The sequence below is a fragment of the Rosa chinensis genome, chromosome 5 (genome assembly GCF_002994745.2).
Source record: "Rosa chinensis cultivar Old Blush chromosome 5, RchiOBHm-V2, whole genome shotgun sequence".
Taxonomy (NCBI): Eukaryota; Viridiplantae; Streptophyta; class Magnoliopsida; order Rosales; family Rosaceae; genus Rosa; species Rosa chinensis.
The window spans coordinates 68,801,674-68,912,650 of NC_037092.1; the positions used below are offsets into that span (position 1 = coordinate 68,801,674).

At 38.2% G+C, this 110,977-nt stretch overlaps 8 protein-coding genes and 2 non-coding genes across 20 annotated transcripts; 6 read left to right on the forward strand and 4 right to left on the reverse strand.

Moving 5' to 3' along the window:
• Positions 1 to 21,988: 21,988 nt before the first annotated feature.
• On the reverse strand, positions 21,989 to 24,310 carry LOC112163921. Its single transcript, XM_040505945.1, has 2 exons — positions 23,731 to 24,310; positions 21,989 to 22,227 (listed from the first exon to the last, which is right to left on the reverse strand). The coding sequence occupies exons 1-2, from the start codon at positions 24,308 to 24,310 to the stop codon at positions 21,989 to 21,991; spliced, it is 819 nt and encodes a 272-aa protein (XP_040361879.1).
• An 18,087-nt stretch (positions 24,311 to 42,397) lies between these two features.
• TRNAC-GCA lies at positions 42,398 to 42,469 on the forward strand. The gene has a single exon. It is a non-coding gene; the product is annotated as a tRNA-Cys (tRNA).
• Positions 42,470 to 42,609: 140 nt separating this feature from the next.
• Positions 42,610 to 45,384, forward strand: LOC112202689. Of its 3 annotated transcripts, none has more exons than XM_024343698.2 (6): positions 42,610 to 42,767; positions 42,976 to 43,079; positions 43,528 to 44,604; positions 44,707 to 44,772; positions 44,869 to 45,067; positions 45,176 to 45,384. In XM_024343698.2, exons 2-6 carry the CDS (start codon positions 43,077 to 43,079, stop codon positions 45,238 to 45,240), a joined length of 1,410 nt encoding a protein of 469 aa, XP_024199466.1. In that variant the 5' UTR covers positions 42,610 to 42,767; positions 42,976 to 43,076; the 3' UTR covers positions 45,241 to 45,384. The 3 variants fall into 3 exon arrangements, with proteins under 3 accessions (XP_024199466.1, XP_024199465.1, XP_040361986.1); XM_024343697.2 differs by having other exon boundaries at positions 42,618 to 42,777; XM_040506052.1 differs by having other exon boundaries at positions 42,627 to 42,767; positions 42,943 to 43,079.
• Positions 45,385 to 46,074: 690 nt separating this feature from the next.
• On the reverse strand, positions 46,075 to 50,357 carry LOC112202690 (ras-related protein RABE1c). Of its 2 annotated transcripts, none has more exons than XM_024343700.2 (9): positions 49,981 to 50,357; positions 49,751 to 49,887; positions 49,105 to 49,177; positions 48,918 to 49,018; positions 47,647 to 47,712; positions 47,374 to 47,471; positions 46,784 to 46,846; positions 46,614 to 46,706; positions 46,075 to 46,511 (listed from the first exon to the last, which is right to left on the reverse strand). In XM_024343700.2, exons 2-9 carry the CDS (start codon positions 49,821 to 49,823, stop codon positions 46,431 to 46,433), a joined length of 648 nt encoding a protein of 215 aa, XP_024199468.1. In that variant the 5' UTR covers positions 49,824 to 49,887; positions 49,981 to 50,357; the 3' UTR covers positions 46,075 to 46,430. The 2 variants fall into 2 exon arrangements, with proteins under 2 accessions (XP_024199468.1, XP_024199467.1); XM_024343699.2 differs by having other exon boundaries at positions 50,032 to 50,351.
• Positions 50,358 to 57,159: 6,802 nt separating this feature from the next.
• On the reverse strand, positions 57,160 to 58,880 carry LOC112168034 (40S ribosomal protein S15a-1). Its single transcript, XM_024305151.2, has 4 exons — positions 58,736 to 58,880; positions 58,479 to 58,630; positions 58,034 to 58,194; positions 57,160 to 57,876 (listed from the first exon to the last, which is right to left on the reverse strand). Exons 2-4 carry the CDS (start codon positions 58,609 to 58,611, stop codon positions 57,778 to 57,780), a joined length of 393 nt encoding a protein of 130 aa, XP_024160919.1. The 5' UTR covers positions 58,612 to 58,630; positions 58,736 to 58,880; the 3' UTR covers positions 57,160 to 57,777.
• A 9,827-nt stretch (positions 58,881 to 68,707) lies between these two features.
• LOC112167184 (probable histone H2B.1) lies at positions 68,708 to 69,377 on the forward strand. The gene has a single exon (XM_024304153.2). It carries the CDS (start codon positions 68,807 to 68,809, stop codon positions 69,251 to 69,253), a length of 447 nt encoding a protein of 148 aa, XP_024159921.1. The 5' UTR covers positions 68,708 to 68,806; the 3' UTR covers positions 69,254 to 69,377.
• A 237-nt stretch (positions 69,378 to 69,614) lies between these two features.
• Positions 69,615 to 74,482, forward strand: LOC112163922. 6 transcript variants are annotated; one of them, XM_040506870.1, is made up of 5 exons: positions 69,615 to 70,682; positions 71,094 to 71,168; positions 71,287 to 71,452; positions 71,760 to 71,885; positions 72,005 to 74,482. In XM_040506870.1, exon 5 carries the CDS (start codon positions 72,822 to 72,824, stop codon positions 74,424 to 74,426), a length of 1,605 nt encoding a protein of 534 aa, XP_040362804.1. In that variant the 5' UTR covers positions 69,615 to 70,682; positions 71,094 to 71,168; positions 71,287 to 71,452; positions 71,760 to 71,885; positions 72,005 to 72,821; the 3' UTR covers positions 74,427 to 74,482. The 6 variants fall into 6 exon arrangements, with proteins under 6 accessions (XP_040362804.1, XP_040362806.1, XP_040362803.1 ...); XM_040506872.1 differs by having other exon boundaries at positions 71,094 to 71,158; positions 71,738 to 71,885; XM_040506869.1 differs by having other exon boundaries at positions 71,094 to 71,158.
• Positions 74,483 to 84,753: 10,271 nt separating this feature from the next.
• LOC112164904 (probable histone H2B.1) lies at positions 84,754 to 94,315 on the forward strand. 2 transcript variants are annotated; one of them, XM_040506399.1, is made up of 2 exons: positions 84,754 to 84,942; positions 93,709 to 94,315. In XM_040506399.1, the coding sequence occupies exons 1-2, from the start codon at positions 84,844 to 84,846 to the stop codon at positions 94,054 to 94,056; spliced, it is 447 nt and encodes a 148-aa protein (XP_040362333.1). In that variant the 5' UTR covers positions 84,754 to 84,843; the 3' UTR covers positions 94,057 to 94,315. The 2 variants fall into 2 exon arrangements, with proteins under 2 accessions (XP_040362333.1, XP_024157026.1); XM_024301258.2 differs by lacking the exon at positions 84,754 to 84,942 and having other exon boundaries at positions 93,516 to 94,315.
• A 764-nt stretch (positions 94,316 to 95,079) lies between these two features.
• LOC112168573 lies at positions 95,080 to 95,294 on the reverse strand. Its single transcript, XR_002924334.1, has one exon. It is a non-coding gene; the product is annotated as a small nucleolar RNA U3 (small nucleolar RNA).
• Positions 95,295 to 98,858: 3,564 nt separating this feature from the next.
• Positions 98,859 to 101,395, forward strand: LOC112168481 (small RNA-binding protein 11, chloroplastic). Of its 2 annotated transcripts, XM_024305602.2 has the most exons (5): positions 98,859 to 99,295; positions 100,389 to 100,562; positions 100,728 to 100,796; positions 100,903 to 101,009; positions 101,177 to 101,395. In XM_024305602.2, the coding sequence occupies exons 2-5, from the start codon at positions 100,481 to 100,483 to the stop codon at positions 101,246 to 101,248; spliced, it is 330 nt and encodes a 109-aa protein (XP_024161370.1). In that variant the 5' UTR covers positions 98,859 to 99,295; positions 100,389 to 100,480; the 3' UTR covers positions 101,249 to 101,395. The 2 variants fall into 2 exon arrangements, with proteins under 2 accessions (XP_024161370.1, XP_024161371.1); XM_024305603.2 differs by lacking the exon at positions 98,859 to 99,295 and having other exon boundaries at positions 100,425 to 100,634.
• The last annotated feature ends 9,582 nt before the right edge of the window (positions 101,396 to 110,977 follow it).

Below are 110,977 nucleotides of genomic sequence, written 5' to 3' on the forward strand. Positions count from 1 at the left end.
TATATATATATATATATATATATATATATATGCATTCGTTGCAATGACTCATGTTGATGCGCTGTGGCGGCGCAATTGGCACATGAAACGCACACTCAAATATGCATAAATACGAGATATTTATACTCGAACCCAGTCACTAGCTGTAACGCAAATAAAAGTTGAGTGGCTGCTATGAGTCGTAGACGAATTAGCATAGCTGCATGCGATATTGCATAACCCAAGCGGAAATATTGGTGCGCATTACCAATGTCCGGGCTACCATTGTAGTCGTTTAATGGTGGCTTTTCCGCGAGACCAATTGGGTGTGTACATGGGAATATGATACTTGATATCAATACCCAATGATATGCAATAGTCATCGAAAAATGTCGATGTAAACTCTCTAGCATTATCAAGTCAAATTGACTGAATGGGATGATCTGGGTAGTGAGCCCGTAGCCATATGTTATGTGCTAGGAGTGTAGTATAAGCAGCATTAAGAGTGGATAATGGCACAACACGTGACCAGCTTGTTTGCGTATCAACCAACACCATAAAACATCTATATGGTCCGCAAGTTGGTTGATCAAATCCATAGAATTCCCTTAAATTCTTTGTGAGAATGGAATTATTTCCTCAATCTCCTTTGCATAGGATGGTCTCAATCCTAAATAACAGGCTTTACAGAACGAAACATGGGCTTTATAATCAACCAATAAAGGTTTTGGTGAAGCCATAATGTCACAATAGACTTGAGAAGTAGAGAGAGGAGTTTATGGCGTCAATGCCATGTATTTGCCGCAGGGGGTAAGTGGCACTGGCCATGTATGGCCTGTCTTTGCACAATCATGGCGCCATGAGGCGCATGTACAGCTCCTCGAACCAATTCTTGGTTCTTACTTTTCTTCGTTCTGAAAATGGATGTCCGTGTAAAGTCTTTAATACACGGATCATCATGTCAAAGCCTATATGTGTCAAAATCCCATAAGTCATCTCTCATGACATAGTTGGATTCAATAACTCAAATAGTGGTTGCATACAACCCACTAGAGCGACACATAAGTTTCTCTAATACTCGTTCACATCCGTAGTCATTAGAGTGATGCAAAGGAACTCTGTCCATTCTCATAATGTGTTTCCACATGAAAACCATTGGCTCTTATATAATAAAGTTCGAATTAAGGTATGTCCAAGACATTAAGTAAAAGAATTGACACTTTATTAATAGCCAATGATTACATCAAAGTTTCCAAAGTCTAATCCAAAATAAAATCAAAGTAAGACACATTGTAGTCACTCTATCCGTTTGGTAACTCCGATCAAATATGACCAGGAAAGTAGAGAGAGATGTTGGTGGAGCGAGGCTCTCTTAAGTACCAAGAATCTCAATGACTTTCCTAGACATCACATTTTATTGGGTTTGCCACATAAGAAAGAGTTAATACAATTGTCATTTATTGACTAATGCAAATTGCCATTACAAAAGTTCTTGGAAAAATAAAAAGGACTAATCTAATCAAAGTCTGTTGCATCCATGTGCATTTCATCTTCAACTTTGAAGTCCTCTATGGTGAGATTGACATCTCCACCATCTTCTTCTTCTTCTGCAAGGTACACTTCTTGCTCTCTCAGGTCCCTATATGCCTTGTAGCTTGCAGCTAGTTCCTCACTTGCCTTGCATTGCTTGAACCAATGCTCAATTGATCCACATCGACTTGAAGTCAGCAAAGCGCAGATTGTTCCATTGAACCTTCAAGTCAGGGAGGAGGGAATCTTGGACATTGCCAAAGCGCTCTTCTAGCGCTACCCATAGCTCTCTTGCATCCTTGATCGACATATACTCCAATCTGAGTGTCTTGTCCATATGGCATCGCATCAAGATAACTGCTTGAGCATGCTTGGTAGATGTTCGGTTGAACACAAGATCCTGGTTAGGTGCCTGGATTATGGGTAATATTTCCTTGGAAGTGAGATGGTTCTCAACATCGGTTACCCAACTGTGGTAATCCGAGCCTGTTGAGTCAAGCATGGGAAAGTCGAGTCTAGGTTCATTCGACATCCTGAAAATAAGAAGAGAAAATATATTAGTTTCGGAGTTAAACTTCCACGAAAACTAAAATAATGAGATTTCCGAGCTATGCTACCAAGAAATCAATTTCCAAGAATCTCTTTTGGATTAGACCAAACAATGATGTTTAATATAGTCACAATTTGATGCTTATGGACGCTCTTAGTCCAAGCATTGTGAACGCTCTTAGTTCAGTACACGAACACTCTTAGTTCGTTTAATTATGAACACTCTTAGTTCATACGAACACTCTTGGTTCGTTAAGCGTGAATCCCCACAATTCCGCTTTGTTAAGTACTCAAAATCATTTGGCAACATATATTCCAATATTATGCAGAAAATAAAAAGGGATTTAAAATACATGAAAGCAGCAACTTTAATTACAAAAACTTACATGATGATTTTGGGCTTGAGAACACGCGCGTGTTGATGCAGGCGTGTAGCTAAATTTGCCGGAATCTGATCGGAAATTGGCAATTGATGAGTTGCCCTTCTCCCTTCCTTTTTTTTCTTCTTTCTTCCTTCTCCTTTTTTTTCTTTTTTTTTCTTTTTTTTTCTTTCCGGGCCCAGCCCTTCTCCCCTTTTTTTTTTTTCTCTCCTTTGTTTTTTTTTTTTCTGGGCCGGCCGGGTCCTTTCCTTCTTCCTCTGGTTCTTCTCTCTTTTTCTTTATTTTTTTTTCTTCTTGTGGCAGTGGGCCACGTCTTCTTCTTCTTTCTCCGATTTGCAGGTGGTATCGATCAAATTTGCAGGTGGAAGCGACGAGAGCGCTGGGGTAGGCAGCAGCTGGGGTGCATCACGGGCTTGCAGGTACTGCTGGAGCGAGGGAGGCAATGCGGGGCAGGGGCGTGGGCTGCTGGTGCGGTGGCGGCAGCAAGCAGAAAGCTTGCGTCTAGGCTCGGGGGCGCCGTGCAGAAGGGCAGCGACGCAGGAGGGCGTGTGTGCAGCGTGGGCTGCTGGTGTGGTGGCGGTAGCAAGCAGAAAGCTTGCGGGTTTGTGTAGGCTGCAGGGGAGGAGGCCGGAAGAAGGATATGGAGGTCCAGCCTGTGAGGTGAGGTTAGGATGAGGCCGTATAAGTCATCTTCTCAATCTCGGAATCCAATTTTCATTGTTCGCGGTTCCTGCCTGATAAAGATTATATTGTCTATACATCCATCTCACATATTCAAGAATTGATGGCAACTGTGACATGTATACCAGACGCCCTTCAATCCATGACATCCTATCTAATCAACAGTTTCAGAGACATACGCGCAATCCCTTGGCTTTATTGGTTCCAAACATAAACTGGTTGGGAATTTTTTTTCTTTTGTTTGGGTTTTTGGGTTGGCGGCAGAGAAGAAAAATGTTTTTTTCTTCTAGGGTTTTTTTTTTCTTTTTTTTGAAGTTAGGGTTAGAACTCGTGCTGATAACGTGTTGTAGGAGAATAGAATTGTGTTTATTATTGATAATAGGAGCCCTTTATATAGGGAGTTTACAGAGTACACAAAAGGTAACAGAATCGGAATACAATTAGTATACCTAGGGTACTTTCCTATTACAACTCTAAACCCTAGTTTGAAGAGGCACACATTATGTCGATATCCTTCAACACTATGAAAGATACCCAACTGATAATTTTCTTATGTATATAACAGGGAAATTGTCAAACAATTTGGCAAAGTTTGTAGTGATCATATGGGTGTTTATAGTGCTTATATTGACATCCAGTTACACTGCTACTTTAGCATCAATGATGACAGTAAAACAGATTCACTTAAATTCAATAGGGAACAATATAGGTTACCAATCAGGTTCACTAGGAGCTATAGTGAACTTCAATATTGCAGGGAATCATTCATATATTTCAGCTGAAGACTATTTTGATGCTTTATCCAAAGGAAGCAAGCATGGTGGTGTCGCTGGGATTATTGACGAAGTTCCTTACATCAACATCTTCCTTGGAAAGTATACTGATGATGATTTCTCAATGATTAAAACCAGTTCTTACACCAATGGTTTTGCCTTTGTAAGTAATCTCTCCCTTATGATATAGAGTAGTAGAGTAATGCGAGATAAACCACCTTTTGGGAACCACTTAGAGCCCACCTTAGGTGGCAGCTTATGTGGGGTATCCATATCATTAAAGCAAGGTTTCAAATTTCGGTTTCAGTTTCGATTTCGATACTTCAAATTTAAGGAAATTTCGGAGAAAGTTTTGATTTCGGTTAAAAATAAAGAAATCAAATTAATTGCATTTATAAAATGATATTTTTGAATGAAACTTTTACATAGACTAAACTAACTTATAATAAACCTATTTACAATGTAACATCTCTAAAATTATACATTTATAATATAATTATGATATTTTATATGGACGAGTAATTAATTAGTGCTGTAGTAGGTTGCTAAACTAGTGTTTTTATCTATGTGTATTGATAATGTGTTGTATATTGATAATGTAAATATGATTTACTTTTTTTAATAATTAGAAAATTACAAGGGGGTGGGGCAGGGCACGTAAAACCAAAACTCCGTGAATGAAAATGAACAAGTACAACAAAAGGAATATAAAAGATACTATGATGTGGTTCGATGTAGCTGGTTGAACTGTTTTCATTTAGTGTCATACAATACTGCTCCCAAGTACATGAATTTTGGAAATGATTTTCGTACTTCATCACATGCTTATTGTATGTGTACGTGTTGTTCCATTCCCACATGCAATCCATATATTGGATATTGTGGAATTACCTAATATGATATTACAGTGTATGAAGCATACAATATTTGAGACGAAGCAAAAAGGAAATCATGTTGTGGTTGGAGCATTCAACTTTGTAGCAAATAAAAACAAAAAGGTTTTTTGTTGTATTCAACTTGATTGCAAAAAAAAAAAAAAAAATTCATATTTTCTCTATAAAAGTATGAAGTAAAAATTCATTGTAGGTGACATAAAAATTTAACAGAAATTTTAGAGAAATTTCGGACAAAATTTCGGTGTGAATTTTTAAATATATATTGTGTGTGTAGATATTTCGGAAATTAAGAATTTCGTGGAAATGTACGGAAAATTTCGGAAAATTTCGGGAAACTTTTTTTTGATCAAATAAGAACTTCATTAATAATGAACTGCTTACAACGAGTTTTTGGCGACATCTCTAACACAAAAATGGCCACTAGACTTCACACTGGAACTCTATAATGACTGACTCCAAACTGACACTACAACTGTATGACAAAGACAACAAGCGCAGGAGCAGTGAATCCTTGACATCTCACCATTCGTCCAGCCAATAAGCACTCTAAAGCTAGACAACTCACTTGTGTTAACATGGGAAACTTTTGACGGAAATGATATAGCATATGAATTTCGTTTCGGTACTTCAAAATTATGGAAATTTCGACTGAAATTTCGGCATTTTCGGAGAAATTTAAAACCTTGCATTAAAGTATAATTTCTTATTTTTATATTTCTATGTTTTCTTAATTACAAAAATTCCTTTTTTTTCCTTTCTTTTTTTCTTTTTTACTTTCTTGATTTTATCTTTTAAACCCTGTTTTTTTTCTTTATGATATTATTTGGGCAACGTCTTCTCTATCAGACGTTGTTTTCTTTTCTCCTCCTCTCACCCCTCCTCAACCCTCTCACCTCTTCTTCAATTGATCAACGCCTTTTTAATTTGATCTTGGTTTCCTTGCAAGTATCGTCAACAAACGCTCTGCCTAAACGTGGTTAGTTTTTTTTTTTTCTCCTTCTCAGGAAGAAGAAGAAGAAGGAAAAAAAAAAAAACTAACCACGTTTAGGCAGAGCGTTTGTTGACGATACTTGCGAGGAAACTGAGATCAAATTGAGAAAGCGTTGATCAATTGAAGAAGAGGTGAGAGGAGGAGAAAAGAAAACAAAGTCTGATAGAGAAGACATTGCCCAGATATATCACAAAGAAAAAAAAAAAGGGTTTAAAAGATAAAATCAAGAAAGTAAAAAAGAAAAAGAAAAAAGAATTTTTGTAATTAAGAAAACATAGAAATATAAAAATAAGAAATTATGTTTTAATGATATGGATACGCTACAGAAGCTGCCACCTAAGGTGGGCTCTAGGTGGTTCCCCAAAAGGTGGTTCACCTAGCATTTCTCTATGATATGATATATGTCACGCCGGTATTTATGCATTCACGCCATTAGAAAAAATGTAAATGTGTAGTTACTTGATCACAATTAGATTTGTAACAAATATAATTTAGGATATAAACTGAATAATTTGATGTCAATTTTTGGCATTTAGGCTTTCCCTCAAGGTTCAAAATTGGCTCGTAACGTGTCGAAGCAAATTGAATATCTGAGAGAGGAAGGAAAGCTTATGGAGATGGAAAAGACCTGGTTTCATGGAAGAACAGAAGACGAAGATAAATCTAAGAGCGATGCCGATACGATTGATCTCTACGACTTTCGTGGATTATTCCTTATTAGTGGAGGTTCTTTGCTTATTGCTCTAGTTTTATCTCAAATATTTAGAAATCTGATTCGAGGACTACTACAGCTGATTGGAAGAGAACTACAGCGTTTAAGGATGTTCGTCTCCAGCATTCTAATGCAATGAAACTGAGTAAATTAACTCATTGATTGTAAATGTTGTCAAGTGTCAACGAGGTTAATTTCTTTATGCTAAAGTTGGATTTTTGGGTAGCGATTTTATAAAGTCGGGACTTAATTAATAAACCCATGTTTTTTTCCTTTGGAATGAAAATGTGGCAACCAAGCAGCTACAAATGAATAAGATACAGTCCAATAAACCACAGTACATGGTTCATTGAATGCAATGATGCCCTCTCCCCCAACCCGATCAAGAACGTTCAAGATGTGAAACCCTCATGTTCTGTGTTAAAACACTGATTGGCTTAATATTATTATTGAATTATAAATGGGGCCAGAAAATAAGCTGTAATGCCCTATTGGCCGTTTGAGCCCCAGCAAATTAGTCTATACAAATGAAACAAGATAAACAACATGGATCTAAGTCCTTTTGGCTCACTTATTAGGCACCTGTTTTGATATATTATAAAAATGTTTGTTATAAGGGTGAAAATGGCATCCTCTTTTTCACAAAGTGCTCCCGCCCCCAAAAAAAAAAAACACCAACACACAGACTTTTATCACTAATGAAGATGGGTGTGGTTTGTAGAAAAATGGGATACCGATTTCAATATTCTTGTTCTAGTGTGTCAAAAAAAATTATGCTTAAACACCAAGTCTTGTGCCCTAGGCATGTTTTTGTTTTTGTTTTTTTTTTTAGAAAAAGGGCAGTGCGGCAGCCCTCAAGCCTTGATAGCCTTGGTCGAATACAAGGGTGACGTATCTCAATGGTCATTAGGTACTTATTTAATTGCTTATCAAGTCCGAATACAATTGAGCTGGCATTTAGCCCTTATCCATGATAAATCATTCTATATTTTCATTCCGTACTTAAGTGAGCCTTGCTCCACCGACATCTCTTTACTCACCTGGTCACATTTATTTTGGAATTACCGAAAGAAGTTAGACGACTACCATTGTTTTGCATTAGCTAGCATTTTGGATTAGATTTTCTTTGGTCAAAGAGACAATGATGTAACTCAGTTGGCTTATGAATAAAATTTCGAGTTCTTTTCATTATGACTCCATTTTGATTATGAGCATATTACTTTGTGACTACAATGGCTGGGCCATTGATATTAATTCAAGGACATGGAATAGCCTAAGTTCCACTTGCCAAATGGCACCTTGATTACTGTCACAGAAACTCTCTACACTCTTAGGGAAAATCGTACCCTATAAATAGCTAACATATTCCATGCAAAAATGCATGTAGAGAACTGAAATGAGTTCCTTTGCAATACCTCTAATGATTGCGAACAAAGACGCATCTTAGAGAAGTTTATGTGTCTCTCTAGTGGACTCTATGTCACTGCTAGAGCTATTAATCCAATAAAAGTTATGAGAGAAGATCTCTTGGATTTAGATACATATTGGCTTTGTCATGACAGGATAGATCATCCTAATCATGATATGATGATCCGTCTACAAAAGACTTCACATGGACATTCTATCTCTCGAGCGAAATGAAGCATGAATCAAAAGTTGATTTTTGGATTAAGTGTCACCGACGCTACTGCCTACGGCACCATCTCCATCCACCACTAGCCTAGGGATGGCATAGTCCTCATCCATGATTCCATGGATGGCGTCCATCATAGTGATGGCACCCCAAGTGATGCTGCAATCACCAACTTGCTTCAAATAGCGTTTCAGACGCTCAAGCCTAACCAAAATTCTCATTGGTTGCTTCTAAAGCCTCTCGTTCGTTTTACAAAGCCCGTTCCTTAGGGAAATTAGGACTGAAACCGTCCTATCCAAAGGATATAAAAATACCCATTCTGTTCTTACATAGAATCTGTGGGGATTCTGTGGACTAGTTCAACCAACTTGCGAACGTTTAAATATCTCATGATGTTGGTTAACACGCAAACACACTGGTCATGTGTTGTGCCATTGTCCACTTGTAAATGCTGCTTATGCTACACTCCTAGCAAATATCATATGACAACGGGCTCACTCCTCGGATCATCCTATTCCGTCAATTGGACTTGACGATGCTAGAGAGTTTACATCGAAGACTTTCGATGGTTATTGCATTGGGACTGATGTTGGACATCACATTCCCATGAACACACCCAAACGGTCTCACAGAAACGACTATGATGGTAGTCCGGACATTGGTAATGCGTACCAATCTCCTCATATCCGCTTGGGGTGATGCAATATCACATGCAGCTATGCTAATTTGTCTACGACCCACCGCCACTCAATGTACTTCTACGTTACAGCTAGTGACTGGGTACAAGTATCGTACTTACGCATATATGAGTGTGCTATTTATGTGCTAATTGTGCCACCACAGCGCTCTATGATGGGTCCTCACAGATTAATGGCCAACTACGTTGGATTTGAGACTCCAATAATCGTCCGCCACTTCATGCCCTTGCTAGGCGATCTCCTTACAACTAGATTTGCAGGGTTGTCACTTTGATGAGACAGTCTTCCCGTCATTAGGGGGAGATAAGAACACAGATGTTCAGCAGGAACGACAGGAATTATCGTGGTCTGTCCCCACTATGTTTCATCTGGATCCCTACTAAAGTGACGAGATCACACAAATATGCTGCAAACATGCCTGCAAGGAAGGACGTCCCTACGAGAGGACGTAGCTCTAACGCCAATGAGAATGGCACTCTGGCGTTACAGGTCATGACCCCAGCTAGGATGCATTGGAGTCCCGTAGGTTCGAAGGATACTTTGGCACAACCTAATCCTTGGATCATCGACACTCAAAATCTGTCTCATGGGAATCTTCCAGGTTATGGTTATCGTTGGGGGACGCCTCAACGTCAGAACTTATTCCTGAGAATATAGAGCTCTATGAAACTTACACTAGTGTACATGAGACGTGGGATAGAAACTCCATCATAATTGATGATGTAGTTGCGCATGAGTTTGTTGAGTCCAATGATATCAAACCACGCTCCGTTGATGAATGAATACCAACGTAGAGAGATTTGGCCTAAATGGAAAGATGCGATCCAGGTTAAGTTAGATTCTCTAACGAAGAGGAATGTTTTCGAGTCAGTGATGCCAACACCTCCTAACATAAATGCGTGTTCGTTAGAAAGCATGATGAGAAAAAGAGATGGCAATCTCGCCTTATGGCGCAAGGCTTCTCACAAAAAGCCCTGGAATCGACTACGATGAGACATATTCTCTCGTAATGGATGTCATTGCACTCCACTACCCTGTCAGTTTGGTAGTTTCCAAAGAACTGAACATGCAGCTTACAAATGTGGTCACTACGTATCTATATGGGGATCTAGATATGAAATATACATGAAGGTTCATGGTGAACTTCATTTACCCAAGTCAAGTGGCTCTAGACCACGGAGTGTGTTTACAAAAAGGTTGAAACGCTCACTAAAGTGACTACTTGATTGGGAAGGGATATGCCCACGCGTTTCCATAACAAGTTTCGGATTCTATCGCGGTTCATGTTGGACATGATCTTCTTAGAAGCCCTTAAAGAGTTAAGGAAAACCGCTGAACACTTGAAATCCGAATTTGAGATGAAGGATTTTGGGAGAACACGATTATGTCTCGGTTTGGAACTTGAGCATCGTGTTGATAAATGCTTAGGCATTTTGACAAGGTCAAACCTTCAAGCACCCCCATGATCGTTCGTAGTCTTGATCCTAAAAAGGATCCTCTTCGTTCGAAGGATGATAATGAAGATGTGCTAGAGGCAGGAGTGCCTTACTTGAGTACAATAGGCGCATTATTTTACTTAGCTCAATGCACAAGACTGGACATCTCATTTGCTATGAACTTGTTAGCTAGATATAACTCTGCGCCAATGCGACGCCATTGGATTGGTGTAAAAGATATCTTTCGATACTTGAGTTCTATCCCTACAAAGAGATGATGGATTTGGACCCATCACACACTAGGAACGCCGCCAACCCTGGCCTGCGTCCACTATCCCCATCCCAAAACGATATGTATTTTGGAAGGTTTTGCTAATGTTGGGTATCTCTCTTACCTACACAAAGGACATTCCCAAAATGGTTAAGTGTTCACTATGGGTAAAGACCGTGATATCTTGGAGGTCTACAGAAATAGACCCTAGTCGCTATATCTTCGAATAATGCAGAGATTATTACTCTTCACAGAGTGGTTCGTGAATGTATATGGATTGGATCCATAATTACTCATGTTCGAACAATTGTGGTTTGAAGTCTACCACAGATGAGCCTACGAGCATTTAAGATAATGCTGCTTGTTTTGAATAAAGAAGCAAAGGCTACATCAAAAGTGACAACACCAAGCATAATCAGCAACAACAAACTCTCCTCAAGATCAAAGTGAACTAGGTTTGATCTGAGGACAGTGTGGCAGACTTGCTCACTAAGTCATTGCCTAAATTCCACTTTTGAGAAACATGTTGGTAACATCTTTTGAGGAAGTTATCCGAACTCCCAAGACCGTTGTCATCAGGAGGAGATGTCTACATGTATGGTCTCGAAACGTGAAGGGTGTGTTGTGCTCTTTTTCCCCTTCGACCGAGGTTATTTTTGTCCCACGGGGTTTTTGTTACTCGACAAGGTTTTTAATGAGGCAACGAGAGGAGCACCACGTTTGGGTGATACAAGGGGGAGTGTTCAAGTAAATCCAGAATATGTGTCTGGCCCAAACTCGAGATTACTTGCTCTAGTTGAAATAGGGTTTATATTAGAGATATTCTCGGAGAAACTTAGGAGATATCCAATCAATGTACGATTATGTTTCCATGTACAACTCTATCTCTATGCTTATAATCCTCTATATAAAGAGGCCCCTATTATCAATGAAAGTCTGATTCAATTCTCTCCCAATTCAGTTTTCCTTAAACACTAATGATATTGTAGTGGCTCTTAAAATTTTAACAGCTTGCGACAAACGTGTTCAAGGAATGAGAGAATCTTGCGTGGGGCAACCCTAAAGCCACGTGGTGGGGTGGACCAATCACTGCCAAGCATAAGGGTGTTTTGGGTATTGCACTTTAGGGAGCAGGGGCAGTTTCGGAAAAGAGAAAAAAAAATTCTTTCTTCTGATTGGTTGGCCCTAAAGCCACGTGGTGGGGAAACCACCCCCCCCAAAGAATTTTTCTCAAGGAAGAACGGCCTTTGGGCTTGTAGGAATCGAGATGCCCGCAAAACAAGATGATCAATCAACTAATGAGTTGATATAATGTGTAATCCATGTGAGACTGTATGGAAGTCGGTCCCTCCAATGTCGTGGAAATTGGAGCCAGTAACTTTCCTAGAAAAAAAAAATCTCAAGATCATGATTTCTACCTAAAACTATGGACTATATATAACACACCATTTGCAGCCGAAATCGCATATTCTTATTTACTCATCAACATTATTCCACCCTTAAATAATAGATTTTAAACTGTTTTCCAACTGACGAAACTCAAAAAATCACAACGCAATTTTTCTTTATAATTTCTCAAAGTCAAAAAATAATAAAATAAATATAATAAAAAATTGTTCGAGATTTCAATATTCCGATAATTGTAACACATTGTAAAAATCATATTCGACTAACAATTAGTTTTTGGTATAGGAGAATTTGAAGAAAAATAGTGTTAACATGTTTCTTAATCTTGATTGGAAAAGTGAAAAGTTTGTTCTTTATAATGTGTTCTAATTAGGGCTGTCAATTCTGACACGACTTGAAACCCGCACGAAATAAAGTGAGTTGAACCCGCACGATTAAAAAGCTGGTCGGCCGTGGGTCAACCCACCATGACCCATTTAATAAATGGGTTAGCCACGGGTCAACCCGCCAACACAAAGTGAACCCATATAACCCGATTATGCTATACTTCTTCTTGAAATTTTAGACATTGGGAGTATTTGATCATAGGATTAGACAATTTGAAATATTTTGCTTTATAATTATTGGATTTAATTATTTATGAAGATATATAATTATTTATATTCTTCGTCTTGTAGAGTTTTTAGTGAATTTAATCAATTTATGCATTTTTTTTAGTTAAATGGGTCGCATTGTTAACCCTTAAATAAGTCATTTTGTCTAACATGACACAACATATTTGTTAAATGGGTTAAGCGGGTTGGAAACTGGTAACCCGTTTAATAAATATGTTGGGATTGGGTTTAAATTTTTGACACGATTATTAAATGGGTTGGGTTTGGGTTTGTATCTTGCGACACGACAAATACATTGACCCGACACGACCCATTGACAGCCCTAGTTCTAATTGCTCTAAATAAAATGTTTTTGGAAAATTTAATTATTCTGACACCAGCTCAAGACTTTAGATACATAACTAATTTGTTTACAGTGAAGTCTAAATAAATAATAAATAACAAAAACTAATAGTACTTTCTAAAATATATCTTTACGGTCTTGCTTTTAAATTCTAAATTATGGTTCCGTTATTTAATGCAAAAGTTAAATTAATATATAGGGCCGTTATTACTAGTTTTTAGGGTTTGGTTTCTTTTGTTTTGTTTTTCAGCAATAAGTCACTTTTAAGGTTTTGTTTTAAGTTTTAGCTGTTGGGTCGAGTGCATTGCAATTTTTGGTATAGACAATCTTCTCTTCGCCGGTCGAGAGGTCGTTCCTGTTTTGGAGTTGGGTCAGTAGCGGTGGCGAAAATATCTGGCGGTGGCATACTGGCATAGACAATCATCCTTGGCCTTCTAGTGGGTTGTTCCTGTCTGATTTCGGGTAGGAGGTGATGGCGATTTGGAGCATTTGTGGATTGACAGTGTTGACGTTAGGGTGGCAATGGTATTGGGTTTAATTTAGTCTCAGGTCTGACAGTCCAGCATTTCAATTTGGTTGGGTTTGAAGTCACAACGAGTGTAGACTTGGTCGATCAAAGGCAGGTCAGGAGGACTCTGGGTGGCGAGTTAGTGTTGACAAAGTTGTGTGTCGAGGATTCACTGCTCTTGCGCATATTGTTTTTGTCTTTTAATTGTTGTGCAAGTTTTAGTCTGTAGTTGAGTCGGGGCCTTTTTTGGCTCCGTCAGTCGGTCATTTTGGAGTTCCAGTGTGAAGTCCAGTAGCCATTTATGTGTATGAGATGTTGCCAAAACTCATTGTATCCAGTTCATTATTAATGAAGTTTCTTCTTGACTAAATATATATATATATATATATATATATGTATATCGGTTGAGACACATCCATGTCCTCAAATATGATCAATGTTTACGATCAGTCACACGTAGTTCTCAATACGGTCATCTTTTTTTTTTTTTTTTTTTTTTGGGTCTGTAATACGGTCATCTCATAACTGTAAATAATACAACTAGACGATTAGACTTTTGAGTATGTATGAAGCTTAATTTCACAATTTTACTTGAGCAAATTGAAAACTTAAAAAGCATTTGTACTGAGTAGCAACACATTGGTAATTGCATCGATCTCATCTTTTTACTGATGATGCCCTTTATCATATAAAGGTATACAATTTACGCAGAAGTTATCACAATCTCTACGAAAGAAAAAGAAAACCGACATATTAATTCCAATGTAGAAGCTAGCTATATTAATAGAGCAACTATCCTTTTTCGACTAATCACTTTGTAGAAGCTAGAGAAGCAGGTTTGTGTTCTTGTGGCTTTGTCTTGAGGGCTTTTGTATCTTCACATCTGCGAGCACTGGCTTCATATACCCATGGCCATTCCGCCCAACCATGGCTAAGCTGCCAGGATGATCTTTGCAAAGAGAGGGACTCGAACAGACGCTTTGTTTCTTCTTATCTGAGTCTCCATTCTCCTCTACTGTACAGGCTTTACCCATAAAATTGTCAATCTCATAACTAAAGAACGAACCAGGTTGAAACCTCATGAACTCTTCTTTCGGTCTCATACTTGGCCTAACATCACCGGCGGTACTGAAGCTGCTAGGGTTCCCAGACCACGGCGTCAAGAACGAGCGATCAACCTGCAAGAAGGAAGTTAAACGGGGATTTAATCGCTTGTAGCGATATTGATCCTCCTCGTCGAGTATTTGTTCAGCTACAGATTGGATGAACATCGCATATGATTCTTCTTCCATCGTCACCAATCCTTCGTCTCTTGAATTCTATTTGTAAATTGTAATGAAGGTTGAGTAAACCTGACTTTCACTCGTACTTATAGACAGCGTGATCCATGTACGGGGTGGTATTCCTACTTAGATCTGAATTCCAGCCTTTCCAGAGAACTTACCCTATTAGGATAGGATTAAGCTGCCTTGCCGCGACCGAGGTATGATTGAATATTTGAACCCCTTTTTCAAATATTTATTCTTCATTTAATAAATTAGAAATTATTTTGTTTCGTGTTTTAGGAAACTGATCGACGTATAGTTTGGAGGTGAATATGTGTACACAGTTTTCATATGAATATATATATATGTATATGTATATATGTGTGTGTGTGTAACTCATGTATAAATCAAAGTGTGACACAACCATACAATGTGTTTGCCAAATACGTTGACGAAATTAAAAAGAAGAGGGGTGTGGTTTGTAAAAAAATGGGGTGCCAATTTCAATTCTTATGCGCCATGCATGCTTTCATTTAGTGAAGATTTGACAAAACATGGATGCCGTATCTCACTAGGTACTTATTTAATTGCTTATAATGTCCTGATACAATTGAGTCGGCATTTAGCCCTTATCCATGATAAACCATTCTACATTTTCATTCGACCAAACAAACATCTCGTAAATTCTTGAGAGCCTCCTAATATTTTCACGATCAAATAAGTTAAATAAGTATGTATTTACTCATTATATATTTATTCTCAAACTAAAAGAAATTTTTTTAGGGGTTGTGACTAGTTACACATTTTTAGCCCAATATTTGCCCAACCACTCCACCTTCATCTATTTGTACCCACTTACCCAATTCGACATTGTCAAGACTCATATAGGCTCCGGAAAAAAACATTATTACTGTAGTGCCACTACACTAACACCGCACGACTCGTCAGTTACCCATCTCCATCAAACGTCAAACCGTTTCAAATCTCTTCCTCCCTCCCATACCCGATTCTCTCTCTCTCTCTCTCTCTCTCTCTCTCTCTCTCTCTCTCTCTCACCTGTATTCTCATCATTCTACGGCGACGACGCTTCAAGGTCCGGCAGTTGAGTTTCTAGTTTTTCCGGCTTGGAAGATATCGAAACAGGTAAAAACTCAATTCCGACTCCGTTTTCCAGTTTTTTCATGTTTTCTGAGGAACCTATTACAAATCTTTCGTTTAAAGTAGTTTGAAGCTACATTTTGGTGACATATCTGTGAAATTTCTCGAACGACTTTGCATATCTGTGAAATCGGTGAAATATAGGGTTTCTGGTTCATAATTGAGAAAATCGGATACGAATGTTGTTTGTCGATTCTAAACATTTATTTTAGATAAAATGAGGTTTGATCAAAAGCCTATTGTGGAGTTGACATAAAAGTTGTAACATTAGTGCCCCCCAGTAGACTTCGTACTGGGTGGCCAATGATCACTGATTCATTCATTGGCGGAATGAAATCTGCTATTCCAAAGTAAATTTAGTGTGAAATTGCAGTAGTCGATTATTGAATCAGGTTATGTTGTTTATGTAAGTCTAGTGGGGGGCAGTAGACAGTTTATTGACAATCATAATGCGTGATTTAGGACATTAAGTGTTGTTTTGAGTGTGAATAACTGCTATAAACTTTGAAACATAGGATGCGGTGTAATGTTTGATGCAAATTGTGAGGGTTGTAGCAGTCTAGTGGAGGGCAGTAGACATATTATTGACCCTCATTCTGTGTTTAATTTTAGTCATTAACTGTTATTTAGAGTGTGAATAACTTGTATAGTCCGTGAAACATAGGAAGCGGTGTATATATTGATGGTCTACTGGGGGGCAGTAGACAAATTAGTGCCACTTAATAATGATTTTCTTAGGAGACAGTCACCATCTCTTGTTGATTATGAAATGATCATTTTTGGTTTTCTTTGTGATATAGTGCAATACACTGTGAATCCAAAAAACTGGTCCTAGTTTTGATGGCTTAGTGGCGGGCAGTAGACACATTACTGCCCCTCAATAATGTCTTCATACGGAGTCAGAACCCGTCTAATAGCTATTTTGGATTGATCATTGTGGTTTTGTTTTCGGTGCAGAATGGGTAGACCAAAATTCACATTGATGAGTGACTCAGAAGAAGATGACCGAACTTCACAGAGTTCCGATAACTGTACTGAGACCACGTTTAACCAACCACTGCAAAAAAAGTTTGTCAAAATCATAAAGAGGAAGCGACAACAGGCAGCACAGATTTCTGACAAAGAATCTGCTGAAGAAGAAGTAAATGAAGATTCAGGACGATCGTCTGAAGATGAATCAGAATCACAAGGTGAACAGACAACGAAAAGATTTGTAATCAAAACAAGACAGCAACCAAAAAGAAAAAAACTTCAAGAAGAAGTAGATACAGAAGAAGAAAAACCAAAGAAGAAAGCCAAGAAGCAGACGAAAAGGGCACTGAAAAAAGAGGAGAAAAAAGAGACACAGAAAGCAAAGATTGAGTGGAAGCAACAGAAGTGCACGCTCAGTGCATTCTGGAGGATGGTCAACGCACACAAAGGTAGAATACCAGACCAAACGAAAGAGATTTTGATGGGTACCGACTTTGGTGAAATGATAGAACCTTTCTGGCAGGACAAGATAACCGAGATCCAGCTGCACAAACATGAAGCGGACCTGGAGATACTCCTAAGGCACTTCGACCGCACCAACAACAAGTGGAAGTTTGGGGATATTGTTATGGAAATAACGGAGGAGGATGTCACGGCTTTATTTCACCTCCCGGCTGAAGGAGAAGTGTTCAATGTGAACAGAAGGGTGGTGAGGGAAGAGATGGAAGACTCTCTAATATTTGGCAGCCCTTTAAAGACGCAGGCTGTCCTCAGAACAAGGGTGGAGTCGACACTGATAGATGAGTTGACAAAGCCGGCAGAAGAGAAAGATGCCAGGAAGATAGCCGTGCTAATGATGACATATCTATTCAGCACATTCTTCTTCACCCGAACCGGTGCTCAGATCACATGGGATATGGTCGCGATTTATGAACAGATTGAGACCATAAACATGTACAACTGGCCAAGATTAATTCTGAACTTCTTGATGGAAGGGTTACAAAAGTATAGGAGGAACAGTCCATCTGTTTTGAATGGATGCCTTCTTCTCATCTATTACTGGTTCCTTGAGAAGACCAAGGCAAAGACCTGGATTCCTGGAAAGCAGAATGAGACTCCACGATTCATCCGATGGTCAATAAAGGAAATTTTTAGCCTGGAGCAGATGTACATGAACGAGAACTTAGCCGTGGTAAGCAAATTACAAAAACATTATATATATACCTTACTTATAATGTTTACTACACATTACTTACTTGTTAAATGTAACAGGATCTGATAAAAGCTGGACCATGGCCTGCAAAAATTAGACTGGAAGACCTCGAGCTGGGTGATGAGGTGCAGGACACACCAAGCTTTGACAACTGGGTGAGTGGCACAACTGAGCTTGTCTGCGGCTACTAATTGTGGGGTAATAGATACATTACTGGGACCCAGTAATGTGTTAACCCAGTAATAGGCCAGTAATAGATACCTTAAACAAAGCCTATGAAGTGAATAACTGATGTTTGTTGGTTGAATTTTAAATCATTGACTTGTTTACATGTAGATATGTGCTTTTATGGTAGTCTACTGGGGGGCAATAATATTATTACTGGTCCCCAGTGAACACATTATTGGGGACCAATACCTTGATGGTTTTGGTTATATTTTGTTGGCAGGTACCCCTGGCAAGCCAAGCGGAAGAGCAACAAAATGAAAGGCTGTCGGGGAATATCAATGAACTAATTAGGGAGATGGAGGAAGCCATTGGTGAGACAAAGCCAACAAAAGAAATGGAGGTAAAGTTAGCAAGGCTTGCCAAAGGAAATGAGGACTTGACTGCACAGAACAAGGATTTATGGGGAAAGCTGAAGGTTGCCGACGAGAGAATTAGGGAGTTGGAAATTGAAAGCGGGCCAAAAATAACCTCATCAGGGCGTTGTACATATGGCTTGAAAGGGAGAAAGGAGAGGTCCCCCCACCTGTAACCCAACTTGAGATAGTTCCTTTCAAGACGAGAGTGGTCCCCCAAGATGAAGTTGAGGATGAAAATCCAAACTTTGGACCAAGTGTCGGAGAGGAAACCCATTATGCAGCCAGTGCGGGAAAGTCGACGGACACGGTGACGTCAGCGTTTCCTATTGCACAGGAAGTGCCTGAAGAGGAAAATGTAAGCCTTTTTCCTCTGGGGCAACAAGAACATGGGAATGAAGAGGAAGATGTACAACTTGACAACATTATAAGGAATATTGCTGAGAAAGAAGTGATGGAATTAATTGTGAAGGAAAAAAAGATGGAAGGGACCCATGCAGATCAGGAACAACAGAAGAAAACTCCGCAGATACATTCTATAGTGAAAAACGTGAAGACATACCGGAGGGCTACCAAGAAGGCTAGAGAGGAGGAGTGGGAGTACGACACTCCGGAAGAGGCAAAAATTTCAAAGCGAGCTGCACCTAAGAAAGCAGGAATCATGCCACAAGCCCATGGAAAATTTCACAACAAGATAAAGCTTAAGGGAGTCAAATGCGATAAGCAAACATGGAAAACACTGGACCCAGCAGTGGCAAGACACTATCGAGACTTCTTCAACGTTGCTCAGAAGGACACGTAAGTACACAGCGTGGTTTAAAATTGGTGTAACAATTTAATTTCTGTTTTTCATACTGATAAAATCTGTGTTGGAATCAAATGTTTCTGTTTCAATAGGACCGAGTTCTGGATCAGCAGTGATCTTCTACGCCGGATCACCAAGCACGACCTAAGAGTAATAATCCAAGAGGGGGACATTGAAACTGATGTAAGTCTTTCAATGAGTGGCTCCATTCAATGATCTATTGCACCCTAGTATAATGATTACTGCCCCCCAGTAATCTCATCAATTACTGCAATTTTCCTTTCTCTTATTACTTATACAGTTTTGATGGAAAGTCCACGTACCCAATGTTGCAGGTGATCACCGTTTATATTGACTTGCTGAAGTCTGATGCTGAAAAGCAAAATGCGCAAGTGGGATTCCTCGCAGTAAACGCATCGGTAAGTAGCCTAAACCAAATGTATTGAGTTATGTGTTTATTGGAAAGCAACATTGAGTAACATGCTGAAATATGGAGTACTCTTTGTGTTTACTGGGGTGCAACAATCAATCTACTGGGGTGCAGTAGATAGTTTATGGCCCAATTTCTGGCAATGAATATATATAATTTTGTGTTTTGAAGATGTTCTGTTTATTTATTTCATTTTGAATGAAAAATAAACTGTTCTATGTCGACCTATTAGGGGCCAGTATGCATATTATTGCCCCCCAGTAATGTGTCTACTACCCCCACTGAACAAGCAAAACTTGAACCAGATTCAATGATAAGTTTTATTGTTAACTTGAATTAACTTGGTTACGTTCTTTTCACAGTACTATGCTATAAAGTATGAACAGACGAAAGAACAAGACGAGGACACTAGACCTTTTGAGTGTGGGGTCGAGACAATGATTTATGAACCACTGTGGTCAGTCTTCCGATTCAAAAAGGTGCTATTACCAATTCACCACATCACAAGCATGCACTACACCTTACTGGTAATTGACAATGAAAAAAGGAGCTTCAGTCATATGAATTCATTGAGGCCGCCAGTAGATGAATTCAACAATGAGGAGAAGTACCACCTGAATGTAGCAAGAGTGGTATGTAGTAATTACACAAATTCAGTTTCATCTTTCAATACTGTTGGCATGCTTTTGTGGAACTAAAATTCTATATCTGCAAAAAACAGGTAAAGCACATAAAGAAATTCATACATTCTGTGAACTTGACTAAGATGAGAATGCCGGGAGAAAGCCAAGATCCAAATGTCACTCGAGAAAAATGCAAAGGCGAAGACGATAAGGAAAACCTGATTATCGTTGAAGAAGCAATGACTGAGGATGAAAAACAAACCAGGAACTGGATCTTACAGAATAACGTTGCGGAGACAGACTATGAACTCTATGAAGACTTTGACTGCCCGCAACAGAATCCATCATCGTAAGTACATTGAAACAAAATATTTGTGATAATACTTGTGTAACATTTGTCATTGCTGCCTACATTCCTAAACATAAATTATTTTTACTTCTTTACAGTGGTGATTGCGGGCCCTTTATGCTACATTACATGGAGAGCATTGTAAATGGCGTAGAACCAACCAAGGAAGGCGGGGACAACATGAGGAAAAGACTGCTTGAGAGGTTCATGCACCTAGTATTGGGGAGAAAGTGAGGCATGAGATTAGATATAACATATTTAGACATGTAGTTTTCATATCCGAAGAGTAGGGATTGTAAAGTTGTGGTAATAGCCTAATCTTCAAACTATGGTGAAATGAACTGCGTTATTGGATGATATAGTATACTGAAGCTGACTTCAATTAGAAGCAGGCACTTTACACAAATGCTCTAAAATAGACATGTTACTACCTCATATGTCCCAATAAACCAATTACTGCCCCCAAGTATTGCCACCCAATAAGCATTAAACCTGTTGGAAAATTGAACTTGTGCTATGTAATTGAAATTTTAATCATCCCAACAGTCAGAATCTGCCATGTGCAAAGAAAAATGTTTATTTGAGCCTGAATATAATCAATTACTGGCCCCCAATAAACCAATTACTGCCCCCCAGTATTGCCACCCAATAAGCATTAAACCTGTTGGAAAATTGAACTTGTGCTATGTAATTGAAATTTTAATCATCCCAACAGTCAGAATCTGCCATGTGCAAAAGAAAAATGTTTATTTGAGCCTGAATATAATCAATTACTGGCCCCCAATAAATCAATTACTGCCCCCCAGTATTGCCACCCAATAAGCATTAAACTTGTTGGAAAATTGAACTTGTGCTATGTAATTGAAATTTTAATCATCCCAACAGTCAGGATCTGCCATGTGCAAAGAAAAATGTTTATTTGAGCCTGAATATAATCAATTACTGGCCCCCAATAAACCAATTACTGCCCCCCCCCCCAGTATTGCCACCCAATAAGCATTAAACCTGTTGGAAAATTGAACTTGTGCTATGTAATTGAAATTTTAATCATCCCAACAGTCAGAATCTGCCATGTGCAAAGAAAAATGTTTATTTGAGCCTGAATATAAACAATTACTGGCCCCAAATAAACCAATTACTGCCCCCCAGTAGACAAAGTCAAAACCTAAAAACTCTCTACAGAAACATAAACTACTGCTGAACGAGAGGTTCAGTGCATCTCAACTTGTTATGAGTACCCATTTTGCCACAACGGCCACAACGAATCAGCTTCTTTTCAACCTCTCCAACCGACTTGAACCGCTTCACCCTAGGCCTCCCGGGGGGCCTCTTCGCAAGGGGAGGTAATATACATTCAGAAGCAGAATCCTGGATAGGAAAACTGTAGCTCTTTTTGAACATATCAACATGAAAGTACTTATCAATATAATCATATACATTTTCAGAAGCAGCTTGTAATGCAGCAAGACCGTGAGGACAAGGAAAACAATTGATCTGCCATTTAACACAAGAACATGCATGATCGGAAATGTTGACTACATATGAAAAGTCAGATCGAACCTCATAAACTCTAGGACTTGAATAATGGACACTGAAACGACGAGATTTCTCCATCTGCACCTTCAACCTTTCCTCCATTTTGGGAGTTAGTTCTGTGGTCCAACGTTCTGCCTCTTCCCTCCTTTTACCCGCCATCTCCATTTGTTTAATTCTTGTCTGGTCCAGCATACAATAGACTGGCATCAAACGCTCAATTGCAATCCAAGAGTTAAATGATTCAGCAATCCCATTAGCCATAATTCCATATCGGCAACTAGTATAAAATGCACGGCACCAATTTTCCACAGGCAATTCAGAAAGAAAAGGGTCAATAATATCGGCACCTCCAACTGCTCTAAGCAACCGCAAATTGAAACGGTATTCCTTCTGTGTAGATGAATATGCAACCTTAAAAAACTTCTGCTTTACATATTCTATCAATTTTGAATTACCTTTACCCCTATATTTACTGGCAAGGTTCGCCACCAAGTGCTTGTAACAAAACAGATGAGGATTACCAGTAAATACCTTATCGAAAGCGCTCAACAATCCAACACCCCAATCACTAATAAATGTGATAACTCTTCCTTGAGGTTCAAGCAGACTCTTCAAATGCTTGAAAAAGAATGTCCAGTTTGCATTTGTCTCAGAATCACAAAAACATATGGCTAGAGGATAGAAACCTGCATAAACCAGATCACAGTAAAATCAGTCTACTGGGGGCCAATAATGTTGTTATTGCACGGCAGGAAACTATCACAACGTCGCACAGCAATGTAAAAATGATATCTATCACAATTAAAGAAACTAAAACAAGCAACATTAAGCACACAGATGAAACTAACAAAAGCCAATATTACTAGGGGCCAAGAATAAATTTATGGGGGGGCAATAAACAATACAGTTACCTTGATTCCCATTCCTTCCAGTTGCAGACAGAATCTGCCCCTTGTAAATGCTTTTACCAAACGTTCCATCAACATACAACACTGGCAAACAGAATTAGAAGCCTTCTACACAACCTCTGTAAGCTACGAAAAGCCTCTGAAAATGATTTGATGATGGTTCAACCTCCAACACAAAAGAAGAGCCGGGGCTACTCTGCAAAACAGCTTCCTTATACCAAGATAACTTGCTGAACGTGTCTGCATCGGAACCATAAATCGCTTCCTTGGCCCGATGCTTTGCTTTCAAGGCAACCTTGTATGAAATATCAAACCCATATGTTGATTTGAACTTGCTCATAATCTCCCTTGGCTTCAATGAAAGATTAAAGCTAACATCTGCAGCCATGCAAGTCTTGACAACCTTGGATCCCAAAAGCTTGTGTTTTTGAGTCCTAACTACACCCTTGCAAGTGTGAGTATTATTCAACTCTATGATATAAAGGCAACCATTGGCAGATGATGAAAAAGCACGAAGATGCCAATCACAACCTTCAGTTCCAACATTTGCACAGACTGCATGAATACGGTCCAAATCATTTCTCAGGAATACAAACTCGAAACCAAGTGCAATTGCATACTTCCTGAGCTTTTCACGGAGCTCAGCAGCGCCATGAAACTTATCCCCGACATTATGAATATAAGAACTCCACTCATCAGACAAATACGTCTTGTGAACTTCAGTCCTGAATGCATCACCCAAATAATCATCTTCATCAATAACTTCCGAACCACTATCCACCGAACAGTATCTCCTACAACCTCCCCCAGTCTTTAAAACTGAAATATCGACACACTCTAACCTATGTATTCTGGCAGAGCAAAACAGCATCTGGAAATCACGATCATTACGCAGAAAACAGACTTCACAACTTGGAACTGAATACTGAAGCTCAACAATATCAGTTGGGGAAAACTGGAATGTGCGGAAAATGTCTTCATACAACTCAGAGTAGCTCATGCATTGATTCAAAGGAATCATATAACCTTTGCCAGAGTAAAGGCACCTAGCAACCAGAGGATCAGCCATAGACCTACGAGGAAAACACAGGCAAACGAATCTATTGTTAAACCTAAAACACATATTACTGCTCCCCAATAAACTGAATACTGCCCCCCAATAATGTAATCAAACCTACCAAAACAAAGTAGAAGCAGTACCAAACAACTTTTAAAATGATGAAAAGGATAAGAAAAAACAACAATTACAACTACTTAATAACACATAAAACATTACTGCCCCCCAGTATAATGATTACTGGTCCCCAGTAATATAGTCAAAACAGCCATAAAAAATTTGTAAGACGTAATAAATTTCAATGCATTCAAATAAAGCATCAGTAAGAAACAATTATAGATACTAAAATATCGTTGAACAACATTATTGGCCCCCACTAGAAATATTACTGCCTCCCAAGAATATAATCAGAACTACCGCAACACTTCGGAAACAACTCAACCGCAAAATCCAAACATGAATTCACCAAAATAAACACGAAATTAATACAGAAACTCAAAACAAACACAATGCACTCAAAAACAGCTGGAAGTTCAAAATCAAAATTACAAAAACAACTCATAACCAAAACAAACACCTGGAAGCTCTGATTCAGAAAAATCAGTTTGAAAATAAGACAACAATTCGTACAAAAAAATTCCTAAAATCAAACATATTAAACAGAGCTAAAAGCCAAACGGAATAGATAGAGGTAAAGAAACAAAAGCAAACCGCAGTGGAGGAACACAAAGAGCATCTGGATCATGATCCATGTGAAAATCACAGCAGAATTTCTCTCTCTATGAATCTCAAAACTTCTACCACAAGCTCTAAATATAAATTGTAAGAGCTTCACACACCGAACTCGCCGTAAAGCTTCACAAACCGGAACCAGGGAGCTTCTCTCTCCTGTCTATGTAAATCGCACAGCTCCTCTCTCTCTCTCTCTAAAATGATAGAGCTCCACACTCAAAACCCAGGGGGCTTCTCTCTCTACAGATACAGCCGAACCTCTCTCACTAAAATCGGAGAGATTCGCTCCCTAAATCACTTTTCTGTTACGATTTCAAAACGTTTCAGTTATAGAGGGGCAAAAGCGTCCAGAAAATTGAATAAAACAGCCACGTGTTGAAAAAGTTGGGTAATTGGGGTTTCAAAATGAAAACTGATGATTAAGTGGGCAATCTCTTAGAGTGTTTGGGTAAATGGGGTTAAATGTCCCAGAAATTGGGTAAATGATCATTTTCCCATTTTTTTAAGCTATAAACTAACTAGAGTTTATGCCCCAATTAATGTCGTGGAAATTGAACCCCAGAACTTTTTTGAAAAAAAAAAATCTTAAGATCATAATTTCTAGCTAAAACTATAAACTATATATAACACACCATTTTTAGCCAAAATCACATATTCTTTTTTAGTTGAAAATGTCAATCTCATTAAGCATTTCAGCAAGTAGTATAATAGTGACTTGTCCAAAGGGCCGTCAGTAGAAGCCCTCTGGACACAACCCTACCACACCCCTCGCACGAGTATACTACTTAGCATGCCCCTAGCACACTCACCTTTTTTGATTAAGCACAAAACAAGAAACTAAGTAAACTCTGAAATCAATAAATTTTCTACTAAGCTACTTGTTTCTTGTCTATCTTTCCCACTCAAAAAAAATAAAAATAAAATAAAAATAGGCCTATCATCCTTTTGTAATAAAGGATGGAGACCCAAAACTAAAATACTAAATAAAGATCTAAAAAAACCTAAATTCCATACAAAGCCCAATGAACCCAATAGGCCCAGCTTTGAGAAACCTTAGCAGATTACCAAAATCTAGGCCCAATTTGCGATTGATTTTGGAGCTGCTTTTGAAACCAAAAGTGCTTTTACAATTTAATTGGGCTGTTTGGTAAAACCTCTACAATTAGCTTCCGGATGGAAGCGCTTCCTTCAACCACAGAAATCAAGAAACTCAATTCTGTAGCTTTGGAAATCTGCTTCTGCGGGAATCAAGTTGAAGACGCGGAAAAGTTAATGAAATTTTCAATATTGGCAAAATTGTCCTCCTGGTTTTCTTGTTTATCCTTCGCTCTCTCACTGCTTCTTCTTCTCTGACTGGCAATGAGTCAATGCCACTCATCCTCCATATCCAGGTGCGAAATTAAAAGCAAGATGAATCATTCTTCTTCAAGAGAGCAACATCCCACAATTATGAAGAGTTAAAACATCTGACCCATAATCTCAAACGCTCAAAGTCAATCCCATCTCCATATCTCAAGAGCTCATCGATCAACATCGAATTGAAACCTAGAAAAAGCATCTCAAAATTCCCAGAAAAGAAACTCAGAATGGCACTTGCAAGATTGAAAGCCGACTCAAAATCCCCTTCCCATATGGGAACAAACTCGACATAATCATCACAGCATCTCAACATGGTTAAATTTCAAAACTCAAAACAAAGTATAGACCCAGAATTCATGAGAGTGAAGAGAGCGAAAGTGAAAAAAAGAGGGGAAACGAATATGGCAAATGAAATTGACCAAAGAAAAGGAGTGGAAAGGTGAAGAAAAAGGTAGATCACGAGGAAAAATCTACAAGATGAAGACGAGATGACAGGACCCGACCCAGGAATCACCCCAATTACCTGGATACGAGCCTGCGGGGCCCACATTAAGCGAAATCCTACCGAAAATTCGGCAAAACCTCCCCTAAATATGGGCTACCCAAAAATTTCACAAACCTGGATATGATTACAACATTAACTTCTACTCAACCTACAATATCATATTTACAATCCAAGCACATATATTACATCCGGAAAGTTCAAATCCCAATATAACCTCCGTAAGCAACCACAATCCGAACAACAATATCCATCAAAATCAAAAGAAAAGGCTTATCAGAGCAACACTAAAACTAAGCCGATATCATACAAGGTAGGTTAAATAATAACCTACGGACAAAAACGGAAGCGCTGATTCCCAAAGTCCTTGAGCCTGGACGCAATCTCTGCTAATCTGAAATCTGGGCATTTGAAAACGAAGGGCCCAGGGGAAAACATATAAAATCCATTAGAGTGAGTGGACAAAACCGAAACTAGAATCAAAACAATTTATGGTATGCTTCCCCATTTCTCTTTTTAACAAAACCATCATGCAGCTGAACCCTATGAAGTTCCAACTCAATCCTTTTTCCATGAAACTCATTTGATGGCTAGGAAGGACTGCTTCCTAGGCATCTCATGCCATCGGGGAGGGACTGCCACCCGATGACGCATCGGGAGGGACTGCCAACCGGAGTAGGAGGCGGTGATTAGTTGGGACTGCCAACTAGCCACATGTAGTAGACGGAACTGCCGACTAACTACCTCAAGTCATCTGGAAGGGACTGCCAACCAGGTGACGCATCGGATGGGACTGCCAACCAAGCTGTAGTCTGGAAGGGACTGCCAACCAGACTATTACCTAGAAGGGTCTGCCAACCAGGTAAGATACGCATGCGCCAAACTGGCCTCCTTGTCAACTGTTTCCTTTTTAATCCTTTTCTTTCCATAAAATCACATTTCAAAACTTAATACCATGCTGCATGCATTATTTAAATAAAAATAAAGGTCCACTCACAAGTGAATCCCGCAGCTAACCCTGCTGCCTGCCTGTGTCCTCCTCGCTCGAGGGCTCAGTACGTCCTGTCACAGTTGCATGGATATAATTAACCATAATAAGGAAATACTCTAAAAAAACAACTCATTTCCCTCGGAATAAGCATCCGTTATTCACAAATTGTTATAAAACTCCCACACTTTAATTTGGGATTAATTCTATAATTCCTTAAAATCTCAATGCCCTCTAACTCAAACTACTCAACCGATTTTTAATTCGATTCTCAATCGATCAAGGACTTCACTTAATTTAAATCTTCACAAGAACCTTTCGATAACTAAATCAATTTAATCTCACCTCCTTCATCACAAATTACCACCAATCGATAATATAAATCCTTCCAAAAATTTCCACAATCATTCTTAATTTTTCCCCTTTTTCTAATTCACGATTCCAACTCCACCTTCTCAAATTCACTCTACTACCTAACAAATAATTCACAATAGTCCTTTAACAAGAGAATTCACCCAACACTACCAACATGACAAATCCAACAACCATGTTCAACAATCCAAAACCAACAAAACCTCAATATCCAACAATTTCAAATTTAACACAAACTTAAAGATTAAATTCAATTCCAATCAACCCATTTATTCCAAAATCAACTTCATAACCCACACAACTATCTCTAAACCTGCAACAACAACCAAATTCAAGTAGGAATATCCAGAAAAATCAAACAAGAACCCAAGAATTCGAGAGTTACTGTTCACGGTACTGTTCACAGTCTCAAACACCTTCAAATCTTCCTCCACCGATCAAAACGAGCTGCAACAAGGTTAGGAATACATTTAGTACTTCCCCAACAACCAAAACCCAAAGAAATTCGACCGGAAATCGCCGGAAAACTGAGATCAAAGCAAAAATCCATTTTTTTCCATTTCTGCAATTCTCCTCATATCTCCAAAACCAAAGCTACCCAAGGTGAAATACTTACATAGCTAGAAGGAGAAGGAAGAGAGGATCACGCTGTACCCAACGATGCGTCTTGGGGTGGCCGGACGGCGACGAATTCGCCGGAGGAGTGCGACGGCGAAAAGAAAAGAAAAAAGGGGGAGGGGGGTGACTCGGGTTCTACCCGTGCTCTCTCTCTCTTTTTTTTTTTTTTTTTGATTCTTTCCCTTTTCTCTCTCTTCCATCTGTTTTAATAAGCCCTCCTTCCACAAATAGAAGCTCACAAACAAAAAGCCATGCCAAAAATAGAAATTTCTATTTTTGGTCATAACTTTTCCGATATAAATCCAATTTAAACAAACTACGTGTCCACGAACTCGATTTTTCGTATTCTACGACAATCTCAAATAAATTTTCTAATTTACCGGACTAAAGAAAAAGTCACTCCTCAGTCAACCACGGTAAAAAGTAACTAATAAAGACTTTAAGGTACGGGGCATTACACGAGATTGGCTATTTGGCTTTTCTTCATTCTATCATGATCGTTGTGGACTAGGAGGGATAATGGTCTTCTTCTTTTTTGTTTTCTTTTTTTTACTATTCGTGTCTTGTTTTTAAGCTTATTTTTTCTTTTGGTAATCATTCGTTGTTTCTTTGGGCTGGTCCCTTAATGAGATAGAAAAATCAATAGAAAAATGCACTCCAAAAAAAAAAAAAGGAAAAATCAATAGAAAATATAAAAAGAATTAGATGAACATTATTTTTTTTAAAAAAAAATCAACATTTATGTCCTTTTTAGTAATTATAAACCGTCACAACACTTTTTATTCACAATTTACCAAACACTCCGAAATTGCTTTTCGTTCTCACAACATTTTCAATAACAGTTTACTAAACACTCAGCTGCTTCCTGTCACAGCAAAATCAAAAGTGCTTCATCTCACAGCAAATTTAAAAGTGCTTCCACTCACAGCACAGCAATCCCAAACTAAGCCCTAGCCTAGTTGCAGCAGCTCTGTTGGCTTGCAAGCCGCCATCGCCAAAGCCAGGAAAGCAGTCGTGCTTGCCTACACCTCCGCCAAATCCAAAGCCAACGTCCAGATTTCTACCTTCCATGTTCGCCATCACCGACGATGATCGGGCCAAGTAGATACTATCCTCAATCGTTCCCAAAAACGAGGAGAAAGAAGTCTGATATTCAGGTTGACGAAGTGGTGTTAGCTCAGTGGTTAGAGCACCTACTACCTAATGACGAAGTCATGGGTTCGAGTCACCATGGGGGTAGGAGTGAAATCATTTTATCCTCTTTTTTGAAAATTAAAGATTAAAAATATATAAAAATAAATAAAAAAGTCTGATATCCAGGCTCCGTCAACCAATCCCCTACCAGAACCATAGCTTTGGCCTTCGCCGGTATCACATGTGGAGAATATACAAATCAGACCCAACTCATCTACCGATCAGCTACAACTCCACCATCCGTGTAAACATAGGCCAGGAGAGCAACAAGGAACAAGAGGCCGCAGCCTATAGACCAAACATGGCCCCGAGCAAACTCACCGTCACCAAGGAGCAGCCAAGAGAGGAGAGAAAGAGCCTACTTCTTGGTTGAAGGTACAAAACCGCCACTCACCAAAGCAAGCCACCGTCGATGAAACCCCTCTTACAAGGGTCAGAGAGAAAAGCATTAGGTCATGTAATTAGTTAATTGAAATCTCATATTCTTTTTTCTTTTCTTTTTTTTTGACGAGAAATCTCATATTCTTATTTACTCACCAACATTATTCCACCCTTAAATAATAAATTTTTAACGCTTCTTCAACTGGTGGAATTCAAAAATTTATGACGCAATTTGTTTTATTTTTTTATAATTTCTCAAAGTCAAAGAATAATAAAATAAATACAATAAAATATTGTACGAGATTTCAATAATCTGACAATTATAACACATTCCTAAAATCATACTCAACTAACAATTAGTTTATGGTATAGGAGAATTTGAAGAAAAATAGTGTTAACATGTTTCTTAATCTTAGGATTGGAAATGTTTTTTTTTTTTGTTAGAACAGAAAGTTTTATCGCACCGAGGTTAAACCTCAATATTGATAGTACATCACATAGTGCATAAGACATTTGCTCATGAAAATCGGAAATCATAAGCATCAACTTAAAAAATTTGAAGTTGAGTTGCCCGATTTCAATCATGAGAACCAAATAATACAACAACATATAAAACATGGGCCAAAGCAACTTGAGCCCAGAAAATATACATCTCAAACCACCTTAATCATCAGATAAGATGTGATAACCAACTTATCCAATATCATTAGATAAGGTAACAACCACCTTATCCAATGTCAAAACTACCCACATATATTCTAAAAGAAACTGCTTGCAACCGATCCTGCCATCCCAATACCATTTCCACAGCAACATTCTCTAATCGATGAACTCGGCCATCAGGCGATCTCATTTCCTCATATTTCACCCATGCACCATGCAAAGAAAAGTAAAAAAGTCATTAGAAACAATAGACCAATATGTCTTGGTAATAACAAAACAAAGGCAATTCCAAACCAAAGAAACTGTAGAGGCAAGAAGCTAGAATGCCTAAATATCCAAAAAAAAAAACTAGAATAGAAGACAAAGTATATACAAAACCTGAAGCACAGACAAATTGGTAGTCAAATATAAAATTTGACAAACAAATATATAAAAATACCCACAATCGAACACCACTCCAACGAAAAAGGTGTAGAACATGAAATGTTCATCTAAAATAACTCATAAAATCTTGATAGTAATAAAATAATTTGAGGAAAAAATGTTAAGGGGCAGAAACTACAATGCAAGAGTATCAAATATGCCAAGATACTGCAAAAGAGAAAGCCAAAGATGGATCATTGCCCACAACAAAACAACTCTTGTCCATTTGTTGGAGAACCCGCAATTCTGAACTTGCAAATCATTTGAATCCTCATGAAGACTAGTCACCGAACTTTTGCCAAGCAAATGTGTAGAGCCACAGAAAAGAAACAAGGATAGGACAACTTGCGAAGATGATCTCAATCAGAAATCCAAATATATATGGTTAACGCAGGACGTCTATTTTGGGAATAGGATCTGAAAATTAGATCTGAACAAAACTACTAAACATGTTCTAATTTAAAAAAGAAGAGAAGAGTGCCCAAAGCACCAAGAGCGGATAACCGCGATGAGTGCATAAGCACTGTTAATGAATATATATGCTTAATTGAAGAAAGAAGAGAAAGAATTACTTTTCTTTCCCTTTACTGGAGGGAAGACAGGGAGAGGCTACACTCATCAATAGCAAAAGTTGGATAGCTCAATATCAGATATAGTCCAAAAGAGACCTAGATAGATATAATCAGTAGAGAAAGACTAATTTGATAGTCAATGAAAGTGCAATAAAGATGAAGAATCGCGCAGGGATCTAGTGAGAGAGAGAGAGAGAGAGAGAGATTGGAAAAGTATGATATTTATAATGTGTTCTATTGTTCAAGTAAATCTCTATTTTGTGTCTGGCCCAAACTTTAGGTTACTTGACCTAGTGGTAATACGGATTTAACTAGAGATAATATCTTAGAGATATCCATTCAATGTATGATTACATTTTCTTATATGATTCAGATTTTATGCATTGTAATCCTCTATATAAAGATACCCCTATTATCAATGAGAATACACAACAATTCTCTCTCAAATATCGTTTCCCTAAAATACGTTATCAGCACGAAGCCCTAACCCTGAAACCTTAAATTCGTAGCCTTCAAATCCCAGAAACCTTCGCCGCCCACCTTGAAGCTATCAACTCCAGGAGTCCGAAACCGGCCAGAAAAATACCAAACCGGTCCCAAGAAGAATCTGAAGATCTCCTGCCCGATTCGCCCTTTTTCCATCAACCAATCACCGTCATCTTTTGTCAGGAACTGAACCCTATCCCAGAATCCCGGAACGGGAAAAACGATCACCAGAATCGACCAAAAACATTCATCAGCAGCCAGCATAACCTCTGATATCCCTAGCCGGTCTGCCATCTGCCAGTCCCTGCACTTGCAGCACCACTGAGCCCAACGTCAGGAGCCGAGAAGAAGATAGCTCTCAGTCCCAGGCCCACTGCAGAAGAAGTCAATGGCCTAGAAGTAGAAGTGAAGCCCGAACCCAGAAGCAGAAGACAAGCCGAGGCCCACTAACGCAGGCCCAACAAGACGACACGTCAGCATCTTCGTCAGTAGCCACGTCAGCAACTCAGGCGACAAGTCACCGCCGACCACTTTTCGACCATTTTCTGACCACTTTTTCTGGCCAAATTTTCCGATGACCTATTTCAAGGTATTTTTTTCTAAAAGTTCCCTTTTTTTTAAAATTCAATTTCTCTTTTTTTTCGGGGACTTGCAACCTCCATTTTTCTACCCCCCCCCTCTTTTTTTTCGGGGACTTGCAACCTCCATTTTTCTACCCCCCCCCCCCCCCCCCCCCTTTTCTACATCATAGGGGAGCCAAATTAAGCCGAATTGTAGGGGTTCGTGCTCACTCCAAGCTTGGAGCTTGTAGAGTCCTCCAAACTTAGAGTTTGTTGAGATAAAACAATCGACCACAAACATCATTGTTTCGATCTAATCCAACCCCTCTTGGAATTGAATTTCTTGGAAGTGACTACTCTTGGAAATTCCTAATTTCTTGGAAGCGACTACGCTCAGAAATTTTTATTGTTTTCGTGGTAGCCTTTTTTGCTTCGAAACTAACTCTAATCTTTTGTTGTTTTTCAGGATGAGTAACCTGAACAAGTTGAGCTTTGCTCCACTAGAGACAACAGGCGTAAGATACCACAAGTGGGTCCGTGATGTGCGCCATCATCTTAAGGCTGATGGGATCCTAAGTACAATCCAAGAGCCAAGTCAGAACATGCTTACTCCTCAACAAGCTACCGCTTTTGAAGCGAATAGAGCTACGAGAGAGGCTAATGAAGTTAAAACCATAATTCTCATGACAAGGCACATGAATGACGCACTCCAAAATGAGTACCTCAATGAGGAAGACCCCAGAAAACTATGGGTAGAACTCAAGCAGCGTTTTGGCAACATTCGTGACTCCCTGCTTCCTGATTTAGAAGTGAGATGACATAGCCTCCACTTTTGTGATTTCAAGTCTGTACTTGACTATAATTCGGAAGCACTTAGTATCAAGTCTTTAATGAAATTCTGTGGGCAGAAAATCACTGATGCGATGTTGATCGAGAAGACTCTTTCTACCTTCCCCGTCTCTGCATTGATGATAACCAAGAACTATCGGATTCATGTCAATGCTGGACGCATCACAAAATTTCATGAGCTTATTGGTGCCATGAACGTAGCTGAAAAGCATGACAACATACTTGTGAAGAACTATAACTCCAGACCCGTGGGAGAAAAGCCAATTCCGGAGTCTAATTATAGTAGCGCCCCTAAGGGAGGGCCCCAGGAATGAAACCCTAAGGAAAGGGATTATTCTGGACGTTCTGGTCCATATTCTCGCCCCAAAGAGGAAGGAAACTGCCAAGATACGCGTGCACAGAGCCGTGGAGGTCAACATGTAAAGAGAGAGAGAGGTAAAGCCTCCGGCTATAGTGGTGGCACCACCAAGGATCATAGCCTTCCCCAACGCGCTCTAGGCACGCCTCGATCAAGGGAGCCTGACCATGATGATGCTTGTCTTCGGTGTGGAGCATCCGGACATTGGGCTAAAGCATGTAATGCACCCCAGAATGTTGCTAACGCGTACAAGACGTATCGTGAAGCAAGGGAAGCAAATTATATGGAGCAAGAAGATCAAGATGACGATTTCGCTCTAAGGGTTGAAGACTTCAAAGGCCAAGATCTAGAGACTGGGGATTTTGATTAAGTCTTTTTATTTTCCAAGAGATGTAATAAGCAATTGCCATATATTTTTGTAGTAGATGTCAATGGTTTAGTATTTCTTCAAAGTAGGCTCACCCAAAGTAAGTGTGATGTCTAGGAAGGTTCTGAGATTAGTGGTACTTAAATGAGCCTTGCTCCACCGACATCTCTCTACTCACTTGGTCACGTTTATTTTGGAGTTACCGAAAGAAGTTAGACAACTACTATTGTTTCGCATTAGCTAGCATTTTGGATTAGATTTTCTTTCATCAGAGAGACAATGATGTAACTCCTTTGGCTTATGAATGAAATTTCGAGTTCTTTTCATTATAACTCCATTTTGATTCTGAACATATTACTTTGTGACTACAATGGCTGGGCCATCAGTATTAATTCAAGGATATGGAATAGCCCAAGTTCCACTTGCTAAATGGCACCTTAATCACTGTCACATAAACTCTCTACGCTCCTAAGGCCAATCGCACCTATGAATAGCCAACGGATTTCATGCGAAAATGCATGTAGAGAACATAAATGAGTTCCTTTGCAATATCTCTAACGATTGCGAACAAAGGCGCATCTGAGAGAAGTTTATGTGTCTCTCTAGTGGACTCTATGTCACTATTCGAGCTATTAAATGCAATAAAGTTGTGAGAGAAGATCTCTTGGATTTAGACACATATTGACTTTGTCACGACTCACGAAAAGATAGGTTATCCTGGTCATGATATGATGATCCGTCTACCAAAGACTTCACATAGACATCCTTTTCTTCGAGCGAAACGAAGCATGAATCAAAAGTTGATTCTTGGACTAAGTGTGACCGTCGCCACCGTCCACTGCCAACCTAGGGCTGGCATAGTCCTTATCCATGACGCTATAGATAGCGTACATCATGGTGATGTTGCAATCACCAACTTTACTTCAAATAGCATTTCAAACGCTTAGGCCCAACCAAAATCCTCATTGGTTGATTCTAAGACCTCTCGCTCATTTTACAAAGTCCGTTCCTTAGGGAAATTAGGACTGAGACCGTCCTATGCAAAGGATATGAAAATACTCATTCTGTTCTTACATAGAATCCATGGGGATTCTATGGACTGCTTCAACCAACTTGCGGATGTTTAAATATTTCATGATGTTGGTTGACATGTAAACACGCTGGTCACATGTTGTGCCATTGTCCACTTGTAATGCTGCTTATGCTACACTTCTAGCACATCTCATATGACAACAGGCTCACTCCCCGAATCATCTTATTCAGTCAATTGGATTTGACTATGCTAGAGAGTTTACATCAAAAACTTTTGATGGTTATTGCAATGGGACTGATGTTGGACATCATATTCCCATGTACACACCCAAATGGTCTCGCGGAAATGACTACAACGATAGTCAGGACATTGGTAATGCACACCAATCCCCTTATATCCGCTTGGGGTGATGCAATATCGCATGCAGCTATGCTAATTCGTCTAAGACCCACCGTCACTCAATCTACCTATGCGTTATAGCTAGTGACTGGGTACAAGTATCGTAGCTACACATATTTGAGTGTGCCATTTATGTGCCAATTGCGCCTCCACAGCTCCCTATGATGGGTCCTTACAAACGAATGGGTAACTACGTTAGATTTGAGACTCCAACAATCGTCCGCCACTTAATGTCATTGCTAGGTGATCTCCTTACCACTAGATTTGTGGATGTCACTTTGATGAGATGGTCTTCCCGTCGTTAGGGGGAGATAAGAACACAGATGTTCAGCAGGAACTACATGAATTGTCGTTATCTGTCCCTAGGGGTCATCATTTGGCCCTTCAGCCCTAAGCTCGCCCGGCCCGTAAGGCCGAAGCCCGACCCGGCCCTTGTATTAGGGCAGGCCGGCCCGACCCTTTCTAAAATAAGGTAGGGTATGGGCCTTGAAAATGAAGCCCGGCCCATTTGAGCCCGTTAGGGCCAAGCCCGGCCTGGCCCTTTAAGCCCGCCCTGAATAAACCCTAATAATTTTTTATTTTTTCTATTTTTTAATTATGTTTCTCTTTTTTCTATAATATGCAATTTATCTCTTTCTTTGTAATTGATTTCATAAGTTTTGTTTTCTTTAATTTCTATTTTCTTTGTTACACAACAATTAATATTGGGAGATTTATATAGATAGTTAATTGAATATAACCCCCTTAACTAATATTAATAAATGTTACAAGTTAATTCCTATATATTTGTATGTGTGTGTGTATTAAATATGATCAATAGAAAATAATGAGTTTTTTATTACCTATATATATCATTGAGCCATATTTTGAGAAGAAAAAAATAATGTTTTTTTTTTTTGTTAAACAAAAGAAGGCCCATTTTGGCCCTAGCGGATCGGGCAGGTAAGGGTTAGCATATTTGTTGACTTTGACTAGGATCGGCCCGACCCTAAGCCCTAAAATTTTGGGTAGGGTCGGCCCTAGCCCGGCCCATGATAACCCCTATCTGTCCTCATTATGTCCAATCTCGATCTCTGCTAAAGTGAGGAGATCACACATATCTACTGCGAATATGCATGCAAGGATGGACGTCCCTAAGAGATGACGTAACGCCACCCTACATGGTAGTAGGCATGGCACCAACGTCAAAGAAAAGTGGCACTCTGCCGTTACAGGCCATGGCCCCAGCTAGGATGTGTGGGAGGCCCGTGGGTGCGAAAGATGTTTTGGCACAACTCAATCCTTGGATCATCGACACTCATCCATCTCATGAGTATCTTCCAAATTATGGTTATCATTGGGAGATGCCTCAACATTAAAACCTATTCCTGAGAGTATAGAGTTCAACAAAAATTACACTAGTGTACATAAGACGTGGGATAGAAACTCCATCATAATTGATGATGTAGTTGCGCATTTCATTGTGCATGAGTTTGTTTAGTCCGATGATATCAAACCATGCTCCGTTGATGAATGAATGCCAACGTAGAGAAATTTGGCCTAAATGGAAAGATGCGATTCATGTTAAGTTGGATTCTCTAACGAAGAGGAAGGTTTTCGAGACAGTAATGTCAACACCTCCTAGCATAAAACCTATTGACTAATGGGTCTTCGTTATAAATTGTGATGAGAAAAATAGATGGCAATCTCGCCTTATGGTGCAAGGCTTCTCACAAAACGCCTTGGAATTGACTACGATGAGACATATTCTCTCATAATGGATGTCATTGCACTCTACTACCCTGTCAGTTCTGTAGTTTTTGAATAACTGAACAAGCAGCTTACAAATGTGGTCACTACGTATCTCTATGGGGATCTAGATACAGAATATACATGATGGTTCATGGTGAACTTCATTTACCCAAGTCAAGTGGCTCTAGACCACAGTGCGCATTTACAATAAGATTGAAACGCTCACTAAAGTGACTACTTGATTAGGAAGGAATATGCCCGCGCATTTCCATAACAAGTTTCAGATTCTATCGCGGTTCATGTTGGACATGATCTTCATTGGAACCCCTTAAAGAGTTAAGGGAAACTGCTAAATACTTGAAATCCGATTTTGAGATGAAGGATTTTGGGAGAACACGATTATGTCTCGGTTTGGAACTTGAACATAGTGACGATAGATGCTTAGACATTTTGACAAGGTCAAGCCTTCAAGCACCCCATGATCATCCGTAGTCTTGATCCTGAAAAGGATCTTCTTCGTTCAAATGATGATGACGAAGATGTGCTAGAGGCAGAAGTGTCTTACTTAAGTACAATAGGCGCATTATTGTACTTAGCTCAATGCACAAGACTAGACATCTCATATGTTGTGAACTTGCTAGCTAAGGTATAACTCTGCGCCAACGCAACGCCATTGGATTGGTGTAAAAGATATCTTTCGATACTTGAGATGTACGATTGATCTATATGGGCTTGTTCTATCCCTACAAAGAGATGATGGATTTAGACCCATCACACACCAGGAACGCCGCCAACACTGGCCTGCGTCATATAATCCCCATCCCAGAACGACATGTGTTTTGAAAGGTTTTGCTGATGTTGGGTATCTCTCTGACTCACACAAAGGTCATTCCCAAACTGGTTAAGTGTTCACCATAGGTAAGACCGCAATATCTTGGAGATCTACAGAATAGATCCTAGTTGCTATATCTTCGAACAATGCAAAGATTATTGCTCTTCATGAAGTGGTTCATGAATGTATATGGATCACTGTTCTAAAACTCGACAGCCCAGGCCTCCTAGGCGTTGGGCGGTGCCTCTCCGCCTCGACTAATGAAGAATCGATGATTCTAGGCGTTTGGATTTTAGGCGGGCGCCCAGGAGGTTAGGCGGGCTCCCAAGCGGTCTAGGCTGATTAGGCGGACGCTTAGGCGGATTAGGCGGCTAGGCGGTAGGCACTTCGCTTAGGCCTTTTTATTATTATTATTTTTTTTTTTTTGTATATTTGTATGCTTATTACTTAACATTCTCTCCCTATTTTGATTCTTGAGGACTCTTTTGAAATTTGAATATTCTAGATGCAATTTTATTACTCTGTAAGCCTTATATATTTTTAATTATCAATGAGAATACACAGCAATTCTCTCTCAAATACCATTTCCCTAAAACACTAATATTATTTTTGATAAAATTTAATTATTCTGACACAGCTCAAGACTTTGGATACATAACTAATTTGTTTACAAAGAAGTCTAAATAAATAACAAAAACTAAAGATACTTTTTAAAATATATCTTTACAGTTTGGCTTTTAAATTCTAAATTCTGGTTCCGCCTTAAATCTGTTGCAAAAATTATATTAATGTATAGGTTGCATGAGGCACATCCATGTCCCCATATAGGCATATATGAATATATGATCTTTGATCATTTCAGTCACAAATAGTTCTCAATATGGTCATCTCATAACTGAAAATAATGCACCTAGACGATTACTCTAGAGCAAATCCTTAAAAAAAAAAATATATATATTATATATATATATATATATATATATATATATATACAGATCCTATCCAGAGCGGAGCTCCGCTTTGAAATTAACGTGTGAAGTTCGAGTTTTGGGTCACTTTTCGGTTGCATATCCACATCTCGACCGTTCAGTTTTTAGGTACTAGTGTATAGATCATCTCTGCAAATTTTCAGCCAAATTGATGATCGTTAAGGTATCTGACTCGCTTAAACCAATGGAGGGACTAAATCTGTCAACCTGAACCGTACTAGCTTTAAGGCAGTTATCAATGCCTTAACGATCATCATTTTGGCTGAAAATTTGCAGAGATGATCTATACACTAGTACCTAAAAAGTGAACGGTCGAGATGTGGATATGCAACCGAAAAGTGACCCAAAACTCGAACTTCACACGTTAATTTTCAAAGCGGAGCTCCGCTTTGAAAATTAACGTGTGAAGTTCGAGTTTTGGGTCACTTTTCGGTCGCATATCCACATCTTGACCGTTCAATTTTTAGGTACTAGTGTATAGATCATCTCTGCAAATTTTCAGCCAAAATGATGATCGTTAAGGTATCTGACTCGCTTAAACCAATGGAGGGACTAAATCTGTCAACCTGAACCGTACTAGCTTTAAGGCAGTTATCAATGCCTTAACGATCATCATTTTGGCTGAAAATTTGCAGAGACGATCTATACACTAGTACCTAAAAACTGAACGGTCGAGATGTGGATATGCGACCGAAAAGTGACCCAAAACTTGAACTTCACACGTTAATTTTCAAAGCGGAGCTCCGCTTTGAAAATTAACGTGTGAAGTTCAAGTTTTGGGTCACTTTTCGGTTGCATATCCACATCTCGACCGTTCAGTTTTTAGGTACTAGTGTATAGATCATCTCTGCAAATTTTCAGCCAAATTGATGATCGTTAAGGTATCTGACTCGCTTAAACCAATGGAGGGACTAAATCTGTCAACCTGAACCGTACTAGCTTTAAGGCAGTTATCAATGCCTTAACGATCATCATTTTGGCTGAAAATTTGCAGAGACGATCTATACACTAGTACCTAAAAACTGAACGATCGAGATGTGAATATGCGACCGAAAAGTGACCCAAAACTTGAACTTCACACGTTAATTTTCAAAGCGGAGCTCCGCTCTGGATAGAATCTGTAGTTCATAGGCAACTCTTGTTTTCATCCTGCACCTCATGTGCACCACTTGTGCAACTCACTCGGCTCGCAGGCACCACCTGTATATATATATTCTAAGATGCACTTATATGTAATTAACCCAATTAAAAACTTGAAAACATTTGCACTGAGTAGCAACACATTGGTAATTGCATCGATCTCTTCTTTTTACTGATGATGCCCTTTATCATATAACAGTATATAATTTACGCACAATTTAGCACAATCCCTACGAAAGAAAAAGAAAACCGACATATTAATTCCAATGTAGCAGCTAGCTATATTAATAGAGCAACTATCCTTTTTCGACTAATTACTTTGTGGAAGCTAGAGAAGCAGGTTTGTGTTCTTCCTTGTGGCTTTGTCTTGAGGGCTTTTGTATCTTCTCATCATCTGCGAGCACTGGCTTCATATACCCATGGCCGTTCCCCCAACCATGGCTAAGCTGCTAGGATGATCTTTGCAAAGAGAGGGACTAGAACAGACGCTTTGTTTCTTCTTCTCTGAGGCTCCATTATCCTCTTCTGTACAGGCTTTACCCATAAAATTGCCAATCTCATAACTAAAGAACGAACCAGGTTGAAACCTCATGAACTCTTCTTTCGGTCTCATACTTGGCCTAACATCACCAGTGGTACCGAAGCTGCTAGGGTTCCCAGACCACGGCGTCAAGAACGAGCGATCAACCTGCAAGAAAGAAGTTAATCGCTTGTAGCGATATTGATCCTCCTCGTCGAGTACTTGTTCAGTCGCATATGATTCTTCTTCCATCGTCACCAATCCTTTGTCTCTTGAATTCTATTTGTAAATTGTAATGGAGGTTGAGTAAACCTGACTTTCATTCGTACTTATAGACAGCGTGATCCATGTATATGTGGGGGTATTCCTACTTGGATCTGAATTCCAGCCCTTCCAGAGCTCTTATATATATTATATAGATCAAAGTGTGACACAACCATGCAATGTGTTTGCCAAATACGTGACGAATTAGAACTATAATTCAGTGGTAAACCATTTTGTATTTTGCTTTTATGAAACTGTACTTGAGTAAATCCATGAAGAAGTCTTCTCATTATGAGAAATTAATTAATGTGCCCAACTAGTGACCTCTTTAAAATTGATTAGGTATTACAGTAAAACAAACTTAAACGAAATCATACTGAATTGGGATACAAGCAAGTTAAGTGTAATAGAACAAATATATATTCTCCTAATAACGAGGCCTCCGTCAAGTTTCACTACCATGAAGGATAAAACATAATCTTAGCAAATTACTACGACTCTCCGATGGCTCGACCTATATCATGAGTTATACTTTGATAGTCAATTAATTTGAACTCAATTATTGTGTACAACTGCTGTTGAATTTGAATCCGCCAATGATAAAGAATAACTAGCATTCTAACTACCTAATTATTTTTTACATCTGAATTTAAATTCACTGATTACAATTAAATACAATTAAAGTACGGAATCAATTGATCAGCTAGATATGCGATGAAACTTTTCCTCATATCAAAAACCAATAACTCAACAACTCAGCCATGCTTGGGTCCATAGCTCAGTGGTAGAGCATTTGACTGCAGATCAAGAGGTCACCGGTTCGAACCCGGTTGGGCCCTAAATATTATAACATTTTTATTTTTCCTTTATTAAAATTTCTACTGAATTAACGGCTTAGATGGACACTAAATCCGACACGTGGACGGACGGTGATGAAAGCACCCACGAGCTTTCACTCTCGCGGGTTCACCCAATTTTTATTCTCTGAGAAAAGATCGAGTGCTCCTCACACATCGTCTACCCAAACTTCCCCTCTTCCTCCTCCTCACAAAAGACTTGAGTTTTCTTCTTTTCAAATTTCGTAGCCGGAGTTTCTCGCCGGAAATTGAAAGACAGAGATCGTCGATCAACCTTCTGGTAGGTTCCGGTAATTTTTACTGTCATGACCTTCTTCATTTCTAGGTTACCGCATTTTCACCATCTCATGTCATGCATTATTTAGGAATTGGGATAATCCAGGCCATTTGTAGTAAAGAGAAAATCTTTAATCTTTGTATGAATTAGGGTTTTGATTTTGCTGAGAAAAGTTTAGATTTTGGTTGTTTTTTTTTTTTTTTAATTTCAGATGGAATTCATCACTGTCTGTGCTTATTGACACTTGAAGACTGAGTAAAGGTGGAATCAAGTCTTGTTCTTCCTTTTCCACTGTGGAGTATAAGAAGCAAAATGGTAAGTATTGTTTTTTAGTTTTGGGGAATTGATGATTAATTGTGGTTTTGGTTTGTTTGGTTTTGCTAATTAGTTGTTGTTTATGGCATATAGAATTCTAGTTGTATGCATTCTGGGGTGATTGTAACTGCTTCAACATGAGCTTTGATTCTACTAATATAGATAGGGAAGTGAGAACGGGGTTTAAGAATTCTGCTTGAATGTTTTTGAAGTCTTTGTTCCTTTTCTTCTTCTTTTTTCTGGGGAATGTTTTGTGGTTATTTAGATTTTGCTGGTGTTGGGTGTTCTTTAGGATTGCTGCAATTATTGAATTGCCTAAACTCCAAGTACTTGAGCCTAAGTTTTTTGTTAATGTTTTACCTGGTTTAATTTAATGAGAACACTTGTGCATGTTTGAGAATATAGTAGTTTAGGTTTGAAGCAGTTGCTGACTGATAGTTATTGGCAGTCGTTTCAGAACAAGGGTTTTTGGATGGCAAAGGGTGCGGGACATGAAAATGATCGAGATGCAACTTTTGGTAGCCCTTCAAGAATTGAACCAAAGCGGTCTCACCAATGGTTTGTAGATTCTGCTGAACCCCAGATTTTCCCCAACAAAAAGCAAGCAGTACATATTCCAAACAGCAAACTGAGCACGGATATGCCCAATGAAAATGTCTCTTGGGAGAATCCTTCCAGCTTTCAGTCGGTTCCCCATCAATTTATTGACCGGTTATTTGGATCGGATACAGCAAGCTCTGCCAACTTTTCAGACAGGAACGTGTCTCCTGTTGGATCAGATGATTGGAGCACAAGAACAAAGGGTATTGATGACCAGTTCGGAGAAGATGCTGCGGTAAATTTGTCCATATCTCATGCAATTGAAGATCCTGAAGTATGTCTTGGCTTTGCTGGGATTAGGAAAATCAAAGTCAACCAGGTTAAGGACAGCGACAATGGCATGCATGCATCAAGGGAACATGGTTCTGGCAGGGAATATAACAGTAACCTGCCCACAAGTCAGGCATTTGATAGGACACACGAAACCAGTTTCATATCAGCAGGGCAGGCATATGATAAGGACCATGGTAATGTCACACTAATGGGTCATGCCTACAACCAGGGAGCTGCCCATGTTAGACCTTTAGGTCCCAACTATGGCAAGAGGGAAGAAAATGTGATATCAATGGGTGATGGTTACAGTAAAGGTAATGCCAATATGATATCTTTTGGCGGGTTTCCTGACGAACAAGATATGAACACCATGGGCAGGGCTGTTGCAAACTATGATCAATTATACCATCAGTCGTCTGTACAAACATCAGAAACTGCGAATGAGAAAGAATTGGATGCAACAAATGTCAATGCAGCTGATAATACTGCTTCTGTAGCTAAATCAAGACCAGAATCAGCTTCCAAGAGTAAACCAGAGATCAAACCAATAAAGAAACAAGCTCCAAACAGCTTCCCCTCTAATGTTAGAAGCTTGATTTCAACTGGCATCTTAGATGGCGTTCCTGTAAAGTATGTCTCCATGGCACGGGAGGTATACTCCATCTTTCCTGTCCTTTTTCAATATCCTTTTTTTGTCAACTGAATTTCTTGCTAGGGACTTATGACTGAGGGTTATATCTCTGCGTGTACCCAGGAACTTCGCGGAATTATAAAGGGTTCCAGCTATCTTTGCGGCTGTCAATCATGTAACTTTACCAAGGTACGTAATAACAAATATACCAAGTCATCCATTCTCATCTTCTTTCCCTTGTATGTTATCTGGACACCTAATGATTAAAAATTTGTTTTGTGGAAGGGGCTAAATGCTTATGAATTTGAGCGGCATGCTGGTTGCAAAACAAAACATCCAAACAATCACATATACTTTGATAATGGGAAGACCATCTATCAGATAGTACAGGAATTAAGGAGCACCCCTGAAAGCTTGTTATTCGATACAATGCAAACAGTCTTTGGCGCTCCGATCAATCAGAAAGCTTTTCTCAGTTGGAGAGGTAATAAATCTGTTTTCCCATCTTTTTTCCCTGGCTTTATACATGAATTGGCTCCAGCAGCATCCAAGTTATCTTCATTGCTTATTGAACTGATTTTCTATTCCTCAGAATCCTTTCAAGCAGCAACTCGTGAACTTCAGCGCATTTACGGAAAGGAGGAACTGAACTTGTAGGATATGCATAGGCTTTCCTCAACTGTAACATTGGTAATGTCTTGTATGTGTAGGAATGATCAGCACCAGTATGTATGTATTTGTATGACCAATCGATGGAAGAATGAACGCTTTTCTTTTCTATGAGATTCAATAGTCCTGAGATGTCCTTTGATAATTATCTCCTCCCTTCGGCTTCGGCTCGTTAGATTAAAATCCTTCACATCTGATGTGATAAGAAAAAAGAACTCTGTTTGATTCGTAATTCCTTCGAAATGATAATTGAGTTGTCCCGCATCTAAGACGTGAGGTCAATTGGTCGTAGGTGCCTTCTTATCCCTGACTTCTGTCGCACTGGTTACCAATGGTCGAATAGTACACCTCTGTTCAGGTGCTCAGTAGGCAGGCATAGCTTTATGGTTTAGAAAGCCAACTTGATGGTGATGGGGTGGCCGACTTGTTTGGTAGTTTGCTTGTGGTAGCTGACCTTAATTATTATGGATGGTGGTTGATCGACATTGTTGCTTTATGCCATGGAAGGGTACTGGTTTTAATGTCTTCACTTGATACATTGAGACATTATCACTAGGAAAATGTAATGGCAGTTAGAAGTCACGACACGCGGACAAGAGGTGTAAAGTTTTGGGTCCAAATCCTCTTCCGGTAATGGAGCATATCGAGGCAAAATCTCCGTACTGCAAACTGAAGCTTATAATGCAGGTGCAAACTTTTCCGGGGAAGGGCACATTTTATAGAAGCCGCACTAAACTTTCTGCACTGGCAAAACTTTTACAACAATATAATCTCCTCTCTTTTTTTCACAATTATAAACATCAAAATATACAAGCTCACTCATGAACTAACAAATTTTGCGGCAACGTCTTTTTAACATTTATAAAATATCAGATAAGCATCCGTCTATCTCTCACACACTACCACAAGTCACAAGCATAAGGGGGAAAGGGGCAGTATACGAAAATGTGTCTGCCACAGGTTACACGTCAATTCTTTACCACAAAAGAGAAGAGAAATGATAAGCAACTACCTTTCACACACTAGGTTTGAAAAGAATGAGATGAAAAAAAAGGAAGATAAGAAAAAGAAGATTACAAGCACCATCATACTGTATTGTCATACAATTAGTTTGTTTTCTTTCCAAGCATAAGTGTAAGCCTCCCATGCATGTCCTCCTTGATTCTAATGAAATCAACTTACGCACAGCAACCCGACTTTTGTGCGGCTTGACCAGCTCCACCTGCCTGGTCAGGTTGATTGATCTTGATTGTGGTTGGCTGTGATAACATAACCAAAAAAGATTATTTCCATAAAGTGATCTAAATACCAATGTGCAACTTCTTTCTATTTTTAGTGGTAAATGAGAGCAACTATTATACCTCAGCCCTAGTATCAGTGTCTGCAAGCCGTTGCTTAATGTCTCGTGCTATTGAGAAAAAAACTTGCTCCACGTTGAGATTCGTCTTTGCACTCTGCATACAGAATTTAATTCAATAAAATAACTAACAACACTTTCCAACTAATTTCCACAATCTAAAGCATTACTTACAGTTTCAAAGAACTTGATCCCATACTCGTCAGCAAGTGCTTGGCCCTTAGAGGTAGGCACAGCCTAAAAGGATAGCGGATATATAATCAGGAATAGTACACATGTATTTTCATTTTTTCCCTTTTTACTACTAAATAAAATTACAAGAAAACATGCTGAGCAACTGTGTGTTTGATGAAAGAGCTGGAGAACATTTACAAATAGACACAAAATTGCAGACTAGCTGGAGTTATAATCACTTGGGTTGCTATCTTTCCCAATAAGCAACCAGTGTGGAATGGTTATGTTTTGACAGATGACACGATAGGACCCAGGCTGTTTTTACATTTGTAAAAACACTATAGTACCTTAGTTTGTTTGGTGGGAGGTGAAGTTCACCAACAAATGCTAAGATCAGAATTAAACTGCCCTTCGTAAAAATAAGAAACCAAAATATAAAAAATGCATTATTTGTTAAGACCGGCACTAGAAATCTCTATCCCCAGGATTGACAAGCATCCAAAAAGTATAAGCAAGACAAAACAAGCTTCCCCATTGAAAAGTCTATGCAATCTGGTGAAGAAAATTGTTGAAAATTTGCACAAGCTCACCCTTTTACTTTCGTCCATGTCAGCCTTGTTACCTACAAGTATTTTGTTGACATTATCTGATGCATGCTGTTCAATGTTGCGAATCCAGTTTCTAATGTCTGAAAAGAGTAACAACGCAGGTCAATGACAACAGAGAAATCAAGAAACTTTAAAAGAAAGGAAATTCTGGAGAAAAATCCAAACTTTCGAAGATCCCATAAACCAAGAGAAACAGATAAAAGAAATTGAATGATTCATTAAGAAAACGTCATTACAATAAGGAAGAAAATTTACTGTTGAAAGATGATTCATCTGTAACATCATAGACCAGCAAAATCCCCATGGCTCCACGATAGTAAGCTGCAGACAGAAGGATAATAGTTGATAGATTAAAAAAAAACTGGATAAACAGCAAATTATCTTTCTCGGTAACTGCAGAAACAGACAAGGAAAACACAAGTACACAAGAATATACAAAGAGAGTCCTATATGATTATTTATTTGTCGCAGAAATCAGAGTACTGATGTCTACACTCTTTGAAGTTGCAATACAAGCCTGATGAATAATCTGAATATAACTGCCAAGCGAAGTTAAGAAAATCCCCAAAAAAGACACGGGGATTGGATGCTGTGGCAGTGAGGAATAATCCAGGCCTCCTACCTCAAAACGTCCAGAGGCCATAGTTCATTGCATTCTCATGATTCCTATTTTAAAGGTTTGCATAATCCACTGTGTATTAGACTTCCAGCCTCTGAGTTAAAACAGGATGGGGCACTACCAGGACAAAACAATGTCCCTTTTTATAGTAAGAACCTTGACACGAATAACAAACTGAGCCAGAAGGTAGTTAACAAGCTGTTGCTACAGGAATTTAAATACTAGTTGAACAATCTAATAGGCGTGCACCCACCTATGATCTATGAATTCATTTTCATGACATCTGTCACCCAGTTGCAGCTTGTCTTAAAGTATGACTGTCATCCGATAATTGTGTAAGCAAAAAATTGCCCACTGACTTTGTACCATAATGATAGGTCGGCTACTCAATAGCAACTACGGATTAAATCTCTACTTGAATAGGCCTGGCTGTTTCATGCTTTATTTTGGGACCACTTTCTCCAGTGCACATGTTTAGTGTTGCAAGTCAAATGACTTATGAACCTTTGCCATGGCCACTCTAAGATTGTTGCACATCCTCGTTCGTTTCAGAACACACTTCTGCTAACAGAATGCTCATAGAGACCACCCTTTTTAAGCACCCACAAAACTCTCTTCCTAAAATTCATCCCTGTTTCTACCACATTATTTGATAAAACACCAATTTTTTTAATATATGAACAAAAAACCCAGTTCAGTCATTTTTTGCAGCAATAAATGTAGAGTTTAATACCCTTCTCCCTGCTACCAGAGAAAAGTTTAACCTTATCCCTGAAGAGTTCAAAATGTGGGCAATGAAAGGTGTCAAAGAACTAATCCGATTTTTATAACACAATGTAAGCTACAAATACAGTACTACCAGTCCCATGGCAATTTAAACGCAAGTAGTAATAAAGATAAATTGTACCAGTTGTGATTGTACGGAACCGTTCCTGACCAGCTGTATCCCAAATTTGGAGCTTAATCCGTTTTCCATCTAGTTCAATGGTCCTTATCTTAAAATCAATCCTGCACAAGGATGAATGAACACATTATAAGACTCACAATTAAAAAAAAGGGATGCAATCAACTCAAAATATCAGAAATACACACACCCAATGGTTGTTATGAAACTAGTGGTGAAGGAACCATCCGAGAAACGCAAAAGAAGGCAACTCTTACCAACACCTGCAAAAATAGCAATTATCAAGAAAGAAAATTATAATTTTGCATTGTTTATCTACAGACTGTACTAAGTTCTGGTAACCACTAACACAAGAAAACTGCAGGAGAACTTGAGTATTCAATTTATCGGCACATAACACTCAGTTTGAGTACTTGACAATCTAAAAATGCATTATCAGAAAACAGCTTTTATCAAGACAGCATTATGTTTAGCAACCTTGGACAAATAAACCAACCATCCAAATTGCTCATTTTTGAAAATGCCTATGGACCCAATAGACAGGACATGAAAGCAGCCCTATACACAACTAAACCGAGCAAAATGCCCAATTTTCTTCAACCAACAATATCTGATTCAAAATCCCAAACAGCCATTTCAACAAATCAGGCTCAAAAGCAATCAATCAAGCCAGATCCAACCTAAACAACACCCAAAATCTCATTTTCCCCACAAATTTACGAACCCAAAATCACCAAACTCGTATTCTCCATCCCAAAATGATCCAACTTCCCAAGCATTCCACTGATCTGAAACAAAAATTGAGAAAGAAAACAAAAGCGAGCAGAATCACGCACCGCTGTCGCCGATCAAAAGAAGCTTTATGAGGTAATCGTAATCGGCTCTAGCCCTTGCTGGTGGAGCAGCCATTTCTGGGTTTCACCTAATCAATGGAGACTAACACGTCTGTAAACTCAAAATCGAACCTTTCTGTCTGCACATAACCAAATCAAAGGCGGAAAAAGCCATATCAAAACCGGAATATAGAAGAATGAGATTGCAGGAAAAATCAAACAGCGGGAAATACCAGATCAAGGAAAGAGAGAATTTGGGTGGCCAAAATTTGCTTTCTATTTACCTTGAATGAGCGGTTGTCACACACAGACCTAGCAAAGCTCCCTTCTCCGACTATGGTGGGTTGGGCGACTTGGGCTTGCCTAATAATGCGCAATGTCTCTCTTACCTTTTTCACCCTATGCGCTCATAGCAGCTCTCTCTCTCTCTCTCTCTCTCTCTCTCGTTTTATAAATTTGGCAAGTGGTGGCCTATGAGGTTTTGACAGCTTGAAACAGAATTTGGGATGCTATGTGGCGTCGGCTTAGTGGATGACGATGATGTGCCCTAGGAATTCCAAACTGCATGGAATTTTCTTGAGTTGGGAGAATTTCTAAAGACAAATCACGAAGCGAGCACGACACGATTTAGAAAGTTTGAAAGTGAATAGTGTTGGAATTTGGGAGATTTTGATCGGATAGCTTGATAGGGTAGGGCTAGGTTTAGCACTTCTGTCCGGGTTAGATGGTGTGTATTAGAAGGAATATGTTTATCATTCAACTTTTGTATATTCTTGTTCGTTTTTTGTTTGATTTTTTATTTGTATTATACGTGTTCACGTTGTAATGTTAGAATGTGGATATGGAAAACTCAATCATTACTATCCGTAATGAAAAGTTAGTCGTTTTCGGTTGATCACTACTTGACACGAAAATAAATATGATAGGAACCGCTAAAACACGAATAATAAACAAGTTTGACTAATGTCAAGCGCATGTAATTGGATTGAAATGATTTATTGAATATTTTCTTAAAGAAATATTCATTGAACCGACTTAAGAAAAATTCATTGAAATGATTTAAGAAATATTTTCTTAAAGATTATATATATATATTTTTTTTTTAAACTGAAATAGAGGATTAGGCAATCTCTACCTCTCGTTAGCGAGTTCGAGCCCGTGCGAGGCTCTTACTTTTCCTTGAAAAGGAGAGGACCATCAACCAAAATTTACTAAAAGAAACGGAAAAATTTTACAAACAAAAGAAGAGGGGGACATCAACTAAAATCTCTCCCAAATTTTTTTTTTTAAATTTGTTACCATACAAGTATATGAGCTACTTGAACACCTAGAAGATTGTAAACCAGCATATACCATTCATTTTACAACTTTCATGAGTTAATTGGTTAACTCGAACAAGACGCGGTTACTTAAACTAGATCAATTTATATGGTTCATCTTATACAACACAAATATTATTTGTAAAACTTGACTTTTCACTGCTTTTCTTTAATTTTATTTTTCTCTTTCTATTGGTAAAAATTGTTTGTTTATTCTGTCTGAATTTTTAATTTTATCACTTCAAATAGGAGATGCCACCTGCTGCTGCTATGAAGAAAAATAACACATTTACCTGTCAATAATATAAAATTAAATGCATACGGCATTCATATTACAACTTCCATTTGTGTGCCTATGGAAGAACGGAAAAAATGAAGCCGGTTCCATCATACAGAACCGCGTAAACACAAATCTTCAGTGTATTATTCCCATGACCAATCATGTCTCTGAGTTAATCAAATAATCAATGATAGGGTATGTGAGTGGTTCCACAATGTGACTTTGTCCGATCCCTTACTAAGTTATTAGATTTGAGGACAAAACCAGCATGGTTCTTCTAGATTCCTAGTCATGAGCTTTGAGACCAAGCCCCAATGGTGACTTTGTCGTGGGAAATAATTCCAATCAGGTCAAAGACCAGACGAGTTCATTGAATCATTTCTGCTTGCTGTTTTAAAAAGGTCATGCTCTCTTTGCTTAATTGGTAAGCCTCAGGACAGATACAGATGGGTTCTTGGGGCACATAAAAACAAATGTCAAATTGACAAAAATGATAGAAAACACAATTATTGGATGCTAATTACAACAAACACTAAAACAAAAGGAAAGAAGATTAGTCAGATGATCTAGTAACCTACATTCCGAATGTGTCTAAATTATTTTGGGTCGGATATATAAACTTACGTGTCATATCAAATGACTACATCATACTTCATTTCACCAATATACATTTTCCAGATGTTTATATCTGGTTACACTACAATACTACTTCTCCAAGAAAGATTCTATAGAAAGGTAGGAATAGGATGATGACTATGCTTCGGGAGTTCGGGTGGCTTAGTTGCTCATCTTGTTGCAACACAACCAGCGAAAAAAAGGAAGGGCATGTCATTAGGGAGGTGCTTAAACAGATATGAAGGGCGTGATTAAAATATCAGAAAGTAAAGTTTTGTTTAACGGTTGATCGGATTTTGAGCTTCTTCGCCTACTGTCAATTTGATTTACTTTGAGATCGCTCTGGCAAAAGTTTACACCTTGCTTTTTTTTACAAAATAATTACTTTCCATAATTTTTTTAGTGGACGAGTCTGTGGAGTGTAGTCCACAAACTGTCTAATGTCTATATAGAATTATATACATTTCAGGAGACAGATACATAGACGAGAATCAAAAACCCTATATTGCACTATTTTGTGGGGAATCAATGAGCATCTAACTTCATAAATTTTTTATTACAATGTGAATCTAAGCTAGTCTCAGCCCGCCCATAAATCTCTCCTAGGTATTCCATGCTGTGGGCCTTGACTATTGAGAATCTTCAAGATTGATTTCTCTATCTCTAATTGTCTACCAGCACCAGTTCATACAGTTTAATATTTCCTAAAGAGAAGCAGTTGCTTCTGTGATATATTCATATATCATTTTCAAAAATTTGCAGTCCTAGATACACTTGATAGCAGGAAGTGGTACATTCTTTTTTCTTTTTTCTTTTTTCTTTTTTTCGATGTACCATCTGAAGGGCAAGGTGAAGAAGTACACGGCAAGCTTTGCTTTGCTTATTGTCTTCGTCTTAATTTTCTTCAAGGTAATTCATTGAACGCGTGATTATAACCTGTCGATCAGTTCATTCATTCCTTCAGTTCTTCTGCCCTTAACTAAATTCAATGTTTCCGTTAGTATCTGCTATACTTTTCTTCCCCACATGCATGTTAAGCAAATTCTAACACGATAAATCCAAACAAATGATACAGATCGTTAGCTACCCAAAATTTTTTTCAAGATAACAATGTAGAAATTGTAGAATAAAACTTGGCTAGCAAATGAAGCTGCCAATACTGTATAACGTACACTTCTTTAATCAGCAGAACTCTTTTCAATCTGCAAAGGTCTTCGTATTGAAGATTTAATTTGGGCAAATAAGATCAGGGGACTAGGGGAGTGAGATAGTGGTAATTTATATGGAAATCTAATGAAGATGCCTCTTAATTGAAATATGATTGGGAGACACGGAGCGGAAATGGTGCCACTTTACTTGGACAAGCCATGATAGGTGCATTTTGTATTAAGAAAATACGTACACCTCTAATTGATTTCATCATTGGTCCTGATCTTTTTCTACCAATTAATACAACACATATATGTGCTTCACATGCTTGTCAAGCATTACAATGATAAGCCATACCTACTATCTGCCTGCCTGTAATATAAATAAGACAATCCTAATGATCAAAATTGATCAAATCCGTGATTGGTTCAAATTAGTGTCCTTAGCATTTTGAAGATGAACCGTTCTTACTTATTATCAAAACTTGTATAAAGATGTGAAGGAGACAAACAATGAGAAAGTCTATAGAAAGCAACCGGAAAAGTTAGATAATAGATTGGTAACACTATTTCATCATGTTTCAAAAGAAAAAAGTACTGCTTGTTTGTAAGTGTGCGAATGTGGCTGGGGTCCCAATTATATGGCCCTAAGCCCCTAGGGGACTAGAATGACTTTAAATTGCGAACAGTTTATGTCAATGTGATAGCGTGAAATATTCACTACAATGAAAGGCTAAGCACGCTCATACACTTGTTTGATAGGTTCGTGGCCAATAGCAAAATAAAAGTTTTTCTAACAAGGGGATCTTGGGAAAGTAGTGTTTGAGTGTGATGATCGAAGTCGTCTTTCAAAAGTGTTGGCTCAAATTGATATTTGATTTTCAAATTCTTGCTTAATGCCATAGAATTAGACCTCTTCACCCCCTACAACTAATTACAATATTACATGCAGTCCTTTTCTGCATTCTCGATAATGAGCAGAATCCATTTGCACACTAAGATTGAAAGTTTAGAATCTAAATTTATCAACACTCACTCCACCTCAACTACCTTTAAAGTAATATAATCCCCCTTCTTTTCTCTTTTCTTTGTTAATAAATTGTATTTGATTCTGAGAGAAGATTTGGATTGCTCGATCGATCGGTTTGCTCCAAAGCTTCTTGTATATGCAGTTGCAGTTGTCCACGTACCTCAGGAAGGAGGACAATACAGTCCAAAGCAGAATGACAAGGCAAATACAAAAGACAATTAACAAGAAGCTAGTAGCAACCCCAACTTTAGTTACATCCATGTTCCCATAAAAATACCTAAAGTTTAAAAAAGCATGGGCCAGCATGTTAATGCTTCAAGTATATGCTTGGAAGATACTCTTTCCACCGAACCCAAACCCTATTCCTATAACCCCTTTAAAGCTCACAAGCCTCCTCTTTCACTGCCACTCATCCATGGCCTCCATCAAAGCTTCCATGGCAACTACAAGGGCATGCAGCGGCCAGATCAGTGAGGGTGATGAAGACGAGGACAACAAAGATGAGGAGGATCGAGGAGGGTATAAACAACCGCCATTAAAAGTTTGATGTCATTACCTTTTTTGGGCAACTAAGGACTCTTTGGCAGAGCAATATCTAGGATGATGATGATGTTCAGTTTGATCATTAAGGTACTCTATAAAGGAGTTAACTAGATAGATATATATATATATATATATATATGTGTGTGTGTGTGTGTGTGTGTGTGTGTGTGTGTGTGTGTAGTTTGGTTTCTTTCCCATGTTTGCTGTGGCTTGGATGAGAAGAAAGAAACATTGTTAAACATAGCTACTACTAGAGCTTTTTAATTATAGTTGTTGCTTTTCTGCAATTGATAATCTGTTCAAAGTACTAATGAGCTTGATGAACAGCCTAAAGCATTGTGATTGATCACTTGGGGCTTTAAATATAATTTGTATAATGCTTCTGTTTATAATAGGAAATGATTCCCTGCAGTATATATGTATTTGTGGACACGCAAAGACAAATTAATGGTTTGAGTTCATGCAGAAGCGTTCTAACTGGTGGTTACAGATCGAATGTGATGTAATGATGGAATGGGCCAACTTCACAGAAAGAATGGGGACTTTAAAGTATGAAAACGAAGTAGCTAGCAGATTCATCCACAGATCCATGGTGGAGTTGGTTTTGTGTTTAGGATCGGAGTTGGAATAAGTTGCCCATAATTAATTATTCTGAAAATTTGAAACCATTAGAGCTGCTAGAGTTACACGTCCTTGGATCCAAATCAATTTGGCTCAGTAATCCAAATCGAATTTGGTATTTTGTTTCTTTCATCCTGCACAAACAAACAAGTATGAGATCAATTGGTATCGATCCAACTGTATATGTATTTACATTTGTTTGATACAATTGGATCACTAAACAATCTTATACTATTTAAAAGGTGTTATGGGATGGGTAAATAAGATTGATCAAGTTGAAGTTGACATGTAATTTTGGGGGAGACCAATAAGCCTATTAGCATACTTGTAGAAAAGATTAATTGCAGATGAATTTTCGAACAATTACCTCACGTACGCTCTAATATGTAGCACGACCACGGGGGATTCTTAGCAATGATTAACAATGGTTATTATCACCGACTATTGCAACGGTGCTGTGCTATACCCTAACATATATATAAAAACACACACATATATAAACATGTCTAAAAGTCCTGGATCTTCAATAATGATGATGTGCCACACTGGAAATTTCCAAATATATGTGATGGGCCTTCTAGACATAAACTTGTAAAAGATGGCAGATTCTCTTCCAAGCTGAACTGTCTTCACTTAAATTGTCATAACTCTTTCTAGAAAAGTTTGAATTGCAAACCATAAAATTCTTCAAAAACTAGACATAGGGGCCTTTCCGTGCATATAGGGTACAACTTCTAATTGCATCCGAGCAGTTCCCAGTAATTCAGCGAAGTTCGGTTCTAGACATGAACTTGTAAAAAGATGTTGCAGATTCTCGTTCAAGCTGAACTGCCTTCACTTAAATTGTCATAACTCCTTCTAGAAAAATCGGAATCGCAAACAGTGAAATTTCTCAGAAACTAGACAGATGGGGCTTTCCGTGCATATAGGGTACAACTCCTAATTCCATCCGAGCAGTTCCGAGTAATTCAACGAAATTCGGTTCTAGACATGAACTTGTAAAAAAATGTTGCAGATTCCCGTCCAAGCAGAACTGTCTTTACTTAAATTGTCATAACTCCTTCTAGAAAAGTTGGAATCGCAAACCGTAAAATTCCTCAGAAACTAGACAGATGAGGCTTTCCGTGCATATAGGGTACAACTCCTAATTCCATCCGAGCAATTCCCAGTAATTCAGCGAAGTTCGGTTCTAGACATGAACTTGTAAAAAGATGTTGCAGATTTTCATTCAAGCTGAACTACCTTCACTTAAATTGTCATAACTCCTTCTAGAAAAGTCAGAACCTCAAACCGTAAAATTCCTCAAAAACTAGACACATGGGGCTTTCCGTGCATATAGGGTACAACTCCTAATTCCGTTATTTATATATTTACGGGCTTTTAGGGGCCGGGCTTTTTGACAGGTCGGGCCGGCGGACCTCACTTGATCCGCCCCAACCTAAGTGCATGTAAGTCAGGATTTAGGACCTCCAACCGTTACACATCCAACCATTGGAAAGCGCTCCCATCTTTGTAAATTTATCTAAATCTACATCATATCGACATTATTGTCCATAAGCAATTCATAATTTTCACCGTCCCAATCAAAACACATGGCCATGTTAATCACCCGGGGAAACAGTGCTCAAAACCAGGATACTTCTAATATCATATATTTGGATATATTTGCACATAAAGTTACTGTCATTAACTCATTATGCATCGCATGACAGGCACGGAATGTTAACCCAAGGAAGCAGAACATTGATCCATAAGCAACAGAACCCAATAGTTGTATCTTCTTCACATATGAGTATATAAAGATGTAGTGTAAAAGAACTGAGAGTTTCAGGAGATTCTCAATTACCAAGCAAACATTTTCAGAACAATAAGTTCACCACTATGCAAGTCTCTGCTCTCGATACAAAATCAAATGAAAGAAAAGTTCCTCAAGGAACACAATGTATTCCAATACACCAACAGAAAAAGGGTTCTACAGAATCTTGCAAACCAACCTAAAACATGAATGTCATCCAAGGACACAAAATCAGGATATGCTTAGATGATGTTTGGGATAAAATGATACTGCTCAACAACAGGGACAACTGCAGCTGGGCAGTTTCATTTTATCCCAACATCATCTAAGCATATCTCAATTCCCTGTCGGAAAATGAGGTTCATGGTATAGGTAAAAAAAATTAGCCACAACTTGAATCAAGATTCAATACAACTCTTGTTGCATTAGTGTATTGTAAACAGAATTCCTTTTTTCACTTAATTTATATCGACCCAAAACAGAGACTACTGATGGTGAATACAAAATAACATTAATATCGAAGGTGCAATAACATGAAGGTCAATCCAAGCAAAACAAAGAAGTCATATCCAGGTACAATAAACTCTCAATACCAGCCTTGGGAATCAAGTCTATGAAATCATCCCAGCAAACTAAACCAAAATTTGAAAAAGACGAAGATCTCTGTTTAATAGACTGCTCAATAAAAGAAACCGAGAACCTTGCCACCAACATTCTTTCTCCTAGCTTCCTCGTGATCCATGATTCCAGCAGATGTTGTCAACACAATGTATCCAAACTGCAAATGTATACTCCATTTATAAGCAAAAACTCAAAGGGGTATATTGCAACATCCAAGGCAAATGAAAATGTATCAACTGGGCAAGCCATATTTAACATATACAACACTATGGTAACCTAACATCTAATACAGTGATGAGTTAACAAAGGCAAACCTGTCTTGAAGGAAGAAGCCTAGCAGTCCAGCCTTCAATCTCCTTGACACCAACATCAAAGCGAGGACTGATAACCCCACACTTGTTCAGCCTCCCATTGAGTTCAACCACAATCTTTCCAGATCTATGGTCATCAACATACTCAAACTCTCCGATATAACCTGCAAAATTTCAAACCCAATTATCATACAACCAAACAATTCCAGACCCATTAATCACATAATAGCCAGCCACAGAACCCATAATCAGATAACTAGCTAATCTCAGACCCAATAAATCATCTAACCAAACAATTTCAGACCCAGTAATCAGATAACTAAGCAATTCCAGACCCCAATAATCACATAGTTCGATCAGCACAACACACAACTCCAAAAAGTACACATGATATAAAGATTCAAGCTTTCTTTTTCAAAATACAAAAAGGAGTGAAGAAATTACGAACCGTGCTTCTGCATAACGATAAGGAACTTGATGATGACCTTAGACGAAGGCCTGATCATGACCTGTCTCTTGCCCCTCTTCTCGGCGTTGTACATGCTCTTCAGAGCATCGTTCAAAACGCTGACTCTCACCATTTTTCCGCTTCTTTTAGATCTGAAAGCACAAGACAATCAAATTCAGAGTCAGAAATCGTGATGGGTCGGCTGTTATTAATCGATTCGTGCATTTTGTGGAGTTGGGTGGAGAGTAGACTTTTACCTGAGACTACTGAGAGCAAAAGACGGGGGGGCGGCGGGGTTGGGAGAGTTTGGAGAGCAGAGGCGCACTAGGGTTTTTGCTTTTGAAGTGGTGAAGGCGTTGGCGAGCTTCGGCTTTAACGAATTAACACGAATGGACTTACGAAAATGCCCTCGTAGTCTGCAGACTTGGTTCGATTCAAGCCCACTACAATTGTAATTTTGGTCAATGCCCACTATGATTCAGTCGTAAGCAAGAAGCCCACGATACAATTTTTTATTTTTTATTTTTTAAGCTTTCTCCCATAAAATTTGACGTTTGATTCACTCTCTCTCTCCCTGAGATTTAAAAAGGGCAAGGGCTAGTTCAGATTTATTAGCTAAACTCGAAACAAGGTTCTAAGATGTTTGAAAGGACACTCTAGGGTTTTAACGAGAAGCAATTTCTTCAATGTCTAGCATTAAGGAAACGGCGAGTCTTATCTCCAAACTCTCATTTGACCTTTCTACAATTATAAATCTTATAATTGTAGTGCATACTTGCTTTGTCGTTTTTTCTGTCGTCAAACTGTTAAGCGTGAAGTTTTTCAAGGAACATTGAAGAAATTATGGGGTTCTATAGCGGTGTCCAAATCTATGCAGTTGGCCCTTGTTGCTTTCTGGCGTGCTTTGATTCTGTAGTTTCTCGTGATGGTACTTTGCGGAGAAGTACGACAGCACCACTGGTGACAATGGCGACATATGACATGGCCTTCATTTAAATCAATACTATTAGGGTTGATAAATAAAAGTTTATTCAAACACATTTGGAGATGGGAGAATTTTGTAGCTAATTTGGGCCATTCATTAAGCATAGGCAGTTGATTGCAAAGCTAATTGTGAAACTCACCGACAAAGATTTTTGTTGATAAATAAAAGTACACTTAACCTTCTAGATGTTTTTTTGGAAGAGGGGATCAATTAAGCTGCCCCAAAACTAGCACAATGGACTGATAATGGAAATACTTAACCAATCTGTTGGACAAGCCTAAACAGACAAGAACTAGAAAGGAAAATCATAAGCTCTAAGAGAGCCAGTGCCAAGGAATTAACCCATTTCTGAAACCTTAGCTATTGCTATCCAACTCTCGCCGCCAGCCGCGCACCATCGCCGAGATATGGCCGGAAATAGAACACTAGAAGTTTCGTGCTGAAAAATCGCTGCCATTCAAATCCCAATGTACAAATCAAAAGAGAACCACCAACAACCAAAGGGATGTGATCCCTCACAATAAACTCCATTTCTCCACCATCCAGACCAAGAAGAAAACATGGCTACCGAACAGAGTTCGAGATCCAGAGCATAGAACCAGAAGAAGAACAGTAACAACAGAGAATAAGGGGTGAAAAACACATGCGTGAGCACCCATACTCGCCTAGGTAAGTGACTTGCACTTTGTAATTGCAGCCATAATAAGCCCCTTGGAGGTTGAGGGTAGAGAGCAGAGCTTTGTTGTGGGATTGATTGATTTTTGACTTGGAAACTTGTAGGATTGATTGACAGTTAGAAGAAAAGAAAAGAGAAATCGTGGAACAAAGTCCTCCTATGCTGGACATTGCCAGGATAAACACCACAGAGGGTACAAAATCACCACAAGGGTGAGAAGAAGCTGGTAAAGCTAGAGAAAAGATATGAAAGTAGACAGAGTCAAAGCCTGAGCAGGAGACCTCCCCCAACTCTTCAACCCACGATCTATATCTGGATGCATCAAGAACTAGGTGAGAAATGGGGGAGGAGGGGACTTGAATTTCATATCGGATTTCTCTCTCTAGGTTTTAGAGAGAGAGGATAATGGTAATGGTGTTGTAGCTGATAATGGTAATGATACCTAGCCTTCCAAATAAGTCCAAAATAAGAAGCTGATAATGGTAAGAACTCTCTTTTTATCACTTTTATTGGATGATGTTGTAGCCATATTTTGTAGCAATTAATCAAAGGTAGTAATGTGTTGCTTGTCGACTTTAAGGCCTAGAGCTAAAGGAGAGCCAAACCATACCATTTCAACCCAAGGACAAAGAAGATCCAAGTTCTCAGCAACATCCCTACAAATAGGACATATAGGATTTATATTATGCATAGTAAGTGCTTCTTCATTCAGTACTCTCCATAAGAAAAGCTTTGGAAGGGTATGTAACTTCCACAAAACCTTCTAGGCTTTCTTATTCATCAAATGTGAAGAGCCACTAGATTGGTTGTGAGAAATTGCTGGAGGGATAGCTACTTGTTTTTCCATATGTTTATGGAATAGCCATTGATGACTTGCCAACTACTGTCATTAAGCAAATGATCTGTAGCATCTAAGAGATTAGACCAGCTCCAAGATGCTTGATAACCTTTTACAACTTCAAAGAAGTTGCAATTCAAAAAATATCTTGCCTTGAGAACTTGGGCTCATAAAGAATTAGGCTCCTATAGTAGATGTCAGCACTGCTTGGCAAGTATGACCAAATTGAAGTAATGTAAGTCTCTAAAATCCAATCCTCTATTAGATTTGGGAATACCCAAAAAATCTCAATTTTTCCAGTGTATCTTCTGACCATTCTGACTTGATCGATTCCCACCAAAACTTCCCAATGATAGAATTTAACTCATTACAAATACTTTTAGGAAACTCAAAACGTGCCATAGGGTAAGCAGGATTAGCCATAACAACTGACTTTATAAAAATTTATCTTCCTGCCATAGAAAGGGAGCTCTACTTTGATCCCTAAATTTTTCTATTGACATGTTCCTTTATATAGATTAGTGCCTCTTATTTTCTTATTTGCCACAAATGATTACTCGGATTCTCAACTTCCACAAAGTCTAGAAGTTCACACATTAATCTAGACATTTGTAGGGGAGTGATTGGAGAAAAATAAACTCTTGATTTCTCGTTATTTATCTGTTAACCAAAAGTAATACAAAACTCATTGAAAATCTTGACAAGCAATGAAGTCATCCAGCACAAGAAAGAATTATTCCAATCAGAATGATCACAATTAATATCTGAACCGCGCCAAATCTCTTTGGTGTAAGAGCAATGAAAATAAGGATGATAAAGAGATTTAATATCAAAATTGCAAAAAAGACAAAAGTGGTTAATAGCCAGATTAGTGAAGATCATATCTCTTGTCTTTAGCCTTCCTCTAATTAGATGCCAAGCAAAAACTTCAATTTTAGGGGAAATGTAAATCTTTCATTTTAGAAAAACTTTTGATATTGTATTGTACTATTTGGTTGAAACCAGAAGTTCAAGGGAGGCTTGGTTGAGATTGAGGATAAATATTCGGTTATTTCAAGCTCATATGTCATGCAACTTAAGACCAATCTACATACTTTATAGAAAAATGTTGATTTTATAGACAAGTATATTCGACATGTCTAATGAATTAGTACCAATTGGCTTTTGTAGTACTGATGAAGATATTATTGTCCTAGATTTTGAAGGTTTAGCTCGTGAGTATAACAACATTAATGTGGTTATTAGAGCCATGGACAAATCTATCTCTATACAAAAGTTTCAGTCTTTGTTGGTGGTTGTACGTTGAGAGAGATTTTCAAAAGCAATTGTGCTTCAAACTCAATCTCCTATATCTGTTATGGTTGCTCATACAAAGCGATATACTCAAAGTTTAAATGACAGTTTTTCCAATATTGGCAATATTACAGTAACAATTCCTCTCAAGGCATCTACAACATTAAAAATGAGAATTTGAGCAACAATGGGAATTACCACACTGGTAATAATAACTACGACAATAGGACTTTTAATGGTACGTTCCGTATAGGAACTTCAATAACAATGGCAACATGAGCTTTGGTAATAATATAAGAAGAGAGATAACTAAGGAAGGATCTATGACAACAATGTTTCCAGTGGTTACAGTGGTGGAAACAATGATATACCAGAGTGTCAGATTTGTCGCAAGTAAGGTCATGCATCGGTCATCTTTTACTGCAGGAATGACAATAATGCCTCATCTTCTACTGTCGACTGCCGAATTTGTGGGAAAAGATGGCACATTGCTTTTGATTGTCATTATAGATCCAACAATGCTTTTCACGGTGCTACTCCTCCACATACATTCACTACCATGAATGTTCAGGCAACTATTGGATTTCTTACACTTCCTTCTTTGCATGCTCTTCCAATGCCTATTAGTGATCTAACAATGGCTGCTCAAGCTCTTGAGCGTCCTCAACATGAAGAGTGGCATGCAGACACTACTGCTAGTGCAACCCCATATGCCTCCAAATCTCATACTATATCCAGAAAAGGTGATTTGCAGCTTGAATATGTTTTTATTCATGCTTAGCACTGCAGCAATCTCAGGTTGGTAAACCCCCGGTGAGATTGAGGGGGATCTTGAGTTTATTACAGTTGGCAATGTCAGTCTATCAAGTTAGTTAGGGTTGCTGTTATCTTATTTAGGTATCTTCATCTCCATATAAAATTATAAATAGCCCTAGAATTTAAATAGAAAATATAGTCATATTATGAAATTTTATTGTTGATTCTTTAAGCTTTTGTAGCTTTTATTGAGATTCATGATCTTCCTAATCATGTTATCCATCCGCAATTGTTTTCATTTAGAGAAATTTAATAATTTTGACTTTACCAACTATAACCAATAAGTATGCTTTAGAGCGAGGCTTCATGAAAATTGAAGTCGAATGTGATTCTAAGCTCGTCATTAATGTTGTTTGTGGAATCCTCAGGCAACCTGAGACTTTTCAAGATAATCGAAGACATGCGAAGGTTGGTTACACAGTTTGATTCCATCTCGTTCAAGCATGTTTTAAGGGAAGTGAACTTTGTGACTGATGCAATAACCACTCTAGGTCATGATACTTCTACTGTTGTAACTTGGACCAATACTCTGAGGCTACTTTTGCTTTGTTGTTTGACATTGTAAGAGCATATTTAGTAGACTCTTTATTAGGGCTGGGATTTTAGCCCGAAAACCCGGAACCGGCCCGGGACCGGCCCGAACGGTCCGGTCTTTAGTTTTTCCTATACCTGTTTTTTAAGGCCCGGCCCGAAATAAATATAAAACGGTCCGGGCCCGGGCCTCAAAAAACAAAAAAAAAAAAAGCCCGAAGGCCCGAAGTTATTGTTCTTTGACACATGTTTGTATATTATTGGTATGATAATAGGCTTACAATATGTATGCTGCAGGGGATTACGATCCCAACTAGTGACCTAACTTAGGGTTACTCGATCCCTAACCCTCAGTCCCTCAACGCCTCAGCCTCTCTTCGACTCACCCTCAGGCCTCGGCCTCTCTCAGTCTCACTGTCTCAGCCTACCACCATGTCGCCGCCTAATCTCTAACTGTCTAACCTCTCAGTCTCACTCTCTCAGCCCAGTCTTCGACTCACTCTCTCATCTTCTCTTCGACTTTGCTTCGACTGTTCGATCTTGAATCAAAGCAAACTGAAAGCAAATATCGAAGTTCGATCTTGAATCTGGAAGTTCGATACCATCTGAGGCGACATTCGTAAGTAATTCTCAATTTCTCATTGTACTTGATTGTTGGAATCTGAAAGTTCGATCTTGAATCTAAAAGTTCGATGCCATCTCTTATGCGATTTCCTTTCAATCATACATGGCAGTGAGAAGATTGTCTGCAAGGAAGGTCTGCGAGAGTGCGAGGAAAAGAAGAAAGCAATTTTGGTGATTTGGTCTGCATCAATTTTGGGGGTTTCTAAGCTCACAAGCTAAAACGTCTCTAACGATCTATTATCATAATTTTGGTACTTTCTGTTAATAGTTTTGCTAGTTGATTAAGAGATTGATTTTGGTACTTAATAGTTATCATACTATTAACAGTTCAGAGATTGATTTTGTTATCATACTATGAATCAACTGTTAAGTGTTAACTGTTAATAGTTTGGTACTTAATAGTTTTATGAATCAATAGTTTGGTACTTAATAGTTCTGCTAGTTGATTAAGAGATTGATTTTGGTACTTAATAGTTAATAGTTCTGCTAGTTGTTTGAACATTGTTTTGAATCTTTATTTTTTTTTCTCAGCTTCAGTTGTTTTACGGGCTGGGTTTCATACTCTGAATATGGCCACTGATGATTCTAAGATGGGGAAAGAAATTGTGCCATCATCTGAAGGAGAAGGAAAAGAAGAAAAGCAGCCTTCAACATCACGGAAGATGAAGAGAAAGCGGGTAGAGAAGAAAAAAGTGAAGCCATTGAAGCCAAGTTCAAGAAGTTGGGTCTGGGAACACTTCGAAAAATTTGACAAGCCGATTTACAATACCGTTGATGGAAAGCAGGTAAAAGTTGGCCATGAAGTACGAGCTAAGTGTGTTTATTGCTTTACTGAACTTGCTGGTGATTCTAGTTTTAATGGCACTAGTACACTTAGTCGTCACATTGAGAAAGTATGCAAGAAGTATCCTCCTAGGATGGAATTAGACCAGCATGTTTTAACTAGTGATCAAACAAAAAATGCATCTTTAGCTATGAGGAAATGGTGTCCTGATGCTTGTATAACAGCTTGTTGTAAGATGATTGTTATGGATGAGCTTCCATTTTCTCAAGTTGAGAAAGCTGGATTTAAGCATTTTTGTTCAGTGGCTGTGCCTCAGTGGACAATTCCTTGTAGAAAAGTAATTGTCGAGAGGTTTTTTGAAATGTATGAAGCACAAAAAGAAAAACTGAGGTTAGAATTAGCTAATCACAGAGTCTCACTCACAACCGATACATGGACATCGGTTCAAAATGTGAATTACATGGTTGTGACGGCACACTTTATTGATAGTGGCTGGAGAATGCACAAAAGAATTCTAAACTTTTGTGTCATTCCCAACCACCAAGGCACAAGCATAGGAAAACTTTTAGAAGCATGTTTGGTTCAGTGGAAGATTGATAAGGTTTTGACTGTGAGTGTGGATAATGCATCGGCGAATAAGGTGGCGATAGATTATTTGAGGAAGAAGATGGGCAATTGGGCTACTCCCCCTTTTTTGGGAGGTAAGCATTTGCATGTTAGATGCCTTGCTCATGTTTTAAACCTGATTGTGAGATCAGGTTTGACCATTTTAGATAGGTCGGTGGCTGCAATAAGAAATTCTGTGAAGTATGTGCGGAGTTCTCCGTCGAGGTTGGATGATTTTAAGCAGTGTGTAGTAAAAGAAGTACCGGAAAGCAAGAAAATATCTGTGCTTGATGTTCCAACTAGATGGAACAGCACCTTTTTGATGTTAAGTACAGCCCTAGAGTTAAGGAAGGGTTTTGAGAGGATGGCAGAAGAAGAGGAGCAAAAATTCTATAGTTATTTCGATGAGGATGATGATATTGTTGAGGACAATGAAGAAGTTAGGGAAGAGGACAAGAACAAGAAGCGTAGGAAGAGGATTGGGCCACCAAATGACAGTGATTGGGAGAGGGCAGCAGTATTTGTGCAGTTTTTGAAGATATTCTACGATGTAACCCTCAAGATCAGTGCAACAACAAAGCCCACTGCTCATATGGCATTTCATCAAATTGTGACTATAGAGGGAGAGATAGATTCTCTGTTTGTAAGGCCTGAAATGGCTGAGGGCAGCGAAGCAGAGAAAGTTTTGGTTAGTATGGCAGTGAAAATGAAGTCCAAATTCAAGAAGTACTTTGGTGCACTTGAAGATTTAAATCAGCTCCTTCTAGTGGCGTTAGTTTTGGACCCTCGATACAAACTTAGAAACTTTGAACATGTGTTAGTGAAGTATCTAGATTATGATACATTCTCTATGAAGGAGAAGAGCAGGCAGCTCAAGGAACTTTTGGTGAGCTTGACAGATTTGTATGCAAGCTCCTCTACTTCCCAGAAAAAAAGCAACAAAGAACCTTTTCAAAGTAGTGGCTGCAGCTCCTCGACATCAAGAACAATGACAGGCAAGATGGCTGAAATGCTTGCTGATTGGGAGAAGGAGCTTCAAGACAGTTGTGAAGTGGTTGTTGAGAGTGAGGTGGATAGGTACCTCTTAGATCCTATTGAGTTGCCTCCAAAGAATGCTGAATTCAATTTATTATTGTGGTGGAAGCTCAATGGTGGGAAATATCCAAACCTACAAGCTCTTGCAAGGGATGTTCTCGCAATTCAAGTATCGACAGTGGCATCGGAGAGCTGTTTTAGCACAGGGAAAAGGGTTATTGATCCCTACCGGAGTTCATTGACTCCAAAGTCTGTTGAAGCATTGATATGCTTGCAGAATTGGATCAAGGAGGAAGATGCATCTTCGATTGAATATTATCCGTCAATTGAAGAAATGGAATTTTATGAGCAAGCTGAGATAGGTACTGATGTAATGGTTTGCATATCTTTTTTAATTCTTTTCTTTGTTTTCAGTTTTTTCAATGTTTGTAATGTCATTAACTCTGTACATTTTTCCACAGAATTTGCAGACAAACAAAGTGGAGACAAGGCTGCAAAGGCTTCAAAAAAAAAATGCAAGAAAACTGCTGTGGCAGACCAAGGTTAGTGTTGAAAGTTTTTAAATTGCTGGTCATGTTTGTGAATTGCTGCAAGTCACGTTTTTGAGTTGCTGCTGGTCATGTTCTTGAAATGCAGGGAACAATCCTTCTGTCCAAGCTCATTAAGGCTATATTCAATCACTGCTAGGATGGAACTGAAATGAAGCTGCTGGAGCTGGAGTACTGGATCCATGTGAAGGAGTTGCCTCCTTGCTTACTGAACTTGTTTACTTTGTTTTTTTTTTTTTCAGAAATATGAACTTGTTTGGTTGTTTATTTGGAACTTGGAAGATTTGAAACTTGCTGGGATTTGTTGAGTTGTTATGTACTTGTGTTGGAATTTGAAACTTGTTCAGCAGGTCGATTTATTCATTTGGTTTGCCTTGAATTGTGATGAATCACTTGCTTGAATTTGCTGGGATTTGTTGAGTTGTTATGTACTTATGTTAAGTTCAGCAGGTGGAATTTGACATGTTCATCAGTGGTACTGATCTTGTGAAAATATGAAATTTGGACAGAGCAGGGTGTTTTTTTTCCCTCCCTTAATCAGCATGTTGGGCCCGAAAACCCGGCCCGTAAAAAACGGTCCGGGCCCAACTCGGTCCCTAAACTAAAAAAAATGTAATTTAGGCCCGGCCCGAAAATTTCGGTCCGGGTCCGGGCCTTATAAATATTACACGGGCCGGGCCCAATCCCAGCCCTACTCTTTATTGTGGCTCCTTAGTTATTTTGGAAAACATGTTTAGTTTTTTATTTATTTTAGCAGCTACACCAGACTCCTAAGTGGCTCTTGATTATAACTTTTAGCTATCTCGCTCTTAAATATAGAGAGCGAGATGATCTCTATAATTTAAAACATCAATTTAAGTTATTTTATCTAATTTATAAATACATTTAAACATTTAATATTCATTTAAAAAATAATATAAATTCAAAATTAGCTAAAATAGAGAGCATTGATGCAGACGTAATTATAAAGTTGCTAGCTAAAATGACTTTTTAGCTACTTTAGCTAAAATTTGACTAAAAAATGACTAGTATTGCTAAAGATGTTCTAAATTCTGGTTGCCCCAGAAGTTTTAATCTTTAATAGTTATTTAAAAAAAAGACTCGTTTTATATGGCTCAAACGGTGTTGATTATTTAAAAAAATAGAATTTAAGTTCGACCGTGTCTTCTGTATAATTCACTTCAGAACTTCAAATATGATGTCCAGAGGTAAAAACAAGGTCAATGCTTGATGTATTTGTTTTTTTTTTTATAAGAAGTCGATGCTTTATGTTCTGTCCAAAAGAAAAGAAAAAATGTCGAGAAAAACCACCATCCAGGTCCACACGCCAAGTCACCGATCCGTGACAAAACTCTCTTTAAACCGTCGATGCAAGCCGTTTCCCAAAACTAATTCTACGGCCGATGCCTACGCCAAATCATCGATCCCCGCGAGTCCTCTCTTAGCCAATAAGAATGGATCTCTCTCCCCCATATATTAAAAACCACCCCACACGTCTCCAAATCCCACACCAACCCCTCTCGCTCCCAATCGGTCTCTACTCTCTTAATTTCCCAAATTCCCGAACCCCAACTTTCTGTCTCCAACCCCAAATGGCACCCAAGGCCGAGAAGAAGCCCGCCGAGAAGAAGCCAGCAGAGGAGAAGAAGTCCACCGTCGCCGAGAAGGCCCCCGCCGAGAAGAAGCCCAAGGCCGGCAAGAAGCTCCCCAAGGAGGCCGGAGCTGCCGCCGGAGACAAGAAGAAGAAGAGGAACAAGAAGAGCGTAGAGACCTACAAGATCTACATCTTCAAGGTCCTCAAGCAGGTCCACCCTGACATCGGGATCTCCAGCAAGGCCATGGGCATCATGAACAGCTTCATCAACGATATCTTTGAGAAGCTCGCTCAGGAGTCGTCGAGGCTTGCGAGGTACAACAAGAAGCCGACGATTACTTCTCGGGAGATCCAGACTGCTGTCAGGCTTGTGCTTCCCGGTGAATTGGCTAAGCACGCTGTTTCTGAGGGTACAAAGGCTGTGACCAAGTTCACGAGTTCTTGAAGTGTGGAGGGTTCTGGACTAACTAGCTGCTTTGCTATTAGTTGTTCTATTTAGGTTTTTAATTAGTGACTGTAATTCTCTTTATCTTTGTTAAATGAAATAGATGGTTGATAACTTGATATCATATTGTTTTGGTGTCTTTACAATTTTACATGTTTTGGAATTTGAGTTGTGGATGAATTTGATGTTTCTTTCTGGGTTTGGGGTGGCCCATTTTCCGACATTGGTGTTTGAAACAATCTGTGTGAAATCGGTTATAATTCAACTTGAAAGCTTTGTCTATCCATCCAGATTTGGAGTATTGGTGTTTGAAACAATGTTTTTATTGGAATCTTTTGGGTGGTTGTTTTAAGTTGGTTTGGAACTGTTATTAGATTTGTGGTTGTTTGTTATGCGCTTTGTAGCTTGTCAATAATTTTCATGATTGAATTGATAGAGGGTTGTTGTGACATAAATTTTGTGCCTTTTCATATAATAAAATCTGGGATGGTGGATCCTATGTCGCCTATATGGTGGTTGATACTCTCTGAAACTAAATATAATTTAAAGTTTGGAACTGAAAAACAATGTTTTTGGGGACTTTGCATATGGTCATATGTGTTTGATGCATTGTAACTTTGAAATTAACAAAATCTGGACTTGGAGCTTTTGTTTTTGTGGATACATGTTTCCTAAATAGGATCTCTCTCAGCAATTGTTGATTCAATTTCGTTGAATCATTGAATTTGGTTATATAGTGTAGTCAGACTTGCCTTTTCTGGTGGTTTTGTTTCTAGTTTGTAGTTTCTTTTCATGGTTGTATAGACTGAAAGTATCTCATTGCCTATATGAAATGATATGATTTGGGATGGCCTATATATTCTGGTTGCTTGCAAATTCAATTTGCCTGGTCTTCGAGTTAATGTTGGGTTAGACTGTATTAGATTGTTTGCCAATAGCTGCTTGGGGCAAGACTTGTAACAGTCTAGGGTAAACAGATTTCCAAGAAATGATCTCTGTGACTTGACTTACTTCATGCTCATAGGTTCTGTAAAACTAAATCAATTTTGTGGGATGGTTGCCATGGTATTAGTATCACAAACTTGTATAGATACAGAAGGAGATTTCTGAATACATCTATTTGGTGGATTATCATGCTAAATTGGTAGCTCTCACAAACTTGGCCGAATATTCATTTTCTGGAATCTGTACAGTTATTTGGTAGATATTAAAAAAACTGGGGCATTTTAGGTTATGGTTTTTCTTACATCTGTTCTCTGGCTTTGGAGTCTGAGGCTTCGGTTATCTGTTAATCTCGAGGCTAGTGCTGAGAGCCCGACTTCCACAGTTCCACTCCTTAGGTTTATACATTCTGTGGTTCATTTTGGAGGTTGCTCTACAATGTTGTATACAATCCTGAAAGTATTCTTCTAAGTTTCCTCAATGCAAGGTAATTGATCTTCCCTTACTTCCATATCTGACTGCAAGAGTTCTGATAATCTTACTTATTCTTTGGTCAAATAAAAATAGTGAGAAACTGAGAACCTGTGTTTTGGGTGTCACATATATAATTGTTAACTTTGCAAGGATTCTCATAGTTTCATTATTAGACTGTATATTGTCCTGACTGATAAGTTGTTTGCTACGGCTATTCCTACTAACATCATAATTTTGATGATAAAATGTTATTAAATTTCTGATGATCAAGTGTTATCCAAGCAAGCATTACAAATTAAAAAATGAATCACAATTTCTAAGTTCCACAACTTAAATATGTCGATTACTTCTTTCATTTGCCACATTTTCTTCGTGCTGTTGGGCTCAGTTCATTAACATACCATGTTTTTTGGGTTTGGAACAGAGATAAGGAGCTCCTATTGTTGGCTTAGGAGGCTGAGGAGAAATGAAGGACTATTGAAGCCTTAGGTTGTTTTAGGTTCAGACTTCAGTTCTTTTAAGTAGTCAAGGGCTGGATGGCATCAATTTGCCTTGTACTTACCAGTTTCTTAACATATCAACTTTTCTTTTACTTAATTATTGATTTTTGTCGACAGATCGAATTATGAGCAAGAACAATTTTGCAAAGATCAAAAAATCATTCACGAATCAGGAGATGCTGCTGAGGAAGAAACTTTTGAGAGGCTGCAGCAGGAGCAGAATGTGAAGGTGAAGAGTCACATGTCCATCCTTCAAAGTTGCTGTCTACCATGGCCAACAAAGGTAATCATTATTTGAAGATACAATATTCTCAATACTTCTAAATAATTGATCGATCTTCCTTCACTGCAATGTTTGATTGCAAGAGTTCCAATAATCTAGAAACAGTGAGATCCTCTGTTTTGGGTATCACATATATAATTAATTGTTAACGTTGCAAGGATTCTCACTGTTTCATTATTAGACTGTATATTGCCCTTACTAAATGATAAAATGATAATTGTTATCCAAGCAAGACAATAACTTACAATTTTTGAGTTGCAAGAGTTCTTATGGTGATAATATTAGTGGTTATTTGTTTCAAATACAGAAATTGCGATCTTGTGTTATCACATACATAAATGATGGTCAAGCTTGCAAGAGTGCTCATGGTTTGATGAAGAGGTCTATAAGCAATGATGAAATTTCGATTTGGACTCTGCATTGATTGTCATAGGTAGTAATTTGTTTGCTACAGCTATTCCTACTTTGAGACTCCTAAATATGTTGTCTTGTTTTATTTCCCTACTTTGCTTGCTATGTACTAATATAAAATGTTGTTTGGGCTTGGGACAGAGATAAGCAGCGCTGTTGGTTCAAAGACTAAGGAGAAACAATGGGCTATTCAGAAGGCCGTGTAGGTTCCGAATTCACTTTCTTTGAATTAGTTCATCAACCAAACATGGGTTACTGCGGGGCTAGACCGTAGTTGAATTTTCTCTCTCGTTAATAGATTGGGATTGTAATCAAGCAAAACTTTTGCTATTCTATTGCCTTATCAGCAGTACGTTCTCAAATTATGAGAACATGTATGTTCTCATATTTCTGCCTAGTTTTGAAAGATATCCGTGATCATAGTAGATCAACAAAGTCTTAACTTTTCTGAAATGTTATAGATATATCATATATGCAGTAGCCAAACTGAATCATGTTCTGCCTTAATATAAGAATATGTAGAATGTTTAGTTATGAATACTGTGCGTTTGTTTTTCTCTGAATGAAGTTCGATCATGCATGTTTGCCCATAAAACAGAATGAATGTTTAATAGCATGCCTATTACTTTTGTTACATTTTTTTTGGATGGGTGGATGAAATGATGGATAAAGCAGGTTTGTCTTAAAGTTGTTGGTCAGATTTGGCTAAGATCATCAATTTATAATGCAGTACTTACCCCTTGATTCAATTCCTGGTTCCACCTCTAACAGTAAGATACGGAATTCTCTGCCAAACAGGGAGTAGGAGCTAAACGGTATGGGCTTAGCCTAATGTAACGAGGAAAGAGCAAAAGAGTCTTATTCCTGGTTGCAAAGGGTTGTGTTTTCCTAATCTCAAGTGGATCAGGAAAGAGCAAAAGTGTCTGATTCCTGGTTGCAAGCGGTTAATGCTTTCCTAATGCTAAGAGGATGGAGGAGTGTTATTCTTATGAATAAAGTCCGCGAAGCTGAGGTTCCTTTAAACAGAACTAACTGGAAGAAAGTTTCCTCATTGATAAATTACTATAGCAAGATGGAGTTCATGATTAAAACTGTATTAGTTTGCGGTTGCTTAGTGTTTGGTGGTGTGGTGATTAAGAGACTATTCCGTCACAAGCCCTGCTGGGAGACACTACCTGACGATATCATGGAGGTTATTGTGCCACACCTGAGTGTACGTGATCGTATACGCTTAAGCCTAGTTTGCAAGCCATGGAGCTCAGTTCCTATGTGCAAAGACATCCCTAGTTCTCCTCACAAACTCCCCTGGTTAGTACTCCCTCAACCTGAATCTCAAGCTCTAACTTGCAATGATACCTCCTTAAGCTTTTACGACCTCCATGACGGCAAATTTGTTAAGTTGGAGCTGCCTGAACCTGTTCGTGGAGCGTGGTTTCGAGGGTCTTCGAAAGGTTGGTTGATTATGATTAAGGAAAGTGAACAAAACACTACAACATTTCTGGTAAATCCAATTTCAGGAGTCCAACACCAACTTCCATCCTTGAGAACTATTCCGTCTTTCCAGAAGTTTGTAGAAACGAAGAAATGGAAACGATATGGTGCCTTTGCTTTCTTCAACTGCCTTGTGCTATCTACCTCAGATATTCATTCCGATGAATGTGTGGTAGCAGCTGCTCTTGGGTGTGCCAATGATATATTGGGTTTGTGCAGACCTGGAGACAAAGAATGGAATATCTTTCGGTTATTAGATGCAGATGAAGCTTTGACTGATGTACTGTTTTGTTCTGGCAAGCTATACGCCTTGGTTGTGAGTAATAATAAGTCCGGCGTTGTTTCAACTGCTCGTACGTTGAATTTTGGAGATCATTCGGTGGAATTGAAATTAATCTATAACGCAAATATAAACTTCCATACTAACTCTGAATATCATGGTAACTATGAGATCTACGTACAAGGCTATGTTGACTCATATTTGATAGAGTCTGCAACCAATAAGGAAGTATTGTTGATCCACCAAAGGTTAGATGTATTTTCGAGCATAGGTGACAACAACAACGGAGAGAATGGTGGTGGCGGCAACCATGAGGAAGAGGAAGAGGAAGTGGAAGTGGAAGTCGAAGGCAATGACGGTGGTGATGACGCCAATGAGGAATGGAACAACTTGGGAGGAAATGGTGGTGATATAGGTGACTGGGCCATCAATATTGTTGAGGAAGATGATCATTATCTACGTACATATTTGAGGACAAGTGGTTTTGATGTATACAGGATTGATCCACAGAATGACAATTTCGAAATGGTACAAAGTTTGGGGGACAAGCTATTATTTTTGTCAAACGCTGGTTCATTTTCCCTCCGGGCAAGTGATATCAAAATCAAAGACTTCAGAGGGAATTGCATTTGTTTTGCAACAAATAATTTCATGAGTTTACATTCTTTAGAAACATATACCTGTCGGGAGATTGGTGTATTTGACTTGAATGCAAGAAGAATGCGGCGACCTTTCCCGAGTGTAGAGGTGTCAAATCGGTCTCAACTCTGTTGGTTCACTCCAATGTTATAATGCTAGAGAGCCGCCCTTCGTATTCTTGTTGCCCTTTATTTTAATTTAATTTTTTTATTGGAGTATCTTTGTTTTATAAATTAGGGAAAATCGTCCAAACAGTGTCTGAATTTTTCCAGACTATTAATTTTCATACCTATACTTTAAAAAACCTCAAAATGGTACCTGAAGTTTTGGCCCCGACCCAATTTCAGTACCTAGCAACAGTAAAATCGTTAACAGAGTTAACTTTTGAAGGGTATTTTTGTCCTTTCACTATTCATCTTCTTCCTGGTTCGTGTTCTTCCTCTCCGACCTCAAATCCTCCTCATCTTTCTTCCTATACTACGTTATTAACATCCGCAATTTTCATTTTTCATATAGAAAAAAGGGTTTTACCCTCTTAAACCCCATTTGACATTTATCTCCCACTCCCAGTGTCCTACTCGCCGACCCCAAATCCAAATGTTCCTCCTCCAGTGGCATTGCGCCTCCGCCCTCTCCGCACCCCTCCAGCTCCGCCACTACACGCAATATGCCGCAGCCGCTCTCGTCGACGACGTTTCCAACCCGGAGTCCTTCCCCAGACTCGACCCGAAATACGACCAGACCATCCTTGCCGTCCCGCGCTTAGTCTCCGGCAAAAGCATCGCCGCGAAAGAGCAAAAGGCCGGCCGCGTCCCCGGCATCATCTTTGAGTAAGAGGACGGCCATCATGGCGGCAATAAGCGGTTGATCTCCGTCCGCACCAACCAAATCCGCAAGCTCCTCAATCATCTCGGCCGCTTTTTCTTCCTCTCCCGCCTCGAGGTCCGGTCCGACTTCGATGCAGATGACGTCGCTGAGAAAGTCCACCTCTTCATCCAAAGATACACACCATTCCAATTTCTTCCTGAGCTTCTTAGGCTCACTGTTGGTGCTCGGAGAAGAAACCCATTCGATATTAGGCCTTTCTTTCTTAATCTCACTCCCAGTCCAGTCCATTACAGTCCTTTACCAATCTGATCTTATCTCTTTTTGTGCAGTAGTAGTGGTAAAGAAATTGGGTAGCTTTAGCTTTTACTATAATCTTCTTGCATAAACCCAAAATGCAGGAAATTGTGCAGATTTTCTGGGAATAGAGCAAAAGAGAAGGAAATTGGGTTTAAAATTGTTTGATTTTTGTTTCCAATTTATCGTTGTCTTGTGTCATATCATAAAGATATAGAGCCAAATTGATTTTCGTTGTTTCCAATTGTTGTTTCCAATTGGGAGGAGTTGTTGATGAACGTTGAATGAAGACGAGAGAGATGGCAGAGAGAACATAGAACAAAGAAAAGATGAGAGAGAGAGAGAGAGTCATTGTATTTTCACGGAAGGAGGAGTTCAATAAGGAGCTTAGTAAGAAGAAGAAGAGCGGTTTCGATTCGGGTTGTGGTGGTAGAAAGATAAGGAGGATTTGAGGTCGGAGAGGAAGAACACGAACCAGGAAGAAGATGAATAGTGAAAGGACAAAAATACCCTTCAAAAGTTAACTCTGTTAACGATTTTACTGTTGCTAGGTACTGAAATTGGGTCGGGGCCAAAACTTCAGATACCATTTTGAGGTTTTTTAAAGTATAGGTATGAAAATTAATAGTCTAGAAAAGTTCAGACACTGTTTGGACGATTTTCCCTATAAATTAACATTTTACTCAACCGGCGCGGCCAGAATAATTTGTAATGAATATTTGGGCATAATTTGTCTCTTCTTTGCTTCATCAAATATCGTGCTTTGGTGTGTTTCTTTTATATCTCAAACTTGATGGCTTCTCTTCTCAATCTAGGGGTCGTCAACGGGCCGGGCCGGGCCGGGCCGGGCTTTATTAAAAATCAAAGGATCCAAGCCCGTCCATATAAAGCGGGCCTTGCGGGCTTTTTCGGGCCGGGCCGGGCTTGGCCTTGCGGGCTTTTTTGGGCCGGGCCTTGCGGGCTTTATTTATAAATAAATATTTAAAGACACAAGTTTTTTTTTTTAATCAAGCTTTGGAAATTCAATGGATAATGATCAAATACAATCAAAGATAATACATCTATATAACTATATTGTACCAAAAAAATCTATATTTATATATAGATACTAATTTATTGATAAATGAATTTTTAAAGACACTAATTTTTTATAAACCTATATTTATATATCATACACTCCAAAGAGCAACCCCTATCAATTCAAAGAAAATGGAAAAACCGACCGTTGGATGAGTTTATTACAATAAATTATGAGTATGGTAAAAAATTTAGCCAATTTCACCATATTTTAGAATCCGATCGGATTGGTCAACCATAGTCACTTATATGTTTTATTGTTTGACCGATGGCGTGGCAACCGCGAAACGTGCTTATTTTTTCACATCACGTTTGTATATATTCCATCGATGGATGTGCGTGGACATAAGATAAAAAAAATTAATTTTAATTACAAACACATTGGTGTATACCAATTTTATTCCTTTAGTTGTATGACTTATACATTGCATTTAAATTGTTTAGGTTCATTCTAAAGCAACCATGAAGTAGAAAATGAATTCGGAGAAATCAACCGCTCGATGGAGAGATTGTAATGTTTTATGGTGATTGTAGAAAATCTAGCCAATTTCGTTATTGTTTCGAATTCGATCAACTAGGTCAAACGTAGTTACTCTTATAAACCTATATTTATATATCATACACTCCAAAGAGCAACCCCTATCAATTCAAAGAAAATGAAAAAACCGACCGTTGGATGAGTTTATTACAATAAATTATGAGTGTGGTAAAAAATTTAGCCAATTTCACCATATTTTCGAATCCGATCGGATTGGTCAACCATAGTCACTTATATGTTTTATTGGTTGACCGATGGCGTGGCAACCGCGAAACCTGCTTATTTTTTCACATCACGTTTGTATATATTCCATCGATGGATGTGCGTGGACATAAGATAAAAAAAATTAATTTTAATTACAAACACATTGGTGTATACCAATTTTATTCCTTTAGTTGTATAACTTATACATTGCATTTAAATTGTTTAGATTCATTCTAAAGCAACCATGAAGTAGAAAATGAATTCGGAGAAACCAACCGCTCGATGGAGAGATTGTAATGTTTTATGGTGATTGTAGAAAATCTAGCCAATTTCGTTATTGTTTCGAATTCGATCAACTAGGTCAAACGTAGTTACTCTTACAAACCTATATTTATATATCATACACTCCAAAGAGCAACCCCTATCAATTCAAAGAAAATGAAAAAACCGACCGTTGGATGAGTTTATTACAATAAATTATGAGTGTGGTAAAAAATTTAGCCAATTTCACCATATTTTCGAATCCGATCGAATTGGTCAACCGTAGTCACTTATATGTTTTATTGGTTGACCGATGGCATGGCAACCGCGAAACGTGCTTATTTTTTCACATCACGTTTGTATATATTCCATCGATGGATGTGCGTGGACATAAGATAAAAAAAAAAAAATTTAATTACAAACACATTGGTGTATACCAATTTTATTCCTTTAGTTGTATGACTTATACATTGCATTTAAATTGTTTAGGTTCATTCTAAAGCAACCATGAAGTAAAAAATGAATTCGGAGAAACCAACCGCTCGATGGAGAGATTGTAATGTTTTATGGTGATTGTAGAAAATCTAGCCAATTTCGTTATTGTTTCGAATTCGATCAACTAGGTCAAACTTAGTTACTCTTATAAACCTATATTTATATATCATACACTCCAAAGAGCAACCCCTATCAATTCAAAGAAAATGGAAAAACCGACCGTTGGATGAGTTTATTACAATAAATTATGCGTGTGGTTAAAAATTTAGTCAATTTCACCATAGTTTTGAACCCGATCTAATTGGTCAACCGATTACCGATATGTAGAATATATATATATGCACATATTCTATATAGAATAATAGAAGTATAAGAACTTCCACACACACACACACACACACACACATATATATATATATATATATCTCTATATATATTATTATATTATATATATAAACACACACATATATAAATATATATACATATATATAAACACACACACACACACATATATATATCTCTATATATATATTATATATATAAACAAACACACACACACATATATATATATATATATATATCTCTATATATATATCCTCTATATAAACACACACACACACACATATATATATATCTCTATATATATATATTATATATATAAACACTCACACATATATAAATATATATATACATATATATAAACACACACACATATATAAATATATATATACATATATATAAACACACACACACACACACACACATATATATATATATATCTATATATATATTATATATATAAACACACACACATATATAAATATATATATACATATATATAAACACACACACATATATAAATATATATACATATATATATAAACACACACACACACACACACACACACATATATATATATATATATATATCTATATATATATTATATATATAAACACACACACATATATAAATATATATATACATATATATAAACACACACACATATATAAATATATATACATATATATATAAACACACACACACACACACACACACACACACACACACATATATATATATATATAAACACACACACACATAACTACAAATATATATATATATATATATATAATATTTTACGGGCTTTTACGGGCCGGGCCTACGGGCCGGGCCGGGTTTTTGCGGGCTTTAGGCGGGCCGGCCCTCGGCCCACCAAGGCGGGCTTTTGCGGGTTTTTTGACGGGCCGGGCCGGGCTAAAAGCCCTCCGGGCCGGCGGGCCTCCATCGGCCCACTTGATCCGCGGGCTTTTTGATGAGGCCTATCTCAATCGAATGGATTTGGGGAGACATGTTGGCCCACTATTTTTTCGTTCTGTTTTCTTTTTGTTTTTATTCGTACCTTTAAAATATATATTTTTACCTCCTTATATATTAGATCTCTAACTTATCTTTTTAAAAACCTAATATGTTAAGTACAGCTCCCTAATTTTTCCTAAATGCCATTAGCCCTTAAAATCACCAAACTTAGGGTGCTTGCAAGCGACCAATGGGTACTCCTTCCAACCATCAAATGATAGAGAACTTTTCTTGAGGGTCTGGCACAATTATGGATAGGTATTGCTAGATACTGATGATGACAATTGATTTAAACCTAGGTTTCTGGAACGACCCTTCTTTGAAGAATGGGAGAATAATTGCATCTCATATCAGAAGTTTAAAACTAATGTTAAACCTCAGGAAGGAGTAGTCAAAGTTCATTAAAAAGATGATGATCCGATCAAAAAAAAAAAAAAAAAGGATGATGAAAACTTATGAACATGAGCATGCGCAATTACATGCTAATGAAAAAACTGAACATCTCGATAAAGACTAAAGGTCACAGCCAAGCAATCATACACATGAAATAGATCGATTTTGCACATCACTTTTACTATATTGTCTACTTAATTATGATTTAAACTGATTCCTGAATCCTTCGTGAGTAGGAGGAATATAGTTACGATATAATTTAAAGTTGACATTTGTGAAATCCAGACCGTTTGAACAAGAACAACTTTTTTTTTTTTTTACTCGGTGTAAAATGAAATAAGAATACATAGCTTGTTTTGTGGAAGACGGTGGGGAGTAGAGGTGGCAAACGGGCTGACCCGGCCCATTTTAAGCGGGCCTAGTCGTGGTTCGTGTCGTGCTTGGGCCGACCCATTTATTACCGTGTCGGACTTGTTCCGGCTCATTTACTTAAACATTAAGCCCGATCCGGCCCATGACCCGAGCCAATATCGTGCTGGGTTAATAAACGGGTTGTATTCGTGCCTACTCACTAAAAGCACGATTTTAAAATATTAATTTGAACAAATAAAAATTAATTTTATTTAACTATTAAAAAAATTAAAATAAATTAAGTTCTACAATGTTTTTCTTAATCTTAGCTTTTTAAGATTAGTTTTCTAATAATTTTTTATATTCCACTATAAGAAATAAAGAAAGAAAAAAATAACTCAAAATATATTGTTTTTAGTATATTATTGTGAGATTAATCTTTATTAATATAATGAATATTTAGTATCATATTATTCTTTAATTCCTTCATTCTATAGTTGTATTATGATGAGATTAGTCTTTATTAATAAACATAAATTTAATATTTAGAAAAAATACTTATGTTAAAATAAGGATATGATGTTTTATATCACTATTTTGAAAACATAAAAGAAATAGTACATATTGGTGAAATTGTCATGAGATTTTAAATAAAGAGGTATAATATTCAAATCTCATCATTGTAGTTTTTTAATATTTTTAAAAACAAAATGAAATTTTGTGTTTGTAACGGGCCGGCCCACAATATGTTATGCTCAGGACGTGCTGGGTCCATTACAGGCTCTGGCCAATGGGCCAATATTTCTAGGCCCAACCCGGCCCGTTATTCTAACGTGCTCGTGCTTAGCGGCCCGTTTGCCACCTCTAGTGAGGAGGTAAGAAGAGAATTTATATCTATGATTTTATTTTTTTTCTTTTCTCTTTCTATAAAGAGGATCAAAGAATTTCACTCATACCCCTATGGTGACTCAAACCTAGGACCTGGATCTTAGGTAGTGGGCACTTTAACCACTGAGCTAACATCACTTCGTCAATTTATATCTATGATTATTAGTTTTTCGTGTTGTGTCTTTATTTGTCATTTTATTATTATTACAAAGTCAACCGCTACTTCAAAAACGTAATTAAAAAGTCCAAATGTCAAATTTAGAGGTATAATTCCTTAAAAGAAAGGAAGAACCTCTCCTACCGTACCCATCGAAGTTGAACTTGAGGAAACCCTAGGGGGCACATTTGTCTCATGACCTAGATTAACTAGAGCATTAGTCTCATGATACAGGTGTTTAAATGAGGGAAGTCTGTGGAAGATGTGGGAAAATAGGTTGTCGGGGTCTAGGTTATTTCAAAATTGAGACTTCCATGATAGGCACGCATGAATGCGACATTGGGCATCTTCGCATGGATGCAAACCCCGGCAACCTAGCACCAAAATGATATATATGTGATTACGTGAAGCATATTGTCTAGAATATACAGCCCACATGATATACTGGCAGACGTTCCAAAGACTTTCGGGATAAAATGCGGCTTCAGCAAAGCATGGAGAGGTAAAAGAAGCAGCCGTCAAATTTAAAAGGTTTAGTGTCCCTAAAGGTCACATTGTTTGCTTCCAGTCTATTGTCACACACTTGGAACACTTAAACCCGGGTGGTTTCGTGGTGGAATTAAGCTAAGAGCTCTTCATAAAACTTGTCAAACTCACTGTCCTCTTTGGATTGATAGGTGTATTGAGTAGTGGAGAACTTCAAAAACTAGGGACAACCCATTTGGAGGAATTCATAGGGGTTGTTATTGGTGTTTTCCACTCATTCTTATCCTTTGCCTTTAAATTTCATATATATTTGGAGACGTATTTGTTAATTATGATTGTGTAGAACTCTTGTTTGGGCTAGGGTTGATAATTAAGACCTAGCCCTGAACCGTATATTTAGATGAATTGCCAAGTAATAAAGTTGTAATTTGTTATGGCCATGGGTGCATATAATTTACTAGTTCTATGATTTGAATGCTGGAATTGAGAATTTGTCACTGTCCTTGCAAAGTATGATAGTATGTGCAGGAATGTGTAATTAATAACTTTTCTATGCATACCATTAACCGAGTGAGCCAGTGAGGTCGTTTGTTATTATTAATGGAACCCGATTTCATTTCCCTAAAAAAAAAAAAAAATCACTTGTGATCGAATTACTTAGTTTGTTAAAATAGTTGTCCTACTCGGAATCGTTGCATGCTTGAAGTTCCTAATTTCTAAATGGTTATGCCTTTGTGGGTTAGTACCCCTAACAGGGTATCGACCAATGAATTTAGGAGTTCTTATGAATACACGTAAAGGAAATTTAGCTTGGTAGCCCTAATTGGGGCGCGCTAAGTATGGATTTTGGTGTACATTTATATTAATTGTGGGAATTGGTTAATGGCCTAATCCTAATTTCCATATTATTTCCTTAAATTTCCAAAAAGAAAAATTTAACACTTCATTTTCATTTAAGCAATTTTGAATTTTCGGTTTTAAATATTTGCATTTACGTTTGCTAAACACAAATCAAAATTTTGAACACTTTGTGACTCACTTGTGCATTCTAGCCACCATTCCTCATTATTTGTTCGTTTTATTTTATTTTTCTTTGTTTACTTAGTGACTTTAGTTCGATCGCCTAAAGATTGTGTGTTAGCCACTAAGGAACCAGCTAAGTCCTGAGCCCAGTCTAATTTTTGGACTAAATTCAGTTTAGTCCCTCAAATTTTGGGGCAAACATTAGTTTGGTCCATGATTTTTTTTAATCATGATCATTCATGCGCTTCCAAATTGCATCAGCTGCATCCAAATTTCAAATCCTCCTTCGTTTGTGACATCACTTTCTGAGTTGAAGCTGACATAGGGCCCTACTTTTCAGCCTTTGACCCTCCAAGAAGGGTAAAATGGACAATTCCTTGTCACCCCCAATTTTCCAAACGCACTACAAACCCTAAATCCACCCCCGAAGTGAACACCATCATTAATTAATGAAGCCGAGGACATGAGCTTGATAGGGAAAGACATGGCCAAAAAAAGCCCAATCAAAAGGAGGCCAGGGAGGGCGAGATTGAGAGAGAAGAACAATGCGGATGAGAAAGCGAAAATTGAGAGGAAATCGAGAATGAAAGAATGGCTGTGGTGAGAAACGAGGAAGTTGAAGAAGGGCGGAGAGAGAGTAATAAGTAGAAGAAGTTTGTGAAATTCACACCCCAAATTTTAAAATCCACACTCCATGTTTCATTTTTTAGTAACTTAAATTTATGTTTTTAGTAATCTAGTATTGTCTTTTTATAAAAATTTCAATTAAAAAGGTCAGAAAAAGAAAGAGTGTGTATTGTAAAATAGAGATTGTGGATTTCACGTACTCCCCAAAAACTACCTAGCTATAAACCTTTTGAGTTTTGATAATGCCGTTGATTGAGAACATTATTAACATGATGATTCGTTAATTTGTTGAACACCAAAATGAGGCCTTGAAATGTAGAACAATCCTCTATTATGTGTCAAAAACGGAAATGAGAAAGAAGCTAATGAGTACAGCCCACATGCAGGTTATTGAAATCGGAAATTCGATTTATTCGGTAAGGGACTACGACCTCGGTTGCAGAATTGATTTGGTTAACAAGACATGCACTTGCAGAAAATTTGAAATGGAGCAATTACCTTTTACCATGCCATGAAAACATGGCTATTATCCTCTGATACCATGAAAACATGGCTATTATAGGTGATGTGAGTTATAGATTTGCAGGTGAAGCTTAACGAAGAAGATCAGAAAAATTCCAAGAAAATTTTGACATAGTAATATCAGAGTTTTCTAATAATCTTCAGCTTAAACAATTCTTACACTGAAGAAAAACTACTGCCTTGGTAACTAAGAAAGTAACAGTTTAATCCTAACAAATTCAACAGCTGGCATACACTGATACACACAAGCAATGCCATGTGTCAGCAGAGCTATGAGCTATATGGATTCTCCTTGCCACATCATTTTGAAATTTCAATATATTTAAAAAAAAGATATCGAAATTGTAGTTCTAACTCATAAAATCTGGTCATTTCATAATGTTAAATCAAAACATGAAAACCAACAACATCAGGAGTCTAAACTGTTAACATGATCATTAAATATTGCTCCAACTCTTCATAGCCAAATTATAGAAGACCCTAAGAGCAAGTCCACCCTAAGAGTGTAGTATATCATTGGCATACAAAACGATGAGACATGGGTTAGCTGTTAGCACACTCATTTCTCTTTGTCGGATATTTATGTGAATATGTTTTACTTGGACAAATTTTTTTATCATTGTAGTGACATGGTCTTTACCACCTAATAAAAATTCATTACAAAATCAAAAGAAATATGTGAAAGAAAAAAAAATAACGAATAGCACCAGCAAAAGGCTAAATCCTTTTAATTTTTCCTCCAAATTTTCGTTTGTGACAACCAATCAATATTAAACTATTAATGTAATGGGTGGGAAACAATGGATCCGGAAACTGGGGCTCATTTTCATATTGGCGCTCCTCAATTCAAACTTAGCTAATCGTAGCCGTCAATAAGGAAGCACAATCTCACGGCCAGGCTCAGTGATCCGCGTGATATCCCATTGGCCAATAGCACGCGACCTCCCCGCATGTATAAAAGTCCCTCATCCTCAGTACAAGTCCTTCACAAAAAGAATCCCAATTACCAAATCGGATTTACAACCCTCAAGTTTCCCAATCCTAAATTTCACCCTCCTTCTCAAATCCAATGGCGCCCAAAGCTGAGAAGAAGCCCGCCGAGAAGAAGCCGGCAGAGGAGAAGAAGTCCACCGTCGCCGAGAAGGCCCCCGCCGAGAAGAAGCCCAAGGCCGGCAAGAAGCTCCCCAAGGAGGCCGGAGCCGCCGCCGGAGACAAGAAGAAGAAGAGGAACAAGAAGAGCGTGGAGACCTACAAGATCTACATCTTCAAGGTCCTCAAGCAGGTCCACCCTGACATCGGGATTTCCAGCAAGGCCATGGGCATCATGAACAGTTTCATCAACGACATCTTCGAGAAGCTGGCTCAGGAGTCGTCGAAGCTCGCAAGGTACAACAAGAAGCCGACGATTACTTCTCGGGAGATCCAGACTGCTGTCAGGCTTGTTCTTCCCGGTGAATTGGCCAAGCACGCCGTTTCTGAGGGGACCAAGGCTGTGACAAAGTTTACAAGCTCTTGAAGTGTTGTGGGTTCTAGATTGGCTTCGCTATCTACTTAGTTATCTGTTTAGATTTAGGGTTTGGGTCAACTAGTAGATATGTAATTGCTCTATTTTCCATGAAATGAAAGACGACGGTTTATGTAACATGGATTTTGTGCACTTTTGAATATTGGTATTGTGGTTTATACAGGCTTTTTTGACTGGATTGGATGGACCAATTGCCTGCCCATAAGTTGTCAGATAATCTGAATATGTTCGTAATAACCCAAATGATTGATTCAGTTGATTTTGAATTGATAATCTCTCTGAAATTAGATGGGATCTAAACTCGTTGATTTGGGATCTGTCATGGCTCCTTTAGTAGTGCCATCTTGAATTGATCATCATTCTAATTCAATTGCTTTGGATGTTTGTGTTGCTTGTTAACTTGCTTTCAAAAGGTCTATCGCTCTGTGATGGGTTTTTGTACTTCAAGGTTGATTAGGTTTTTTCTTTTTTTGGAAGTGGCTCAGTCCTCGTAGAAATGTGAAAGATTTGGGTAAATTGGTAAAACATGGAAGGGACTCGGGCGCGTATAGTCTAGATTCGGTTGGAGTTTGCAGTTTCAATTGGCGCCATATCCCCTTGTGTTTTTGGAGACATTTGGGTTTTGGGTTTAAGATTTGGAAAGTTTAATTAGGAAATTGGGGCCCCTTTTGTTAGTGTACGCGCAAATAACTGGGTTTAAAGACTTTTAAGTTTTGGAATATTTTCTATTGGCGCCGTAACTGAGTTTTAGGAGGGAACAGTTTGGGTTTAAGTTCTGGAAAATTTCATTTGGCGCCTTACCTTAGAAGTTAGTGGCAAATGGCAACATTTTGGGGTTCAGTTTTGGAACGATTGGGTGCAATTTCTTGTTAGAGTACGGGTCGGGTCACGTGTAGTCTAACTGTCTAACACAACATGTCTGAAGAGTAACTCCTATATATTGTCACTATTGTGCCCTGTGCCTTTTAACTAGAACCTACTCCAAAAGACTCACACCATTATTGTTGGAACTCATAATACTAATCTGATAATAAGCATGCATATCAAAGTGGACTTTTCATGTCAATAAGAACAAAATCTGAAATTAATCAAAATTGTGTATTTTTGTTTTGTGGGATCATTTATAAAGGAGGATGAGCATGTACAATAACAAAATAGACAATTAGTTTTCATCATGCATGCTCTGCATATGTAAAAATATTTTTTTTTTTGGAGAAAAAAATGTGATGAAATAAAACGATTATTTTTTAGAGAATATAATAGGAATTATAGGATTTTTTTTGTTTATTTCTCTTAATAAAAATATATTTTGTAATTATCATAATTATCTTTGAAATTTAATTAATTCTAACAAATTTTGAATCTTTTTATGATCATAAATTTTGGTTTTAAACTTTTAACTAACAACACCTCTTTTCTTTAGTCAATTTTTGTTTGAAAATTTTATTTTTTCGCTTTTCCAAAAAAATGACGTATGATCAGTAGCGAACCTACTAGTAAAGCCTGTAAGAGCAACTCCAACAATTTCTCTATAATTTATGTATTATAGGAAAGCAAAAGTCAAAGTTTTAGCCTCTTTTTCTTCTCCAACTCCACCATATTCCTTATTTTACAACAATCCCTAAAATCTCTATAATTCTTCCTTAAAATTTTAGAGATTGTTGTAAATTTAGGTAGGCCTCATCAAAAAGCCCGCGGATCAAGTGGGCCGATGGAGGCCCGCCGGCCCGCAGGGCTTTTGGCCCGGCCCGGCCCGTCAAAAAACCCGCAAAAGCCCGCCTTGGTGGGCCGATGGAGGCCCGCAAAAACCCGGCCCGGCCCATAGGCCCGGCCCGCCAAAAGCCCACTAGGCCCGGGCCGTAAAAGCCAGTAAAATATTATATATATATATATATATATAAATGTATATGTGTGTGTGTGTTTATATATATATATTAATATATATATATGTGTGTGTGTGTGTTATATATATATGTATATGTGTGTGTGTGTGTTTATATATATATATGTATGTGTGTGTGTGTGTGTTTGTAAATATATATATATATATATATATATATAGACACATATAGATATATATTTGTGTGTGTGTTTATATAGATATATATATATATATATAGTCATATAGATATATATATATATATATATCAATATATCATATATGTGTGTGTGTTTATATATATATGTGTGTGTGTGTGTGTGTTTATATATATATATAGAGAGAGAGATATAGATATATATATATATATATATATATATATATATATATATATCAACATATCATATATGTGTGTGTGTGTGTGTGTATATATATATATAGAGATATATATATATATATATATGTGTGTGTGTGTGTGTGTGTGTGTGTGTGTTTATATATATATATATATATATATATTAATATATATGTGTGTGTATATAGAGAGAGAGAGAGATATATATATATATATATAGATATATATATGTGTGTGTGTGTGTGTGGAAGTTCTTATACTATTATACTTCTATATAAAATATGTGCATATATATATTCTACATATCGGTTGACCAATCCGATCGGATTCAAAAATATGGTGAAATTGGCTAAATTTTTTACCACACTCATAATTTATTGTAATAAACTCATCCAACGGTCGGTTTTTCCATTTTCTTTGAATTGATAGGGGTTGCTCTTTGGAGTGTATGATATATAAATATAGTTTTATAAGAGTAACTACGTTTGACCTAGTTGATCGAATTCGAAACGAGAACCAAATTGGCTGGATTTTCTACAACCACCATAAAACATTACAATATCTCCATCGAGCGGTTGGTTTCTCCGAATTCATTTTCTACTTCATGGTTGCTTTAGAATGAACCTAAAAAATTTAAATGCAATGTATAAGTCATACAACTATAGGAATAAAATTGGTATAGACCAATGTATTTGTAATTAAAATTAATTTTTTTTTATCTTATGTCCACGCACATCCATTGATGGAATATATACAAACGTGATGTGAAAAAATAAGCACGTTTCGCAATTGTCACGGCATCGGTCAACCAATAAAATATATAAGTGACTACGGTTGACCAATCCGATCGGATTCGAAAATATGGTGAAATTGGCTAAATTTTTTACCATACTCATAATTTATTGTAATAAACTCATCCAACGGTCGGTTTTTCCATTTTCTTTGAATTGATAGGGGTTGCTCTTTGGAGTGTATGATATATAAATATAGGTTTATAAGAGTAACTACATTTGACCTAGTTGATCGAATTCGAAACGAGAACCAAATTGGCTGGATTTTCTACAACCACCATAAAACATTACAATCTCTCCATCGAGCGGTTGGTTTCTCCGAATTCATTTTCTACTTCATGGTTGCTTTAGAATGAATCTAAACAATTTAAATGCAATGTATAAGTCATACAACTATAGGAATAAAATTGGTAATTTAGTATAGACCAATGTGTTTGTAATTAAAATTAATTTTTTTTTTATCTTATGTCCACGCACATCCATTGATGGAATATATACAAACGTGATGTGAAAAAATAAGCACGTTTCGCAATTGTCACGGCATCGGTCAACCAATAAAATATATAAGTGACTACGGTTGACCAATCCGATCGGATTCGAAAATATGGTGAAATTGGCTAAATTTTTTACCACACTCATAATTTATTGTAATAAACTCATCCAACGGTCGGTTTTTCCATTTTCTTTAAATTGATAGGGGTTGCTCTTTGGAGTGTATGATATATAAATATAGATTTATATGAGTAACTACGTTTGATCTAGTTGATCGAATTCGAAACGATAACCAAATTGGCTGGATTTTCTACAATCACCATAAAACATTACAATCTCTCCATCGAGCGGTTGGTTTCTCCGAATTCATTTTCTACTTCATGGTTGCTTTAGAATGAACCTAAACAATTTAGATGCAATGCATAAGTCATACAACTTTAGGAATAAAATTGGTACAGACCAATGTATTTGTAATTAAAATTAATTTTTTTTTATCTAATGTCCACGCACATCCATTTAGGGGTGTGCAAAACAAGGTACAAACCGGCCAAACCGGTCAAAACCGACCGGTAAATATGGTTTGGTTAAGGTTTTTTAACTTTAAAAATTGAAAGCCGGTTCAATACCGAACCAAACCATTTATGAATTGAGTTGGTTTGGTTTCTCTTTTGCTTAAACCGCGGAACCCAAACCGACCGATATGTTTGAAATATAAAAAGAAAAAGTGTTAAATATAAATATATATATATATATATATATATATTCATTTGTCGAGTCGTTGTAAGTAATATCTAAATATCCAATTATAACTTTATTCTCAAATGATATACTACCATATCGAATCCAATGCCCAAAGGCCTAGAAATCTAATATATAATCGCTACGATTAATTTGATCCTCTCATATCACATATCTCAATCTCTCATTCTCTAACATTTAATACTACCATATTAAACTAGTATTTATAGCTAAGCCATCAAATAATTCAATCACTCTGAATCTATTCTAGATTTTGGTTTTTGAATATTATTTTTGGATTTAATTATTGTATTTTAAATTTAGATTATGCTTATTTAATATAATTTTTATTATTTAGATTGAATTTAACTAGATTTTTTTTTCATAAATAGTATGTTAATATAATATAGGTTAAAACCGCCTAACCGACCGACCCAAACCATCTTTAATTGGATTGGATTGGATCGGGTTAAGGTTTTTTTTTTTAATGATCGGTTGTCCAAAATGCTTAAACCGCTCACTTTAGTATAGAGACGGTTTAGAGTCAAAACCGAACCAACCCAATCCGTGTGCAGCCTTACATCCATTGATGGAATATATACAAACGTGATGTGAAAAAATAAGCACGTTTCGCGGTTGTCACGGCATCGATCAACCAATAAAACATATAAGTGACTACGGTTGACCAATCCGATCGGATTCGAAAATATGGTGAAATTGGCTAAATTTTTTACCACACTCATAATTTATTGTAATAAACTCATCCAACGGTCGGTTTTTCCATTTTCTTTGAATTGATAGGGGTTGCTCTTTGGAGTGTATGATATATAAATATAGGTTTATAAGAGTAACTACGTTTGACCTAGTTGATCGAATTCGAAACGTGAACCAAATTGGCTGGATTTTCTACAACCACCATAAAACATTACAATCTCTCCATCAAGCGGTTGGTTTCTCCGAATTCATTTTCCACTTCATGGTTGCTTTAGAATGAACCTAAACAATTTAAATGCAATGTATAAGTCATATAACTTTAGGAATAAAATTGGTATAGTCCAATGTGTTTGTAATTAAAATTAATTTTTTTTATCTTATGTCCACGCACATCCATCGATGGAATATATACAAACGTGATGTGAAAAAATAAGCACGTTTCGCGGTTGCCACGGCATCGGTCAACCAATAAAACATATAAGTGACTACGGTTGACCAATCCGATCGGATTAAAAAATATGGTGAAATTGGCTAAATTTTTTACCACACTCATAATTTATTGTAATAAACTCATCCAACGGTCGGTTTCTCATTTTCTTTGAATTGCTATATGTAGCTCTTTGGAGTGTATGATGTATAAATATAGATTTATAAAAAATTAGTGTCTTTAAAAATTTATTTATCAACAAATTAGTATCTATATATAAATATATATTTTTTTGGGTACAATATAGTTATATAGATTATTATCTTTGGTTGTATTTGATCATTATCCATTGAATTTCCAAAGCTTGATTAAAAAAAAAAAAACTTGTGTCTTTAAATATTTATTTATAAATAAAGCCCGCAAGGCCCGGCCCAAAAAAGCCCGCAAGGCCAAGCCCGGCCCGGCCCGAAAAAGCCCGCAAGGCCCGCTTTATATGGACGGGCTTGGATCTTTTGATTTTTAATAAAGCCCGGCCCGGCCCGCAATTATTTAAAAATATAGCAAGACCCGGCCCGGCCCGTTGACGACCCCTAAATTTAGGGAATTTGGTTTTCTTTCTCCTCACTTTCCCTAAAATGAGGATAGTTATAGGGAATCTGTTGGAGCAAAAGAAGCTTATTTTTTCCTAAAATAGAGAAAAATCAAAATATAGGGAAGCTGTTGGAGTTGCTTTAAATGTTTCTCTCATCCTTTTATAATTGCTTATATAATCTACAATAAAGAGAAATAGTTCTATAATTTAATGAGTTGACCCACCAAAACAATTAATATTCAGTATCAACAACAAAAATAATAGAAGAAATCCGTCAAAGTTTTCTAGTTTTCATTTGTAAAAGTCAGAGTTTTCAAAAACTAAACATAAATCCTTAAATATTTATTACTTAGTTTTTTTTCTTTAATCAAATCAATTCTCATTCAACTCAAGCGAGAATGACACGGATACATACATTCTCTTGCCAACTTTGTTGACAAGTCTAGGATGTGGCATACTAGCACAACTCATTAGACAACCAATGCTCACTTATTTAAAAGAGGGCCTATACACTATGAGAAAAAAAAACATAGTAAATAGGCTAGGTCTAATAAAACTTAAATTTTAGCAAAAACACAGGTGCACAGGAGTGCTTAGAAGCCCAAGACCCGGACTGGCAAGCCCTAACGAAAGCCCAGCTTCATCCGATCTCCACAACTTGCACATCGCTCATATGCCGACAGCTACCCACCTTGCCGTAGACCACCACCGCGAGCTGTCATCCTGCCTCAAGAAAGACCATTGTCATGCTTCGCCAGCAAGAGGTCCCTTGCACCATAGGTAGATCCAGGGAAGAATCCCCTTACATCCAAGCCGAAAGAAGCCTCATCAACGGTGCCCCAACAGCCGCCACCGCCATCTGGGACCGAACCCATTTCGCCGTCACCCTCATCTTTCCTGAATCAGTGAGCACAAAGCTAGTCCAACGCCGCTTCAACCCGAAAAATCCAAAAACCCTTGCTGCCAAACCGCAAGCAAAGCAAAATCAGAGGTCAATGGACCATATTCCTTCCATCACCCGTTTGGCAGCATCACCATGTCGACGACGCCATCAAACAAGAAGGAAATTGCTGAAAGTTGGCCTCGGATTGGCTGCCTCTATTCATTCATTTCATTATCCACAGAGAGAGCAGAGTGTGTTGGGAAAAAGTCCCTAAAAATTTAATACTTAGGAGTGCTAATAGTTGAATATGTATTAAATTTAGAGACAATTGAAAAGGAAAATTAAATTAAAATTTCGACTCCCCTAAACTTTAAACCTTGATTTCACCCATGTATATGAGGTTAATTGGCGATTACAATATATAATCTCCTTACACTCACGAGACGTAAATAGAGGAAAATTAGTGTATTATTGTAACCTGATGTTGCTTTTGGATGAAGATAGTCACTTTTCAAGAGAAAACTTTAAATTACAAAATTTATATCGTAACTGGAGTGGTGATGAATGACTGAATGAGATGATCATGCATTTGGGGTGGTGGCAACCGGCAACGAGTGTCGTAGCAGTAGTGAATACTGATGATCAACAATGAATACTACAACTTCCATATAAAAAAAAAAAAAAAAAAAACTACAACGACGAAGGTGGGAGTGGTGGTTGTTGCAACCGGAGCGGTGGTAGTTGAGATGATAATGCACTTGTGAAGCGGTAGCTTTGATGATCAACAATGAAAACAATAACAATGATTGTGGAGTAGTGGTTGTGTGGAGGGTGAAAATGGGACAGTGGTAGGAGCGGCGAAGATAGTGTTGTAAATACAACACAATGAAAGTTATGTTCAATGACAAACTCAAGATTTTGTTCTCTAATACTTGCATGAACCAATATAGGTGAAAAATATAAAAAATATGGTATCCATTTCCGAGATTAGAAAAAAAGAAAAACGAAGCTACAACCATCACAGCTAGGACTAGTGGTTGATGAAGACGTGCAAATATTATTATTTCATAGAACATAATTTCTTCAGCTCTAAGGCTCCAAGCATTTGTTTTTGATCTAAAGATTACGAAGCACATTTGACTGTTACAAAAAATACATGCTGTTCGTTTCAAAAAGGAAAAAGAAAAAAAGAAAATACATGATGTCATCTAATCTCAGCCGTCGCTTCCGAAACTTTTCCTAGACAAATGAACGGGCGTGCTCTACCCACTTCAGCGATCCGCGCGAAATTCCATTAGCCAATAGAACGCGACCACCCCACATATATAAATCTCATCTTTCTCAATGCTCAGTCCTCAAGAAAAAAGTATATCCCAATTCCCAAATCGATTACGCCAACTCTCCCGAATTCCCCAAACCCTCAATCCCACTCTTTCTCAAATCCAATGGCGCCCAAAGCCGAGAAGAAGCCCGCTGAGAAGAAGCCGGCCGAGAAGGCCCCCGCCGCCGAGAAGGCTCCTGCTGAGAAGAAGCCCAAGGCCGGCAAGAAGCTCCCCAAGGAGGCCGGAGCCGCCGCCGGAGACAAGAAGAAGAAGAGGAACAAGAAGAGCGTGGAGACCTACAAGATCTACATCTTCAAGGTCCTCAAGCAGGTCCACCCTGACATCGGAATCTCCAGCAAGGCCATGGGCATCATGAACAGCTTCATCAACGACATCTTCGAGAAGCTCGCTCAGGAGTCGTCGAGGCTTGCGAGGTACAACAAGAAGCCGACGATTACTTCTCGGGAGATCCAGACCGCTGTGAGGCTTGTGCTTCCTGGTGAATTGGCCAAGCACGCCGTCTCTGAGGGGACTAAGGCGGTCACCAAGTTTACCAGCTCTTGAAGAATTTGGGTTTGCGGATTGGTTTCGATCGGGCCCTGTGTGCTTAGGCTTAGGGTTTTAAATTAGTGGTAAATTTTTATTTTCGTTTATGGATGGATCTGCTCGATCCGTAGTGAATGAAATACGGCGGTTCATAAATGTTGCTCGTGTCTAACTTGGGTTCGATTAAGATTTTCTGCCTGTATGGTTAATTTGTGATTGAAACAAATAACTCTTTCAAACTAATCTGATTGCTGTTGCAACTATGAGTTTTTGTTCATTCTGGGTTTTATCCTCCGATATGTTAAAACTCTGCTCTTAATTTTACGATGGCATTGGATGACTTGGTTCTCAGTTTGTTCAATTCAGCAATACAGTCCTAGCAATTGGGTCATCACAGAAGTTTCTGCTTTCGAGTTTCAGTTATGATTTGAATACATTAACCTCGGATAATGAATTTGGGCATTAAGTAATGTTATAATTGTGATTTTACATCTACAAATTCTGTGACCTCAAATCCCAATTGTCAGAAGTGATGACCGTAAATCCCAAGTGTCAATTCTGCAATCCATATTGATCAAGGTGGATTCCATCTTGTAGTCACAACAATTTAGAACTCTCCTCCTTACTTTCTATCCTGTTCTGAACAATGTAAATTAGTATGATTTACTGAAACTCGGGAAGTTCTTTGAGCTGTATGTTCATTTTTATCTTTTATAATACAAATCTGATTTCACAGCAGGATTTCCTGAGTGTACGATCTTTGAAGCATGATCGAACTTATTTACTACCGAATTCAGTACAGCGTTTGCTACCTATCTCATTGGAACAAGACTGCCTTCTACTTCAGAGTTGGAGTAACACCTCTACTTCTATAACTTCTAGACTGTTGTTTCTCCATTGGTTACACTTTACTCCTTGATGTGTAGACATGCCGAATATGATAACACTTGGCACTGTTGTTTATCTATCGTCTAAAAATTAGGAAATTTTGCATATAAGAGTAGTGCAGAATTAAGAAGGGAAAGATGATAAAAAAGAGGGAACCTGTCAGACAGCCAAGCGACCACCCCAGACTTGGGGGGACCCAAGCTGAGAACGATCATCTACAGCCATGGTGACCCGAAGATCACCAGCCGTTAATCACGCTCTGATCGCATGGCTATGATTCATCCACCAGGTTTAAATTCCTGTCTCCTTAGAAGTCAAGGACACAGAGGTACGATCCTATAGAACAGATCCTGTTCAAGTAAGGTCGTGAGCTATGCACACGTGCCTCTATATTTAAACGGCACAACGCTTCACTTGTTTTCGATGTGGGAGTTTTTCCTTCACCAATGCTCCTGACTTGGGACTTGCTCTCTTTGCAATGAGCCGTATTGCATTACTCATATGATATGGCATTAAATCCCACTCTCCACTTAACTTGGGCTGATACATTCCAATGAATTCATAATTGCCGGGGTTATATATTCTTTGCGCTGAAACTGAAGGGTATCATTGGAGGCAGACTCGTCCAAATGGGGTTTCCTGACACCATCTTGTATGATGTTTCATTGCTTTGTTAAGACCAAATATGGTTCATCGGTGGATATGTAACCTTTCTTTTAGTGATGATATCAGTTTTAAAAACTCCTCTAATCAATTTTGATTCTTCTCCTCAGCTCCAGACTCGAGCCCCAAGATAAGAAAAATAAAAGAACTATAGCATGAACGTAAATCAATTCATCCTTGTCGTTCTGGTATTGTTTTCGTCTAATTAGTGGAAAAAGAGGAGTAATAGTGCTTAGAACTTCTGTTTCTGCATCTAATTTGTGATGAAAACTTTCTCATTCCTAAATCTACTCTCTATGGTTATGACTTTTGATACTCTCTCTCTCTCTCTCTCAAAAATGTAATTCATATATGTAGGGAGATTCTCATCGTGGTCAAAGTCCTTTGCTGTGCCTGTTCTCATGTTCATCGTTTCCTCTCTCAATCTTTCAGATCTTTCTACAATGTGGCTACAGCCAGTGCAGGACTAGTGGGGGCCACTGCCCCCAGTAAAATCATGAATTTTGTTGACTGAGCTTCTTGTCCTCAACTAGAGCACCGAAGATATATATAGGGGAAAAAACGCAATACTTGGACCAAAATCAGTTCATCATTGTCTTTCGTATTGTCTTGCGTCTAATTAGTAAAGAGAAGCGAGTATTAGTGCTTCGATTAGGAGCTCAAAACTTTTGTTGCTTCAATATTTTTCCGGTCAAATGCTAGAGATCCTAAATTTTCATTTGCTATTGTACGAGAAAAGTAAACAATATCATTTGAAGCGTAAGTTCATTTTAGCATCATATGAACTTCGAAGTGGGAGTTGGTAAAACAACAACATTTCAAACAATATCATTTGAAGTGCAAGTGAGTACTGATAAAAACATGGATATATTTTAAGTGAAGAAACGAAATGTTCATATCTCCTATTGGTCTGGTTAAAGGTGGAAACAGCTTGGGGACGGGTTGGGAAAAAAATAGATAATTAAAAAAGAATGGCTGCAGAAAAATGCGAAGAATTTGATGCATCTTAGTTCTGTTCTGGATTCCTTATACCTTTGGTTTGATACATTATAATGTTATCGCCGGAGCCCTACTCATGGCGACCTGCTCGAGTTGGGGAAAGCTGTAAGCATTATTGCGGGTCAGTCTATTGGAGAACCGGGCACTCAATTAAGAACTTTTATACAGGTGGAGTATTCACAGGGGGTACTGCAGAACATGTACGATCCCCTTCTCATGGAAAAATAAAATTCAAGTATAATTAGGTTCTAGATGCATTTGTTGTCTATATTTTGAGAATATCAGTGATTTGATACATCTTAGTTTTTTATTGGATTCTTGATACCTTAATTTGGTTTGATACATTACTATAGTATAACTGAATTTGTCAGACAAATTAAATTGATCTGTTACTTTGCAAATGTAACGCTAAGGCAGACTGAAGTCAGATTTGAAGTATCTTTACATTGATATTGTGTATTTGATGAAGTGTACAATGGCTGTTGCCTGTTCCAAAATGGGTTATGTTATACCAGAACCAAGACATGTACAAATGAGATTTAGAAATGATGCAAGTTAGTAGGAAGTCTGTACATAGCACTTATGTAATTGGTTTACACGTCGATAATATGTTGTAGGAATGTGGTGACTGAAGATATCATGATCGATAGATAATGAAGAGTGCAATATATGCTGTGTCTCCTTTGTAATTCACGATTAGGTGGGAAACATGTAAGATGGATTAATCTCTTATATCTTTTCACATAAAGAATTCAATCCATTATTGTATGGACTCTGACAAATGATACATATTAGCTCCTACTTGGCCCTAGGATTGAAGCTGTTTAGGGGAGTCAGAGAACAACAGTACTATGTGGTTTTTTTTTTTTTTTTTTTAATACAAAAAAGAAGAGAAAAAGGAATCTGTGCGTCCAAACAGAGCGGACACTGGAGGTGACTCTCAAGGCCGGTGACGGGACTCTCTCCTCCATTGCCGCCACAACACCATCAATCTCAACAGCTACGACGCAGCCTCAGGTAGAGTGAAAACAACAGCCAATGTCAGAGGATGAAGGGTCTCTTCAAGTTAAAGCCCCGCACGCCGACTGATGTTGTCTGTCAGATCCGCGATCTCCTCATCTACGACCATTACGTTCCTTCCCGCTAGAGCAAGCTCGAGGACAAGATGATAGAGTTTTATAAAAACATTAGGGAGTTGAAGTGCACTATCTATGACAATAATGAATCAGAGCTTGTTTCGGAAGCTTGTGCGCAATTGACACAGGAGTTTTTGAGAGAAAATATGATTTGGCTTCTAATTATCTTATATAGCATTCAATTCTCTCTAAACTTTTCTAAATTTTTAATTCTCTCCAATATTTCACTTTCATTTTATGTACTAACTTTCTTTGTTGCACCCATGGATTATCAATTTTTGGGTAGAATTAGAGCTTCAGAGTCTAATAGCAAGATCCATTATTGTTTATGTGATATACTCACACACAAAACTTACCTAGGAGGCTAGGATGGATTAGTGTGCAAGAGCAGAGAAAGCATGAAACTTGTAGTTGTTAGACTGCATATTAGACTATTGGTAAAATTTAGTAAAACATCACTGCTAAGAAAATTACTAAAGACGTGTAATATACACACACACATTGTCAAATAGTCTTTTTGAGGGCCCTTTCCAAAGTCATTTGTCCTCCATGTGAATTGGAGGTTAAATTTCACATGAACGTGAGATCCAAAGTTGCATTCTATGATCAATGCTAATCAAATGACAACATGATCGATGCTGTTTGGAACTAAGAATTATGCCATATTCAGAACTTGCACGATTGAACAAAACAAGATTTTGATTCACAAACTGGAATGGAAATATTGGAGACATATTTTCTTGCATACTAATTATGCATTCGAAGAACAAGAGTTGACTCTAACTGAAAGAGGCCTACAGCTCCTCCGTAATAGTTGTCCAGGTATGTTCTTAGAGATACGCTTCTCGTACATGCATATATTGTTGAGAGTGAGTGTTCATTGTAAAAAAGAGAAAAAGTAAAGCAATTCTTCTTTTACAGTCTTCTTGTGAGAGTGAATTCAAGAGTGTCTCTTGTGAGATTTTTTTTTCCTCTTGTGATCTAAAGAGATTGGTGGTTGTAATCCCATTTTCATAGTGCAAGTTGTTTGCAGGGACGGAGCCACTTGAAGGGCTGTCTGGGCTGTCCCAAGGGAAAAATTGGGCCAAAAACTGCCAAGTATGGGTATAGCCCAAAAAAAAAAAAAAAAAAACTAATACTTTGCAAATTGCAATTAGGTTGCAGCTGTCGGTTCCGAGTTTCCGACTCCATACTCTCCAGTCTCCACTTCTCCAATCTCCAGTCTCACACTCTCACTCTCCCGGTCTCCCCGAGTTCAGACTTCAGAACTTCAGATCGGTCATCGGTGGTGGAGGAATCTCCCGGTCCCCAGTCTCCAGTCTCCAGTCTCACTCTCCTGGTCTCCAGCCACCGAGCTACCTCCTCGGGCCTCGGCTCCTCCGCCAGTCCGCCACCGTCCACTGAGCAACATCCACGGCTGACGGCTCCACTGCGGACCTGTGGACTGCGGTCTGCATCTCTGGATTCCCTGCATCTACAGCCCAGACAGCCCTGCTCCTTGAACTCTTGATTCTCGAAGGCATCAAATCTTCAAACTTCAATCCCTGAAGGGCTGAATCTTAGATTCTCAGGTAAACATCATATGCCCAAATACCCAATACCCATGCTGATTGCTGAATATTCGAATTGCTGTCTTGCTGAATGCTGATGATGTTTGACTGTTTGAAACTTTGAATCGTGAATTCATGATGTACTGATGTTGGGTGTTTAGGGTGAGGTCGTAATTCAGTAATTGGGAATTGGGAATTGGCGAATGGGTTGATGAAAGAATGATGAATGATGACTTGAATCACTTGATGTTGATAATTGGCAACTTGTTTGTAGATTGCCGCGTGATTTTTTCCTTCACATTGGAGGGTTTTCACGTTAAATATGGTGTCTCTATTGCTCTGTTGTTGATGTTGAAGTTCTAAAATTTGTAATATTGCTGCATAATCATCTTATCATCCCAGCAATCCTCTCATACCAAACCCTTGAGTGTCCTTAGAGCAAGATTTGAACAAGTATTTGAAATTTGCAAACCAATAAAAAATAAAGACGTTCTTTACCTTTTATTCTTTTGTTCATGAATGTCCAACTAAATTCCGGTTGATTCTCAAAAAACTATACCTCTCATTCCTTTGTTCATCTTTTTTAATAAACAGAGAAATAGCTTAGACGGCTCACCCCCTATTGAATTTTATTTTGAAGAAAATAAAAGAAAAATACAAAAGGAAGGAGGGGACATAAAACCAAGACTCCTCCAAAGAAAACAATCGGAAGAGAAAACAAATGATAAATACAAGAAGAAAGTATAACTAATAACGAACATGAAAATTAGGCAACCCTAAGGAGTCATTCCGACAATGAGAACGAATAAGATCTGAGGGTATGTCCCACCATGTTAAACCAGTAGAAGAGAGACCTATGTTAGCAAAATCATCTGCAGCTTGGTTGCCCTCATGATAGATGTGTGAAGAACGGAAATGTATTTGAGAGATACGATGCAAACAATTATGCCACTCATTCCTTTATTCATCTATTTTACTCTGTAACAGTATAAAATAATTAAATATGGATAATTCTTAGTTCCACCTTTTTCACATTTTTTTGTCTTTTCAAAATTGTGAGGGAAGCTTTTAACTTCGAATCTCTTTTCCTTTGATTTTTTATTTCTTAAATAAGGATAAAATACAATATTGAAAATACCCTTTTCGAGTGACGAGAGGGCCAACAAGCCCAAAAGATACTCCAAACAAGTTGGGCCGGGCAACTTCATGTTAGTAATCAAGAAACCCGACTCTTGCTCAACACCATACGCTAGCCTCTGCTTCCAGAAGCCGTCTTCACTTCGGCCAGGTGAACACAATCTGCGATTTGGGTTTGACAGATAGATGGCTAAAAGATTAAGCTCGAAGCTCTTCGTCAGCAGTACTCACTCCCACTCTATTTCGTTCTCTTAAAGTTATATATATTTCGGGTTTCTTTTAAAACCATAGTTTGATCCTTTGCTTTGTGGCTTAGGATTATCATCATACACCACTAATGAAGGACTCAGGCAGATGTTTTCACCTTTTGGAGATGTTACAGAAGGTTATTTCTAATTCCCAGAACGATTTTTCCCCAAATTATTGTTTCTTCATCTTAATTTTTGGAAATTTGTGACCAATGTTTAACCTTTGTGTTTTTTCCAATTCAGCTAGGTTAGTTATAGATCGTGAAACTCAAAGGCCAAAAGGTTTTGGTTTTGTGACATACAAGTCTGTGGTTGAGGCACAGAAGGCTTTGAAGGTCATGGATGGCAGGGTAATTTTCTCATTTTCTGTCCCTCCGGTAAAAAAACCCAATTCATAAGTATATTACTATGAACCAAGACATTGCCTTTATGTTTTAAAATTTGAAAATTTTGGATTGTGTTATTGTAAGTTACTTTGGGTCTTGTTTGTGATTAGCCGTTGTTAATGTTTGTGCAGATGGTTAATGGGAGGCTACTTTTTGTTGAAGTTGCAGAGACTGAAAGGCATTCAGAGGAAATCAGCTCTTGATGGTCATTATGTTGTTCCATATGTGTTTATCTTTGCCACTTGTTTCGAATTTGGTAGATTAGTTTGATTTACTGAAACTCTGAAAGTTCTTTGAACTCTTTGTTCACTTTGATCTTCTATAATATAACTGATTTCACAGCAGCAACATTTCCTCAGTTTTTAGTCTTTCTTTCAAGGCATGATTGACTTTTGTTGAGGAAGATATGTAGCGCTAGGTCGCTAGCGTCAACTGTTGAGTAAAATACACTGGCGTCAAGAGGGAGACACGGTTGGTGGTCTTCGCTACTCTGATGTCTAAGTCAGTCAATATATTTATATTAATAGCGTAACGTTAGACAAGTAATTAATGTATAATCAATAAAGAAAGATGAACATATCTTTTATAGGTGAAGAGGAGAGTGGACTCCATTTGGTTGCCGATGTAGGAATGATAGGGATCAACTTGGTGCCTTCTGATGCTTAAGCGAGGTCACTTTGACGCAGAGCGTGGCAATTTGTCAGAGGTGATATTGGCTTGAGTCTGAACTCAGGCGATGGCTCGCCTGGTGGTGTTCACTGAGGTCACACTTATGGTGGCGCTAGCACCTACAACAGCAACCTGGGGTTGGCCCAATATAGTTAATTATGCTAGGCAAATGCTTATATAAGTACAAAAAGTGATGTCCTGTAAACAAAAGAAATATATTTTGTTCCATATCCATGTAAAAAGAAAACTATCACATCGCGTACATTTCAAACCGATTACTTAGAGGCGATGTCTTGGGTGAGGAGGTGAGAATGGCTTTGGTTGTCGACTAGAGGTTTGACGAGGTAATGGCGGAGCAAGTGGATTAGATGGTGGTGAACATGGTGAGGAAAGAAGGTTGGATGATCAAAATGAGGAGGTTCGATTGGTGTTTCAAGGGTAGATGGTATAAGTGGAGTCGATTGGTGTGAAGGAATTTGATGCGAAAACGGAAGAGGAGATGGTGGAAAAATAGTGGGTGATACTGTGGTGTTTGAGAAAGAGGATTGAGATTGTAGGGTCTTGAATGGGAATTGTGATTCATCGAACACTACATGCCTAGATATATAGACTCTGGCAAATTGAATACCAAGACATCTATAACCCTTATGATTAATGACATAACCAATGAACACACATGCCTTTCTTCGAAGATTAAATTTGTTACTTGGATGGGGTCGAAGCCAAGGATAGCACACACATCTATAAGCTTTCAGGAATTTGTAGTCAGGAGTACAATGTAATAGCTTTTGAAGTGGAATGATGTTCTGAAGGGTTTTAGAAGGAAGTCTATTGATCAAATAGACAGCTGTATGCACAATTTCTGTCCAATATTGATGAGGCAATCCAGATTGGGAGAATAAAATTCTGGTGAGTTCAATGATGTGTTAGTGCTTTCTTTTTACAAGGCCATTTTGCTCAAAAGTATGTGGACAAGAAAATTGATGAAATATGCCATGATCAGCAGGAAAATTAGCAAATTGATTGCTACAGTATTCACTAACGTTGTCTGTTCTCAATATTTTAATGAAGAGATCAAATTGTTTCTATACTGAGCTCTTGAATTGCTTAGAAACGTGGAAGACATTGGCTTTGGAATGAGTGGGGAAACTCCAAGTGAAACGAGACAAGCATCTTGAATTGTTTAGAAACATGGAAGACATTGGCTTTGGAATGAATGAGGAAAATCCAAGTAAAACGAGACAAGCATCGATAAAAGTAACATAGTAATTGAAATTACTTAAAGATGTTATAGGTACAGGCCACCAAACATCCGAATGAATGATTTGAAGAGGAGCAGTACTGTTACATTTGGAAAGATAAATGGTAATCTAGAGCCTTTAGCCAGCTAATAATTTGACAAAAACTAGACTTGTTCTTGGTCTTGGATGTAGGGAGTTGGAAAGTGGACAAAATGTGGTTGAGCACCGAAGTTGAAGGATGACCAAACCTACTATACCAAAGAGAAGAAGAAACAGTTGAGGTGAAAAGAGCTGCTAGAGAGGACGGTCGATGAATGCAGAGATGAATGGGGTAGAGGGCTCCTTCAATAGGGCCTTGAAATAGAACTTTCCCTGATGTAGAATCCTTTACAATACAAGAATCTGGAGTAAGTGTTAGATCCATAATTACCTAGCAATTATTCCCTTAATCTTGCACTTTTGCTTAACCTTTTTGCTTATTTATAGATATATTTATTATGTTTTCCTTATTATAATAGGAAATTATGGAGAAACTTGGAAATGCACTAAAAAGTCAATCTTAGCACCTTTTCCTACTCCGACTAGGAGAAACCGAGCTAGGCAAGAAAATAGGAGCATCAGCCTGACCAAATGAACTCCAAATGAGTTGAATTTTACAGAGTGATTCTAGACATCCTGAGGATTATTTCATATGAGGAGTACAAGAACTGGTTCGGAGCGGAAGACCTTCAAAATATCAGTGCAAATTTCTGCACTAGAAGACAAAAACAAGACCTATACGGATTCTGGTAGCATTTCCAACTAAACCACAACAAACCAGGCCTTGAAAATTCCTAGGATGATCTACATACATGAAGGAATATTTGGCATGAAAGCGAAGGCCAATTCCGAAGTTTGGTTAGAGATTTAATTGGAGGAGGAAATTCGATGAAAAGGTGCAAAAGGACGAAAAGGGTCAACATCGGATTCCGGCCAAGAACATATGTGGATGGCAAGGAAGGGCTGTTGACTAGGCTTAGGCACTTGAGGTGGGAAGATATGGTGTAGGTTGTTTTGAAATTCAAAATTTGAAAGATGATAAGTGGTCATCCTCTTACAGCTTACACTTTTATCTCTTATTTATTCCCTTGTTCCCTTGCACAATGACCTTCCTACCCTTATTTTATCTCTTCCACCAAAATATCTTTAGGCTTTTAAGTCATTTTCATGAGGAATTAAAGAATAGATACACATTTTGTGCTTACACCTTTGATCTCCACCCTCCATTCATCACTTTTGGCCTATGTATAGACCCTCCCCTCACTTTGCAACTTTTTCATACTTTCCTTCATCCATTTCATCTCTTTCTCTCCCCATTTAGTCTCAATGTTCCTTAGTTCTTCATCATGTAGTTCATAGTTCTTACCTTTTGTGTAGAAAAAAGTGTATAGCTTCTTGGGTTTTGTTCTAAAGCAGAAGAGTCTACACATCTTTGATCAATCACAACTTTTTTTTTTTTTCCATACATTCAAGTCTTTGTTCTTCATTGTTTCTAAGAGTTTTGTGGATTTGTATGGTAATTTGGGTTTGAAATAACTGAAATTTTCATACTTTGAAACATCTCTCACTAGTTTTGCATCGAGGGGAGCTAGATAGAGTCTTGAGATTTTGGTTTGGTATCAAAACTACCAAACGGTAACCAACCACTTTCTCCACTCTTCCTCTCTTTTACTTGATGTTTATTATGTTTATGGCTTTGATGTATGTAACTATGGATTGTGAGTAAAATAAATTTGGGGCTATGCCTAAGCCCTAGCCAAACGCATGTATAAAACAATGTGATGCCACGTTTTTGATGAATATGCATGTTTTGAGTCCTTTAGCTACTTTACTTTATTGTTTTCTTACATGTGTTTTTAGATTTGTCACCTAGAAGCATGTTGTAGGAATTAATGAAGTTGGAAACTTAAACTTGACAATCTTTTGTAACCGAGAAGCATGTGTAGCTAATAGGATCTTACGAGAAGAACTACATTGCTTGGGTTCCGTACCTTAAAATTAATGCTTGGTGCCATGAGTTTAAGATCTCTAGAGGCCTTAGGCTTTATGACATCAAATCCCTTTTATGTTTTAGAGAATGTAAATGGGATTATGGTTGTGTGATCTAGTTTTGCTTCAGCGACATGTTTAGGTTGCATAATTAGTTGGTATCTCAGTTTCTCTAGCTAGTGAAAATCGAGGGAGAATTTATCAAAGTATGTTGTTATTTGAAAATGGGTTACACTATATGCATGAGAGAGGCTAGGTGCAAAAGCTAAGCTCCTATTTATCTCATTGATCAAAGTCTCTATTTTTTATTTTTATTAGCTTAGTTAATTTTTGTGCAACTTAGTTTATTCTAATTAAAATCAACCAAGCCGTTCACTACTACAATTGTTAATACCATCCTAATGATATTTAGCTTCCAAAGGCTTAAGGTTGTGAACTTGTAAAAATGTAGACTTTACATGATTTGTCTAGGTTCCTTTTCATTGTGATCTAGTTAGGGTAGAGTTAATCCCTTGAGTACGATACTCTCACTTTCCTTTTATTAAAACTTGATCTCCAATACTTAGGAGTAGGGCACATCATCCACAAATTTACACATATTTTCTTACTCGTGATGCGACCCAACAGTAAGAATGAAGTAACAATGATTGTCATTAGAAAATTGATTGACAGATTATAAATTTTGTGAAGCAGATGAAACATGAAGAACATTGTTAAGAGTAAGGATTGAACTAGATTGAGCAAAGGAGCCAATGTTTGTTGGAGTTGCAAAGGACGAGCTAATGTGTGTAATTGAGAGCTGCACACCAATTGAAGTTGAGACATTATCATTACTAGTGTATTCTAAGGCAATAAACATGGTGGAGAGGTCATTAATAATGTGGTTGGTGGCACCAAAATCACCATACCAAGTGGTGAAAAAGGCGATAAAGCTAGTGATTGTGGTGGAGCTTATGTAGCATAGTTTGCTTGAAGTGGAGCAGGTGGTGCTTGTCCTTTTTTTTTTGGTCAATAATGAAAACTCATTAAGCCACTCGGGCAAGCAAAAAGTCAATAGGGAAACAAAAACTAAAAGCAAGGAAAGAACAAGGTTGCTATAGAGAACCCAAAAGAAGAGGACACAGCCTCACAGCTAGCTAAAAGGAGGCCCTGGAAGACCATCACTTTTGAGAATGGAGACAATAGAGGTTGGAGGCCTGTTGGCCCAGTCCTGAGAGCGCAACCTCAACTTGGCAAGCTTGGCCACTGCATCTGCAACATTGTTAGCTTCACGAGGGTTCCAATTCCAATTGATCCAGGCAAATAAAGTTTTTAGGTGAGAGATCTTGTTGATACCAAGGGATATTCTCCAGTTCGGGGAGCAAGATGAATTGTTAAGGGCATTTAGGACTTCTTTGCAGTCCCCTTCAACAATGATCTTCTGGACTTTCATGTGAGCAACGAGCTGGAGGCCTTTAACCACTACCTCAGCCTCCACTTCAATGGCAGAGTTGTGACTCCCGTGGATGCTTGCACCAGCAATAGAGTGACCCCTGTGATTTCAGATAATGATTCCAACCCCACTATGATGACTTTCTTCGTTCCATGTTCCATCCACATTAACTTTTACAAAGGGGGGATTGGGGGGTTGCCAACTAGGGTGGGGTTCCTAACTAATCACAACTTGTTGATTTTTGGTCAGCAAGCTTGACATATTTGACCACTCAAAGATGCTCCTTTGAATATTCTCAATTGCGATGAATGGGTTTGGTTGGCCATGCTTCATAACAACCTCACACCTGTGCTTCCATATCTCCCATAAATGAACGAAAACACATTTCAACAAGTACTCTGACTCACCAGACAAGGGGGCAGCCTTTTGAGATATTTCCAGTAACCATGCTTCCAAGGTTGTGATTAGCTGTTTATCTGGTTTGTATCCAACTATGCCACCAAACCACACTATCGTGGTCCAAGGACACAAGAGCAAGCAGTGCTCAATTATTTTAGGAAATTCTCTACAGACTTGACAAATAGGGTTGGAGGCTAGCTTCCTTGAAAACAGGTTCCAACTTGTAGGTACAGCATTCGAAAGAGTCTTCCAAAGGAAATTTGAAATCTTTGGAATGGATTGAGATTTCCAAACCAATTTCCAGATTTTCGGGTTGACTTGCAGAGAAGAGGACGATTTACATTTTGTAACTGGTTTGAGAGAAGTCTTCAATCTGTGTAGCCACTTTTGACCGAGTAACTTCCATTCTTTGTATGTGGCCAGACAAATGTGTCGGACTCATTTGCATTTCCAATTGGAATGGCCTTTATAATTCTGATATCTGACCCTTCAAGGAACGGCTCAAGATGGCCGATGTTCCATTTTCTGTCCTCATCAATGATCTCTGAAACCAAGAGTGGAGTGAATCTATTGGATGTGATCGTGGGTTTGATCAAACCCCTATTTTTGTTTGGAACCCATCGGTCACTCCAGACATCAATTGCTCTACCACTTCTGACCTGCCATAAAGCGTTTTCTTTTATGGTGTCTCTCCCTGCCAGCAGACTTTTCCAAATCTAGGACAATCTAGCACCCTTTTTAGCCTTCAAGAAAGTGGTGTTGTCAAAATATCTGGCCTTCAAAACCTTATTCCATAGTGAGTCCGGGTTTTGATCAACCGCCAGCATTGCTTTTCCAAGAGAGCCTTATTATACGTCAGCAGCTCTTTAAAGCCTACACGTCCCTCCGACTTGCTTTTGCAAAGAGAGTCCCATGCTTTCCATTGGATTTTCCCTTTGTTACCATTTGATCTCCACCAAAAGTTAGCGATATCAGAATTTATCACCTTGCAAAGAGTACTAGGCATCAGGAAAACGGACATCAAGTATGCTGGGACGGCCATTGCCACTGCTTTAATTAAGATTTCCCTGCCAGCTTGGGATAATACGTCAGCTTTCCATCCATCCAACTTCTGCTTGATTCTATCCCTGATATAGATCAATGCCTTCTTTTTGGAATTTCCCCAGTGGGTTGGCAGACCAAGGTATATACCAGCTGGCTCCTTCGAAATATGTATGTTGAGCACGACTGCAATATTAGATTGAGTTTCTGGAGGAGTATTAGCAGAGAAGAAAATTGAGGATTTTTCATAGTTGACCGACTGTCCCGAGGCTACACAATAGGTATCAATGATTGAACACAAGGTTTGGCAGTTTGCCGTGGTGGCCTTCATGAAAAATAGTGCGTCATCCGCGAAGAATAAATGGGATAAGCCTGGGTAGTTTCTACTGAGTTTTAGACCTTGAAGAGCATTGGAGGATAAAGCAGCATATAGGTTTCTAGAAAGAACCTCCCTAATTAAAAGGAACAAATAAAGGGACAGGGGGTCCCCTTGTCTAATGCCCCTTAAAGGGTGAAACTTTTTGCCTTGTTTTCCATTAATCAACAGAGAGAAAGAGACAATCGTCAACACACTCATTACCAAACTCACCCATTTAGAGTCAAAACCAAATTTCAGAAGTGCTGACTCCAAGAAGTCCCATTCCACCCTATCGTAGGCTTTGTTCATATCCAATTTCAAGGCAAGCTCATGATCAGATTTTGAATTCTTCAACTGCAAATAGTGGTATGCTTCATGAGCAAGGATGAGATTATCTTGAATCTGTCTGCCCGGGACGAAGAAATTTTGGTGTTCCAAGATAATTAGGGGGAAAATTGGCTTGATTCTGTTTGCAGGAAGCTTAGATGGGATTTTCATAGAGTTGTTGCAGAGACTAATGGGTCTAAACTGGTTTACAGATTCAGGAAAGGGAACTTTCAGGATCAAAACAATGTTTGTTTGATTTAGAGTGTGAACAGAACATTCCCGATTGTAGAAACCGGAAACAGCTTGGTTTAAGTTATCTCGGAAAATCTCCCAGAATCTGCTATAGAAGAGGCCAGGGAAGTCATCCAGACCAGGTGCCTTGAAATTTCCAAGTTGTTTAGTAGCAGTATGAATCTCCTCTAAAGAGAAGGGTCTGGTAAGGCTTGAGTTTGGTCCACAGTATCAAGAGTATTTCCCCAATTCCTTGGGCCGGAGGAAGAGTAAAGATTTCCGAAGAAACTAGTAAGAGCCTCACGGATTTGACCCTCCTCCGAAATCCACTTATCAGAGTCAATACACAGACTACTGATCCTGTTTCTTTGTCTTCTGTGAAGAGTGGATAAATGAAAGAACCTTGTGTTTCGATCTCCTTCCAAAAGCCAATAGATCCTTGACCTCTGTCTCCAAAAACTCTCTTCCAGTTTCCAAGTTGCCTCAAATTTAGCCACATTTTGGAATTTTTGTCGGCATGCTTAAGGGTCATGGAGACACGTTAAGGTGCGGCAATAGTATGTAAGCATAGTAGGTGTGCTACTAAAATTGATACATATTGTAAGCATGCTTTAAAAGTTATTAAAAGCATGTAAAGGCATGGTCATAGCTCTAATTATGAGAGCGTGTATTGAGATATAGCTACTTACCTTATGCCGATTTGGAGTGACTTGGAGTTTGGCATTGATATAAGTACCCAAATTATGTTGGAGTTGTCCAAGCATGACGCTCCATTGTTCCGGCAAAGTACCATTGTAGAAGGCTCGTTAATTGAAGCGGTTGTCGGTGATTGTGTCTCCTTAACAGAAGGTAAATGATTAGCAATTTGGAAATATTAGATTTGACTAAATATGTGCTTTATGTAATCATATTTGAAGCATAGTGTAGCCGTTACTACATGACATTAGTTGGCAACTAAGTGTTTGAATATCATGTGCCGATGCAAATGTTAATTCCATTTGCATGGTGAAATGCACGTAGGACGAATATGTAATATGCATGTGTGATTGACCATGCAATTGCAACTTTGAATTCTCAGCAATTATCAATGACAGATAAGAAGCTAAACACATATTGTGTATGGAATTAAAGCTTAATTGCTACCATAAATGGAGTAAGAAACTAGCAGAAGTACCATGAATGGTGACAAGCCTAGCTTGTGGGTGATGGAACCATTTGGCAAACATATGTGGCGGTGATTATATTATAGATGTGTCATGTGCGTAGAGCATGCGGACTATAAAGCAACGACATAACACATTGTGCGTGGGTAAAGTGGCAGGTGTATGTGTCGTGCAATTGATGGGTGGCCTTAGGCTGTGTTTGTTTCGCGAAATCTGGGCATTAGAAAAGGCAAGTGTTTCCTTTCTTGTGTTTTCCTTTGTTTGGGATGGCCAAGAAAGAGAAAATGATTCCCAAAAGAAAGGAAAAAGAGGAGGAAACTGGTTCCCCCCAACCCACCTCAGGAAACTGGTTCCCCCCCACGGCCCCACCCACTTGCAAAATTATATGACTAAATTGTCCCTGCTCAAAATCATTATTTGCTTAGGGGTCATCATGGGCCGGGTTAGGGCCGGCCCTACCCTAAATTTTAGGGCTTAGGGTCGGGTCGGGCCAGGCCTAGTCAAAGTCAACAAAATTTAGGGCCGGGTAGGGTCGGGCCAGGGCTTAAATATGCTAACCCTTACCCGCCCGAAAAGCCCGATCCGTTAGGGCCGGGTCGGGCCAGCCCTCAAATAGGGCCAAATAGGGCCGAAATGGGCAAAAAAAAAGGCCTTATTTTGTTTAACAAAAAAAAAACATTATTTTTTTCTTCTCAAAATATGGCTTAATGGTATATATTGGTAATAAAAGACTCATTGTTTTTTATTGAACATATTTAATACACACACACACTTGTAACTTATAACATTTATTAATATTAGTTAAGGTGGTTATATTTAATTAACTATCTATATAAATCTCTCAATATTAATTGTTGTGTAACAAAGAAAATAGAAATTAAAGAAAACAAAACTTATGAAATCAATTACAAAGAGATCAGGAGTTCGAGCCCCATCAAGGGTGGGAATGGGGTGGGGTTTAAAAAAAAAAAAAATGACAAAGAAATAGATAAATTGCATACTATAGAAAAAAGAGAAACATAATTAAAAAATAGAAAAAATAA

Coding starts and splice junctions, on each gene's coding strand:
- LOC112163921 (XM_040505945.1), bottom strand. CDS start 24,310: ATGGCTGATCCTCTGGTTGCTAGGTGCCTTTACTCTGGCAAAGGTTAT. Junction 22,228..23,730: donor TTTTTCATCATCTGCCAATG/GTTGCCTTTATA, acceptor AAAATGTATATG/ATTATATTGATAAGTACTTT.
- LOC112202689 (XM_024343698.2), top strand. Junction 44,605..44,706: donor ATGTCTCCATGGCACGGGAG/GTATACTCCATC, acceptor GCGTGTACCCAG/GAACTTCGCGGAATTATAAA. Junction 45,068..45,175: donor AGCTTTTCTCAGTTGGAGAG/GTAATAAATCTG, acceptor TCTATTCCTCAG/AATCCTTTCAAGCAGCAACT.
- LOC112202690 (XM_024343700.2), bottom strand. CDS start 49,823: ATGGCTGCTCCACCAGCAAGGGCTAGAGCCGATTACGATTACCTCATA. Junction 49,019..49,104: donor AGTTTCATAACAACCATTGG/GTGTGTGTATTT, acceptor ATCCTTGTGCAG/GATTGATTTTAAGATAAGGA. Junction 46,707..46,783: donor GGATCAAGTTCTTTGAAACT/GTAAGTAATGCT, acceptor TTCTGTATGCAG/AGTGCAAAGACGAATCTCAA.
- LOC112168034 (XM_024305151.2), bottom strand. CDS start 58,611: ATGGTGAGAGTCAGCGTTTTGAACGATGCTCTGAAGAGCATGTACAAC. Junction 58,195..58,478: donor TATCGTTATGCAGAAGCACG/GTTCGTAATTTC, acceptor GAAATTTTGCAG/GTTATATCGGAGAGTTTGAG. Junction 57,877..58,033: donor GGCTTCTTCCTTCAAGACAG/GTTTGCCTTTGT, acceptor ATACATTTGCAG/TTTGGATACATTGTGTTGAC.
- LOC112167184 (XM_024304153.2), top strand. CDS start 68,807: ATGGCACCCAAGGCCGAGAAGAAGCCCGCCGAGAAGAAGCCAGCAGAG.
- LOC112163922 (XM_040506870.1), top strand. CDS start 72,822: ATGCTAAGAGGATGGAGGAGTGTTATTCTTATGAATAAAGTCCGCGAA.
- LOC112164904 (XM_040506399.1), top strand. CDS start 84,844: ATGGCGCCCAAAGCTGAGAAGAAGCCCGCCGAGAAGAAGCCGGCAGAG. Junction 84,943..93,708: donor CCGCCGAGAAGAAGCCCAAG/GCCGGCAAGAAG, acceptor AAGAAGCCCAAG/GCCGGCAAGAAGCTCCCCAA.
- LOC112168481 (XM_024305602.2), top strand. CDS start 100,481: ATGTTAGTAATCAAGAAACCCGACTCTTGCTCAACACCATACGCTAGC. Junction 100,797..100,902: donor TTTTGGAGATGTTACAGAAG/GTTATTTCTAAT, acceptor TTTCCAATTCAG/CTAGGTTAGTTATAGATCGT. Junction 101,010..101,176: donor TGAAGGTCATGGATGGCAGG/GTAATTTTCTCA, acceptor ATGTTTGTGCAG/ATGGTTAATGGGAGGCTACT.